Below are 144179 nucleotides of genomic sequence, written 5' to 3'. Positions count from 1 at the left end.
AGACATCACCACTTAGCCATCATAAGGGGAGAGTTTGCATGTGTGTGGGGACTGCAAGGGGCTAGAGGACTGGGAGGGTTATATTTGCCCTGTCCAGCTAGCATTCAGTCCCTGTTGCATGGGTTACCCAACCATGACATATTCCAATCCATTCCTGGTCTGCAGGACACGGTACCTCAGAGAGGACTCATGTGGAGCAGGAGCCTGAACTCACAGCCATTAGCCCAAGCAGCCTAGAGAGGTCCTCCCTCAAGCGATGTTCCTGCTATAGAAACTGCACTGAAAGTCAGTCCTTGCACTCTGTGTCTTTCCACTTGCTGGGAATCCTTCTCCCTTTGGTACTAAAGCTGCTTTTTGGCCCGTTCACGGTGTTCACCATAAAGTCGTTGCATACATACTTCCTCTTAACGGCAGCTCTATGTCAGTGTGAAACCGCATGTTCCTGCTGGCCTGTGGTTGGGCTGCTGAGGTGGGAGGGCTTCAAAATAAACCCTCAGACAGTGCATTATTGTCTCAGTGCTTCAAAGAGGTTCCGTGCCTCCCCAGAAAGAGTGCCTGTGGAATCTCAAGGCTGAAAAATGATGCATTGTAAAATTCAATGCAGTAAGTTCCCAGACCCTCCAGGAACAAAACTGAGAGTTCAGCAGAGTGTAACACCTGCAATCATCATGGTATGGTGAAATTTACAAATATTAGATGTTTAAAAATTGAGCCTTTGGGGAAGGGAGAAAGGAAGACAGTTGCCATGGTTTGCTACCTACAGTTTCTCAATCCTTTCAGGCATTCCACATTGTGGAGGACATAACAATCCTGGAGGTTCCTGAATGGCAAAGAGACATTCTATTCCAAGCTGCCAGGGACAAGCCAGCTGTGAATTCCAGCATAAGTGCTGGAACTAGGGGTGCTGCCTTATGTCAACCTAACTGTAGTGTAGACCAAGCCTGAGTCCAGACTTACATTGCAGTGTAGACATACCCTCAGCCATTTTCCTCCCACTTAACTGGACTGCCGAGTCCCTTTTGGAGAGGCAAGCCAGGCTCCATGTCCCATGAAGGTGCTGAGCTGACCTCACCTCAATACAGATTTCACAGTGGTGGGCTTTTTTTGTGGAGAGAATGACATCCCAATACAGATGCTGTCTTTGTGCACCAAGGAGAGCACTATCATTCATCTCTGGATTTGCACTGTGTTCTGTGCCCTCCCTTTTCTTCTTCCACTTTGTGATCACTGATTCTATGTTTTGTATGGCTCAGTTTTGTTTTCCGTACCTCACAATGGGGAGGGCTCTGATAATGGGGAGGTTCTGCTTAGAGCTCTGCAGTGATGCAACCTGTTTGGATGGCTGATCTTTTCCCAGATATTAATGTATCCTTTTAGAACTTTATTTAGCATTTTGAATATTGTTTTGTATGAAGTTGTTTGCTCTCCGATTCTGCAGGTCAGTGATGTTATGGTCTGGATGCGTTCAGAATCCATCCTAGTCTAGCAGCCACCCTGATGTCTCAGCATCTGTCCCATCACCATGTCCCTGGCACTCAGCAGCTGGGCAAGCCTTCACAGCCTCACCGATTCAGGGATTTCCTTAGTCTGCACCAACAGAGGAACTAAATACACACACTTGTGTCCTTCACTGAGAATCCAATGTTAGCTGCATGGCACAGGAAAGTACACTTACTATACCTGTTCTCAGGGACACAGCTGGTTTCTTCTTCTTCTTCTTCTCCTCATGTTGGCTCTTGAAGCTTTATTTTTAATGTCTCTTTTCTCTCCCCCTCACTTTCCCCTAGGTAACCCTGTGGCCAGGAGACTGCATCCCATTGCTCTGCTCCTAATGTGAGCACTCAACAGTCCTTTCTGGAGAGGTACTAGGCTTCATCTCCCACCCAGGCACAGTGCTGACTTCACAGTTCTGGGGGCTGTATTGATAGAATGACACCATAGTGCACAGCTGAGATGCTTTTGTTGCAGCCCTGGCTGAGTCCTCCCTTTGTGGATGGTCACCAGTCTGCTGTATTGGACCCAACCTCCAGCTCCAATATGCTCCTAAGCCCAGTAGATCAGAGCAGCGTTCAGACACGGTCTCTAGTTCTGGCCTCTCAGACATAGTCCTGGGAAGCAGGCTACCTGACACCCCTTTTTGGGATGCGAGACTAACTGCCCTCAGCCCAGTGCTGAACCCCCAAACTGCCCTAGGAACTGATGCACACTCTCCCAGGGTCCACCTTGTAGGCAATCTTGATTATAGTTTAACTCTTCATGGACCACATGAAAAGTAATAAGGACGCAGAAGCTTTGCAAAGAAACTTTGTAAATACACACTTTACTCAGACAGCCAAGGAGATTTACAGATTTATGAACACACACACACACACACACCTGAACTCAATTTCTTCCCTCAGCATCCTTGTTACTTCAGACAGTCTATTGAGTTCTGGTCAGTGTCTTTCAGGGAGGTGCCTCCAGCCCCTACTCCTCCAGCTTAGTCTTCTGGTTCTGGCAATGGTCTGCCCCTCTGGGGTAGGGACCATCTCTTTAAAATCCACCTGCGACACCTTTTCCTGCTCCTCCTCTTAGGCAGAGATTTTCCATGAGCCAGCCATCGAGTGGGATGCTGATAGAGGGTTGTTAGACGCCAATGGCTCTACTAGTAGCCCCCATTGCTCCTGCCAGGACAGGGCTATTCAAGGTTGATGACTGTATTTCAAGTTCATACACTGTATTTCCTGCCATACTAGAGGAGTTCTAATCATACTGACTGTCGCCATCAGCAATGATATTCCACCAAACAAGGAATTCATGGGTTGACAGACATTTCCAGAACTCTTACAGCTCTCTGAGGCCTCTTTCTTTTCTCTCGGATGTGGGCAATAGTGAATACAGTATGTGATTGAATTAGGGTCCTTTCCCTGCCAAGTTTGAGTGGGCATTCCTTATATATGGAAAAGAAATACAGCTCATACTGGTAATATCTTACTGGTCTAAAGGTTGAAATATCTCAACTTTTAAACTGAACCTACTGCATCATTTCCCAGGTACATTGTATTAGTTCACTCCTGTGATCAAAGAGGTAATTCATACGACTGGCTTATTAGGATCTTGCTGTGGGTAGACAGGCTGGAGCTCATTCTTCTTTCATTTACACGGCTGCACGTTATAATAACTATGGATGTACACTCAGTGCTCAGTTTGTAATGAAAGAGGTGCTGGGGCTCAAGCAATACTGCGATACCATTCCTCATGGGCTCCAGCTTTTTCCTTTGGCCAGGGGTGCTCAACTCCCCCCTCCACCCCTGCCCTCCCTTCCCCCAAGCCCCTGCTCTTCCCACCCCCACTACAACTCTTCTCCGTCTCTTTCCGCCCACAGCCTGTCTCCTCTCCTCCCTCCCCCCTTCCTCCCCGTGCCTCCTGCATGCCATGGAACAAGCTGACAGTGATGGGTAGGAGGCATTGGAAGGGCAGGGAGGAGTTGATCAGAGGGGCCACCGGTAGATGAGTGTGGGGGAGAAGAGTTGGCTGTCAGTGGGTGCTAAGCACCCACTAATTTTTTTTCCAGCCCCAGAGCACCCATGACTGCAAGGTCATGCCTTGCATGCAAGTGTGCCCCAGCATGAAAATGGGAGACAGGGCTGAGCCCCAGCAAGCCCTGGCACAAATTAAATTAAGATTACACGGGTGTAACAACTCATGTGGAATGAAGAGTCAGGCTCGTGATGTTTATATTGAAATCTAGCATTTTATAGAAGCTGCACTGCTACAAATCAGATTGTGTATATTATAAGGACATTGAACTTGCCCCTTTGTACATAGTTGAACAAGCAAGATAACATCTCTGGCAGAGGTTGATGAGATATAGGCCTGCAGAGCAGAAATATTTGGAAAGGGTATGAAATAGAGTGGTAACTATTGCCTTCATCAAATGTGCACCTTTAATTCCTAAATCATCCCCATGTGGGCATGAACGGTTACTCTGCCCTGTGGTGACACCATGCAATAATCATACAGTTATAATTAAGGCATTTTATTGTGTGTGGTCTCAGATTAGATTAAATTAAATGGATTTTTGAAGACATTCCCTGATGGTGTCACTACCGGACAGAGTTAAGGCTATTTATGTGCCTTTATTGTGTATTTCTTACTTTAACATATTTGAATTGCTTTTCAGTGTAACCTTACTTTTACTATCCTGGATTCATAATGTTGGTTTTTGGGGAACATCCCAGTAATATTTTTTAATCTTTAAATTGATACATCCTCTCAACTTGAAAGAAAATCCAATTCAAACCATTTAGGAATTTCCTTGGTTTTTAAAGAAGTTATTTAAAAGGTCATACAAGAACACTAAACAAAAAAAGCCCCAAGAGAATGCCAGAATACAATATTTCTAATTATTTGAAGATATGTACCATCAATCTTGAATTAATTTTTACATTTTAAATTCCAGTGGCAGATTCACCACAGCAGTGCAAAGTGCAATCAGCCAGTTAAGCTAGGTTTACAGCTCATTTACATCACCAAATCAGTCAAAGCATACTGGTGAATCTGGTCCTTAATTTGCAATTAACTTATCGGTTTAGAGGGCTGTGGTTGTGACACTGGTGATACGTGAACAGGGGTAGGGAGAGTCTAGTCCTTGAGTGCCAATGTCTGTGTGTGTTAAGGGCTCCCCCTGCACTCTTGCCTCACTTCCCCTGGCAGTGCCATTTCAGTGTGCAGACAAGCTGAGGCATCAGTGCCATGGAGAGCCTTTCAAGCCCAAGCCAGCAGGCAGCCACAAAATCTTTAAAGAACAGCAACAGTTGGGCCAAGTAATCTATCAATGAGAACTCTTGACACGTGTCTAGTCCCTGTCATACCACTAACTCATTATAACCAGTAGAATTGTTGCGTGCAAATTTGCTGTAGAGGCCTGCTGGTGATTGGTTGAGTTACCTCTGATGTCACAATGGTCCCTAGAACTACCTGAGCTATTACCAGACCCTGTTGTAGCCTATGATCATCGTAAAATTAAATACAACAAATATTAATAATGTTGCACTAATTACAACCTCATTTCTTCAAAAAATAGCCTGGGCACAAAATTTCAATTAATTTTAACTACAGAGAAAGTTTACAGAGACAGTTTGAGTTATTCTATAATTAGGAACATTAAAGACAAAGAAGAGATTTGATACAGATGCATACTTTCCTCCTAAGTAGCCTGTTTTTAACTAATTTTAATCAAAGTAATCAAAAAAAAGTATTTGTAAATTCTCAGGAAAAAAATATTTCTACTCACAGTATTTTTCATACAAAAACAAATACCAGTTTGTGAGCAAAAATTTTACTTTACTTTTATTTACGTTGTTACTATGGAGCCTTGGCTGAGCCCTCCCTCTATATGATGCCTTTCCTAACTGCTTAGATAAAAACCATAGTGTTGATAGATTGGGATCTAGCATCACAAAAAAAAAAAAAAAAAAAAAAAAAAAAAAAAAAGACAAACGAGTGTGAGAATCTAGAGACATGCAATAAAAAAGGATAGGAAGGGGATATATGAGGAGTTGCAAGAACCCAATATTCATGGCCCTGAGAAAGACGGCTCTGCAAAAGAAAATGATAAACTGTCCACAAATTTCAGAGATAATAAAAGAGGGGGGGATTACTAGCTACAGAGGTCGTGATGGCTATAGGAGCACCTGCTTGAAACTCAAAGGGGAAGTTAGAGTGTACAGTAAAACATTTGACACGTAGGATATTTCAGCAGAATGATCAGCAGAGAGTGTTTACTATAGTGAGTTGTCCCGTCCACAAGTATTAAGGAAGAAGCTCAGTGAGATATACAAAATCCTACTTCATACAAGGATGATTGGACCATGTGACTTAGGAAGGCTTCTCCTGCCCCGTCACCTATAGTAAGGCACTATAGGCCCTGATTCTTCTCTCACTTACACCAGTTTTATCAATGATGTTACTGTCCTGATTTACACCATCGTGAGAGGAGAATCAGATCCTACAGATTTTTTTCCTCCTTCCTGGAACCTGAAGGATGTATAGAGAACTGGAGGAAGGAAAAAAACAAACAAACAAAAAACCCCACAAACACGCACCTTTTCTACCATTAGAAAGGGTAAGAGATTATAAAAGTCAGAGCTCAATCTATCTCCGATTGAAGTGCCTAGGAGTTATTATTGACTGAAATGAAAGCAAGATCAGGGGGGCCTCATCAGGGGAGGGAATATGGTCTAGGGGCTACAGCACTGGACAGGGACACAGTAGACTTGATTTCTACTCCTGGCTCGGCTACTGCCCTGCTGGGTGACCAGGGTCAATCACTTCAGCTCCGTTTCTTTGTCTTGTCTAAAGAGCTTACAGTACAAGTAGAACAGTGACTGTGTCTCACTAGGTGTATGTACAGCACTTATCACAATGGGATAAGTTGGAGCCTCTAGGCACATCTGTAGTACAAATAATGAACAATCACAGTAACAAATAGAGAAAACAATGTGGAGACAGGCCTGTGATCATAGGAGAAAATTATAGCTAAATCATCTCTTACATTTTTAAAGCCACTATGTATCTCATGCACTAAATTGTGGGGAAAGAGCATGTTTTACACCTGCCTTTTGTTTTTAAGCATAAAAAGTATTTTAGTGACCTCTCCCCATTACAAGTTTCTGACTGATTTTGAAAACAGCACAATCACACATTCTAACAGAAAACACTCAGGAGTGCATATAAGGTGCCAAAGTTGTATAATTTACAGTGAAAATATGTCATATAAGAGATAGCAGAACATGGCTCTACTTTGTTTTTTTGTTTTTTGTTTTTTTTTAAAACAGCCTTTGCATGGGGCCCGATAACATGTGGTGCTAAGAATCTACTGCTCCCACTGAAGGGAAGTGGGAGATGTAAGGACTACCAATGATCATAGGATTAGTCCCATAGACATAACTCAGAAATCAAGCTATAACCATTCCCCCTCAGTAAGTCCACTGAAAATTCTAGCTATGGGGGGCACATTTTATGTACTGCAGAAGGCAGAGTGTTCAGCTTCTTTGCTCTCGGTCACTGGGTGACTTTCTCAGGATGAACTCCTGCCCACAGGCAGTCTCTGTCACATGGCTAGAAGCCCATAGCTTCTCACACTCGCCAATTATTTTTCAGCTAGCTAACGGGAGACCTGGTAGCAAAAATCTTTCATGGCTTCTTTTCCATCTCTCTCTGATACACCCCCCTTACAAAAAAAAAATCTGCTGGCTCTGAATTTAGGGCCAAATACTATGGCCCCCTCCCTCCCGATCTCCTCCATGCCCACTCACAAAGGTCTGGATTGCAACGGTGTGTTTCTGTTCGGCACGGGGGCTGAGGGAGTGTTGTTACAGGATGCAAAGAGACTCCATAGGAGGGCACCACATACTCCTCCATACCACAGAACTGATACACACACATGCTTCTGAATGAAGGGTCACTGTGTAAGGGGGGGGGGGCAGGAAGTACATGTGAAATACAGAGGTCCTGGCCACAAAACCCCATGCCAGAGTAGCGACAGGAAAAGCAGTGGCCTGCCTCAACTCCCTCTCCCCCACAGCCTGCTTTGCCAGATGAGGAGCACCTCTGTGCCAGTTACTGCAGGCTAGGGCTGAGAAGTCTGTTTCTCAACCCCATGTACATTCCTCTGAACACAAAGCCCATTTAGCTAGGCTGTGCATTCTGTTTGACATGGCTCTAAATGAATGATATTGAAGCTGAAACATAACTCCCAGTGATACCTCCCCTGCCCCCACCCCATCACTCATGTTCTCTTAGACCTCCACGCCCATTTTGTATTTTCCTAATTTAATTAGATATGCTCCAGATGGTATACACCTGTACCTAGCCTCACTAATGAGGGTATACAAATAGAAGCCTCCTCGAGAGAAAACAAAAGGAGATTAATTAGTCATTCTTTCCCCTTTATTACCTAAGCATTTTGTTAATATGCAACCAGCTTTGCAGGACAGAAGCATACATTTATACCTGCATTTTTCTTCTCTCTTTCTGCATCTATCCATACATACACACACCTATCTTTGATGACTACCAAAATGTCCATGTAAAGACAGTATTCTTGGTCATCACTAGTATTTGAACCTGGGCCCTCCAGTGCAGAGGATACAAGTTTCTGTAACAACTGTCATCATGGGGATTGGTCTGAGCTCTGCAAGTTTGTGGTTCATAAGCCTCTACAGTGTGAGCTAAAGGACTAGCTCCATTCATGGGAGCAGAAATAGACTCTTATCCTTTGTAGGCCAGGCTGAGAGGGACACACAAAACTGAACAGTGGGATACACTCAACCACTGTCAGAATTATGAGGGGATTCTTTTGTAACAGTCCTCTCTCAGGGAGTATTTGGGAAGTGTGGCCTAGTGGTCACACCACAACCCTGGACTGCCAAGGGGGTTGTGGGGAGGGGAGCCCAGGCCCTCCCACTCCACTGGGCTCAGACCCAGGGCCCTTTGGGCTACCAGTAATCTGGCAACCAAGGCTGATTAAGACTGTCCTCCCTGGGCTTCTTCCTCTTGTCTCCCCCCCAGGGTCAGCTCAGCCCAAGGCCTTTGCCTGGTGAGGAAAGCCAAACCAAAAGAAATAAGAGGAAGATACCAATGTCCAACCTCTCTGGTTGTCTCTGTAGTGGAGCCTCCCTTCCCACAAGGAGGGCCCCTGTTGGGCAATGGTGTCAGAGCCTTTAGGTTTCCCTCTGCTCTACTAGAGTTGTCCACTGCAGGTCTGCTCACCTCCAGCTCTGTCACCCAGATGAGTTAATTCCCTGCATTTTAATTCCTCCAGCAGCTGGAACATTTGCTGCAGGTGTGGCAGGGCAGAGCTGACTGAGCCCAAAATGATCCCTTAACCCCTTGTTGCCAAGTGTGAGGTTTGTACACCCCATCACAGGAGCCCACGACCCTTTTGCATCCCTCCAAATTAAAAGATTCTTTTTAAATAATGCAGGGGAGACTCCTTAGGCTACTCCCAGCCTCCTCTGTGATAGGAGAAGTGCATTGCATCTGCTGGCACTAGAAGCAGCACATACAGCTGCCAACATTTGAAAAGGATTTTCAGACACAATTCCCCAATGAGGCAGGGGTCTGAATAGCTGCTAGGCCCCAGCATGTTTGGAGTACAATCTGGTGCAATTTAGCTTATTTTCCCTGACTTTTTCTCCAGCTACTTAATTATAGAATCCAGCATAGGCACCGATATAAAATATCATAAGCACTCAGAATGGTGGTTCCCATCTAAGCTTACCCTGACAGAGACCACCTTAGAATGAAATGCAGTAAAATATAGAAGCATAAATACATTAAATCAAACGTAGTAATGTTTCCTAGATTTTTTCCACCTTTCATTTCCTTAACCTGTTTTTTCTCTCCTCCCATCTCTGATTTATTCTATCATCTCCATTTCATGTATTTTTTCATGTTCACATTCTGTTTTCTTTCTTATTCCCTCTCCCTACAGCTCCTCTTGTTGGGTCTTCTCCTTGAAAGCAGCCTCTCCTTTCCCTTCATCCTTTGGTCCCCTCATCCTTGATCCCCTTGTCACTATTGATTAAGCGCTGACAGTGTGCTTGACACTGCACAAGGAAGACATGGTTGCTATCTCAAGTTGCTTACAATCATCCTTGCTCTCCCTCATATTATGTTGTCCTTGACCTCTCTTCCCCTCACCTCCTTTGGCTCTTCTCTAGTTTCCAAAGAGTCTGCCTCACCTTCCTCTTATCCTTCACCCTCCTCTCAGCAAACCTACTTCCTCCTTTGCTCCCCACTGTGGCCACTCCACTGAGTTTTCTCTCCCAACTGAGATCCATCCTGCTTCCTCCTCATATCTGAGGTGCATTCCCTTATTGTGCCTTTTCACTCCCTCTCCCTTAATCCCAGTTCCCCTCTCTTTTCCCTTCCCTCTTTAACCCAAGAAGGAGGCTGCTGTTGAAGGTGGACATGAGGCCTAGTCCCCCTGCCTCTGCCCATATATTCCCCCCATTTCCCCTGAGTGGCTGCTGCTATTGTGGAGTAGAAGACGTACTAGCAGATGAGCAGGGGAGCCAGCTCAGCTGCAGAAAGCTGGCACAAAGTGGTCAGAAAAATGAGAATGAGAATGAGAATGACCCGCACGCGCACCCTTAACAGCAGCTCCCCCAGAGCCACTCATGATTCCCCCATCCATGGCCACTGCCACAGATCAATTCAGGGGCCTCCCTATAATAAGAGGATCCATCAAGTATGAGTTTGACTGAGTAAGGATTTGGTCCATGCCAGTTAAAATATTTGTTACTTAAACATTTGTGCACAAGAAATAATGGGGGGGGGGACTGGCGGGAGGGGAGGGGGATGAAATAAGGAAATAGATTTAAGAAATTGTTTGGAAAATTAATAAGAACTACAAGCAATTAGAAAATGTAGAACATCTGTGTTTACCTGCCGACCCCAGCCAAATTTTGGGGAACCTCAAAAGCATTGTGATCAATGAGTTCAGCTGATTGTCGGAACACACGAGAGAACACAAGCATAACTTGAATAAGTTCTTTCCGATATTCAGAATACACGGGAGTCACCTGAATATTTGCTGTTTTTTTTCTATCAAAGCAAAGACAAACTAGGAGTGGCCACATCACCTAAAGAGAAGGGTGACTGGAAACAAAATCCAGGACAGCACCAGCCAATTTAATAGAGTAGTAGATCTGAGGTGTTTGCCTACTTTGGTAAGGCGTACGCTCTGCACTCCCCTCATCAGAAACTCTCTCTTGCGAAGGAACCTGGGAGTAAGGTTGGCCTCAGTTCTGCTGTTTCTCCTTTCCAAGGATACACGGAGTAGGGATGGAAGTCAGTCAGTACTATAAAGGAGATAGAACAGGAGCAAAAGTAAGAAATCTTCACAAGTTTAAAGGTAGAACACAATTATGCATGTGCACGTTTTAATTATTTCATCCTCTCAATCTGGGAACAGGCCTCATTCAGAAAGATGACTTTTCCCCCCTTATTTTTTTAAGTGACATTATTTATTTATTTCAAGGACACTCTTTAAGGTCTCCAGTACTATTAAAGGATCTTTGCCTTCTCTGTCTCTCTTTTCTTCCCACAGCTGCGGGAAAATCTCAGGGCATAAGATGTGATTGACTTTAAATATGAAAGCTAGGAATAGGCCTTGGAAGCAAGCTATGAAGGAACATTCTAGCCATTGAGAGCACTAAAATCAAGGGTTAATATGAAGTTAATGATTAAATATATCCAATTAATGGATAACATTAAAAAAAAGTCCAGAGTACTACAGGCTCAGTCTTCTGTTGATTTCAGGGGGACTTCTGCTTGTTTAAAGATTGCAAACCAGGGGTCTCTTTTAGCACACCGCTGTACTTTGTCTGCTAGCACCAACCTCCAAATTCTATTCTGAGTGAGCTAGGGAACAAGCGTTTGTAAGTGATTGACTTACGGGTCAAGCTTGCTTTAGCTTACGAGGGGTGAGCGCAAACTGCTTTGTACCCAACACATGGGGTGAAATCCTGACAAAACTCCTATTGACTTCAGTAGGGCTGGGATTTCACCCTTAGTGCTTAAGGAGACTCTGGGCACATAGAGCTCTGAGTCCACATCCACACTGTGTGCACACACCTGCACCAGCCCACACTCTCCCAGCTATGGTATTGGGGCATGTGAGGAGACGGGTCGACCTCCTTTCTCCCAGACCCAAGTCAGAACGCTAGTGCACAGCGACCCATTTGATTAAAGTTAGTGACTCCAGCACACTTTCAGGACTAGCAGGGCAACCTGGGATGGGGAGCAGGGCTGCAATTTACTCAGACATGCCATTCCCCCATATAAGTCCCATGGAAATTGTCCATAAGGGACCCTGCTGTTATCACTCCCATGTTCAGGCATTCTTATGTCAGGTCTTTTTTTCCCTTCCATTTGTTCAGTCTTTGTTATTGCTAAGAGTCTCCTCTAACCAGGTGGGGGGTTGCATCCTGCTCTGAACATGGTTAGGCATAGGGGGTTAGTGATCTGATCCCCTCCCACCCAGAGTTCCAGAGTCAGAGGCCTTTCCCTGGGAGCATATTGTCCCATTTTGCTCCAAGCTCCATCAGCTGCACTGTGTCTATGAGCACTGCTGTCTGAGGGTATTGTGACTGGAGTGGCAGGGTCAGAGCCTGAGCTGTGCAACTCAGGAGCCTGACAGCGTAGAGGGACTGCGACAATTGTGGCTTTTGTGCCAGCTATTGGGCTGCTCCAAAGAGTGATGTGGCCATTGGTGTAAGTTTGAGAAGACCATGAATTGCTCTAACTAACAGCAGCACTACCCAGCTGCCACCTACAGCGTACCCCAATGCCAAGGGGGCAGTGTGCAGGACTGTGTCTATACCTCTGCTGAGATGGAGAAATTCCCTGAGGGGTTGCTTCAATCCCTTTACAGCCCATTTGGGGCTGGAGTGATATAAAGGGGCAAGATCAGGGGCCAGAATTTGGCCCAGGATCTCTAAGATAACTACTCTCTATCCCATGAAAGGCCTTAAAAATCAGGATCTGGATCTTGAATCATAGTCAGAAGTGAATAGCGAGACAGTCGTGTGATGTGCTTTTGGAAGGTTTTCTTGGTTAAACAGTAGGCTGCTGTATCTATCTTAGAGCAAGTCTACACTACAGAATTAAGTCAACCTCAGTTACGTCAACATACAGCCACTGCAGTAATTGAATCACTTGTACATGTCTACATTACACTCCTTGTGTCAGCGGGGCGCGTCCTCAACAGAAGCGCTCACACTGATTTAACTTTCAGTGTGGGGCATTGTGGGACGGCTTCTGAAAGGCAGCAACAATCAACGTAAGCAATGCAGTGTCTATACTGACACTGTGTCAACCTAAATATGTTGACCTAAGCACTATGACTCCTACAGAGGTGGAGTTATTAAATCATGTAGTGGGTGAGTTACACTGGTAGGAGCTACATTTTAGTGTAGACACTTACAGAGTTAGGTCAACATAAGGTGCCTTACATTGACCTAACTCTGTAGTGTAGACCAAGTCTTAGGGGTTTATAGTGATGCCTATCGCCATGGTATCTGAGCACAGCATTTATATTGTACAAACTGCAGTTCCTGTGTAGGTTTCACCACCTTCAGCCTTCAATAGTATTGCAGCAGCCCAACCGGGAGGCAACAAAAGATTGGACCACAGGGAATAGGTCATTATCTGAAAAATGGGCACCATCTCTTGGCAAATCAAAGGTGGAAAGAGGCATTTCTTATCACTTTTGCTCTGTCAGTATCTAGAAGCAATGATGAGACGAGCTGGACTCTGAGACTAGACACTGTGTGCTACTTTAACAACTGGAGGGAGGTGGGAGTAGACTGGGGCTTCATTCAGAATCTAATTGGTTCCTCAAGACAATGTGGTTTAGTAGACAGAGCACTGTCTATGTCTATGAATGGAGGATCAGGAGATTTGAGTTGTGTTACCGGATCTGCTACTGATTTTCATTGACCATGGACAAGTCATTTAACGTCCCTATGCCTTGGTTTCCCCATCAGAAAATGGGAATAATAATGCTTACCCTTCTGTGTGAAGCACTTTGAGATCTACAGATTAGGAGCACTGTATGGATGCTAAATGTTATTATTAAAATGTTTTTCTCTCTTGCTACTAGCATCACCCCCATCTTATGTGGGTTAAGCTTGAGAGAGGGAGAGAGCTGCTTTTCATCCACATCTGCACCTCGTGCAGGCACTGAGATCACTGTGTGAAGGGGTTGCTCCCTTATGATGAAAAGGACTTTTGGAGCCAATTAAAGTTCACAGACCCAACATTTATTCTCTAGCACAGTTAGTGCAATTCTTTTAGTAAGGAAGGTTTTTTCATTGTTGTTGAGCAACTGTAGTGGCAGAGAAACCTTCCACCATCATAGCTAGTAATTGTCCTGGCTCAAAACTAATTCCTGGACCGGGACAGAGGGAGTTAGCCTTTATATAAACAGCAGATTTAATTTTCTAATGTTAACAACGCTCTGAGATAATCAAAGCAGCAATATTCAATGAAATATTAAACAACACAAGTTTACATGTCGAAGCATTGCTAGTATTACTGACAGTGGATTTTTTTTAAAGCTTTATTTTTGTAGTGCTCTTTTCTTGCCCTTAGAATCTTCACTCTAGTGAAATTGTATATAGGTAATGGACACTTCACTCGCTCACACAAGGATGTGCAATTTTTCTTCTTCTGAAGAACAGTTTGTTCTCTTTATGAGGTATTAATATATGTGAGCCTACTCCTGATGGTTGCTATTCAGGTTCTCAACATGGGGTGAGCTAATGTAAATCAGCATATTTATATCAGCTGAGGATCTAACCCATGATTTTTGTGATATTGAAATGTAGCTCATTTCTTTAATTTTTGTGTTAAAAATATACTTTCTTAAGAAGGATAAATTTCTGGCCCAGATCCTGTACCCACTGATGTCAGTTGAAGAATGATCAGCCCCTAAAAACTGGGTGTTTTAAACCTCTCAGGATTAGGCCCTAATATAAATCTTATGCAAAAACTAAATGAATGTTACCATTGTGAACTGAACACAAAAAGGTCAGAGATGCAAAATTTAAAGGGACACAGTCAGGTCAAATTTGTCCAAAAATGTCCTTTTTGTAAACTAAACTTTTGTAAATCTTAACATTGATGGAAAACTTTCTCTTTTTTTAAAAAAATCTAAGGCAAAAATTTTAAAAATAAATAAACATTCCCATGCCATACATGCAACTCAGATATTGCGCATTGCACTATTGCATGATAACATGAAAGCTGCAAAACAAAGTGAAGATGGTTAGTCTACTCTCATTGTCTCAACTGAGAGAAAGGTAAATTAAACAAATAGTATAATCAGTGAAAAGCAAATTAGATCTTTAAAATTCTTTCAGTTTTAATAATTTAGGCCCTGATCCTGCACAGGGATTCATGCAGGTATTAAGGTTTGCCCAAACAGTTCCTATTGCAAGATTAAAGACTAAAGATACTAATAATTTAGGTCCCATTTTAGCAAAGCTCTTGAGCATATGTTTAATTTTAAGCACGTGCTTAACTCCCATTGAAACCATGTGCCTAAATGCTTTGCTGAATCAGAGCAACTGCACCTGAACCTGCTCCAATATTGCAAACCTTAAGGCTTTTCCAAAATCATGGTCAGGTCCTCCATAACAAATCATAAGATTGTCTTAAAAATCATGAGATTTAAAAAAAAGAGTATCGCTTGCATTCTTTTTATTTGCCTTCAGGTTTTTTTGAACTTTTAGGGTTTCCATTTTCAAGCTTTTCTCTGCTACCATTAAGGCTAGAAACTTACTTTTTCCAAAAATGAAAGCTGAAATTTCTCACATAATCCCTTGACTCCAAGAGCTGGAGCTTTAGGGAAAACACCAAATGTTATAAGACTCTTGATAAAATTGTGAGAGCTGGGACCACTGCTACTCCCATTTAAGTTCATTGGCATTTTGCTATTGACTCCAATGAAAACAACATTGAGCCCTGGCTGGGACCTGATACCCGGAACATTTGGCTTTAGAAGGGCCAACTTTTGATTGAATTCAATGAAAACAATTTTCTAGAAACAGATATTTTTTCCTAAAAAACAGAAGCTAAATTTTCCTATAAAGAAACGCACAAATCACAAAAAGTAGAAACCTAACACAAGGAAACTAAACTACAGCTTTCCCCTCCTGGAACATAATGGGAATCCATTTAATCTTGTGTTTTAAAATGTCACTCTCATTAGATTATGATATACTATATTGTTTTGCATGTATCATTCATTGTATGTGAATTTTTATTTCCCTACGAAAGCCTTCAATCCCCTTACAGTGTATAGCAAATGCAAAAAAAGGATCATTTTGAGTTGTTTCCCTTATGATGATTTATTTATGACTTTCCACTGTGTGCTGGACTACCAATATATAATTTAAATAGGTCATAATTGTCTAGCACTTCGTTTCCTATTCATTCTCTGAACACATTTGAAAAGTAAAGCTGAAGAAAATAATAAAGAGAGTGTGGCACACTGATGATTTCTGATAGGGATCACACAGTCCCTCTAAATTGATCTTTAAGCCACGTTAGCTGGCTGTATTGCATCAAAATGTATTTGAGGGATAATGTTCATGACAGAACAGTACAGAGGCACATACTGTATGTTTTTACATGCATTTAAACTAAGTGACTGGAACTGTAGGATAACTGTTAAAAGATGTTTATTGTAAATATAGGGCCTAGCCCTGGTTCAAGCAAAACTCCCGATTGATTCTGTGCCCCTGTGGGGACCGGCAGTGGCACCAACCGAAACCCTGACGATTCCCAGCTGATCCATGCACATCATGGGGGATCCACAGGAAGCCAGGGCTATCTGCTTGGAAGAAACCTGATGTCTCTTTTATAATGTTGGCCCAACGGGGGTCCCCCACTCCCAAGTGCGCTTGTTCCAAATATGGTTTATGTTGGATTTCAGTGGTGCTGGCCTTTCGCACAGTGTTGAATTTCACCCAGGCAGAGTTGCTTAAAATTCTCTAGAGCAGATAAAGCTAGACAGGATTTGCTGCACCCTACTGAGGTCCCTGCACGACATTTCTTGTTATTATATTGTTCTGCAAGCTTACTGTGCACAATAAACTATAGTTCTGTAAAATACTTGCACCCCCAATTTTTCCAATGAAATTCATTTCAGTTTTACAATTCAATTTCAATCTGCTAATAAGAGCTTTTTTTTTTTTTTAACATGCAGCATTTTAAGAAAGGATGCACCTTTAAACTAACATTTATGGAGATTGTATCTTGCTGCGGGAAGTCATATCTTCAATGAAATCTAGACTACTTTGATTAATAATTGATGACAATTTTGCATAGGCAAGTCAAAAAGAGAGAAGGCTCTTTCTATTGATCTGAGTGTCTAAAGTAAAGAAACAGATGAACATTTTTGCCTCTAGTTGTTAACTATTGATATGGCTGCAACACTGAGTTCAGCCGTTTCATGAAAAGTGTGAATTCAAGATCAGAACAAGACCAAGAGTCTAACATTGTATTGTTTCCCGTGTCTATTTAACACTAAATGAATGACAATCAGCCAAAGAACCTGTGTAATTGGATAGCTTGAGAATAGATGGAGTATGGCATTGTAATCAACATACTAGAAGCAGAGCTATCATGTGGACATTTAAACAACAGAGAGAGTTTTAAGGACCTTGGGACAAGTAAATTGTCATCGTTCCAGTTTACACAAGTGGAGGATCTGCCCCCTTGTTTCATCAGTTTCCTTGTGCAGTCCCTGATCCTGCAATTCACTGTGTGAGAACCCGGCAGTGCACCCCAGCACAGCCCCATTGACTGAAATGAGGCTCCATGCAGACGCAACAGAGGGCCTGCACACAGTGAATTGCAGGATTGCAGCCCAATCTTGTGCTTCTCAAAGTGAATGAAGTCAGTGGGAGTTTTGCCTGAGTAAGGAGCACAGGATCAATAGTTTGTTGTGTTTGCTCTTCGGGAGATATTTGCTACCTAACGGGAAGGTGGGTATAATGAAGCAATAAGGACACGTGTGGGGGGAAGGAGGTGTTTCAGCTAATTCATATTTGATTACAGGAGTCAAGGGACAGGCAAGTCCATAAACTAAAGCCTAATTAATCATTAACTGTGAGTATATGTCCTTCCAACACATCATTGTTTTTGTTATAAATTATGTAAAATTAAAGAGACAGACAGGTCTAATTTGGTCCACAATGCAAGGTTTTTTTAAAAATAAGCTTTTACTAAGTCTAAGACCAATAGAAATATTAAGTCTTTTTTTTAAACTTCCCAAATTCCAGTGGAAACAATTTTTAAACAATATTAATTTCCATTTAATGTTTGCAACAGTGTAATATTCTACTAGGGTATGAAATTTATGTACATTTTTAAAAATTACCCAAAACAAATCCCTCCCAAAATAAAATGTGACACTGCACACATTCTTTTATCCTCTCCCCAAGAGGAAAAAAGAAAGAGCAAGACTCATGTGACAAATGTTAGTTACATTGCACAATACACTACTGGAAGGTGCTCAGATCCTATAGTGATAAGGACAATATAAGAACCTGAATAGAACAGAATATAGGAAGTAAAAATCTAGCTGACTGTAGGCTCACTAGAAACAAAAATAGAACAGACTAGTTAGATCCTCTTTGAGGAGGATCATCTTTTCCTTATATGTTTATAGAGGATCTATAAAATGGGGCTTTAGCCTCCAGGCACCTCTGCAATACATATAAATAATAAGAAGTCTCTTTTCCCTGTCCAAACTGAGAGAACAGCAGAAAAAGGACAAATATCACAAACAGTAAAAAGCAAGTTAGATATCTAATGTTTGTAATATTTTGACACCATGTAATGTTTTCCTTTATTTTGGATATTTTATCCTATAGCTCTGCACCTATGAGATTATTCTAGTCAAAGACACTTAGGCAGAGAGAATCATGTTTACTGGTGATGTGCTTAGCTTCTAGAAAGAACTGCATCACACTTAACAACAAGCATTTCTCCAAGATCTAATGGCCTATATATTCAGTTAAACAAAACTGTAAGACTACTTCTAAAGTGCCATCTGATAATAATATTGGAGCAAGAATTGGCCCAATGAGGCCAAGCGAACTCCAGTTGAAGTCCATCAGTGTTTTGCCACTGATTTTAATGGGAACAGGATCAGACTCAAAGTCATCACATTGTACTTAATAACTGGTCCTATAATAACTTGGGAGATTAAGGGTAAATGGCCCAAGTCTATCTCATTGAAGTCAGTGGCAAACCTACTATCAACTATAATAATGTGAAGGATGATGAAGAAGGGTTGGCCAGTGTGTGAACAGACTGACGGCTATGCTTACTCAACGGAAAAACAGGACTTTACTGTTATTGTTAGACACTACAACAAACTAATCACTTTGACTGCTGTCTGCTAACTGATCATATAATTAAATAAATATGTATGTTATATTTTAAGATGTGTAACAAAAAAAATTCTCTATCCTGTGATACCCTATACCCCATGTTCACCACTTTCATATGGTTATGATATGTTTGGTACAAAGCATGCCTTGTAAGATATCATGATAACTCATAAGCTGCTGAACATTATTGTCCTATTAAGATGTGTGTAACATCAATGCATGTAAATTACAAAATTTGCTATATGACTGTTTACTGAATTATGTTGTAGTTCTGGGTAATGCCCAAAAACTAGTTTTTCAGAGACAAAGTCACACTGGCAACCCCAGACAGGTTTCAACAAGCCAAGTGGGCTATCACTTACTTAAACAGCCATTCTTCAGCAACGGGGAAGTATAAGCAAGACATTTACATTTCCTATCAGGTATGGTGTGACTCTCATGTACACAGTGGACTGTATCTTCCATCCTGGTGGGGAGGTAATCCTCAGAGAGAGGAGGTGAGCATAAAAATAAAAGACAGTGACCTCCACGGATCCTCTCCTCTCCACCTTATATATCTCTCGCTCATAACATCAATGTATAACTGAAGAGCACTGAACTAAGCGGAGTGGTTCCAGGCTGAGTGGAAATCCAGAGTGTGAACTAAGAACTGTGAACTGAGAATTGCTTGCAGCATCTGGGTGGTGAGAATAAGGTTTGCTTCAAATCTTGTTTAAGCTTGGTAAAATTTAGGAATTAGCTTGTGGTTTTCCTTTTTTATTTCTTTTGTATCAATTTGACTTTTATGCCTTATCACTTATAATCACTTAAAATCTATCTTTCTCTAGTTAATAAACTCGCTTTATTGTTTATCTAAACTGGTTTTATTTGATTGAAGTGTTTGGGAACTCTCTACTCAGGACAAAAGGGCTCGTGAGTATTCATTATCAATTGCTGGAATGACAGACTACTTATGAGCTTGTACACTCCAATGGGCTACTGAACGATACAAGATGCACTTTCTGGGAGTCAAGGCTGGGACTGAGGGATATGTGGGTGTCACCCTATATATAATTCATGGATGGGTGGGTATAGCATTCATGTACTCAGCTGGGAGTGGCTTTACATGGTGGTGGCTGTGAGTGAGCAGAGCCTGGAGGGGTTTGCTGTTCACCAGCTGGAGCACTAAGGGAGCACAGCAGTTAGATTACACCCTGGGGAATGTCACATATCCTCATCCAAAATGAGTAGTAGTTCACATTTTAGATTAAAACCAAATATTGAGAAAAGGCTTATACAAAATGCTATATACATTGCTATAGACAGTTTAATATTAGTATAAAATAAGTGTCATTGGGTCTGTAAGGGATGTTTATAACAATCTCAATGTGCATGAAACATCCTCTCAAAATGATGTTAATGAGAATTTATTGACAAAGTCACCTGCTGGTTATACTCCTTTAGATCAAATATCTTTGGCTAAAGTATGTGTGCGCATGTGGAGAGGAAGTTTTATGGGATTTAAATCAGTATTCTTATAAGCAGAACCAGGAGAATAAACTAAAATCTAACATAGAAACAATGAGAGAAACACTTGCATTATATACAAAAATAACTGTGCTTGGGAACTGACACAAACCTATAGCAGTAGGGCTCAACTTGACCAGCTGTTGAACATTTTGCCCCAGGTCTAGCACATGTTTAAATTTAAGCACGTGCCAGTGAACCACCGAAGTCGATGTTTAAGTGCTTTGCTAGATCAGGACAAGAATGGTCTGCACTAGGCAGGATCAGGTCCTTGTTGAGCAAGGATTTAAAAGGACAACTAGGCTTCTTAACTATAAGGTATTAAAGTGGGTAAACACTTCATTTCCAGATCAAAGACAAGATGGATGTGGGAAATAATGGAACATGACATACCTTGACAGATAAACTATGTGAGAGAGTAGCTGGAAAACTGAGCTGACAGACAGCATGGTGCTGCGAGTCAGAACAAGGACATTCCAATTTGAAAGGTTTTAATCTTGTTTATACGTTAGTCTATGCACTTAAGGCTAGAGCTGGTTTAGCTGGACTTATTTTAGGGATTGATCTAGATACTTATGGCACTGATTGAGCAAAGCATTTGCTTAAATCCATCCCTATTCAGCAAAGCATGTGCTTGAGAGCTTTGCTGAATCAGGGCCTAAATTCTGTTTCACATGCTTTCAATGCTCTCTTTATTTTTTGCCCTCTGTCAAATAAACCCTGCTTTTATTTAAGATTCCTGGAATTAGATGTGGTGGTTTATACTGGATTTACCAGCTATTGGGTTCCCAGAGAGAAGGAAAGTGAACTCTCACCTTGGAGGAGGAGAAGGACCAAGCAGTAACTGAATTATTGCTTGAGAGCCACAGGGACTGCAATCCTCCATCAAAAGGTGCTACGAAGAAGCAGCTGTCTACTTAAGGGAGTTAGGCTCCTTAGTCAGATAGGTGCTTTTGAAAATTTTACCTCAAGTGACCTGCTCAAGATCATACAGGAAGTCTGTGGAAGCAGAGAATTGAATCCAGTTCTCCTGAGCCACAAGCTAATGCTCTAGCCAGCAGACCATCCTTCTGAAGACCAATGTGGGTACAGGGAGCCTGATGGAACGACTTCATGAGGTACCAGATCTGGCCCAGAGAGCACCATATAACCTCTAGGGTGCTAGGCTTAGTTACAATATTCAACATTTGCAATTCTTGTGGTGCTGAAAATTGTTTGCAGAAGGGAATAGTGGACCTGAGAGTTCTTCCACAGTAGCTTGGAGTTCCTTCCTAGGAAGCAGGGACTTCAAAGGTGGCAACACTGGATATAATTCACAGGGAAACTATTTTTAAAAACCACAAACTAAATATAGATTTGTTACTACTATAAATGAGTCACAATTTGCCAAAAAATTGCCCCAACATTAGAAAAAACAACAAGTGCAACAAACAGGAAACCCTAAAAATGCCATCATAGAACAGAGGGGATAGACATAAGCTATTAGAGATTATTATGGTATCTTCTGGCTGTATTTCCCAATGCGCATAGAAGACATCTAGGCAGTTATACAGGTACCTTGTACTTTCTTTGTTGCACTGCACAATGTGGATACATCTCACGTAAGAAGCAAAAACAGTCTTTTGTATGTAGTGGATAATCACATTCTTCAGTGAAATAAATACAGAACAACAGTAAGAGAAATCTGAAGAATTTTTGATAGTATCCTGTATATATTTTTCTCCCGGAATGGGCTTTTTTTTTTTTTTTTTTTAAGAGAGTCAGCTCAGCAGGTCCACATTCCATGTAGTTTAATTCATTATATGAGTACAACAGGATGTGTAAGAAGGTGAGTTATAGGCCAGCTCCTATGGCAGCAAAAAAGGGGAGTGGCGAAGACGTGCATGAGGGAAAGATATATAACTGAGCAAGAGGCAGCCCTCTTCCTGGGCCAAGTACCTATTATTATGCCTTTGATATACCAGAGTAACAAGATGAGTTTGCAAAAAGAAAAGGCGGACTTGTGGCACCTTAGAGACTAATACATTTATTTGAGCATAAGCTTTCGTGAGCTACTGCTCACTTCATGGGATGCATTCAGTGGAAAATACAGTGGAGAGATGAGTTTGGGGTCCTGTGCTGGACATAGGGACAGTCATCCACCATCCTACACTCTCCCAGCACATTGTATCCTCTCTCTCACCAGGCTAGACTAGACCAATGGGAAAGTGGACGTTTGTCCAATGGCCATTCTCAGGAAAGGGTCAAGGGGCAGATGTGTTTACTGCGGCTTTGTCTCCACAAGAGCCTTTTGTCTTAGCAGCAACAGAAGCAAACACAGGTCACAGGTTTCAGAGTAGCAGCCGTGTTAGTCTGTATTCGCAAAAAGAAAAGGAGTACTTGTGGCACCTTAGAGACTAACAAATTTATTAGAGCATAAGCTTTCGTGAGCTACAGCTCACTAATGCATCCGATGAAGTGAGCTGTAGCTCACGAAAGCTTATGCTCTAATAAATTTGTTAGTCTCTAAGGTGCCACAAGTACTCCTTTTCTTTTTGCAAACACAGGTCGTTCACTCAGGAGAGCGACAGCTCCTTCTACTGGCTACTGAGAGAGCCCCAGTGGCAAAGCTGGCAACTTCCCTGACTCCGGGAAGGTTCACAGTTCTGAGGCCTTCTGTCTCCCCATGACTCCACATGAGTCAGGAACCATCTCAAGGAGGCTTGAAAGTATGTGTCTGTCGAGACGCAGGTGATTTGTGGAGGCAGGGTGGGGATGGGAGGAAAAAGAATGAATTTCTCAGCATAGCCAGGGAGGAGGAGGAGGAGGAGGAAAGCAAGGGAAATCTGTGGGAGAGTTGGAGAAGGAATGGATATGAGAGAAATTAGCATGTCTTCACACACACAGTAGCTAGACTGGGACTGACCTCCATGTAGGTGTACAAGGTCTCCCCCCATAACTCCCCAGATGGAGGCCACGCGCATTTGCAGTCCATATGTTCTGCAGCACTAGCCACCCCCAACGGGACGGGTAGGGTCAGAAATCAGAATCTGTGTTTATTACATGGTAGGGCAAGACTCAGAGTTTCCAAAGGATCCATCCCTCATGGAGTGGGGTATTTGTTCTCTAGCAGAACGAACAGGGAGTTTGCTCTTCAAAGGCTGCGGCTCCCTTAAGATGAGTGCAGCTCTCAGGGGACCAAACCCATAAGAGTTAGGTATTAATGTTATCGTCTTCATAATGGCCTTGTGCACCCACACTGCCTCCTGGACCTCGGTTCCAGTAAAGCCATCTTACCAGGGGATCTCTCACCAGCTGGTGCTCCCCAATTTCCTCTTCATGTGAGGCAACGTTACCTGAACATCCACATTACGGCTTGGTAGTAACAGATAACAAGCTATTGTCACTATTTTGGCATCCAGGAAGCCTCGAACTAGCTCTTCATATGGGACCAAAAGGGTTAAGTTCACTCCCTGGTGCATACAGAAATCAGTCACATCCACTGGAGCCACAATCGCTCTGCTTCTGAACCTCATTGTTAACTCTGCTGAAGTTCAGATAAATGCCACAGCTAGTGTTCCACCACACCAGTTTCTCCCCCTCCCCCCAGCAGCGAAACATATTTGTGGTACATTTAAGAGCGGTTTAACACTAATGTCAAAGGCCTCTGGGTATGGTGTGAATAAGCTCTCTCTTTAATAGCGTGTCTTCACAACAGACTTACCACGTTATAGCTGGAGTTCCCACTGACTCAATCCCTGTTCACTCACACACACACTCACAAAAACCTTGTGTGGGGGTGGTAATAAAATATATAGGCTGGCAAGATCTGGGGTGTGAAGCAGACCTTGAGCAAGCTCATCTCATCAAACAAGCTCACTATCACCACCTCTCTGTAGTGTTTGAGTGTACATTTTTCAATCTACCTGGTTTTCATATGATCTTCTTCTGGAATTTGCCTCCGAGTGGTCTTTCTGTGACGTCTCCCTGCTACACAGCACAGTAACTGAATGTACACTGAGGTGGCATGAAGGAAACATGCCTGTTCAGTTTGGTGGGTGTGTCCTGAAGAAGAACCAAAGTGAGCAGGTGAGGAAAACTGTCTCTTTCCATTTCATTAAAGAGAAGTACATAAAAATATTTAGATGTTTTGGAATAGCCTAGTGAGCCCAAGGGAAAACCCTGGCTGGTAAAAGAGAAGACTTTTTGGCATTGCCCTTCCCTCACAACCCTGCAGAGTAACTCAGACCAGGGTTTATAACCGCCATGGGGAAGGAGTGTATTGGTCACCCTCCCCTTGTTCGGACTCAGAAAGTTCTTCCTTCTCTGCAGAGGAAGATTTTTGTTTGGCTTTGAAGAGTTTTTCCTAGATTTCCTAGGACTTTATGATCTTTTTCTCCTTCTTAAATCTCTTGGGAGTTTGGTTCAAGGAGAGGGAGAGGAAGAGGAAGGAATCATGGAACTCTACTCTTTCTTTGCTTTGTGGGGCATCGATGACTGTAGTATTGTAGCATCCCTTTGCCCTGCTCATCCCTCTTCCACCCAAGGCTCCCTGAATATAGTCCAACTAGATCTCGTTAGTCTCTCTTTTCAGGTTGAGTTGTATCTGCCTGGGTTAAAATTTTACCTCCTCTGTCTATAGCTAGAAATACTTATTTGAGAACCTTTGGGGGCACCCTGGTGATGGGTCCCTCAATCAATACAATAGCAGCAGAAAATGTGGCTGTATCCATAGGGCACTTGGGTAGTTGTGGGGACTCTTCCCATCCATAGTCCTGCAATTCATTTTTTTGATTAGAGGCTGCCCCTGAGGGGGGAGCTGTTCACTCACTGTGGTAGGAAAGACCAACTAAGGAGTAAAATCAGCCTCAGTAGCTCTGGGTCTGATCCAGAGAATCTTCTTTTGACACTGACAGGCTGAAAAAAAAAAAGATACATGTATCCTCTCTGCATGGGATTCAGGCAGTTTTTGCCCATAGCTCCTCTTTTTCATATCTGCCTTCCTTGAGTCTGCCAATCTGAGTTGCCCAGAAGTGAGGGACCAGGATGGGGAGGGCTGAGGGGGAAAGGAAAGAAAGGAGGAGTAAGCAGGACAACAACTGGGATTTAATGCAGTGCAGAAAGGGAAGCCAGTGGAGGGAAGTGACATGCTGTGTGTGAAAGGCAGAGAAGATTATAGCACTTGCAATGTATCACAGGTGGGGGTGGGAGGAGGGGCAAGATGGATGGCAGGGAGGCTAGAGAGGGAGAGGATGCAGTAATCCAGATGGTGAAGGACCAGACCAGACTTTGAATGTTGTGACCAGGAAAAAGGCAGGACTTTAGAGCTGTCGTGGAGGAAGAAATGGTGAGATCTGGCCACAAACTAGATGTGCTTTGGGAAACGCTGGCTTGTCCCTGGCCCATGAAGGACACATTGGGTTTCTGGGATTTTTAAAGAAGGTGTGAAAATTATGGGATATGGATGATATTGTGGGTTGGAGACAAGGGCACTCTGCAAAGTTGATCCCTTGTTCCCAGTCACCATTGTGTGATTTGTTTCTGCTCCACCTTGCATTGCCAAAACTTCCTGAATGACAGTGAGCTTGAGGGCTGGATTAAAACGTCTGTAGGGTCAGATGCAGTTTGGGCTGTAGTTTGCCCACCCCTGCTCTAGATTTAGCCTTCCTCCTCTTGGAATTGATCACCCCTCTCATTTAGGCCTGGTTCTGCAAGGTACTTAAGTGCTTGTCTAATTAAAAACCTAGTCATCAACTGAAGTCAATGAGATTACTTACATTAAATGCTTAAAGTTAGGCATGTGCTTAAAAATCTTGCTACATTGGGGTCTTGGAGTCATCTGAATGATTGCATATCCAGGCCCTGATGGTTTTGCCTTCTCGGTCACTGATATGTAGAGTGAGCAAGAGAGTGTCCATTACTAATCCCTGCAGTAGATCACCTATCTCCTACTTGTTCTTTAACCATTTAGTACCCACAGCCAGCTTCTCGTATGTAGTCAGCTGTTTATCTAAACGAGTGAAGGTATTTGCTAAGCTTATGCATTAATCTTTTATATGGTATTGTATCAAAAGTCAACTGGAAACCCAGATAAACTACTTCACTCTGATTCATTCTCATTGACTAAACAGGAATGAAACTGTTTACTTGGGCCTCAGATTGACTCAGATAGTTCAATCCAGCTGTTTAACTATGACTACCATCTACTTAAATTCATATGGACTTTTTCCATCTGAGACTGACCAACGGCTGTCCTGTTTTTTCCCTGACCAACAACTCTTGACCACCGGATGGGGACCAGAAGTGAAACTGCAGTATAGAAATTAGAAGAATAGATCAATAGTTTCCAAGTTCTTCCTGTTAAATATGACTGTCACATATTTGCTTCCCTCCCATCTAGTTATCTCTCATGGGCCAGAACATCAGATGGCATAAATCAGTGTCTTCAGCTGAGGATCTTGCCCCCCATGTTCCTAGGACAGAGTTAAAAGTTCTACACTACACAGTTCTCTATTTCATCCACCAGAACTTTCATATTTCCAGCTGAAGGTCATGATTTTAGATGCTCTGAATTTCTCTTTACCTTTTCAGCATTACCGTTAGTTTCAATTACTTTTGCTTTTTCTATTCAAGAAACTTATCTTTTCATTCACTCTCCTTAAATCAATCATTTAGTTCTCCGGCAATATCCACCTCGGTCTGTCATCAAATCCCCCTCAAGGGCACTATCGTCTCTTACTGACCTCCTGCTCCTTTTATATTTATGTAAAATCCTTTTTTGTTTGTCCTTTGCTATCTTCTTCAGCTTCTTACATGCTTGTAATTATATAACTCCTGTTGATTACCCTATTGATTTATTGGGATTTGGTATGCGCTCTTTTGTAGCCCCTTGTATTTTCCTGGTCACCCACACTAATTTTTCTTCTTTTCTAATACATTTATCCTAGGAAGATTTGCCAGCTTCCCTGTCATTTTCCATTGTGTCCTTCCCACCCATTTCAATTTGCCAGTGTGATTAGTTCAGCCGTGCATCATTTTTGACAAAATTTGCTTTGCAACAATGTAATATTGTCTTGCCTTTTGGGGACTTGGCCTGATTCTAATTTGAAATTCAATTAAACTCCAATCACTGTTCAAGATGTTTCAGGACATTCATCCTTCCAACTAGCACTTCCATGTTACTTAGCATAAGGCTGAGCTCATGCAAGCTCTTCTCCATCCTCTCTTCTTATTCAAGCTCCATGCAACTCCCGATGCCTCTATCCGCTGGCAAATTCTCAAAGTCAAAGGCTTAGGATACTTCAGATACCTGCTGCTCCCCTTTCTAATACATGGAGCAAACCCCAGCCTCCTTCATTACTCAGTCAAGTATTGTTAGAAATGTGGCATATATACAATAAAAAGAAGCAAAGCCTGTTGGGGTTTGAGGCACTGAGTAATGCCTCCCATCCTGTGGGAGCTCTGCAGAAAAACAAGCCAGCTGTCTGGATTGAAATCATGAGCAAACAGCAGTTTCAATTACCAAGAACAGAATTTTTATAAATATTTGCAAATTATACACTACCTATTTTCAAACAATTGCAACCCTTGAGACAGCTCCTGCTAAATCTGCAGAATGTTTTCCAACGGTACAAAAAGGTCAAGAATCCAAGAGATCTCCCAAAGCTCTCTTCTTAATTAGAAGCAAAGTATACTCTATATTATGCATACATTGGTACAAGAATGACAAATAGATATTATAACAGATGTTTGGAGGAAAAATTTGCCAAAGTTTTCGCATCACAACATGCATTCCAATTTAGAAAGAATTCCTATGGAAAAATAGATACCTACTATTTCCCCAACATTCAATAACTAATAAAGACACCACAAATTGCCAGACTGCTGGCACAATCATAGTGAAAAAGGGACCCACTCACATATCCTCTGGTCATGTATTAAGAGCACATTTTGGAAAAGAGTGCTATTGCATAAAAATAAGATTATTTAAAAAAATCCCTTTGGTTTTATTGTTGGTACGTGGTACAATGAAAGAAACACAAGGATCATACTTGTAAAGATTATTGCAATTGTTAGGATTAAATTAAAGATAATATTGTTAGGAATCATACCTGTTGCCAGATGAAAAAGCATCACCTCGTGATGGCTGCAGCAGAACAAACCTACCCATAGATAAAAATATGGTACAATCATTCAATAATGGATGGAATGAATCATCACCTCCCTGTGTATGGGGAGACTTTGGCAAACCACTAAAGTGCCTGAAACCACTATGGCTTATTGCTAAAAGCAGCCAAGTCAGCAGGCTTAGCTTAACCAAGGCAGGAGGGGAGAAGGGGTTTTTGGGTGCCACAGGAAGGGCAGCTTGACCGCCCCCCCATCCTTCCTGATAAGAATTGTGTTGAAGTTGCTGATCCTGCTCTTCTAAGATGCATGTATGTGCCCCAGGATTATCTATTGGGACCTCAAGGCTGCAAACTCTGGAAAAACCCACACCTGGTTAATCGATAATCAGAAGGAGCCTCTTGCTTGCCTATTGGAACTGCTTGCTTAACAAGTTTTCTTTAAGGGACATGTCATTCTATTACTAATGTATAAATAAGGGGGAAAAGTTTGAGGTAGGGGGACTCTTCAGGACTGGACTCTGCCTCTGGATGCATCTTGTGTTCCCCACTAGCAGACGGGCTGCCACTGTGCCACTCGAGAGCCACACTCAGCTTTGGTAATTATCAAGGGTTGGAGGTTTTTTACTAACCTGTTGCAGACATGTGTATAAGTGCTTGAGACTAAATAAAGTTTAGCTTTAAGTGAAAGCACTCATGTTGTCCTGTTTGTGCCAGCCATCTATCGGTTGGACGGCCATGTCTCCCCTGATTTATTTCCTGATACCACCTCGCACAGAGTAAAAGTTACCAAAAGCTTTGGGTTGAAAGAACCTCAAGTAACACCTAAACCTTCAGGAGACTTTTTTCAATTTTAAATGGACTTGATGGGATAATGCCATTCTTTACAGGAGTGATAATGAAACATAAATAATGCTAACTAGAAATAGGATCCACCGAACAATGTAATAAGCTTGTAAGTTAGGGCTTAGTCCTGCACCTGTCAAACTCAATGGTAAAAGCCCATTGACTTTAGTGGTGTAAAATCAGGCCCTTTGACCCTCAACCCCAATCCCGAATGCATTTATGTATGTGCTTAACTTCAGGCATGCGGGCAGTCCTACTGAAATTACTCATGTGCACAAAGTTAAGGGTGTGTGAAAGTGTTTGGAGAAATGGGAATCTTAGTGATCCAAAGGCCACTTAAGCCAGTGGAAAGATTCCTACTGGATTCTTTGGATCAGGCCATTCCATTGTAAAGTTCTTTGAAGTTCCTTTATCTTTCCTTATGTTCTGTACAGCACAGAACCCAATGATTACTATGACCATAATAATTTGAATTAACATTGATTTCATTAGTTCTGCGCCCTTCGCCTCCAGTTTACCGCACTGGCTCTATTGGATCATGCTTTCCCCCTTAATGTTTACTGCGCAGATGTTTTAATTAATAAATGTACATCTTACACACTGAAACTATCTGTAACTAGGAGATGGGAATATTTTGGTAACACATCCCTGTCAGATGTTTTATTCGCCCTGTAGCAGGGCAACACTCACTGGTGTGGCACTTCCTGCTGGTTGTCCTGGGAATTGGCTCTTTTCCAGGTTATGGAGCGCCCTCTGCAGGCTGGTGTCTCACCTGCTTCAGGCCCCCATGTCTCTCCAGGACCTCGTTGCCCTTTACCTCGAGGTTCTGCCCCAGTAGGACCTGCACGCTCTGGGTCTCCCCTCCCAGGGGAACCCTCAACCCTTTAAACACACCTTGCCTCCGATGAAGTGAGCTGTAGCTCACGATAGCTTATGCTCTAATAAATTTGTTAGTCTCTAAGGTGCCACAAGTACTCCTTTTCTTCTTGCCTCAGTGGCAACTGCCAGTCATCATCTAGCCCCCACTCACTGGGGCATACTGCAGTCTGTAATGACCACTCATCACTGGCAAGAGGGTAGGACCTGCTGCCTTTGCCTATCCCCGGGCTGCCCCTCTGCAGCCCCAGTACCTTTTCAGGCCTTTGACAAGGCCTCAGCCTGGGGTTTTACCAGGCTGGAGCTCCCAAGCTGCCGCTGCCGCGCCGCTGCCGCTGCCCTTGCCCTTGCCCTTGCCCTGTGTACCTGATTCCCAGGCAGCTAGGTCCTTCCCACTCCAGGGCTAGAGTGAGACTCCTTCAGCTTCTGGCCCACAGCCCTCTTATCAGGGCCAGCTGGGCACTGATTGAGCTGGCCACAGCTGTGGTCAGCTGCACAGTCAGCTTCCCAAGCTGCTCCTAATCCCTTTTACCCAGCCGAAGCCCTCTCCAGGGCTGCTTTTAACCCTTCCAGGGCCAAAGCTGGGTGACAACCCCACTAAACATACACACACAACAGCCAAACAATCTACTGCATCATGATATTTGCCTGCCCCATAAGTTAAATTGCTTCCTTCAGAAAAAAAGCATTGACATTATTCATTATTCGTTTAATTTTCAAAGGCATTGAGCAACACTGACTTCAACTGAAGTTGTGGGTGATCAGCATCTTTGAAAATAAGCCCATATATTTTTATTATATTACAGTACCCAAAAGTCTGTGAGATGCTGTGTTGCTTCTTGGGACTGTGACCCACCTGTCACTATGACTCCAGTGTGAAGGAGTCTGTGCCAGCTGGGTATATCTTCCTAACACAACCAGCCTGTTAGCCACTCAAAAACTCTCCTCGGGGCTACGCCAGCCCTGCTTTTGCCCTGCACTTTAACAATAGATGCACCCCAGTCACCAAGTGCCTTTAAAGTGTCCCCCTGTGGTATCCAGCCCCTGATCACTGGATGCCCACAAAAATCCCAGATCCTCCATTCCCAAAGGAGGAGTGTACCCCAATTTAGCAGTTTTACCTTAGACCACCTCTCCCATATCACACGCAGCACTTGAGTTCTATTGTCGTAAAACAAGAGGAAATTTACTAAAGAATGAAGAGATTCAAATAGAAACAAGCATGAGTGATGGAAACAAATGGTTACATATAAAACAAAATCATAAAATGCAAACTAGGGCCTACACTTATTAATAGTTATTTTTCCCATCTAGTAAAGTAGAGTCTCACCCTAAAGTCCAGTCTTTTGCAGTGCTTGCTCGCCCCAAGGAGCTAGGACCCAGTCTTTCATGAAGCACCCCCACTCATCATGGTACCTCCTGAGTGAATGGATCCAGAGTGTCTTTCTCCACATTGTGATATCCTAAATCTTTATTCACATGCAGGGGGATCACCTAGCTTTCCTATCATCCTTTTCACTTTCAAATGGTATTGATGTTCATAGTTTGACAGGTTTTCCATGGACTTTTCCAGGTTAGTGCAAAGATGGACAATTGAGCAATACATTATGGGATTGGCTAGCCAGGGAGGAGTGACAACTCCCTCCTGCTTGAATGGGCCATCACAGAGACATGATTCCCTAGTGACTCACTTTTACTCCAAGACCATGAGGGCACGATTTTCAATATAGTTACATTATTCCTTAAATATTACCCATAAACACAATCTTTCAGGGATTATGAGTATTGGTAAATTACAAGCTTTCAGTAGAGACCTCAGATGCTACCCTTTATGGATAAATGGTGAATTAGCTGTAATGAAAGTGAAAATGAGTTTGTCAAGTCTGAGACAGGAGTTTGTAAAGAATGAACCCTTAGCCAGTTGACATCAATGGCTGTGTCACAGATGTGTCACAGTACAAATAAAGAGAACATAGTCACTGACTCAAAGATCTTGCAATCTTCACAAAATTAAAACACAAAATATGTCATGGAAACTTGTTTAGATGCCTAAATATGGATTTAGAGTAGTGGTCACCAACTGGTCAATTGTGATCGACTGGTTGATTCTAGAGACTCTCCCAGTCAATTGTGATCTCCGGCAGTACAGCAGGGCTAAGGCAGGCTCTCTGCCTGCCCCAGCCCCATGCTGCTCCGAGAAGCAGCCAGCACACCCCTGTGGCCCTGGGGGGTGGGGTGGGCAGGAGTCTCTGTGCGCTGCTCCAAGAGGTGAAAGTAAGCCAGCCCGGTCAGGTACGGAGTTCTGGCAAGAGCCAGTACACCGTGCTGGACTGGACTGGCTTCCCCAGGATGGTGATTTAAAGGGCTCAGGGCTTCCTGCAGTGGCCGGAGCCCCGGGCCCTTTAAAGCGCCGCCCAAGCCCTGCTGCTGGAGCCCCAGAGTAGCAGCGACAGGGCTCCATCAGCGATTTAAAGGGCTTGGAGCTCTGCTGCAGTAGCAGCGGCCGGAGTCCCGAGCCCTTTAAATCGCCCCTGAGCTGCAGGGCTCCCAGCTGCCTATGCAGGTGGCAGCTCTGGGGGTGATTTAAAGACCCTGGGGCTCCCAGCCACAGCCGGAGCCCCTGGGCCTTTAAATCTTGATTTAAAGGGCCAGGGTATTTAAAGGCCCTGCCTCTTCCGATTGAGGACATGTCCCCTACTCAGGACTCTGGCGTACTGGTAAGTCCTTTAAGTTACTTTCACCCCTGACTGCTCCTGCCTGCAAGCACCACCTCCACAGCTGCCATTGGCCAGGAATGGGGAACTGTGACCAGTGGGAGCTGCGGGGGTGGTGCCTGCAGAGAGGGGCAGCACGTAGAACCATGTGCCCCCTGCATCCCTCAGGAGCCACAGGGGTATGTTGGCCCCTTCCAGGAGTGGCGTGGGGCCAGGGAATGCAGGTAGCCTGCCTTAGGTTCGCTGCACTGCTGACGGGGAGCTGCCCTAGGTAATGGCCACCCGGCAGGAGGCCACACTCCAACCCCCAGCTCTCAGCCCCCTCCCAGAGCCAGCACCCCATATCCCCTCCTGCACCCCAACCCCTGCCCCAGCCCTGACCCCTCTCTCAGAGCCAGCAGCCTGTAGCCCCTCCTGCACCCCAACCCCCTGCCTCACCCCATACCCCCTCCCAGAGCTAGCACCCCAACACTCTGCCCTGGCCCGGAGTCCACTTCTGCACCCAAACTCCCTCCAAGAGCCCACACCCTGTACCCCCTCCTTCACCCCAACCCCCTGCCCCAGGCTCAGCCTGGAGCTCCCTCCCACACTGCAAACCCCTTGGCCCCAGCCCACACCCCCTCCCGAACCCCAACCCCTTACCACAGCCCGGTGAAAGTGAGTGTGGGTGGGGGAGAGTGAGCAACGGAGAAAGCGGGGGATGGAGTGAGCGGGGCTGAGCTTTGGGGAATGGGCAGGGCAGATCCTGGGTTGTCCTTAAATTCAAAAAGTGATCTTGGGCATAAAAAGGTTGGAGACCACTGATTTAGAGACTGTGGTTAGGCACCCAGTTTTGAAAATCTTGACAGTATGTCCATCCCATATTCTTTAGCACAGAGGCTCTCAACCTTTCCAGACTACTGTAACCCTTTCAGGAATCTGATTTGTCTTGCATAACCTCAAGTTCCACCTCACTTAAAAACTACTTGCTTCCTAAATCAGACAAAAAAATACAGGTGTCACAGTCACTATTACTGAAAAATGGCTCACTTTCTCATTTTTACCATATAATTATAAAATAAATCAATTGCAATGTAAATATTGTATTTCCATTTCAGTGCACAGTACATAGAGCAGTATAAACAAGTCATGGTCTGTGTGAAATTTTAGTTTGTATGGACTTCCCTAGTGCTTTTTATGTAGCCTGTTGTAAAACTAGACAAATATCTTGATAAGTTGATGTACCCCCTGGAAGACCTCTGCGTACCCCAGGGGTACATGTATGCCTGGTTGAGAACCACTGCTTTAGCATATTAACGCTTTCTGTTACTTCATTCTCATGCTTTTTCATTTTAAGAGAGGGTTAAAAACAGGGTAGGCTTCTGACCTTAAACATTATGACCTGATACATGTTCTTAACATCTATTGATATCAAAAGGGAGTTACATGTGTGTATCCAGGAGAAAATGAACCACTCATTTTCCAAAAGCAGAAGTAAATTTGAGCCTAAAACAAGAGATCACGGTGAGATGCTGCTGCATTATTTAAGAAATATATTTTCTTATCTGGATATAAAAATACATATTTGCCTAGGATTGATAGCACACAACAAAGCACCTCACAATGTAAATGCTATATGGCAATAAAGGTAACGTTTCAATAAAAAATTTCTATTGACAGATTTAATTACTCCAGATAGTGCTCTACAGCATGGAAAAAAGCTGTAATAAATCTTTGAGATGGTATCTTTAAAGAAATACAATGGTAATATTTCTTTACAAACTGTGAGAGGTTTTTCTACATATTTAATCAAAACTCCGGCCTGTAAAACAAAGGCCAACACTTATTTTTAAACTTTGGTACATAAAAATTGGTAAATATTTGGTTAGTATCTAAAATCAAGTGTTATTATTCCACATTTAGCACCAAAGTGTTTGGCACCATATGCAACACAAAACAAATGGCATTCCCTGGTCCTGAAGAGCTTTCCAGTCTGCAGCAGGATCCATGCCAGAGGAAGGTCCGCACATGTCGTTATTAATTACTTGTAGTAAAGTAGTACTAGAAGCAACAACCAAAATCAGGGGGCATTGAGCTAGGCACAAACATGTACAAACATATAGTGAAAGACAGTTCCTGCTTCAAACTGCTTACAGCCTAAATAGACAAGAGAAACATAAGGTCAGAAAGCATTAAAGTCCTGGAGAGTGAAGCCCTTTTACATGTTTTCTTTTCTTTTCCACTTTTTTTCTTTAAAAAGATAGGAAATTTCATACAAAAATATATCGAGAATGACTATATTTAGATAATTTTAAAATAAAATATAACAAATTTACACTTAAGTAGCTCTTTCCATCTGAGGAGTTCAAAGCACTTCACAAACATTAACTAATTTATAGAGCGGGTCAATATTTTTCTAACGGACAATGCCTTTTTGACTAAAATGAAAACTTTCTCCAAAAACATTCACTTGGGTACTTTAAAAATATATATATTAATTTATTTTGCAAAACAGTTGAAATTAAAAATTTTGAAATTTCTGAAAAAAATGTATTTAGTTTCAGTGAGAATAAAAATATTGTGTCTTAGTTAAAAAAAACAACAACACCTTTTTTAACTGAAAAGGGGGTGGGGGGAACCTGGGTGTCCAAACTCCACAAACAAAAAAAAACAAGATATAAAAAAAAAATCTTTTTGAATTTTTTTCACTGTGGGCCTAATGGAATATATTGAACAAAATAAAAACATTTTCTTTTGGTGGTGTGAGTGTTATAACTAATGTAGCTACACAAGACTTCTGTGAGGCATGTAGAAATTGTGGCTCCAACCTGGGCTATGCACAATGTTGCACTGGTTTAATGAATGGTGTTTTTTAAAACTGAAATAAGCACTCAATAAGCCAAAATAAGAAACTTGCACTGGTTTTAAGTAAACCACAGTTTAAAAATATACCATTAGTTTAACCAGTGCAAGTTTGTGTGTAAAAAAAGGCCTCAAAGAGGTGAAGTGACTTGACCAAGGTCACATAAAAAGCCCATGGCAGGATAGAACCCAGATCTCCTACATCCCAGATCCATAGTTTAACCACTGCTCAAAGGGACAAATATATTCAAGAAAATGTTTAACACGGAAGAACCTAGTTAATCTTTGAAAAATCTTTGAAAATGTGTATGCGGAATATGATTAAACAGAGAATACATATATAGTTCTGTAGGAATACAAGCAGGACCGCGTCAGTAGAAATCAGTAGCTGAGAGCAAGAGGACAGCTTTTTGTTTCATGATTTCAAATTCATCATTATCATGACAAATCCCAAAGAGAAATGGCCTCCTTGCACACAGAGTGCCAACTAGATGGATCTCTGGCAAGATGCTTAAGGTGATCTGGTTGCATATTCAGTTTATGTCCAACACTGGTAATCTTGTTGCATCACTGAAGCTTTTGACATCCACATGCTTGCCAGCTGTGTGGTGGTATTCCTTGATAAACATGCTTTGAAATTTTTTGGTCTTCCTTCCTTATATGTCATGACATCCCCACAGAAGCTGCTGAAGGGCCTGAAACATGGCAGCAGCTATTGCTATTCATGTGGACATATCTTTCAAGCATCTTCCAGCACCATCTATGATGCTGCCCAAATATTTGATAGTGGCCACCAGCTCAGTGTTCCATCCCGACAGGTTAGTACTGAGCTGGATGTAATCTGGAGGTGGAGGCTGCTTGAAGGTAATGGCCAAGGATTTAGTTTTATCTGGACAAATATCCGAACCAACATGCACTACTTCTTGCCCAACCAGATCAGCCATCAGCTGCAGCTATTCACCGAACTGAGCCAACAAGGCGATGTCATTGGTATATTTAAGATCTTGAAGCAGAATAGTGTTCAGTTTGCAGCTTCAAGCTTATCCATCAACCAGTCAATGCTGATATTGAACCATGATGGTAACAGAACACAACCTTGAGGCACTCCTGAGGAGGTGGGAAATCATGCCATGTATCTGCCGTTGACTCGAACACAGCTTTCTGTTCCACGATAGAGTTCTTCTATCCTCGACAGTATCTTCCCAGGGCTGCTGCGTCACCTCATCAGCTCCAACAACATTGCTCAATGCACTGAATCAAAGGCCTAATAGAAGTCTTTCAAAAGTGGTGAGCAGGTCTTATTAAAGTTGGCCATCTTCTTGAAAAGCTATCTAAAGGTGATGATCTGGCAATAGTGGAACAACCAGGTCTGAAGCCACAGAGTATCCTGGCCTTTGCCATGAAGTGCTTTGTTTATAAGAGAATTTAACACTAAAGCAAGCACTTTCCCTGGGACTGACAATAGCATAATACCTCTATAGTTGATACATTCAGCCTTATTGCCCTTTCTGAACAGAGGCTGAATAACCTTCTTCCAGTCATTGAGGATGGTATTAGTATGCCAGATGGTCTGGAAGATCCTGTCCAACCATGATACAATACTCTCACTTGAGTGCAGCAAGTGTTACAACCTCTGGCCCTTCCCAGACTTCAACCGGGAAGAAATCCAGATTGCAGTCCTTAAGATGAAGGAAGGTGGCTCTACCAGAACTTCCTGACTCTTTTCAAATGGAAGAGGAACTGTGAGCAAGCGACAATTGAGGAGTCTCTTGAAATGATCTTCCCATCAATGCAACCACTTGTCCCTACAAAAACCGCAAAGTTGAAGAAAAGGTACGGAGACTGCCCAATGATAGCCATGTCTAAATAGGCTGCCTGGGTCGGCCACCAGAATTTCTTATCTTTCTTATGCAATTACTTGATGATGTTCTGAAATCAAACTCATCCAGCCTTTGCTTTTGCTCATGACAAACATGTCTTTGAATACTCTAATTGTAGCCTGGCTTTTTTGTTAGCTGTGAGCACCTCTTCACTGAATCATGAATGACATTTGAAGGGCTAAGGCCTCAGCACTGAGCTGGCAGTGGTCAGCACTGATCACTTGAAATACCACCATTCCTCAGCAGACAATAGAGGGAGTGACTTCAGTCATTAATGATTCAATGGCCGTAAGCAGTCCAGAAGAGCAAGCCACCTGATAGGTTGGCAGTAATAAGATCCTTTGGTTGAATCACTGTAATTTTGGCCCATTAACTGTCTGTCTTCAAAGTCAGAGGTACACTTTTGTCAGCAGAAGCTGGTGGTCACTGGCAAGTTCAGCATCTCCACAAACTCTCACATCCCTGACCATTGATCGCCAATGATTGTTAACCAAGGCACGATCAATAACAGCCCTGGTGAAACCATCTGCTTGTGAATCGTTGGGTGGTGAAAGAGTGAATCAGTGATCACCATGTCATTGTCAGCTGCAAATTCCAGCAACTGCTGCCTATTCCTGTACTTCTGCCCAATACCAAACTTCCTGAGAGGACTTGCTCTGTTGTCATTATCCTTTCCTACCTGCACACTGAAGTTACCCAGGATCATGATGACATCTCTTCTCAGAATATCATTAGGGACTTGACTACAGTTGCTGGCAAAAAGTATCTGCAGCTTCCCAATTGGCTTTGGTGGTAGTGGGACCATACACTGCAAAGATGGTAAGATGCTCACAGCTGGTATGGAATCAGGTACTAAGTAACTCATTGATCACCCACCAACCCTGCAATGCCCATTGGGAACTGGGTGAAAGTACAATGGCTACCTATTGCTGGAGTAAACCACTGGGATCGCCTGAGAACGAAAATGTATGGTCTTCAATTTTCTTTTCACCATGTCCTGGCCAGCACACTTATCAATGTTCAGGCTTTTCAACTGCTTGATGAGGAGGACAGCATTAGCTGTTTTGCACACTGTTTGAATGTTCTAGGTACCAGTTTTACATTTGCCATCAACATGCAGCATACTGGAATGTCACTTTTGTGGGGTTTCTTTGGTCATTTTTACCTCAGGGATAGAAAACCTGTTGCCTGTTTCAGCTACAAGGACCATGGACCAGATTGTCACAGGTGGTTGGCTTCAGTATAAACACCCTCATGATGTGAATGAACCAACAGTGGAGGACTGATTTTTTTAAAATCATAGTATCTATTTTTTCTATTATAGTGTGTAATTTATTTATTTTTCATGCCCATTCTTTCTCCCTGCTGTGAGCCAGGTATCCTGATGGCCTCTGAGTCATTGTTCTCATAAATAAAGGTTTCACTCAGTGGCAATCTTATACTTAATTTCCATTACAGATGGAGGTAGCATTTTGCATGCTCTTTTCAGTGGCTATTTACAGTGAATGCTATCTCTCCCCACAGAGGGGATGGAATTCTATAGAAGTCTCTCAGTGAGATGGCACATAACAACATAGGACTACATTTGTAAGATGATGCACTTGGTGAATCTTTTTTCCATATTTTGCTTGCAAACGCTTTTAGCCATTATGTGGCAGCTATGCAGTGCTACTCAGGAAAATATAATAATTCAACTCTTAGAGCGCCATCTATAGAGCAAGTGCACCAAAGCAGGGGGGAAAGCATTCATGTTTGAAACAAACAAAATGTAGCCTGAGGCAGAGGTCTGGCATGGAACATTTAGTTCAAATGGTTGAAGTATGGCAAAATTATAAGCAACTGAAAACAGGGTCTTATAATGGTAAATGTTGGACAACTTTAATAAGCAGTACTGCCAGTGCCACCTATAATATACATAAACATATATATATTGAAAACTGCAGTTATAGGAAGTAATCTTTTTGCCCTAGATAACTGCCTCTGTATAGCCACACACTCAGGAGGTAGCAGTAACCATCCCCTGCAAAAGGGTCAAACAGGTACTAATTATAGCCTGTCCTCCCAAAATGGGCATCTGCCCTGGCTCCTAAATACAGTAGTTCTGAGTGAAAACATGACTGGAGTTCCATGTGGCAGCAATACAAAGCTCAGTGACAGGTATTCCTCAAGTATGCCATGAATGCTGCCTTGGAATTGGCACATATTTCCTCTGGGTACTTTGACTCCGGTAACATCGTAACAACAGTGAATAACTTATCTAATTTACTTAGAGATTGTCTACATGGGAACAGCCAGGAAATTTAATCCAAATTAACTAAAGATATTAAAGTTGATTAGTTAAACTGCATTAAATCCCTGTTTGGACACTCACATTCAGAATTACAGTGGCTTTAATTTGGTTTAGCTTAATTCACTTTGGAAGTGAAACTACTGAAAAACACCTCCATACAACTGTGCTTCCTTTGGTCACTAGGGAGGCTACCATTTGTGGCAACCACCCCACAACCATGATGGGGCAAAATCTGAACTGACTGAAGCTCAGTCATCTGAGACAGAGTGAATGCATCCGCCCGCCACCCTGTGCGATCTCTGTGCTGTCAAATCTGACGGCTGCCAGAGCTCACAGCCAGCAGACTAAAACTGGCCGCTCACCTGAATATAATGCTATTGGTTGTCTGTTCATGGCTCTGAGAAAGCATTGTGCTGAAGAGGGATGCCTTCTTCATTCACGGGGGCAGGAGGCACCTGTAAGCCTTTCCAGCAGTCCCAGTGGTAGAAGACCCTGGGCAAAGCTTAAGAGAGAAAGGTTTGATGATCCTCGTTGTCCTATACAGGCTTAGATAGAGGTCTGATTCTCAGTTCCATTGTTGATAGCCAAAACTGAGCCCATCAGCCTGGAAGTCTGGCCTCAGACTATCAGTCAGAATGAGGGCACCTCACTCCATCCTGGCTTTGGCTGAGAAGAGAAGGTTACTCACCTTGTGCAGTAACTGAAGTTCTTCGGGATGGTTGTCCCTGTCAGTGCTCTACTTTAGATGTCTCGGCACCCTGTGCTTCTAATCGGAGATTTGTAGTAGCAACGCCCCAGTTGGCCACTCTGAGCAGCTACCCTTCATGTGCAGCCAACCATCCCCCAGTTCCTTCTCTACCCCAGAGGATTGATGTGAAACTCTGAAGTAGAGGGGAAAGAGTGGGTAGTGGAGTACCCACAGGGATAACCATCTTGAAGAACCTCAGTTACTGCACAACCTGAGTAACCTTCTCTTCTTCTTTGAGGTGTGTCCCTGTGGGTGCTTCACTTTAGGTGTCTGTAGAGCAGTGCCCTTCGGTGGAGGGTAGGGGCTTCGGAGTTGATTTATGTACAGTGGAGAGGACCAATAGTCCAAACTGCATGTCTGCACCTGATTGTTGCTCTAATGCATAATGTTTGGTAAAAATATGGATTGATGCCCAGGTAGCTATGTCCAGGTCTGTAATGGGCATACTATTGAGAAATGTTACAATGTGGATAGCGTCCTAGTGGAGCGTGTGCCAAATCCAGAGGGAGCTTCCATATTATAATTTTGGTAACATAACTGGATACATGTAGATATCTATTTAGATAGTCTCTGCTTGGAGATTGTTTGACCCTGAGCATGTTCTGTTGTGGATACGAACAGTCTAGAAGATTTTCTAAACATTTTTTTATTCTTTCTATATAGAATGCTAGTGCTCTGTGGACATCCAGCGTATGGAGGGAGGCCTCCCTGCTGTCAGCATGGGGTTTGGGGAAAAATACAGGTAAGTAAATGGGCTGATTGAGGTGGAAAGGGGAGGCAACCTTGGGTATGAATTTGGGAGGTGCTTGTAGGATTACTTTGTCTTTGAGGAATATGGTATAAGGTGGGTGTGCCATTAGGGCACCCAGCTCTCCCATTCGTCTTGCTGATGTGATGGCCATGAGAAAAGCGACTTTCATGGATAGATGCAACAGTAAACACATCGCTAGTGGTTCAAAGGGCTTGCCCATGAGGGCACGGAGAGCAAGATTGAGATCCCACATGTGGGTTGTGTCCCGTAGTGTGGGGTAAGCATTCTTTATGCCCCTGAGAAAGTGTTTAGTCAGTGGGTGAGCAAAGAGGGTTACTCCGTCCACCTTAGAGTGGAAGGTGGTGATGGCTGCTAGATGTACTCTGAGTGAGCTAGTAGATAGGCCCGATTTTTGGGGGGGGTCAGTATGTAGTCCAAGGATTATAGGCAGCAGGGCTGACTGTGGAGTAATGTGCTTGTTCTGGCACCAGATACAGAATAGTTTCCACTTGTGGGTGTATGTCTTTCATGTGGTCAATTGTTGATTGTTCAGTAGTATGTCTTTTACTTCCTTAGAACAGTGGGCCTCCAGTCCCATCTGCCATGGATCAGCCAGGCCTTGAGATGGAGTACTGAGATGTTGGGGTGACAAAGGCGACCTGCGTCTTGTGTCAATAGATGAGGCACAAGGGGAAGGGTTTGCAGTGGTCTCACAGCCATCTGTTTCAGGTATGGAAACCATGTTTATCTAGGCCATGTTGGTGCAATAAGGATGACTCTGGACTTGTCTTGCTTGATCTTTTGTAGGACACGGTGCAATAGAGGGATTGGGAGAAAGGCATACATTACTGGTGCCTCCCAGTTCATAAGAAACGCGTCTCCCAGAGAGTTGTGGCCCAATTCGGCTCGTGAACAGTATTGCAGGCACTTTTGTGTTTCATTGCAAAGAGATCTATTGAGGAGAATCCCCATTGTCTGAATATAGTTGTTATTATTCCGGGATCCATTGCCCACTCATGGGTTTGTGATTTCTTCTGGGTGAGGAAATAGTGGGTATAGAAGCCTCTGCTCCTCTGCTGAGCTGGCACGGGTTTCACAGCACCTAAATGGAAGAGATGTTGTACTTCCGGCTCCTGGAGGAGATGCACATGTAAGGTCAGGTGGTGGCCTTGGGGGGAATAGGGAGTAGGTGGGAGGGGACAGTGGGGTCAGAAGAGAGAGTGGGGGGAATTGGGGACATGCAGGGCTGTGGTGGCTAGAGAAAGAGGCGACTTTCCCCAGCTCCTGGCTGTGGCTGCTGGGGAGAGATGGTTCTCCTTCCCAGCCTCAGCTCTGTGGTGGCTGTGGGGGAGGGAGAGGGAGACCCCCCACTCCTTCCCAGCCCCAGCCTGGGGGCTGCTGCAGCAGGGGAGAGAGGGCACATCCATCACATTAGAAAGGTAAGACTACTGATATTGAAATATGAGTTGTGTGCTCTTATTTGTAGAACAAAAAAAGTTTGTTATTATTACTTTTCTTTATATAGCGCTTTTATCCAAAGCTCTTTACAATAGTTACATAACGGTACAAACAACATTTGGAACAGTGGTCCGCCAAGACCCTCAGCAATTTTCAAGTGGTCCGTGGATAAAACAAGTTTAAGAACCACTGAGCTAGACTGCACGGGGTCTTTAGGTCCCTGCGCTCTCAGTGCCATCGGTACCGGGGCAGTTTCTGCAGTTGGAGATTGGTTTTTTTGAGGCAAATCTTGCTGTGGTGAAGATTGAGACCGCTTTCTCGTGGCTTTTTTAGGAATGGGGTCCTTAGTACCTGTTTTTGAGGAGGATTCCCCTGTCTGACTCAGGGTCGAAGGCTGGTATGAGGGATTTCTCCATCATAAGAAGTTTAAATTGGAGATCCCTACCTTCTTTGTCCTCACTGTGAGCTTTTTGCAGCGGAGACACTTTCGAGTTATATGGGTCTCCCCCAGGCAACTCGCGCACTGTGCATGGCTGTCTGAGACAGGTAGGGAAACACTGCAAGTCAGCATTTAAAACCTGCAGAGCCAGGCAAGTCTGAGAGGCTGTGCTGGAGAAAGAATGGGCATAGTCCCGTTCTAATGCCTCTTTTAGTAGGCGACTGCCTGCCTGAGGCAGGGGAAAGGGAAAGAAAATATCTCTTTTTACTCCTCTTAAAAAAAAAAAAAACTTTAGGGAGAAATTAATAAGAAAGGGTAATAGTTGGGAAAACACACTACATGAAGAGAAACAGCTAAAACTGGTGGGAGTGCTGCTGCAGTTCCGACCGAAGCCAACAGCGGTAGAAAAGGAAGCGGGGGCGGTGGGCTGCGCACGTGGGGTAGCCGCTCGGAGCAGCGTGAGGCAGCTGCCACGTGTACACGGCCAATTGGCACACTGCTACTACAGATCTCTGATTAGAAGTGCAGGTGCCAAGACACCTAAAGTGGAGCACCCACAGGGACACGCCTCGAGGAAGAATTTCATCAGGTCCGCTGTGGTGTCAGCAGGGAAACTCCTTTAAAATAGCCCCAAAGTCAGTGTGTTCTTTTTACCCAGAATGCTCTGAGATCTTCCAGACGAATGGAAGACTCTCACAAAGCAAGCAGCTGCTAGGGATGCCCTGAGGGAGGTGAAGGAGACCTCAAAGTCTTTTTTTGAAAGTGGCCTCATTTTGATTTCTGTAGGGCCCTTAGGATAGAAACCCTTTTCTGAGGGGACAACCCTATTGTTAAGCTAGGAATGCTACGGCAGCGTCAACCTTTGGTATCTCAGTAAGCGGGACTTTTGGTTCCTGGATCCTATAGAACCTAAGATAATTTCTGTTGATGGGCTTGTCCTTCTCTGCCTTAGCCTGTTCATCCCTGATTACCTTCACAAAAGAGGCATGTAGGGAACTGTGACATCAGTGGAGGATATTGAGGGAAGAAAGTTGCTCAGAGGCTTGCTCTCAGGATTTTTTTAAAGGTTGATACAATCTTGCTGCTCATGGACTCAAATTTCTCAGGGAGAGAATCCCCCCCCCAAAAAACACCTTTGCTGAGTCTTTCCCCAGTCTCTCCTCTCTACCTCAAGGGACCCCTTGGGACTTACTCCCTGAGTCAGCTGACTGGAATCCTTCTCATCCTTAGAGCCTCTCCCTGCTCTGCCCATGAACTCCTAGTCCATTTTCCCCACGTTGAAGTCACAGTTGCTCCAATGGATAGAGGAGCTCACATGCACGTCCAACTCATAGCCCTCAGACCTAACAGAGACAGAAGGCTGGCTGCAGGCTCGGCACAACTCACCATTTGCTGCACTTGGGAGATGGTGCTCTGGCTGTGAGACTATTTGCATTTCATTCAGTTCTTTTTAGGCTGCTCTGCCATACCTGGAAGATGCAGAGGAGTCAGCATGGGGACAATACAGCTGAGGCTCTGGATGGTTCCAACACCTGGCTAAAAAAAACTGACCCGAGGGGGACTGGGAGGAACTCACTGCTCACCCTGCCCCCAATTTTTGACAAAAAAGCCCACTTTAAGCCGGTATGAAGACAGAAACTGTAAGAACTGCTGTCCACGTGCTGGCACGGAGGCAGAGAACCTGGAAGCAAACAGGCTCTGAGGGGGCGTGGCTAGACAATGTTGCTTTGAAACTTTGATCCACTTCAGTGAGCTGCAGAGAGAGGAGAGCAGTCTAGATGTAAAGAATTATGGGAGACACCAGGCAACAAAATGGCTCCATCTTTCCATTTGTGGGTTTCTTAGCTTAGAACTTCCGCCCTCTGAGGAAGTAACATATCCCTGACGAACCCCACAACAGCAACGTCAACCTTCGGTATCTCAGCAACAGAACCCTTTGGTTCTTAAATGTTATAAAGCCTTGCCCTTACCTGGCTCTCTCCATTCATCCCTAATCACTGCCTCGAAGAAGGAATGAATAGGGAATTGCAACCTCAGGGGAGGATTTTGGAGGGAAACAATTTTTTTGAGGCTTACTCAGGGGAGCCTGCTCAGGTGCCAGCACCAGACAGCTCCCCTTCCTGAGTGGAGGAGTCAGAAAACTCAGATCTCCTGGATTTGTTTTTTTTTCTTCCCCTTTTTAGATTTTTTTAAACTCTTTTAGCACACCTTGGGAGCGTAGCAGCTCTACTATGGCTTTGGTGAGGCCTTTTGCAGCTTGCCTTCCCTTCAAGAGATCAGTCTCAGAACCCTCCCCAACTGGGTCCTATTCCCCCAAGGGAGGAACTTGTTGGAGCCCTCCTGGTCAGCTTGGGAGGCTGACTAGAACCTCTGCTTCTTTCCCCCAGGGCGCTCGGGACAAACTTTAAGACTGGGAGCAGAGGGAGTTTTGTGGCCCCACAGGCCCCTACCCCTTTGTTCTGAAAGGGTCCCCTGGAATTCATCCCAAGGGAAGTGGTCAGGGTCCTTCTTGCTTTTGGAGCGTCTCCTTGCTCTGAGATCCTGGTCCAATTTCCCCCCACTGAGAGTCGTGGCTTAGGGGGTCCCCACCTTTCTGTCTGATTTGTAGTCCCGGGACCTAAGGGAGTGAGGGATAGAAGGCTGTGTGCAGGCTGGGCACAACTCATCTACCAACCCTGGGAAGGCTGCCTTACATATAGAGCACAGCCTGGATTTAATCCAGTGCTTTCTTAGCTGCTCTGCCATGCCTGTAAGGGGCAGAAGAGCTGGTAAGGAGAGGGTGCAGTGCAGGCTAAATGACCCAAGGAGGAGGAATGCTGCGGAAGGAAAACACTGCTCCCCATTGCCCATGGACAAAAAAGTGAAAACTGGAGGAGTACTGACAAGAGCAACAGAAACCTCCACTGTCTACTACTGCTGTGGAGGAAGAGAAACTGGCAGCAACCAGGAGCAAAGGGGGCAGGGCCACAGTACACAGCACCAAAATGCTGATCCGCCTCCATGAGCTGCAGAGATAGGAGAGCAGCCCAGATGTCCAGAATTATGGGAGACAGTGGCATTGGGCTACAGAATGCTTGGATGGTAGCATTTGTTCTCAACTGGGATTGGTACATAACTTCCAATAAGACTTTGTTTCAACAACATCAAAAGGTATTTTCAAAAACATTTCACTTTTATTCTTTGCTCTTCAAGATTTTAGAACCCTAAAATGAGCAAAATGGACATAAGGTTCCTTTGTGTATTTTGGTGGTTTTGTACATTACTAGGAAATGCCGCACATCCGGTTCTCTGTTTTAGTGCTCAATAATTTGCTTGAAGAACACACAAGCACTCTGCACTTCAAACAGGGGATTCCACAGACAAAGAACATAATGTTAAAAACAAGTGGCATTTATTTAGCAGTACTTTTAATTAATGTTTCTTTCTCTGCCCAAAACAGGTTGCTTACATTAATGTCATTATATAGAAGAGGGTCTAAAACTATATCATGCTATAGGGGCACTGCACCATCTTGTGCAGTATGGCACTTGGTCCTAGACAAGTTGCTAACATAACATGCTATATGGGTTTGGTTTGAATTTGTGACTTCAAGTCACACATAAAGCTAGGGAGAAAATGCCTATGACTAAATGTCATCCGAAAAGATGTTACTAAGAACAGATCTTAGCAACTGAAATGAGAATTTATTAGTGTATCCACCAAAACAGACAACTGGCCTTGTTACAATTCAGGTTGTTCTTTCTGGGATCCTTCTGTTGTTGGAAGATTTCTAATCTTTGCAATTCCCCCAGAAAAGTTCAGACGAAGGCAAACTATTGAGTGGATTTGTAGAAATCACCATTGCTGCCGAAGAGCAAACAAGTTGCAGTAAGAAAAGGGTGCCCGCTAGGCTGCTGAGTTACTCTTGTAGTTGTAGCACAGAACAAGCATAACAAGGCATCTAAGCCTATACAAAGCATCCAGTGAATGAGGTAGGAGTCCTGTGGAAAAAAATAGTATGTAATGTGCACAAGGAAACCTTAATTCTAGCATTTCCTAATGTTTGAGTCCTGGACTTTGCAACCTTGCATTCTTGTCACATGGGTTTTTCATGATTAGATTTTATATATCTATACGGACAAGTTTGAGCTCTGCTACTATGAAAACTTGTGGAAATAATTAAAAAGGAAGCCGTGCAGTCAACCATTCTAAATCTGAAGATCATCTCTTCCCCAAAAGATTTTCTGGGTAATCATCACAAGAGCAGTAACAAATAGCGTGTGTGTGTGTGTGTGTGTGTGTGTATGTATGGTACATACAACACCCCTGCCCCCCAAATAGTGTACATGTACACAAACAATTAAAACCAATACATTTGTATATACATTTTTATTAAACAAGGTCATTTTAGCTTAACTGAACAAGGCAATGGGAAATACAAGGACTGGACATATACATGACAACTTTACACTTCTTGACAGAAATAAATGGCATGTGACTTATATACAGCTGCATTTAATACAGGTTACAAGTCTACTGTATTTTAATTAAACACAGTCCTAAGCTCTTGCATTATGAAAATATGCAGAAGTTGGATCATACAGAGGTTAAAATCCTGTCCACTCTAAAAATATTAAGTCTAAAAACCTCCATACCTCCCAATTTCTGCCCACAAAGTTTCTATTTTACAGAACCACCATTACTTTACTGTCTTTACTGTTACCATACATGAAATATCAAAAATATATTGATGAGTCTATCACTAATCATGAATGTTTGTATTTACATTCAAGTTAACAAATTCCTCACCAAATACTTTATATACAAATCTCAATTTGCCCTTTATGAAAGTCATTAAAAAGTTAAAAACCATAAAATGCCAATTAGAAATAAAGCATTCCAAAAACTGAACTTGTTTACAACAATTCAGAACATTCAAAACAAATTTATGAAAAATGTGTTACTTTAATACAAGTATTCTCACAATACTTTATCTCCAATACAGTGCAACAAAATTTTGCCTTCAACACATTCTGTGCGGCATCTTCTCTTCCAACAATGCTGTAGGGAAAAAAAAAAAAAGTAATCAATTGAGGAATAATATTTTTGCAGATCCCGGTACAATATCATAAAATGTATGTTTTGATTATGATTTTTACAGTAAACTGGCCAATAAACAAACATACTTACATGATATGAAGCCTCCTTACTAGATTACTATGATGCGTACATTACATTTAACTACAATTTTACAATGATGTTTCAGTAGAGCTCAGGAAAAGCATATAATATACCTTAAACAAAATAAAACTGACATTTTAGACAAGTGGGGTCTCCTAAAAGTGTAACTGTACTCACAAGAAAAATTCACCACCAAAGACTGAAAGATGGGGAATTTCTTCAAGAGTTGTGGAAGAAATCCAAAGGTGTATAGGGGTGGAAAAAGGTGTATAGATTGGTGAAAGCAACATATTTGGAGAACTCCAATAATAAGTAAAAAAACCAAAACTCATTCTGATGTGTAGTCCATTAATTTTGACGGGGAAAAAGGTTCTCTTTCTTTCAACATGTTCATCCAAACTAGACTACAATGTTCACAGGAAAACTAAAAAACAAATTCTTCAAAATTTTTTGTCACCAAGTAGCTGAGAATCCAATCAGCAGCTACAGAAAAACATGATGTAGAAAAGAGGCATGCAGATCTCCTTCCATCAGTGTTTCATAGCATACATAGTTGGGACAACACCTCATTCATTGGGACATATAACGACTAGCTAGTCTACTACTTTCAAAGGGTTCTCATTCAGGTCCATGTGAATTCATGCATCTCCTTCAAATATCTAAACAAGTGGAGTCAAATTCCTAAAAGAGAATTACACTTGTGATTTGCAGCAGTATAGACCAAGCAATAATAGGTAGAGTCAAGTCAAGGAGCTCAACAGCCATTCACTGATGTCAGATTACAAAATAATAAAGGTTTCAGAGTAGCAGCCGTGTTAGTCTGTATTCGCAAAAAGAAAAGGAGTACTTGTGGCATCTTAGAGACTAACAAATTTATTTGAGCATAAGCTTTCGTGAGCTACAGCTCACTTCATCGGATGCATTTGGTGGAAAATACAGAGGGGAGATTGATATACACACAAAGAGAACATGAAACAATGGGTTTTATCATACACACTGCAAGGAGAGTGATCACTTAAGATGAGCCATCACCAGCAGCAGGGGGGGAGGGAGGAAAACCTTTCATGGTGACAAGAAAGGTAGGCTATTTCCAGCAGTTAACAAGAACATCTGAGGAACAGTGGGGGGTGGGGTGGGGAGAGGAGAAATAACATGGGGAAATAGTTTTACTTTGTGTAATGACTCATCCATTCCCAGTCTCTATTCAAGCCTAAGTTAATTGTATCCAGTTTGCAAATTAATTCCAATTCAGCAGTCTCTCGTTGGAGTCTGTTTTTGAAATTTTTTTGTTGAAGAATAGCCACCCTCATACTTTCAAACTAGTAATGCATAACCTGGGAGTTTTGACACTCATCAAGCCCTAGAGTATGAGGGTCCAAAGTTGTTCCTCAAAGTTTACATAGTTTCACGAAGAGTGAACTTAAACAGAAGAGAGGGTTACTCACCTTGTGCAGTAACTGAGGTTCTTTGAGATGTGTCCCCCCACAGGTGCTCCACTGTAGGTGTAGCAGTGCTTTTGTGTCTGGAGTTGCAGATCTTCAATAGCTGTGCCCGTTGGACTGCACATACATACTCTCCTCCCCCACGCTGCGCACATGTAGTATAAATAGTGCTGTGCAGTCCGACCGCCCTCCGTTCCTTCTCTGCTCCAGAGCCCAAATGCTATGCTCCACAGCAGCGAGGAGGAGGGCTGTAGTGGAGCACCAATGGAGACACACATCTCGAAGAACCTCAGTGACTGCACTAGGTGAGTAACCCTATCTTCTTCTTCTTCGAGTGTTGTCGCCATCACTGTAAGTTACTATAAAGCAGTGTCCCCAGCTAGAAGGTTGGAGCTTCGAAGTGGCTGGTATCGCCGAGGACAGGACCGTATGTCCAAGAATGGTATCTGTCGAGGAATCCTGCCAGATGGCGTAATGTTGGGAGAATGCATCAGAGGATGACCATATGGGAGCTCTGCATATGTTATGGGAACTTTATTGAGGAATGCAAAGGAGGTTGAGAGCGCTCGTGTGCAGTATGTCCTGATAGAGGCAGGTGGTATATTGTGAAGTGTGTAAGACAGGCATATGCACTGTGAAATCCATTTAGAGAAGCATTGTTTAGATATAGCAGAGCCTTTAGAGTGTTCAGCAATGCATATGAACAAGCGTGGCATGTTCCTGAATGGTTTGGTTCTATCCAAATAGAATGACAATGCACATCTAACATGTGGGGAGCTGCTTCTTGGTAATTGTGTGGTTTGGGAAAGAAGGAGAAATATAGGCTTGTTCAGATAGAAGGACATTATAACTTCAGCAGGAATTTTGGGTGGGGATGGAGGGTCACTTTGTCCTTATAAAACATTATATATGGTGGGTATGCCATAAGAGATGATATTTCTCTCACGCCTCATGCCGATGTAATGGCAATGAGGAAGGCCAGTTTCATTGCTAGATGAAGGGGTGGGCAGATCTCCATTTGAGCCAATGGCAGTCTAGTCAGAGAGCGTAGGACTAGGCTGGAGCCCCAGGGTGGCTTGGGGGGGATGTATGTCAGGGTATAGGATTCAAACACCCTTAAGAAAATGTTTGACAAGGGATTGTGCAAAAAACTGAATATTTCTCGACAGGGCAGTGGAATGTGGTAATTGCAGCCAGGTGCACTCTAAGGGTTTGGCTACACTTGCGAGTGAGAGCGCATTAAACAGCCCCAGGCGCCCTAACTCACTACCCGTCCACACTGGCAAGGCACGAAGAGTGCTCTGACTCCACAGCTAGAGCGCTCCTGGTACTCCACCTCGGCAAGATGAGTAACGTTTGCTGCGTCTTGGCTGAAATGCCTGGGCGTCAGTGTGAACAAGCTGTTGCATTACTCCGCTCTGATCAGCCTCCAGAAACATCCTATTATCCCCTTAAGTCAAGTGGCCACTCTTCTCATTGTTTTGAACTTGCTGTAGGAATGCGGATATCCCCTTTGAAAGCTCCATTTCTGACAACCGTCTGCTTATCTGCTCCGAGACAACGCAACCATTACTGTGGAATGCTGTGAGAGAGAGAGGGGGTGGTGGGGGGGATCTGCTACTGTCTGAACTTACAAGACAGCATGCTGACATGCTCTCAGCCCCCCCAAAACCCACTCTCTCTCCCCCCACATACACACAACACACTCCCTGTCACACTCCACCCCCTCCCCCACATTTGAAAAGCATGTTGCAGCCACTTGCATGCTGGGATAGCTACCACAATGCACTGCTCTCTGTGGCCGTTGCAAGAGCTGCTCATGTGGCCACGCCAGTGCGCTTGTAGCTGTCAATGTGGACAGATTGCAGCGCTTTCCCTACTGTGCTCTACGAAGGGTGGTTTAACTCAAAGCACTCTACATCTGCAAGTATAGCCATGCCCTTAGAGAACTAAAAACCAATCCGTGCTGTTTGAGTTGAAGGAGGTAGTCCAATAGGTACGTCTGGCAGACTCGCGCCTGCTTTTATCAAGGTACGTTTTACTGAATCTGAACAGGTTATTTCAGAATTCCAGAGCCATGAAGGAGCCAAGCTTTCAGGGGAGCATCTGTGGATTGGGATGCTGAACGTGTCCCCTGTCCTGAGAAAGGAACCATGATGCTGGGGGAAGGTTTATAGGCCGAGAGAGTGCATGCAAAGCAGGTGCATGTACCAGACTTATTGTGGCCATGTCGGTATGATTAATATAACCAGAGCTCAATCTTCCTGTATCTTGAGTAAGACTTGGAACAGGAGGGGAAAGGAAGGAAAGGCGTAGAGAACATGCATTCCAGTTCATAAGGAATGCATCCCCTAGTGAATCGCATCCCAGGCCTGCTCTGGAACAAAACTGAGGACAGCGGGCATTCTGAGTGGTGAAAAGGTGGGGTGGGTGGGATGACCCCATTGGCAGGAGATGCATCGGAGTGCTCTCATGTCGAGCTGCCATTCGTGCTAGTGTGAGAAGGTTCTGCTCAGCGTATCTGCTGTTGTGTTCTGAAGTCCAGGGAGATATGCAACAGAGATAGAGATGTCATTGTGGATACGCCAATTCCATAGCTTGATCGCTTCCGAGCATAGGGAATGGGACCTGTCACCTCCTTGCCTGTTGATGGAATACATGTAAGTGAGGTTGTCTGTCATTACTCGACTAGTCCGGTTTCTGAGGAGTGGTAGGAAATGTTGGCAGGCACTGTGGACTGCCCTCAGTTCCAGGAGGTTGATGTGTAAGGTGGACTCGGTGGGCATCCATCTGCCCTGCATAGTGTGCTTGCAATAGACGTGTTCCCCAGCTGAGGAGGGAGGCACTGGTAGTAAGTATCACGGTAGGTGGAGGTTGAAGAAAAGGGACCCTGGCACAGACATTGTCAGGCATGTCCACCACAGTAGTGACTCCTTGACCTGGGTTGGCATGGACAGGAGTTTTTGCATGCTGTGCGTGTGAGGAAGATATACTGTACGGAGCCAGCCCTAAAGACACTGCATGTGCAGCCTTGTGTGTCTGACCACAAACGTAGCTGCAGCCATATGTCCCAGAATTGGAGACATGTATGTGCTGGGATTTGGGGGCATGCTTTGGTGGTTGAGACTAGTTGTGTTATCGCTGTGAACCTGTGAGGTAGTAAAAACTCTCTTGCCCGCTTGGCATCGAGTAGAGCGCCAATGAATTCCAGTGTTTGCACTGGGGTTAGTGTGGACTTTTCAAAATTGGTAAGGAGGCCCAGTTTTGTAAAGAGGGTCATTGTTGTGTGGACTGCTTGGAGAGATTCTGTCTTGGATGGCACTTTGAGAAGGCAGTCGTCTAGATATGGGAAAAACGATGATGCCTTGTTTGCGGAGGAAGGCCACGACCACTGCAAGTACTTTGGAAAAAACTCACGGAGCTGTGGATAGTCCAAAGGGTAGTACCCTGTACTGGTAGTGACCGTGGTCAACAATGAATTGTAGGAAATGTCTATGAGCAGGGTGTACTGCAATATAAAAAGTATGCGCCCTGCTGGTTGAGGGCCAAGAACCAATCCCCCTGTTCCGGTGCTGGGATGATGGTGAACAGGGTGACCATATTCAAACGTTGTAGTCTGACAAACTTGTTGAGATTGCGAAGGTCTAGGATGGGGCACCAACCGCCAGACTTCTTTTGTACCATGAAGTAGTGAAAGTAGAAACCGCATCCTTTGTGTTGTGGAGGGACTGTTCTATGGCTTCCTGTTGAAGAAGATGCCCCACCTTCTCCTCCAGGATGGGCTCCCCTGTAAGGGGTCCCTGAAAAGGGATGTGGAGGGCAGGTTGGCAGGATGGTATAGCTAGGAAGGGCATGGAGTAACTTTTACTATTCCCAGGACCCATCTGTTCAAGCTAATGAGCATCCAAGATGGTAAAAATGGAGCTAGGCGGTTGCCAAACTGTCAATGTGTAGATGGAGTTACAGATGGTAGGAGCAACCGGAGCAGGCCTCTGGACCTTGACCACACCTTCAAATTGCTGCTCATTAGGGAGTGTTTGGGCCCAGTGTCCCTCGTGCAGGTGATTGTCTGCACCTGTTGGGAAGTCTGTGACAATGGCCTTGGTTGTCAAACTGCTGCTGTGAGTAGTATGGCTGAGGGCGAGATCGTGGAGGGAGTGGATATTTTCCCAATCTTCGTTTTGGCCGTGGTGTGTATATACACACACACTGAGGGATTTTACAGTGGCTCAGGAGTCTTTCAGTGAGCGTAAGGAGTTGTCAGTGTGCTCAGAAAAGAGTTTTTGTCCCTCGACCGGGAGATCCTCGACCGTATTTTGCATCTCCTTAGGGAATCCTGAAAGGTTCAACCATAATACATGTTGCATTACTACCACAGTAGCAATGGATCGGGCAGCTATGTATCTGAGTCCAGGAAGGGCCTGCAGGACCGTGCAGGCTATTAAATGACCTTCCGAAATGAGGGACAGGAATTGTTCCCTTTTTTCCTCTGGCAGATCCTGGCAAAATTCCTCCAGCTCAGAATAATTTTTTACAATTGTATTTGGCCATAAGGGCCTCATAGTTGGAAATTCGAAATTGGAGGGTAGCAGATGAATAGAATTTTTTACCCAGGAGATCTAAATGTTTCCAGTCTCAGTCAGGATGATTGGATTGGCACTGATGGCTCTTCTCTTGTAGCACATTCACCATGAGGGAATTTGGGGCAGGATGTGAAAATAAAACCCCCACATTTTTTGCAGGTACATAATATTTCCAATCCACCCATTTGCATGTAGGCGGGATAGAGGCTGGAGTCTGCCAAAGAAGGTTTGCAGGTTCAAGTAGTGAACCGTTAATAGCTAGGGCATTTTTTGTTGTTGAGGATGTATGGAGAATGTCCATCAGTTTATGTTGTTGCTCCTTGACCTCCTCAAGTGGGATCTTTGTTTCGTAGAGTGGCTGACTCCCTAACTCCTGAAAGTGACAAAAATCGTCAGCCACTGTGGGAGGAGGTGGCATAATTGCTCCATCAGGTGAAGATGAAGAAAAGGGGAGGACCGGAGGTACCTCCCCATCCTGCTCTCCTTCCAGTTCCTCCTCCAGTGGTGGTATTTATGGAGTATGTGGTTCTGGAGGTCGAGAGATTGTTGAGAAGGGAATGGATGGAGGCCGGCATATTTGCAGCGGTGGGGGATTACCGAATTGTGCCCTATACATGGCCCAGGGGTCCCAATATGGCCAATTGGGGGAAAGGGAATATATGGTTGCATTCATGGGGACCCCTGAAAAGGCTGGGTACCCTGAACTGCAGCAGGGTAAGGCTGGTAAGCTGATGTCAATTGCCCTGATGTTGATGGGGCAAGAGCATCTTTTCATCCTCCTTCACATCACTAAGGAAAGGAGGTCCTGTCCCTGTGAGAGAGCATGAAGAGTGTGTTGATTGAGAAGTGGGTGAGATTTGGGACACCTCCTGTCTGAGAAGCGGAGAGTCTTCAGTGTAAGATATAGTGAGGTCTGACAGCTGTGTGAATTCCTGTGAGTGATCTCTGCTCAGTGCCTGTATTGAGCATGGTGCTGAGGTGTGATATGGAAAAAAGAGTCAGCAGATTGCGCCAGAGAGCTTTTCAGAGCCGTAGCTTTAGTAGGAGTTTGCAACCCTACTAGAGTCTCTCTCAGAGCTGAAAGCTTCAGTGCCGTGCTCAGGTCAGGGCTGAGGGCTTCACTGGAGTCAACTGTTTTGTCAGCGGTGGTGCACCTCAGCACCAGAAATGGACCTGGAGTCATTGAACAGATAAAGGGCTTGCTTCAGTCGCCCACAACAGGATGTAGTGCTGATACCTGCTGTTTCGCCCTGGCACGGTCCTTAGACTTACTCTCAGGGGCTGAGGTAATCAGTCTAGGAGCAGCTTTGTGCCTCTTCTCAGAAGCCATTTGCACTACGGATCTAGCCAGGGATGGCATTTCTGCACTTTGTGCCTCAGGAGCTGAAGGAGGGACGGCTCTCTTGTAAGTGTCAACCTGGTTAGAGGATGATCTTCCCTTACTCGGGCAAGGGAAGTGAGGGTCAGCAGATGACCTTGCTGAGTGTGAGGGTCTCTCCAGTGAGGAATAAGAACCAGGGTCTGACGCTGGTCGCAGGAACTTTTCCATGAGGAATAGTTTGAGTTTAAGGTCCCTGTCTTTCCTTGCTCTTGGGCTTTAAGCCCAGACAGTGGGAACACTTCTGGGAAACATGTCCCTCTCCCAGGCAACAGATACATTGTGCGTGGCTGTCTGTTATAAAGAAGGCGGCCTCACATGACACACATCACTTAAACCTGGAGGAGTCATGCATAAGGGTGAGGGAATAGCTTCCTTGATGGGAAATAGGGCAAACAAAAAAGGTGTGTTTTTTTTCTTTTGTTTTTTTAAAAGGATGAAGGATAAAGAAAAGAAAATGAAGGAGCTAACTAACTACGACAGGGAAAACAGGTAAGAGACTACCTAAATAATGAAGTGGGCTCTGCTAATTGTTCCGTTCCAGAATGCAGGCAGTAGAGTAGGAACGGAGGGTAGTCGGACCGCACAGCATTATGTATACTACCTGCACACAGCGCAGGGGAGGGGAGGTGCGCATGTGCAGTCCGACGGGCACTGCTATTGAATATCTCCGACTCCAGATGCAAGGCGCTGCTGCAACTACAGTGAAGCACCCCTGGGGACATCACTCGAAGAACCACCAGTGAAGCACATCCACATTGCTTGAGATATGTAAGATAATGGGGTGGAAGTGTAGTTCGGAGCAAATGGAGCAGGATCTCAAGATTCCATTCCTAATGCTTCAAGAAGCCAGTAGGGTGATGGAGATAAAGAATCAGAGGAGTCTGACTTAATTTGAGACAGAGCCAGAGAAATCACAGCAGTGTCAACAACGTACTGTAATGTCTTTATGAAGATGTGTCAACATGCAGTAACACTGGGTGCAAGATGCATTCGATCTTACCATAAGAAAATTGACTAATAGTGCTGTCAAAAAATTAAACTTGCAGTTATTTCCCATTATGCTTAGCTAAATCCTCCCTATCACAGAAAGAACCCAAGAAATGGAAAGTGTAAAAAACATATTGCTATGACAGCATGAAAAAAAAAAAAAAAACCCCAAGAACCACCACACTACATGCTACTTTTTCACGTTAAAGAGAAATTAACAGTGGTATGAATCACACAGAGGTCTTGGCCTTGAAACCATGCAGAGCCTTAGAATCTAAGAGGAGCCAAGGCCCAAATGCACATTAGGACATCCATAAGGAGTGCTTTTCTTTCAAAGCCCTGTCCCACAGCCACAAGGCCAATTCGCTATCCAATCCCATAAAAAGGGAAATTACTTGCCTTGTTGTAACTGGAGTTCTTCAAGTTCTCCCCATCTATTCCACTGTGGGTACGCACATGTTCCAGGTGCCCGAGACCAGAGAATTTTTGCAAGTAGTGTCTATTGGTCCATGCCTGCACCCCTACTCTTCCTGTGCTCTATCGTGAGGGTATAAGGAGTGGGGCAGACCAACTGCCTCTTCAGTTTCTTCTCTATCATCAATGTTGCCAAGCTCTGAAGCAGAGGTGAAGGAGGGTGGCAAGTGGGAGAGAGATAGGGATCACACATCTTGAACTTCAGTTACACCAAGGTAAGCAATTTCCCTTTCTTCTTTGAGTGCTGGTCCCAATGGATAACTGACAAACAGTACTCGAAGAGGAGGCAGGTGCAAGAACACAGGTGGTATAGCTGCTTGTAGAACCACTGCCCCAAAGAATGAGTCAAAGGCAGAGTCTTGGACCAAGGAGTAATGCCTCATGAATGTGTGGATGGAACTCCATGTAGGTTGTCCTGCAAATACCAAGCAGGGATGCTTCTTGAAGTGATGCTTCTGAGGCTGCTTATTCCCTTGCATAGTAAATTTTTACCCCATGTGAGGGAGGAAACTGTGTCATATGATAACAGAATAGGATATACCCAGAGATCCACTGAGAAGATATAGCTTGACCTCAAACTCACTCTGGTTCGGAAATGAACAGTCTAGATGACTTTTCTGATCAGTTTTGTTCTCTGCAGGTAAAATGACCATGCTCATCATTCGTCGAGAGAATTAATTCTCCTCTCCTCACTAAAGGCATAGGGCTTTGGAAAGGCACAGGTAAATGAACTGACTGGTTTATATGATGGAACAATTTTGGGAATAAATTTTGGATGTAGTTGTTGGATGTAGAGACTCTGTCTTTATGGGATACTGTGTACAGCCATTAGGATCCCAAGTTCACCTACCTTTCTGGCCAAGGTGATAGCAATGAAGAAGGCAACATTTATCTACAGGTGAGACATGAAACACATAGCTGTTGGTTCAAAGAGTGGCTTAGTGAGACCTGAAAGTACTAAATTAAGGTCCCAGTCAGGGGTTGGTTTCCTTACTGGCAGAAAGGTTCTAATCAGAACTTCTGGAAACTGGCTTTGGTAGGTGAGTAAAGACTGAATAACCCCCCGATGGTGATTGCGCCAGGTGAACCTGTAGCGAACTAAGGGAAAGATCCATCATCTTGAGAGTAAGAGGAGAGTCTAAACTAGCAAGAAAAAATGGTTACTTATCTGTATGGTAACGGTTGTTTTTCAAGGCGTGTTGTGAACATATACATTCCACTGTAGATACTTGTGTGCTCAGTGCAGCAGTACCACTAGGCAGTGCATGCTTCCCTGATCTCCTCATGCCTTCAGGTGAGGGTATACAAGGGGAATATCTGCCGCCTTTTGCTCCGTTCCTTCACATTGCTGTATGTAATGTCTGAAGTAGTTTGGAAGGTTGGCGGGTCATGGAATGCGTGTGTGCACAACACATCTCGAGGAACAACAGTTACTATACAGGTAAGTAACTGCTTTTTCTCCTTCGAGTGCACATATATGTTCCACTGTAAGTGACTCATCAGCAGTTCCTTTATAGATGGAGGAACTCTGGATCATCTGAAGAGAGATTGGCAAGTCTGTGTTACTAAACTGGCATCATCCCAGGAAACTTGAGTAATAGCATAATGAGTGGAAAAGGAATGCACAGACAAGCATGTTGCTGTCTTTCATACAACAGCTACTGGAACATTGCTGAGAAAAGCTGATGAAGTGGACTGAGCCCCAGTGGAGTGAGCTATTATTCTTGGTGGAGGAGACATTTTAGCAAGATTGTAGCAGAGCTTAATGCAGTCAGAAATCCAGTGAGATTTGCCAAGACAACGCTGATTGACCCTGGGCATAAAGACTTGGACAGGGAGAGATCTATCCTCTTTGGAGTGGACTTAGAGGGGAAATCTGCTTCTCTGCTTATGAGCGCATACTCTGCTGCTGTGAGGAGCCCCTGGTGAAGGGTCCATAGGCATATTCTCCATTGCTACTGCATCAGACTTCACGCCAGGAGGCAGACTCCTTGACGAGACTGGCTCATATATAGGGGGTTTTCTTGACTTGAGTCTGACTGGGGCTTCGTAGCCTTTTCCATGAGGAGTTTTTTAAGCCGGAATTCTCGCACTTGTAGGATCTAGCTAGGAAAGGAGCGAAAGATACTGCATCTGGAAGATGGCAGGCACTTCCCCAAAGAAGTACAGGCAGCGCTGGTGGTTGTCACTGACCAGGAAGGTGCAAGTACAGGAGATGCAGCTTTTAAAGCCAGATAATCTAGGCATAATCTAATTTACATACTGGGATGCACATGAGTCCCCAGGGAGGGGATTTAACTATCCATTAGCTATATTAATAGAACTATTAAAAACATTAACTATACGAAAGATAAAACTGGTAAACTTTTAAATAGTTACAGGTTTTAAGGATCAGGCTGAAGAGAAAGAAGCAGGTCTGGACACTGGCGATTCACACTTAGGCCATGTGGTGGTAAGAAGGAACTAAAGAGGTGATCAGTCCTCCCCATCCCTTATATACTTGGTGCAGAGCATGAAGAGAGTAGGAGCACAGGCGCTGACCTATGGACACTGCTTTCAAAAATTCTCTAGTCTAAGGTGCATGCACACTCACAATAGAATATACATAGGACCAGCACTCAAAGAAGAACTTGCTTTTCAGCCTTCCACTCCCATCACAATTGTGTGCACAAGAAAGCAGAGTATAGCTGCTGTTCCTTTTCAGCCACATTCAATCAGTAGTTATGTATATTTGCTCCCCTTTATACCATGCTACAGCACACATATTGTACATTTATGGGTGCACACACTATATAGTAATTTAGCTCACCAACAAGATGTTTTAGAGTTCTCCTTTCTTACCAATCTAATTAGTGCTCTGTCGCTGGACTTTCGGCCCAATGCTCTGAGTTTCCTTTTCTGGATTTGGGCGTTTCCCAGTGCTGATGCCAGTGCTTCCTGTTCTTCCTGAAAAATGAGATCAACAACTAACTTGAGAAACTATTTGCTTTTTATGTATCAAAATGACATCTTTTAAAACATAAGTCACCTTGTTGCAGTAAATGTGATTGCTGATGGTCTCCATGGGCATAATGTAAAATACTGCTGCCTTGAGAATAACCTGTTGAAATACAGTATACATTTACTTAAATCATTCCTGTGTTTTCCTTTTATTTATCAGTTATACGCTTGTATCCATTAAGCTTTTGTATGAACAAGGGGAGCCAAACCCTGAACTCCCAAACACAGAAAAGTCTGGCCTAAATCATTGGTTTGCAGAAAAATTCTCATACTAAAAAGTGCTCTCCACACACACACACACACCCCCCTTTTCTAACTGCTACAAACTTCAGTTTTGACACTGCCCAATCACCTCATCCTTTTTACTATTCTCTTAAGATAACAGGAGTCAACAGCACAACTAAACTGGGATGAACCAGAATTTTCTGTTTCATGTAAATTGCCCGAAAGCCCTCAATGTTGGAATTCTCTATCAACAGAGCATGTACTGCAGAAGCAAGAACATTTGCTTCAGTCATGTTCTAGAGGCCTGTAAGATGTGAGAGTGAAGTCCTGTCTCCACATCTGTTCTATCAACCCTCAACCTCTGCTGAGATTGCAATGGGAACGTGTAGTGGGGCGGAGCCGCACCCCCTGAGAAAAAGGGCTCAACCAGGCCAGAGAGGCTGCGCAGACCAGCAGCCAATCAGTGAAGACCTGGAGAGAGGGCAGCCAATCACGACCCAGCTAGGTCCTATATAAAGGCTGCCCAGCTAGGGAGAAGGCAGTCACTCCCTGGCCAGCAAGGGAGAAGAAGGACTGCTCCTTTTGTCAGGAGCCAGGCACCTTGGACAGAGCAGTGCTGGGCAGGCTTGGGGGAGCAGATAGGGGCTCCAGCCCATTACCTGCCAGGCTGCGGCCCTGCTGCAAAGAGTCAGGAGGGTGCATAGGGCCAAAGGAGAAGTGACCAAGGGAAACTGAGGTTTTTAACCATTTCAAGAATCGTGAGAACTTCTCTGAACACATTTTATTTGCTGAATAATACCATGCTGCTGAATTCCACTTGATCCTGCATGTGAGTCTTCTAGGGCACATGTCTGAACGCCTACTGTATGACCATCATTGCTTCCCATTTGAGCTCCTGAAAAAAGGACATTTAAAAAAAATATTTTCAGCATAGAATACAGCACAGATTGAACATTTAATAAATAATTAAGTGTAATGTTTGAAATATGTACTGTCTTGTACAAAATGGGAATTACTGAATATTGCATTCTAAAGCTATAAAGGGTTCTGTAAAGTGAAATTTTTGAAGATTTTTTAAATGTGTGTGTGTGTGCGCGCGCGCCTCTGTCTCTCTCTCTCTCTCTCTCTCTCGATATAAATAAAATATAGTCTCTTGTCTGGTGAAAAAAGTTTCCCTGGAACCTAACCCCTGCTATTTACATTAATTCTTACGGAGAAATTGGATTCGCTTAACATCGTTTCGCTTAAAGTAGAAATTTTCAGGAACGTAACTACAACGTTAAGTGAGGAGTTACTGTAGAATGCTAGGGGGCTCACTTAAGGAGTTTGTGCTACTTCTCAGGTCCAATACTTTTGTCAGAATAGGAGATTCTACTTACCACCTGCACTACTACAACCAGAGATGTTTTCTCCTGGTGAATATCCCATTAGGCCACCATTTCCATTTCCATTTGGGTTAGAAGGCACTGTTGCAAGAAGACCTAATCAAGGAAACAAAATTCATTGCCAACAATATTGAGGCAAGCAAATGTGTTTTGATTTATTATACATCTTCCCTTGGCTCCCAACAGTATTTTCTTTAGTAGTTTAACTTCATCAGTGGGGAGAATTATTTTTTCCCCCTCTATTGTAAATTGGAATATCTTTCCAAGTAATTTTAGGTTATAATTATTTTACTTATCAAAAAGTCAGTATTTTTGCAAGAAACGTTAATTGCATATGTTAAATATAGTGCATTTTAGTGTAAAAGACATCAAAAGTTACTTCATATCTATGCATATACCCCACATCCCTGGAATAGAGCCATTATTTGGACAGGAGGGTGTCAACAAATGCACATGTTGCACAACAGTGGGAGAAGTGGACTTTTTTTAAAAATAGATGGAAGAATGTAAACAAAGGGTTAAAATTAATTTCTCAAGATAAACTACCATGTTTGTGAATATCAGATTGTATAGTTAAGGTTGCAAGACCTTTTCCACTGTAACTTTTTCTTGCAGTAATTCTATCTGGTAGTAAAATTAATCTATACAAGTCTATTTTGATGCCCTGGAGACGACATGATCTTAAAGAAACTTCAGGATGAACTCCGTAGGCAGGTGCAGACCAGATGAATTGCAAAGGGCTGGGAAGAGGTGAGTGAGAAGGGTACACTGCTCTTATAATCCACTTTTGTTGGTTAACTAGGCTACCCCTGACACTGGGCTCATATCTGGCCCCCATGACTACAGAATGGGTTGTCACAACTTGAAGGGGAGACAAAACCTCAATTAAATACATGAAGTAGACTACAATCATACCCAAGCCTCTGTATCGTGAAAGCTGCTGGTAGATTTGTTTCATCCTCTCAATATTCAGGCGGCTTGCCTCTGCATGATTTACCATTGGCTTAGGATAATGAACTCCTATTATACATTTTGCAGCCTTCTGGATGCTCTCTGGGGCATTCCAAGGATCGTATATGTATTTTGCGGGGAAACCTCTAAGTATAGGCAAATAACGTCTTTAAAGAAAAAAAAAAAGTACAGTTTAAAACACATAGCTGTTTAAAACTCAGGCAACTTCAATGATGGCTTTATAATATTTATGGGATGGATTGTACATGAGATTACCTGATGTAGTCCCCATTAGGATCAGTTCTTCTGCCAAAACCCACAGGACAGTAGCAGTGAAAAAACTGCTGAAAAAACGAACTACAGGAAAGCCACATCCAGCTTCCAGCATTTACACTCCAATCTGCATCAAGCAGCAATTCTTCAAACACCTTAAGAAATAACAGTATCAAGTTATTCTAAATGTGTTCAATTTTTCCACAAACACTCCTAAGCATTGCTCAGCTATCAAGATGTCAGAAAACATAGCATTTCAACATTTAATTGCAGTTTCCTGTACTGACATTTGCCTCAACTTTGTAACGTCCAAAGAGTATTCAATAAATATTTACACAAGTACTTCTTTATAGTCCATTCAAGTGGGATAGTGGAAATGAGGTACATCTGGCTTCTACAGCACAGAAGTTTGACATATTTTGTACAAAGTCATTTTACAGATGGGAAACAGACACAGAGCAGTGAAATAACTTGCTCAAAGTCACCTAAGTGGGCCAGTGGCAGAGCTAGGAATAGAACCTAGGTCTCTTGAATCCCTGTGCTGTGCTCTATCCACTAGGCCACACTGTCTCTGGTCAGGGGTGGAATTTTCTTACCCAGTTAGCTCCGTATCTTCTCTACTAGAAAGCTACATAACCTTCCCACTAGAAAGCATTAGCAAATGAATCTTCCAAGCTATAAAAGTTGTTTCAATTAACTTAACAGTTAACTAATAATTAGAGAGACAAGGTGGGTGAGGTAATATCTTTTATTGGATCACTTCTCTTAGTGAAAGAGAGAAGCTTTTGAGCTTACACAGAGCTCTTCTTCAGGTCTGGGAAAGGTACTCAGTGTCACAGCTAAATACAAGGTGGAACAGACTGTTATACATGTTGCAAGAGACCATTCAAGGTGAAATGGACAGTTAACATTTAATAATTACTTATTCTAAAAAATTCTAAAACTTAACAGCTTTGACATACGAAGGTTAAATTACTTACTTGTAACTTGAGTTCTTAGAGATCGACACTGCGTAGTTACATTCTTGGGACTCATGCCGACCAGTGCAGTATGGTAGAACCTTCTATTAGCAGTGCCCATTAGGCATGTATGCTCCCCTGCCCTGCCTGTCTAGCACATGAGCACATTCTGAGGGTGAGAGTTTAAAGGGGGCATAGGAACATTGCCCCCTCAGTTCCTTCCACTGCTAGAGCAGAAAACCCAAGATATTTTAATCTGGACTCTGCAGGAGTGGGGAAGGTGGTCGGGGGGCATGAATATGCAGAGTCCATCTTGAGGAACTCCAGTTACAAGTAACCTTCATTTCTTCTTCGAGCGTCTTCAGCATATTCCCCACTCTCGGGATAGTCTTGTAAGCAGTACAGCGAATTGAACAGAGGGATGAAGAGTTCTAACTAAATAAGGATTGGAGTACCACTCTACCAAACTGGGTGTGCAACCAGGATGCCATATCCAATACATAATGCTCACAATGCAAATGTGAAACAATCTACACGTAGCAGCTTTGCATATCTCAATAAGGGCAATGTGTTTATAAAAAGCCACAGATGTAGCTACTGTTCTAGTAGAATGAACTCTGGACAGACTAGGAGTAGGGAAAGAAGTTCTTCTGTAACAGTCTTAAATGCACTAACCTATCTAGATAGGGGGACTGAGAGAAATGACTTTACCTTTAGAGTTACCAGCATATGAAATAAATAACTTGGAAGTAGTCTTAACTCTGTTCTATCTAAGTAATATGAGAGTACTCTCTTGGTATCTAAAGAATGTAATCTATATTCTCCCCTTTAGATGAATGAGGCTTTGGGAAAGAATAGATTAATGGTCTGATTTACATGAAACTCAGAAACAACTTTAGGAAGAAATTTAGGGTCTGGTCTAAGAACCACTATGTCCTTATAAAAAGTGCATAAGGGGGAGGAGGTCCATACCAGTGCATGTTCACAAGTTCTTCTTGCAGAAGTAATTGCTGTCATAAACACTGTCTTCACAGATAAGTGAAACAAAGAGCAGCTAACTATAAGCTCAAGTTAGACAAGAGAGGAGTCCAAACTAAATTCAAATTCCATGGCATGACAGGGTCCTGCACTGGGGGATACAAGTTCAGTAGCCCTTTCAAAAACTTTGAAAACTGCTGGTCAAACTTTTTGAAAGGGCTACTGAACTTGTATCCCTCAGTGCAGGACCCTGTCATGCCATGGAATTTGAATTTAGTTATATATATTTTTCCATTAATGTGAGTATGGTATAAAGCTAGATGAACCTTAATGGAGGGCAGAGACAACCCCACTCTTTTTAAGCATAATAGATATTCTACAATAAGTTGTATTGGAGCTAACACCAGGTCAAACACTTTTCCCAGTTGCCCACAAAATCTAATCTTCTCCACTTGAACCCATAACTTTTTTCTAGTTGATAGCTTTCTGAATTTAATTAAAATTCTTTGCACCGGAACTGAGCACAATCTTTCTAACTCTGCCAAAGGTCTATCGCCCAAGCTCTCAAATGTAATGACTAAAGATTTGGGTGGACAACCTTCCCCTCCTGCTGGGGTAGTAGGCCCATTGATAATGGGAGCATTTTGTCATTACCTTTGGATAAATGAAGTCATTTGGTATACCACTATTTCTTCGCCACTCTGGAGCAATGAGAATCATGCTAGCTGAATCTTGCCTTACCCTTTTTATCACTGGAGAATGAGGGGAAATGCATACCCTGAACCCTCCTTCCCAATCTAGGAGGAATACATATGTCAATGACAGGCTGTCAAAACCCAATTTTGAGCGGAAATAGGGACATTTCCTATTGAATCTGGTTGCAAATATGTCTGTCTGGAAATCTCCAAAGGCTGAAAATATCATGAATTACCATATTATTTTTTAAGAGACCATTTGTCTGCAAAGAATCTCTGCTAAACTGATCTTCAATCATATTGTGTTCACTTGCTTCTCACAGGGCAATTGAGTATATATTGTGCTGGATACACCAATCCCAAAGTTTTACTGCCTCTTTGCAAAGTTAAGATGATAAAGTTCCTCCTTGTTTGTTCACATATGTTGCTGACACATGGTCCACGACCACCTGAACTACTGCATTTTGCAGCTGCGATAGAGATGCTCTGAAATCTAACTGGATTGCCCTCAGTTCCAATACACTGATGTGTAACAGGGATTCTCTGTCATTCAAAGGGCCTCAAATAAACAGACTACAAAGATGCACTTCCGCCCTGTCTTTGAAGCATCTGTGGTGGTTATTACTAAAGGAGAAGGAAGGCTGAACAAAAATGCCTTTGAGGGCATTCTGAAGTTCCAGCCACCACCTTAGCAAAAGACAAATATTCCTTGGAACAGTGAGTAATTTTGGTTTCAGAGTAGCAACTGTGTTAGTCTGTATTCGCAAAAAGAAAAAGGAGTACTTGTGGCACCTTAGAGACTAACAAATGTATTTGAGCATAAGCTTTTGTGAGCTGCAGCTCATTTCATCGGATGCATTCAATGGAAAATACAGTGGAGAGATTTATATACACAGAGAACATGAAACAATGAGTGTTACCGTACACACTGTAAGGAGAGTGATCACTTAAGATGAGCTATTACCAGTGGGGGAGGAGGGAGGGGAGAAAACCTTTTGTAGTGATAATCAAGGTGGGTCATTTCCAGCAGTTGACAAGAACATCTGAGGAAGGGTGCAGGAGGGGGAATAAACATGGGGAAATAGTTTTACTTTGTGTAATGACCCATCCACTCCCAGTCTCTATTCAAGCCTAAGTTAATTGTATCCAGTTTGCAAATTAATTCCAATTCAGCAGTCTCACAAACTTCCTTGTGGCTGGACTTTACAAAAACACACGCTTTGCTTCTCTACAAAAGAAAAAGGACACTAAACTATCTAAACTACTACATGCCACAAGGGGCCACAACAGTGGATCCCTTAACCCACCCAGCAATATTGTTAATCTATCCAACTATACTCTTAGCCCAGCAGTAGAATCTATCCTATCTCAGGGCCTCTCCTTCTGCCCCTCCACCCCCACGAACATGATACAGTTCTGTCGTGACCTAGAATCCTATTTTCGACATCTCTGATTCAAGGAATATTTCCAACACACCTCTGACCAACATATTAACCCACAGAGACCTTCCTACCAATACTACAAAAAGAAGGATTCTGGGTGGACTCCTCCTGAAGGTCGAAACAGACTGGACTTCTACACAGAGTGCTTCCGCCAACGTGCATGGGCTGAAATTGTGGAAAAACAACATCACTTGCCCCATAACCTCAGTTGTGCAGAACACAATGCCATCCACAGCCTCAGAAACAATTCTGACATCGTAATCAAAAGGGCTGACAAAGGACGAGCTGTCGTCATCATGAATAGGTCGGAATATGAACAAGAGGCTGCTAGGTAGCTCTCTAACACCACTTTCTACAAGCCATTACCCTCTGATCCCACTGAGGGTTACCAAAAGAAACTACACCATTTGCTCAAGAAACTCCCTGAAAAAGCACAAGAACAAATCCGCACAGACCACACCCCTGGAACCCCAACCTGGGGTATTATATCTGCTACCCAAGATCCATAAACCTGGAAATCCTGGACGCCCCATCATCTCAGGCATTGGCACCCTGATAGCACGATTGTCTGGCTATGTAGACTCCCTCCTCAGGCCCTATGCTACCAGCACTCCCAGCTATCTTCGAGACACCACTCATTTCCTGAGGAAACTACAATCCATCATAATGACAGGTTTCAGAGTAGCAGCCGTGTTAGTCTGTATTCGCAAAAAGAAAAGAAAAGGAGTACTTGTGGCACCTTAGAGACTAACAAATTTATTAGTCTCTAAGGTGCCACAAGTACTCCTTTTCTTTTTACAATCCATCAATGATCTTCCTGAAAACACCATCCTTGCCACTATGGATGTAGAAGCCCTCTACACCAACATTCTACATAAAGATGGACTACAAGCGGTCAGGAACAGTATCCCCGATAATATCACAGCACACCTGAACTTTGCGACTTTGTCCTCACCCATAACTATTTCACATTTGGGGACAATGTATACCTTCAAATCAGCGGCACTGCGACGGGTACCTGCATGGCTCCACAGTATGCCAACATTTTTATGGCTGACTTAGAACAACACTTCCTCAACTCTCGTTCCCTAACGCCCCTACTCTACTTGCGCTACATTAATGACATCTTCATCATCTGAACCCAAGGAAAAGAAGCCCTTGAGGAATTCCACCATGATTCCAACAATTTCCATCCCACCCCCATCAACCTCAGCCTGGACCAGTCCACACAAGAGATCCACTTCCTGGACACTATGGTGCTAATAAGCGATGGTCACATAAACACCATCCTATACCGGAAACCTACTAACCGCTATTCCTACCTACATGTCTCCAGCTTTCACCCAGATCACACCACACGATCCACTGTCTACAGCCAAGCTCTACGATACAACTGCATTTGCTCCAACCCCTCAGACGGAGACAAACACCTACAAGATCTCTATCAAGCATTCTTACAACTATAATACCCACCTGCTGAAGTGAAGAAACAGATTGACAGAGCCAGAAGAGTACCTACTACAGGACAGGCCCAACAAAGAAAATAACAGAACGCCACTAATCATCACCTTCAGCCCACAACTAAAATCTCTCCAATGCATCATCAAGGATCTACAACCTATCCTGAAGGACGACCCATCACTCTCACAGATCTTGGGAGACAGGCCAGTCCTTGCTTACAGACAGCCCCCAAATACTCACCAACAACCACATACCACACAACAGAACCACTAACCCAGGAACCTATCCTTGCAACAAAGCCCGTTGCCAACTGTGTCCACATATCAGTTCAGGGGACACCATTATAGGGTCTAATCACATCAGCCACACTACCAGAGGCTCGTTCACCAGCGCATCTACCAATGTGATATATGCCATCATGTGCCAGCAATGCCCCTCTGCCATGTACATTGGCCAAACTGGACAATCTCTACGTAAAAGAATAAATGGACACAAATCAGACATCAAGAATTATAACATTCAAAAACCAGTTGGAGAACACTTCAATCTCTTTGGTCACTCGATTACAGACCTAAAAGTGGCAATTCTTCAACAAAAAAACTTCAAAACCAGACTCCAATGAGAGACTGCTGAATTGGAATTAATTTGCAAACTGGATACAATTAACTTAGGCTTGAATAAAGACTGGGAGTGGATGGGTCTTTACACAAAGTAAAACTATTTCCCCATGTTTATTCCCCCCCCCACCGCACCCTTCCGCAGATGTTCTTGTCAACTGCTGGAAATGGCCCACCTTGATTATCACTACAAAAGGTTTTCTTCCACCCCCCACCCCCGCTCTCCTGCTGGTAATAGCTCATCTTAAGCGATCACTCTCCTTACAGTCTGTATGGTAACACCCATTGTTTCGGGGTGTGTGTGTGTGTGTGTGTGTGTGTGTGTGTGTGTGTGTGTGTGTGTGTGTGTGTGTGTGTGTGTGTGTGTGTGTGTGTGTGTGTGTGTGTGTGTGTGTGTGTGTGTGTGCGCGCACACATAAATCTCCCCACTGTATTTTCCACTGAATGCATCCGATGAAGTGAGCTGTAGCTCACGAAAGCTTATGCTCAAATAAATTTGTTAGTCTCTAAGGTGCCACAAGTACTCTTTTTTTTGAGTAATTTTTGCATGCTGTTGGTAATGGGTCTGAAATTCCTTTGTAGCCAGCACTGAAGAGATCTCATTCTGAGCTCGGCATACAGAGTCAAATAGATTCATAGATACTAAGGTCAGAAGGGACCATTCTGATCATCTAGTCCGACCTCCTGCACAGCGCAGGCCACAGAATCTCAACCACCCACTCCTACAAAAAACCTCACTTATGTCTGAGCTACTGGAGTCCTTAAAACATGGTTCAAAGACTTCAAGGAGCAGAGAAGCCTCCCTCAAGTCACCCATGCTACAGAGGAAGGCGAAAAACCTCCAGGGCCTCTCCAATCTGCCCTGGAGGAAAATTCCTTCCCGACCCCAAATATGGCAATCAGCTAAACCCTGAGCATATGGGCAAGATTCAACAGCCAGACACCCAGGAAAGAATTTTCTGTAGTAACTCAGATCCCATCCATCCAATATCCCATCTCAGGGGATTAGTCCTATTTACCCTGAATATTTAAAGATCAATTACTTACCAAAATCCCATTATCCCATCACACCATCTCCTCCATAAACTTATCAAGTAGAATCTTAAAACCAGATAGATCTTTTGCCCCCACTGCTTCCCTTGGAAGGCTATTCCAAAACTTCACTCCTCTGATGGTTAGAAACCTTCATCTAATTTCAAGTCTAAACTTCCTGGTGGCCAGTTTATACCCATTTGTTCTTGTGTCCACATTGGTGCTGAGCTGAAATAATTCCTCTCCCTCTCCTGTATTTATCCCTCTGATATATTTATAGAGAGCAATCATATCTCCCCTCAACCTTCTTTTAGTTAGGCTAAACAAGCCAAGCTCCTTAAGTCTCCTTTCATAAGACAAGTTTTCCATTCCTCGGATCATCCTAGTAGCCCTTCTCTGTACCTGCTCCAGTTTGAATTCATCCTTTTTAAACACGGGAGACCAGAACTGCACACAGTATTCTAGGTGAAGTCTCACCAGTGCCTTGTATAATGGTACTAAATCCTCCTTATCCCTACTGGAAATGCCACTCCTGATGCATCCCAAAACCGCATTAGCTTTTTTCACAGCCATATCACATTGGCAGCTCATAGTCATCCTATGATCAACCAATACTCCAAGGTCCTTCTCCTCTTCCGTTACTTCTAATTGATGCGTCCCCAACTTATAACTAAAATTCTTGTTATTAATCCCTAAATGCATAACCTTACACTTCTCACTATTAAATTTCATCCTATTACTATTACTCCAGTTTACAAGGTCATCCAGATCCTCCTGTATAATATCCCGATCCTTCTCTGAATTGGCAATACCTCCCCGCTTTGTATCATCTGCAAACTTTATTAGCACACTCCCACTTTTTGTGCCAAGGTCAGTAACAAAAAGATTAAATAAGATTGATCTCAAAACCGATCCCTGAGGAACTCCACTGGTAACCTCCCTCCAACCTGACAGTTCGCCTTTCAGTAGGACCCGTTGCAGTCTCCCCTTTAACCAATTCCTTATCCACCTTTCGATGTTCATATTGATCCCCATCTTCTCCAATTTAACTAATAATTCCCCATGTGGCACGGTATCAAATGCCTTACTGAAATCTAGGTAGGTTAGATCCACTGCATTTCCTTTATCTAAAAAATCAGTTACCTTTTCAAAAAAGGAGATTAGGTTGGTTTGGCATGATCTACCTTTTGTAAAACCATGTTGTATTTTGTCCCATTTACCATTGACTTCAATGTCCTTAACTAATTTCTCCTTCAAAATTTTTTCCAGGACCTTGCATACTACAGATGTCAAACTAACTGGCCTGTAGTTACCTGGATCACTTTTTTTTCCCCTTTCTTAAAAATAGGAACTATATTAGCAATTCTCCAATCATTCGGTACTACTCCTGAGTTTACAGATTCATTAAAAATTCTTGCTAATGGGCTTGCAATTTCAGGTGCCAATTCCTTTAATATTCTTGGATTAAGATTATCTGGGTCCCCCAATTTAGTCCCATTAAGCTGTTTGAGTTTCGCTTCTACCTCAGATATGGCAATATCTACCTCCATATCCTCATTCCCATTTGTCATGCTACCATTATCCCTAAGATCCTCTTTAGCCTTATTAAAGACTGAGGCAAAGTATTTGTTTAGATATTGGGCCATGCCTAGATTATCTTTAACCTCCACTCTATCCTCAGTGGTTTAGCGGCCCCACTTCTTTCTTAGTTTTCTTCTTATTTATATGGCTATAGAACCTTTTACTATTGGTTTTAATTCCCTTTGCAAGGTCCAACTCTACTCGACTTTTAGCCTGTCTCACTTTATCCTTACATGTTCTGACCTCAATTAGGTAGCTTTCCTTGCTGATCTCTCCCATCTTCCACTCCCTGTATGCTTTCTGCTTCTTCTTAATCACCTCTCTAAGATGCTTGCTCATCCAGCTTGGTCTACAACTCCTTCCTATGAATTTTTTCCCCTTTCTTGGGATACAGGCTTCCGATAGCTTCTGCAGCTTTGATTTAAAGTAATCCCAGGCCTCCTCCACCTTTAGATCCATAAGTTCTTCAGTCCAATCCACTTCCCTAACTAATTTCCTTAATTTTTGAAAGTCAGCCATTTTGAAATCAAAAACTCTAGTTGCAGATTTATTTTTGTTAATCCTTCCATTTAGTTTGAACTGAATTAGCTCATGATCACTTGAGCCAAGATTGTTCCCTACAACCATTTCTTCTATGAGGTCCTCGCTACTCACCAACATTAAATCTAAAATGGCATCCCCTCTAATCGGTTCAGCAACTACTTGATGAAGAAATCCATCAGCTATTGCATCTAGGAAAATCTGAGCCCTATTATTATTACTAGCACTGGTCCTCCAGTCTATATCTGGGAAGTTAAAGTCTCCCATGATCACGCAGTTTCCATTAGTATTTACTTTATTAAAAACATTAAAAAGGGCTCTATCCATATGTTATGGGTATATATGTCCAATATGTTGTGGATGCCATCAGACCGAACAGAGTTAACAAATAAACTACCATACTCTGCCTTTTATGGAGTCGGGAATCACATCAATGAATGGAATCTTTTGTGGTGGTGTGAGAAAAGACTTTTCTTTGTTTATGAGAAGACCCAGTGTTCTAAATAAAAACACAAGTAATTCAAATGGCCTTCTGTAATTCTTCTTTGGATGGAGCCTTCAGAAGCCAATTGTCTAAATACACAAAAATGAACATTTCTTCTCTCTTCATAAATGCTGCTACCAGACCATGCATTTGGTGGACTCTGGGTGTGGTTGGTAGGCCAAAAAGGTAGGAGCCAAGACTAGAAATGGTTTTATGAAAAAAAGCGTCCCTGAGATAAAGAGTACCAAACCAATCCAGAGCAGACAAGGAGGGAAAATCAACCCCCTAATTACAATTCTCAGTTGAAACTTCCTGATGAACCTGTTTACAGTCTGAGGTTTAGATTTGGTCTGTCACCTCCATTCTTTTTTTGGATTAGACGTAACCAGAGTAGAATCCCTTTTCCTGGTACCTAATGGAACTTCTTCTATAGCCCCAGATTGCAAAAGACCTTGTGCTTCCATCCTTAAGTTCTTATGGGAAGGGTCCCTGAAGAGGGAGAGGGGTGGGGGAGTTGCATGGAAGAAGAAATTTGAATTGGATAGTATAATCTTATTTTACTGTATCTAAAACTCATCTGTCCAAGGTGATATTTGTCCATGGACTGTAGAAATGAGAGAGACTGTTTCTTAAAATATGGGTGGTATTTACTGAAATTGGTTTGATGCCCTTGTTCATCACATCAAACCCATGGTCTGACATTAGGCAAGGAAGATGTAGTTAAGAAGTTCTTTGTCCTCATTCGTAGCTTGCAGGATTTCTTTCTCCCCTGAATTTGAGAGGCTGTGTGGTGTTGTTGATAATAAGGACATCTAACAGTATAATAATAATAATTAATAATAATAACAATAATAATGAGGAAGAAGATAGAAAGTATTGTCTCTCAAATTTGAACATAACTGCAGATGTCTTTCTACAATAAGGGAGGCAATAACCCTTACTCCTCGCAGTGGAGTGTGTCCATTTTCTCCAGCACTTCAACAATTTTTTAACTGAACAGCCCGTCTCCTTCAAAAGGTAAAGCGTTAATTTTTGTCTGTTTCCATAGGCAAAGATGAGGATCATGCACACCACAGTAGGGAGTGCTACTGCCGATGCCTTAGCTCTTGAAGCAGTGTCAGAATCATCAAACAATGCCCTAAGGGCATGTTTTGACACATTCTGGCTCTTCTTAAGGAGAGCGGTTAAACTTCTCTGATCCTCTGAGAGGTTCTTGGTTAACATGGAGATCTTCTCCCAGAAGTGAAAATAATACTTGGATATTACTGCTTGATAATTGGCCACATGCATGTTTAAAGAAGCTGGTAAAAATAATTTTATCCCTAGAGAGTCCAACTTTTTCCCCTCTTTGTCATAAAGAGTTGAAAAAGTCAAATGTAGAAGACCCGATTTGGAGCTCTGAACAGTTACTGCTACCACTAGAGAATTAGGCACATGAAAATAGGAGAACCCTTCAGTGGGACCTGACATAATTTATCTGCCTTTTTTTAAGCTGATTGACATGAAGATGGATTGGACCAGAGAGATTTTTATGGCTGCCAGAGATCTTCCAAAATGGACAATGAGACCGTACTCTTTACAGTAGAGCCCAGAATGTCAAAATATGGATGCGTGGTTTCTTTCAAAGCTACTGATGGTAATTTTAAACTTGATGCCACCCTATCCACTAGTTTATGAAATTAAATCACATCCTCAGGAGACAATGCTGCAATTACACTCACATTTTCGTCAGGAGATGAGCCACTGTTCAGGCTCCGTATCTTGTTGTTGAAATTTCTGTAGAGGAGATGTTTTCTGATGCTCTTCATCAAATAGCGTCTCCTGTAGCAAGGATGGGTGTCAAACATACAGCTAAGGGTAGCCTAGAATTCCTCCTTACCTGTAAGGGGTTAAGAAGCTCAAATAACCTGGTTGGCACCTGACCAAAAGGACCAATGGGGAAAGAAGATACTTTCAAATCTTGGGGAGCGGGGAGGGTTTTTTGTGTGTTCTCTCTTGGGAAGCAGAGAAGCATCAGGTCAGAAAACTCCTCCTCCTATAAACCATCCTAAAAGTCTCTGATATTATAAAAATTTTAAGTAAAAGCCAGGCAAAGTGTGTTAGATTATCTTTTATTCTGCTTGTGAATTTTTCCTTTGCTGGAGGGAGGTTTATTCCTGTTTTTTTTGTAACTTTGCAACTAAGCCTAGAGGAAGTTCTGCTGTGTTTTTGAATCTTTTGTTACCCTGTAAAGTTATTTTCCATCCTGATTTTACAGAGATGATTTTTACCTTTTTTTTAAAAAAATCCTTCTTTTAAGAACCTGACTGATTTCTCTATTGTCCAAAGACCCAGGGGTTTGTGTCTGTGATCACTTTAAGAAAAGGAGTACTCGTGGCACCTTAGAGACTAACAAATTTATTGGAGCATAAGCTTTCGTGAGCTACAGCTCACTTCATCAGATGCTGAAGTGAGCTGTAGCTCACGAAAGCTTATGCTCCAATAAATTTGTTAGTCTCTAAGGTGCCACAAGTACTCCTTTTCTTTTTGCGAATACAGACTAACACGGCTGCTACTCTGAAACCTGTGATCACTTTGTAACCAATTGGTTAGGATATTATTCTCAAGCCTCCCCAGGAAAGGGGGTGTAAGGGCTTGGGGGGATATTTTGGAGGAATAGGAACTCCAAGTGGTCCTTTCCCTGATTCTTTGTTAAATCACTTGGTGGTGGCAGCGTACACTCCAAGGGTAAAGAATTAAACCAAAGCTGGTAGAAATAAGCTTAGTGGGTCTTTCATGCAGGTCCCCCCACATTTGTACCCTAGAGTTCAGAGTAAGGAGGGAACCCTGACATGGTGGCAGCGTGGTGGGATCATTTTGAACCAAAAGCACAGTAGGATTTTTAAAGGACATTTTTCCTTTTGGATGCTTGGAAAGCAGTGAGGGTTTTTTTTTTGTTTTGTTTTGTTTTTTTTAAAAGGATTTTTTTTTTTAAAGCTGGGAGCACCTGGAGTATTTTGTCCTCTGCCTGAGGGCAGGGTAGTTAACCTCTTGCAGGGGAATTCACAAAAGTGGGATTTTTTTCTTTCTAGCTCTCGGGTTAGGCTACAGAAAGGCTAGGATGACCGACAGCGACATCCAAAAGCAATTAGAATTAGCCAGATTGGAAGCTGATGAGAGACGGATGGAGGAAGAAAAAGCTGCCCATAAGAGAGCTATGGAGGCCCAGCAGCATGCTCAGGAGGAGAGGGAAAAAGAGAGGAAGCATGAACTGGAGTGAGAGATGGCAAGGGCTAAGCAAAATATACCAAACAACCCTAGCAATCCTTCTCCAGGTACCGATTCCCATCCCAGTAAGTTCCCCACTACAAGGTAGGCGATGATACAGAGACCTTCTTAGAAAATTTCAAAAGGGTACAGCATCTTTGCAGACCAGTACATGGCAGAGCTGAGGCTGCAGCTCAGTGGACCCTTAGCAGAGGTGGTGGCTGAAATACCTAAGGAACACATGAACAGTTATGAATGTTAAAAAACAGGCCAGAATCAGAATGGGGCTAACACCTGAGCATGCCCGTCGGTGGTTCAGAGCCCTGAAGTGGAAACCAGACGTGGCATTTTCCCCACACACCTACCACAAAAAAATTGGGATGCCTGGATATCAGGAGCAAGCATTAAATCTCTGGAAGATGTGTCTTTCCTAATGCAAATGGAGCAGTTCTTAGAGGGTGTTCCTGAGGAAATAGAAAGGTACATCCTAGATGGGAAGCCCAAAACAGTAATCGAGGAGGGGGAGATTGGAACCAAATGGGTGGAGGTGGCGAAAAAGAAAAACTAGGAGCAGTTGGAGCGGATATCAGAAGGGGTAACCCGAGACAACACCCTATCACCAGGGGCAGCCCAAGGCCCCACCTACATCCCAAGGAAAAACCCGAACACTTTATCGTCACCCAACACCAATCTCCAGCAACCCACCTCACCCCAGTGACCAGTCAGCTGGGCGATGTTTTAAATGTAATGAGCTGGGGATGTGAAGGCCAACTTCCCCAAGAACCCCAACAAACTGCAGTTCATTACACTGGAGTCACACCAAAGGTCCTCAGGCCCAGATGGCTCCCAGGTTCCCTCAGAGCAAAGGGAAACTGTGAGTGTGGGCGGGAAGAAGGTTATCGCATGGAGGGACACTGGAGCACAAGTGTCGGCTATCCATCAATCCTTAGTGGACCCCAACTTTATCAACCCAGAGGTCCAAGTGACGATTCAACCCTTCAAGTCAAACTCTTTTGACTTGCCTACAGCCGAGTTGCCTGTCCAGTACAAGGGCTGGTCAGGAATGTGGACTTTTGCAGTCTATGATGATTATCCCATTCCCATGCTGCTGGGGGAAGACTTGGCCAACCATGTGAAGCTAGCTAAGAGGGTGGGAATGGTCACCCGCAGCCAGGCTAAGCGAGCTGTCACACCTAGCTCTGTTCCTGAGCCTTCAACAAGGGCCCAGTCTGTGTTACCAGAGACCCAGACTGAGGTGATAGAACCGGATCCCCTGCCAACGACTGCAACAGCCGTAGTGGATCCAGTCCCAGATATGCAGCCAGATCCAGTCCCAGAACTGGAACTGGCAAAGCAACCAGCACTGAGTTCAGCGCTTGCAACCCTATCTACAGCTCCAACACCAGAAGGCACCACTGAGCCTGCACTGGCAGCAGCAGTTAAACCTATGAAAAAGGCTCAGCCAGAGCCTGAAACACAACATAGTGCACCAGCGGAGAGCGGTTCACAGTCAACGGAAACAGCCCCATCACCTGCATCGCTTCCAGATGGATCAAGCCCAAATCCACAATCCAGTAAGGAACTAATGTCTTCAGCATCAAGGGAACAGTTCCAGGCTGAACAGGAAGCAGATGAAAGCCTCCAGGGAGTTTGGACAGCAGCATGGAGCAACCTACCACCTCTCAGCTCTTCTAATCGATCCCGGTTTGTTGTATAAAAGTCCTCTTAAAAGTTTCTACAAGGAAGCTCTTTCTGGTGGGCACCAGGAAGACTGGCATCCTCAGAGACAGTTAGTAGTTCCAACTAAGTACCAGGTAAAGCTCTTGAGCTTAGCCCACGATCATCCTAGTGGCCATGCTGGGGTGAACAGGACCAAAGGTTGGGGAGGTCCTTCCACTGGGAGTGAATGGGCAAGGATGTTTCTACCTATGTCTGGTCTTGTGAGGTGTGCCAAAGAGTGGGAAAACCCCAAGACCAGGTCAAAGCCCCTCTACAGCCACTCCCCATCATTGAGGTCCCATTTCAGTGAGTAGCTGTGGATATTCTGGTTCCTTCCCGCCCCCCCAAAAAAAAGACAACCAGAAGAAAGCAGTACATACTGACTTTCATGGATGTTGCCACCCAATGGCCAGAAGCAGTAGCTCTGAGCAACGCCAGGGCTTAAAGTGCGTGCCAGGCACTAACAGACATTTTTGCCAGGGTAGGTTGGCCCTCTGACATCCTTACAGATTTGGGAACTAATTTCCTGGCAGAACCACGAAAAGCCTTTGGGAAGCTCATGGGGTGAACCACTTGGTTGCCACCCCTTACCACCATCAAACAAATAGCCTGGTGGAGACGTTTAATGGAACTTTGGAGGCCATGATACATAAATTCGTAAATGAGCACTCCAACGATTGGGACCTAGTGTTGCAGCAGTTGCTCTTTGCCTACAGGGCTGTACCACATCCCAGTTTAAGGTTTTCACCATTTGAACTTGTGTATGGCCACGAGGTTAAGGGGCCTTTACAGTTGGTGAAGCAGCAATGGAAAGGGTTTACGCCTTCTTCAGGATCTAACATTCTGGACTTTGTAATATGAGACACTTTTAGGATGGTTTATAGGAGGAGTTTTCTGACCTGACGCTTCTCTGCCTCCCAAGAGAACACACAAAAAAAAACCCCTTCCCCTCCCCTAGCCCCAGATTTGAAAGTATCTTATTTCCCCATTGGTCCTTTTGGTCAGGTGCCAACCAGGTTATTTGAGCTTCTTAACCCCTTACAGGCAAGGAGGAATTCTAGGCTACCCTTAGCTGAATGGTTATAATGGGGAACACTCTCTAGGTGTCAGATCCAGAACCCTTGGTTCTGGTGAAAGATGTACCAGGACTGAAGACTCATGCTTCATAAAGTAACAGTGGTAAGCTTGGGTTGACCAATATGGCTAAGAACTCCAAGGCCAATCCTGCTGGTCACTCCAATCCTTCATTACATCTCTTGTTCAGAATATAAGGTGCCAACAAGGGAAATTCTGATCTGAAAATGATCAGATCCTAGGCATGCTCGTGAGATCTGGCTCTACATCTGTGGATCCAATATTGAAGCAGCAAATGAAGTGACCGTGGTAGGGATCCGAGTCATGTAAAGTGATGACAAATCCTTTCTTAACAATCCATTTGGGAGTCTTAGATTGTGGAACAGATATTGGAGATTCTCTGCATTTAGTGTCCCATCTCAGTCTCTTATCAGAAGAGCCATGAGAAACAAACAGTCGGAAACTAGTTCCACAGAATAATGCATTAATTTTTTGAGTCAGATTGGAGTGCTTAGAAATGGTCAAATCCACCAATCTGGAACTGGAGCTTAATGCCAGGACCAATCCCTTCCTTGAATTCAGATGTACTCAGAGCTGATTCAGGCCTCCCATCCTTATTTTCTGATCCTTTAGAGTTCTTGGATCCCAGAAGTTTGACAGACAAGGCCACTAATAATAAAAGGGTCTGAAGTCTCTTTTGTCTTTTTTTGACAGCCCAAGATGTGAATATGCTAAAGATGGGTAATGGCTCCACCCCAAACATTTTAAAAACACTGAACCTGCAGGTCAGATACCGGGAAGACCTGTGCGCAAAACGTGCACTGCTTGAGCCTGTTTTTCTTCATATTGGGATCAACCGTACTGAAAAATAAAGCTTTTCCTTAAATCCACTATCTAATCTAAATCTAACCTAATTTATAGGCTACAGTAAAAAACTAACTATAAAACTATCAACTAACAGCATTACACTAAGATACAGGCAATAAGTATCCGTGGATCACGAGATCTGTTGGTTCACATTCTTTTACTGCTGCAGCTGGAAGGAAATGAGGTGCCAACAGTGCCACAACCTCTTTAAACTCTCACCCTCAGAACATACTTGAGCACTAGATGAGGTGTACGGGTGAGCGTGGGCACTTCTAGTAGAAGGTTCTACCGTCCTGCTGCACCAGTCCCAAAACAGGTAGAGGACACTCAAAGAAAAATTTCAAATTTCCAGTGCTTTCTATAGAGAGAGCTGATCTGATCAATCCTAACTTGCATAAAACAAGCTCCGCTGCTTAGAAGCATCATTAAGATTGTTGTATGAAAGAGAGAATCTTATTCCTTGAAGGAAAATACTAAATAGTGAAAAGGTTTTCTAAAGCTGCTTTGAAAGTTCCTTTTCAATACATATATTCTTATTTAGCACACATTTAAAAAGTATTCAGCAAGTTGTTACTTTTCCTTTAAAACTTACCTAATCTCAAGATATTCTATATAACAAAAACAAACAAACAATTTAATTCCCTTCCCAGGACAATACTAAACCACAAATATTAATGTGACCCATGACTAGAATTAACATGTTCTGCTAGAAATCAGAAATAAAATAGTAAAGATTAATACACAGCAAAAAAGTGTGTGTAGGAGGGGAGGGGTTAATTAGGTATTTTCTTGCTAAACTTGTATTTAATACTTCATTCCAAATTAGAACACTTCAGAAAGCTAATAAGTAGAATTTAATCAGTATCAGTTAACAAGAGCTATTTAAAGATATGTAAAAAAACCTATAAAACTGTTACTTGAATACCTGCAACTATGCCTTTTTATTAAAACAATTAAGTTATATATTTTCTGAAAAATATTTAGTTGCAAGACTTTTAAGCATTTTTAAATTGAAGTGGCCACCAATCTAACAAGTTTAGAGATATAAGGTGGGTAAGGTAATAATATCTTTTATTGGACCAACTTCTGCTGGTGAGAGACAAAATGTAAGTACACAACTGCTCCACTAGATGCTCCCCTTCAAGCACACTTGCTAAGATTGTATAACATACTACCTAGAATTAGCAGGAGAGATTCACTCTCACCAGCACAGGGAGGTTTAATTTGTATATTTTTGTACTACACAAATGTTCTTCTGTACCTTGGGTTATTTACTCCAAGGGTAGGCAAAGTAATATCTGTAATATGTACAATCAAATGCACAAAGCTGTATGTTATAGGCATACAAATATATAATTTATGTGTGTATAAATGGCATAAGACAAGCTGCCTTAGGATTTTTCATGCAATTACTTGCATAACCAAGAGTGCCGTTTATATGTGAAACAGGAAGACGGAAATGAGCACAACTCAATAGTTAAAAAAATAATTAAAAGAAATATTATAAATGAGCTTACAACACAGCCAGCAAATGTATTAAACTTCAAGTTTCGAACAGTAAAAACTTTGTTTACAAGTGTAGTTAGTTAAAAAAAGTGACCATATTTAGAGATGCGTTTTATTATCTGAAACGCAAACAAAAGCAAGGACTGAACAAAGAATGGTGCAAATAATAGCAATGAGACGGACACAATTTTGTACTTCGAATGGCCATGTCTCCAGTTTTAGGAAGATTTGGTACTAGTTAGTTGGACTAACTAATTGTGATCACTCAAAATCATGTTATCCAACATGTAGGGTCTGATATGGCCAGATGCTGAGTGTCCTCAACACTTACTTTCCCACCCCCACCTCAATTCCCATTTTGTTCTCTCTACTAACCTGAAAAGAAAAGGTTGGTAGTTTCTTTTTTGGAAGGGCGTATGTTTGGGAAAGAATTTCTATTAGCTGATGAATAAGCTGTATTTATTCTTATCATAGAAACGTAGGGCTGAAAGGGACCTCAAGAAGTCATCTAGTCAATTCCCCCATATTCTATTTAAATTTTAAAAGAACTCATGGATTTAATAAATGCTGGCCTCAATTTTCAAACTGGGTTACCTAAAGTTAAGCACCAAAGGCCATTTCTAGACATCTACAAAAGGGCACTCTCTGCACCTGAAAGTTAGGCCTCAACACTCTTATCAGAACTACATGGTTTGAATGTTTTGACCACAATTTAAGCTTTAAAACCTACGTTGATGCATTTACCAATGGATATCTTTTGTATATAATTCTTATTATCTACATCAGAAATTCATTAATGAAAAACTGTACCTTCATTCCTTCTTCCCAACTAATCCACAGGTCACCTCGAGTCAAGAAGCATGCCACAGCATGTCTGGCTAAATGGTGAATCCAACCTTCCTGACGGAGCTGTGTCATAATTGCATCAATCCAGGGAAATCCTGTCCTGCCTTCTGCCCACTTGGCCAAAGCCTCAGGATTCCTATCCCATGGAATCTGAACGCAGATGGGATTTCCCTCCATTTTATCAAAGCGTGGATTATTAGTAGCTGCTGTGTAGAAAAACTCACGCCACAAGAGCTGACCATATAGGGAGAGGGGAGGGGAGCTGTTCTTCTTTACCTAAAAGGCATCACAAAAAGAAAACATATTTTATTAGAGTTTTTTTCACTATATATAAACATGAGTATCTGACCAAGTTGAGTTCATACCTTTTTGTATAGGTCCGTTAACTTGAAATAAAAAAGGCGACAGGACAGACAGCCAAACCGCAGATAGGGACTAAGCCCTGTGGGGCTTGCAAGAAGGGAATTTGCATTCATTCGTGGTCTTTCAAAGTTTGCTACCCAAGCCTTAGAAAAAGAAAAACAAATTGGAAGACTATAGATTAGATGATTCACAGGCAGAGAGGAAAATTATAAAGTTGAATATACAATTGAAACATAACTAATGATTAAGAAGTTATCTTTATAGTCACTTTTTGTGACTGACTATCTCCATTGGAAAAAGCATTCATATACGTTTCAAAATTACATGAGATGTTATCAAATTTTCTTCTAGCTCAATTTTTATACAAGTTGAAAGTCTAAATTTTCATCGACTTCTAAAAATCATTACAAAAAATAAAAAATAGCTATTCAATCTGTATCAGGATACTGGTCTTTGGTTGAAGTTTCTTGGAAATTCTGCTCTCCCCACCCCACTTATTTGGAATAGTAATTAACCATGGTTTTCAAGATGCCAATTTTTGCTTACAGCGATGATCTGCAACATACCTTTCGTTCCAAATGCCTTTCCAGTCGTGTGAGAGCTTCTGTTTCTCCACCTGGCCACACTGCTGAAGGCAAACCATCAGTATCAAAACCTGATGAGTGAATTAAAAGAAGAAAAACAACAACATTTTTTTAATACTATAGCACAAAGAAACAGTAGTTATCCCTATTCTTGGAGAATAACTGCATCATGGTTTGAGAACGTCATTGGCTAGCAGAATACAGCTTTTAAAACAATGTTTGGTAGGACTTGTCACTTCGGCAAGCTACTTTACAACACCATTTACCTGCAACGAACTTAAATATGATTTTTATGCTCTATTATAAAAAGCAAAAGGTGGACAGATCTTACTTTAATTTTTTACATTTCCCTCGGCATGGACAATTTAAAAACAAAAAAAACCTATTTCTGTTTTTGTTTACAGTTTCATTGTTGAGTTCTCAGCTCTGTAATGTTTGGGATGCAAGAACCACAGAGATTTTTATTTTTTAAAAAAAGAGCCAACCTTTTCCATTAGAATTTGAAAAATGTATAACAAAAATAACAAAGGACAGCCAAAATGTTAACAGCTTGTTTTGACAAATTTTAAATTTGAAACCAAAATTTAGAGAGACAAGTCTTTATATTCTCCATGTCCACTGAAGGTAATCTTCTGCAAGGGATATTTAGGTTAGCTGTTCGATATTAGGAAAAACGTTCCAACTATAAAGATAGTTAAGCACTGGAATAGGCTTCCCAGGGAGGTTGTGGAATCCTTGTCATTGAAGGTTTTTAAGAACAGATTTACTTGGTTCTGCCTCAGCACAGGGGGCTGGATTAGATGGCCTCTTGAGGGCCCTTCCAACTCTATATTTCTATGATTCTATTCTACTGAAAAACTGAGTGCCTAGGAGCAGAGCAGAGAACCAGGAACTAAGTCAGTTACCAACGAGAAGCGTATGCTGCATAACACAGGGACTCAGCAATCAGTGCAGTAGTGTCACTGAAGTAGATACTTAAAAGTTTTGTTAGTTTGGGTCTTAAAACTGCAATTTTTAAAGGGACGAGGTCAACTTGAAAATTTGTCTGACAATTCTGTACTGCTATAGTGACAACTTACACTCAGGAATACTGTAACAAGAAGTTAGTAATTTTTCCCCCCCAAGATTGAAGAGACATTTGTTGGAGGAGGAGAAACATCCTTATAAAATGCTTTTAAATGATTTGTAAGGATCCGGACATATTTAAAAGGTGTTCCAGGAGAAACTGATGGTGAATGTCAAAAAGTTCAATTTCTCAGTATCTCTTTGATTTATCATGCTATGATTAGTCTGACATGTTTTCATATGTGCACTTGTGTTTGTGAGATTAAAACAATAACTAAACAGATCATTACTGTAAACAGTATTACGTAAACAGTGATGTGCAAAGTTGTTACTAAGGTTGAATTTATGCTAAATTGATCAAATACATATTTTACTTTTTGTTCTATTAAACCAAGTTGTGTGATTTGAATTGAACTGGACTAGACAGAGCAGTGGAGGTCTGACAAGATTTTTTCAGACACCTGTGGTGATAACCTGAAGGCAATATAATAGTCATATTTGCTTGTGTTTAATGAAGTGACTGAAGACTAAATACACTAGAAAACAGAATGAGGATAAAGGAGTCTTTTTATTATTTTACTTTATCATAATGTCTTTGTGGCTTTGCAGAAATAGGTTTTTAGCACTGGTTTGTATGAACACAGGGTGCTATCCTGGAGCAAAAAGATACGGAAGGTGTCAATGCAAAAGAGGAGCATTAAGTATATAAGCAGGAGTTTGTAAGAAAGACATGAGAAGTAATTCTTCCGCTCTACTCTGCGCTGATTAGGCCTCAACTGGAGTATTGTGTCCAGTTTTGGGCACCACGTTTCAGGAAAGATGTGGACAAACTGGAGAAAGTCCAGAGAAGAGCAACAAAAATTATTAAAGGTCTAGAAAACATGGCGTATGAGAGAAGATTGAAAAAATTTGGTTTGCTTAGTCTGGAAAACAGAAGACTGAGAGGGGACATGATAACAGTTTTCAAGTACGTAAAAGGTTGTTACAAGGAGGAGGGAGAAAAATTGTTCTTCTTAACCTCCGAGGATAGGACAAGAAGTAATGGGCTTAAATTGCAGCATGGGAGATTTAGGTTGGACATTAGGAAAAACTTCCTAACTGTCAGGGTGGTTAAGCACTGGAATAAATTGCCTAGGGAGGTTGTGGAATCTCCATTATTGTAGGTTTTTAAGAGCAGGTTAGACAAACACCTGTCAGGAATGGTCTAGATAATACTTAGTCCTGCCATGAGTGTAGGGAACTGGACTAGATGACCTCCCAAGGTCATCCTTCCAGCTCTCAAGGTCCCTTCCAGTCCTTTGATTCTAAGCATATTAGCTAACTACAATGTTTTCAAACAAGTGTGCTCTGAAGTGTGGTCTGATATTATGGGAAGATGGTTATGCTGCAGGAAGCCAAAAAATATAGGGTTTCACCTATCCATCTAGCCTCATACAAGAAGTCTTAGAGTCACCTGTTTAGGCTTTCCACCTTTGCTGTAGGTTGATCTGATGGCAGCAGATTTAGTTTAATTATGAAGCTTAAAGCATAAAAGTCACCTGACACCCGAACAAGAATGAAATAACCATGTAGGACATTTTTTAAGTAATATTTAAAATGTGTCTAACATAGTGCAGTGAACGAATACAAGTCTTACAACGTACCTAGCTCTTCTAGTGACGGAACACCATATTTCTCATCATGGTCATCAGAAACTGGCGAAGTGCACTTTTCCATTACTTCTGCAGTGATGGTTTCCACTGGCATTTCCAGTGGTTCCATTCTACTGATTAAAGTCTGAAATCTTTTATAGGTAAGAGGTGGCTGTCCTCCATTTAATTCTATAATCCTGTGTTCAAAAAACAAATGCCTTCATTTCATACAAGTGCATATTACAAATTTATATACATAGGCACACACACAGGAAATCTGTTCTTACCTGCAGTTTGAATTCTGTTTTTTTTTATATATATATATATATATATATATATATATATATATATATATATATATATACACACATACATATACACACATACACACACACACAAATACATACACTCTCTCTCTCTCTCTCTCTCTCTCTCTCTCTCTCTACCAGAGAGTTTAAACCTTAATTATATAACTCCAATCCCACTAGGGAGACAGAAGAACTTAATTGCATAAACAAAGTGATTATTATTCTTGCTTTCTGGGTTGAAAACAAACCTCTCAGCAGTAAACAAACAAATATATACACATGCTCAAACAGATTAGAAACAGCAGTAAAAATAAAAGTTATTGCAAAGACATACATACAAGCCACCAATTAAATGCTTTACATCTGCAATTTGGAAGAAAATATTACTGTGGTATTCCGATGGAATAATATGGTAACTTTACTTAGGCAAAAAATGAAGATCTAATGCTTTTTATGGCAGCCACTGTACATGCATTCACACCCCCACCCCGCTTCTATACTCCACTTTTTCCTCAAGAATAATTTGCTTCAGATATACCCAAAACTCCAGAGAACACTGAAGCAGAATTTAAACAAACAATCCAACCCTAATATTGTGGCATAGAATGGTAAAAACATGTTGTGCAGAGGGAGCAGCATTTTTTGTTTGGTTGGTTTTTTTTTTGTTTTTTTTTTTTTTAAACTACTTCATTAATTTGTTCCCCGACTACTGATGAAAGGTCAACCCCTGGGTTCCAAACAGTGAAAGAAAAATACACAAGTGAGAAACTACTGGAGAGATTTGAAATAAATGACTTCTAAATTAGCTATAACAGTATAAAACTGGAAACTATAACATAGTTAATAAATTTATCAAAATCTCAGTGGGACCAATACTTTACATTTTGTGGATTATGTATGTATAATAGGGATCTAGTACTAATTCATTAAATACAGTGGTCTGTAAAAAATATAAACAAGACATCGTGCCAGGCAAGATGGTGATTTCAAGCAATCCCCAATAACCTTCTAGATACATAAATGAAAGAAAGGGAGTGTTTGAAAAATATTCGATTCAGAACTAGTTCACTAGAAACAGTTAAGGACTTTAAACTTCTTGACATATTTGCATACTGAAGACTAATAACTGAAGCAAGGGTACTGATCTTGACCTTTAGTATTCTTAGCAGGTTCTTTATCACCCCGATGGTATGGAATGATAGAAAACTGTTAAAAATTAGTATATATTGAACTATATACAAAAACTAAAATTTAAAAACACGACAAATACTATTTAGAGTGAATTATAGGCATTAATGCACCATAACCCCACAAAAAGTATGCGGCCATTTATAGAGACCGATTATGGCATATTTTATTAAAGGACTGATATTTTGGCTTCCTTGACCCATTCTGGAGTTAAAAACTCTACTTAGTATTGAAATAAGATGTCATTATTTCACTTGGGGGGGGTAGGGTGGAGGGGTGGAAGGAAGAGGAATGAAACCTGACTAAGCATACAGAAAAGAAGACTGCAAACTTGCATTGCGGTTTCTGTGCAAAACAATGACTAAATGCTGCATAAAAACTACACATTACTACTTTGTAAACTTAAGACAGTGGTAACTTACTTGTCCAAGTCATATAATGTATGTGAAATTCGTACAATGACCTCCACTCCGGCTTCACTAGCCAGCTTCTTAATTGCTGCGTCCCTCTCCTTCCCAAATGGCTCAGAATCATATTCAATAGAAAGTTTTGCAATGTTCCATTCCTGAAATTTAGGAAAAAAGAAGTGTTAGTTAGAAACAACAGGTGCCAAGGAATGGAGGGAAAGAGACACTTATTCAGTCACACCTAATTAGATAATAATCCAGTCTTGCGCATCAGCAAAAGTCAAAAACCTTAAGAGCAACAGTAGCAAAGATAAACTAAAAGCCAGGCCTCCCTCTTGCCATTATTCAACACCTTCTCCCCCCTGGAGAATAAATGCTGCCCTTTAAGCATTCCTGTCAGTTTTAACTGCATGGGAAGATAAATTCCCAGAGAGAATTAATTCAAAAAACAATCAAAATGATTTTTAAAAAATTACCTCAAAAGAAAGAGAGAACCAAGATGCAGTTTTATAGCCCCACAGCTCAAAATCACCCGACACGGGCCAGCCACAGTTGTTTTATTGTGCAGCAGACATACTTTTGGTGGACTCCCAGGGTATCCCACAATCCCATAGGCCTACTTTCTTTGTCCTCTGGACAATCAAGTTTTCCCACACTGCACCACAAACATTTTGGGAGGACGCCAGGAAGTCTGGGATATGGGTGGTTGGACGCGAGCGGACATGATGCAATGCAGAGACTGGACCCAGGGTTCAACAATTCCTAACCTGGGGTTACAAATGACTGCAGAGGCTCAAGCCCTAGGCTAACAAACCCAGGGTCTGCTATTAAGCCTGGGTTTACATTGCAGCACAGACATACTCTTAAGAGTCTTTCTGAGAGGCCTCTACAGTTTTCCTCTAGAGAGTGTTTGTGCTGAGCTGGCAGGGGCACTTTAGTTGATTAGAGACCAGTGTATGGCGGGACGAAGGGTGGAAGGAAATGTTCTATCATGAGGAGTCTCCATTTCATTTTCCAGTTCTTCCTAACTCTGAATTGAAGTGCTAAGCAGAAGCTGCACTTTTAAGGGATGTGTGTTTCCCCGAGGCAATGGATGACAGTGGGAATGCCCACTGCTCACCAGGAGGGCCTCCTGGCAAGTGGGGAAGCGTTTGAACCCCAGTTAATCAGAAATACTCTCCTGTTGAGGTTAAAACCTTCCCAGAGGGAGAGTATAATAAAAAAGATTAAAATGGACCTCATATAAACCAACTACTAGCTACCTTACACTAACTAAACTAACAACTAGGATAAGAAACATCTATAAGGCAAGCTGAAAGTGGACACTGCTGAAACTCCATCTCAGGCCAATGTGGGCGAAAACACACTATAGAAAAATCTCCTATTGAAGGCACATGTGCAGCTGAAGTGGAACACCCATAAGGACAATACTCAAAGGAGGAGAACAAGCTCTTGAGCTTCAGAGCTATTCCTCAGGTCTGGAGGAGTTAACCAGAGAGTATGTCTACACTGCAATTTAACATTCGCAGCTGGCCAGTGTCAGCTGACAGGGACTCCAGCCTGAGCCCGAACAGCTACAACACAATTAAACAGCATCATAGCCTAAGCCCAAGTCAGCTGACGTGGGCCAACCATGGGTGTTTAATTGCAGTGTAGACATACCCAGATTTCCAAGCGACATACAAGGTAGGACAGATTGTTAAACATAAGGGATTCACATACAATCCCTGGCAGGTTTGAATTGTTTAGTAATAAAAGCCTCCCCACACAAAAACCTTAAACGTCCTCAATATAAATCCTTTTAGAGTCTAGGTGTCCAACTTTATCAAAATAAGTCAAGCAGCATGTAGCCGAATTAGCTTGACAGCAAGCAATTATAGCTTGATTCAATACAATTAGAAAAGTTATGATCCCCCAATTTCCAAGTTTAAGTTTATAAATTTAAGAGGAACCGTTTGAAACGCTGGATTCTTTTTCCCCCCTCAAAAAGATTCCAGACTCAATAAGATGAGACAGTGAGACACAATGGATAATACAGGGGGGTAGGAGTAGCCCTCCCAGCCTACCCTGAACCCACCAAAAACTAACCAAAGGATTTAACCTCTACACAAGAATCTCATTAGATATTAGGAATGAATATAACATTTCTGTCCATGAACCTTGAACAATTTTTCCAGAAAAAAACAAAAACTTCCTCTCTACTTCAGGGGGAACTGTCAAACCAGGAGGAAAGTTAGCAACAGCATAAAATTTCTATATACTTTGCAGGCTATTATGAGCTATATTTTATTTTACACAAAAAAGAGCAAAGTCAAAATAATTTCAATCAATTAACGGGAATATCAGTCAACAATGAAGCTGCTAAGCAAAAAAACCACACGTCTTTAAATCGTTCTTTCTCAGAATAGGCGCCCAACCAAAACTTTCTAACCTTAAAATGTAGTGAGGGATTCAAAGGTATTTAGGTAAGTAGTGATTTAAGTTAAAGGGCAACAGGAAGTGAGTCTTCCCAAACAAAACTAGGTTGATGATTGAAAGCTAAAACTTCTGAGTGGAGGTGAAACAGTGAATGAAAAGAAAAAGTGAAGTATTTGAATTAAAACACAACTCTGTCTAGAGCTTACCTTAAAGAGCCTGGGAAACACATCTGCTGGCTGTCCACGAATCACAAACAAACGAGAATTTAATTTTCGTAGATTGGCATCAAGATCTTCAAGACACTGAAGCAGAAACCTGTAGAGAAGAAAGACATTATTACAAAGCAACATTTACCCTCCGGAAATAGTTCAAACAAACATTTTCAGTTAGGAAAGGGGGAACAGAAGTGGATAGTCAAATAGAAACTGCCAAGTTTCCAGGATTTTACAGAAGACTTGAGTTCATACATGCATATTCTTTGTCAAGGTTCAAATTATACGTACTTATTTTGACTGCAGTTGTTTATATTCCCATGTATTGTTCTATACGGAATTGAAAAAAACTATCATACATTTTAACTTCGGAATATACCAAAATGAATGCTAGTTATAATTTGGAGTGCAGTTATTCAATAATGGAGGGGCAGCAGGGGAATGAAGAACAGGAGTCAGTCAGTTGTTAGGAGAATAAAAACTTTGTGTAAGAAGGCCTCATACAATACAGTAACCTAAAATGTGACTGAGTACTAGAGTAGCTAAAGTCACACTAGATGATCATAACAGTCCCCTTTTAACTTAAAAAAAAAAAATCTATGAAAATGGGACTTCTATGTACTAGATTAAGATTTGTGGCTAAATTTCATTGTCTTAACTACCCATTCAGTACGACTTATTTAAACAGGGCAAATAAAATAGCCAAACCATGAACCCTATAAACCAACCAAAAATGGTCTCTAGTATGGCTAGTCTACAAGTTTTCCAAATGGAGAGATTATTTTAGCAAGTCTTTCCAAGTCCATAAAACTTAAATGTGAAATTCATTACAAGTACAATTAGTTACTATGAATTAGCAGTATAATTTTTTGTCATACAGCAGTTAATCTATGCAAATTAGGATATAACTGTTTTTACATATTTAACAAGGAGTATGGAGGATTAGTTAATATTTATAAACTACTTTGATAAATGGTATGCAAATCTGAAGTATTCAAATGTTGCAAGCATCACTCCACCTAACACACACACAAAAAACTTCCCATGGACAAGATGTAGCAAGAATAATGCATCATAGGTTGGGAAAAAATACTTTGGTGTGTAAGATATACACTAATACAGTAAACTCCTTTTAGCTGCACTAAAAAAGGAACTCAGTCATCACCCCTCCTCCCCCCAAATTGTACAAAAATGAAAATTTAAGGAAGATGTTTAAATTAACGGTCAGCTGAAGTTAGTCAACAGAAATAGACCCTGATGTCTGTGACATTATAAAACAATCACCACAATTTAGCTAAACACTTGCAGAATCATTGATAAATAGCTTTAAACTAACAATATAGTTTTTTGTCTGCTGCTAGCCTTATACACACAGAAATTCTATTGCTAATTCTGGTACATGATATGATTCAATAAATGCAGAGCGATGGGTATCCCTTCCCATCAAACAAGCACACTGGCAACAGATAATTTCTAATTCCCATATTTCATCTTTGCTAGCATCTCTCTGCTCCTAGCATGAGGATTTTCAGTGCTGTAATTTGTTTTGGATTAGTACCAACAGTAACTATTTTTAAGGGGAGGAGGACTAATTTTTTGACCAAAGGACAAGTGTCAATAGTGATCAAGCCTATTCACAGAAAAGAACTGATAATCAAGAAATTCTGTTTTCTGTGGTCCTCTTGCCATCAGTGATGGGTTCCAAGTAGCTGTCCCAAGCAGAATGAATAAAAAGAAGGAAAAACAAAGGTTTCAGCTTTACTGTCTTATCTAGGTAGAGCTTCCCAGTTTCTCCATGAAGACGTGGAAGAACTAGACCCCAACTAAACACTAAAATAGATGCAACAGTGAGCCTGGAAAGGGAGGTACATGTAGGTGAAGATGGGAGGAGGATAATGTGCCACGATTGAAGGACTTGCTGGCTGAACGCTATGCTTTTTTAAGTTAGCACTTAACATGCTGAATTATTGTAATGGGATGGCCAATTCTCCTACTCACCAGCCAAAATTACTGCTATGTGAAAAGCTGCTTTCCAGGACCAAGAGACAAAGAGGCTTCCGTATGGAGGTACACAGGTGGATAAGTTTAGTTCCAGAAGTCCTTTGACCCCAGGAAAGAATAAGAGGACCATCAAATAAGCCTAAAGAATTAGATACTGCAGCCTGACACAGCTTATGTAACAAGAATTAGATCCTATAGGAGACTTTTAAATACTACCCCAAAACAAAATGAAGGCAGAGACTTGAACTACTGTACAAGGAACTAGGGAGTAGAGCCGTCCCCAGGGGACGGCGAATCAGGGTGACTGCTCAATGGGAGCAGTGGGGGGCAGTGCCTGCAGGCAAGGGCAGTGCACGGAGCCATCCGCCCTCCCTCCCCCAGGGGCCACAAGGACATGCTGCTGGCCGCCTCCGGCATGGGGTCTGGGCAGGCAGGGAGCCTGCCTTAGCCCCGCTGTGCCATGGAGCTGGCAATCCTGTGGGACGGATTGAAAGCCCTGATGGGCCAGATCCAGCCCCCAGGCCATAGTTTACCCTCCTCTGGGATAGAGGATCTAGAGCTAAATCAAACAGAAGAGGAGAAATGGGGCAGCTCTGCCTCACACTTCTATATAATGGAAATGGAGCAAAAATAACACCACTAGTAACTATCCTGGAAATCGGGTTAGAATATAAAAGCCTAATTCAAGTAATACATTGTTTATCAAATCAAATTTTGCTAACATATGAAAGAGATAGTGCCAGCCCATGCAGTCAAAGACCTTTTCGGCATCTAAAGAAATGAATTAAGATTATTTAGAATTTCGTGAAGTGGCAAAATATCAATCAGTTGATCTAAATTATCCGAGCCATATCTATTATGAAGGAAGCCCACTTGATTTACATGCATAACATGTAAAAGAACTTTGGCCAATTGCATAGCAAGAGCTTTAACTAAAATTTTAGCATCAGAATTGATTAAAGTAATTATAGGCCAATTTGTATCTAGTCTAAGGTCTTTCCCAGGTTTAGGAATAACTGAAATTACATCCCCTCTTTGAGTGGGTGGCAGAGTTTGCTTGTTCTTGGCCTCACGGGAACATATTCAATAATCTAGGTGTTAAAAGTTTCAGAAACTTTTGTAGAATTCAACTGGAAACACATTTGCACCAGGAGTCCTTCCAATCTTCATTTCTTTTATAGTCTGAGTCAGTTCTGTGATTTCTACAGGGGCATCTAAAAAGTTCCTTCTGAGAGTCAGATATTTGTGGCAGACACAATCGACTGAAGTTATGTATGGCATCTTTACTGACTCTCTCTTCTGCTAAATATAGTTTTGAATAAAACTGTTTATCAATATCCGACTGTTGTATACAATTTATTGCTATAGTTGCAAATAGCAGCAACCTCATTTGTTAGCCTTTTGTTTAAGTCTGTATGCCAACAGCTCTCTCGCTAGATTCCCAGGAGTTCTGCTTCAAACAGAACAAAACAAACTCAGCATTTTGGGACAGAAGTTTGTTGATTTCATATATTAGATTGATAAGGGTTCTGAGTTTCTCTGTGGAGGGGGAAGACACATAATCTACATCCAAGGCCTTAATTTCCTTTGTAAGGCTACCACTTCTATGTTCTCTCCATTTCTTTTTAAAGGTGGTGTAAGAGATGAATGCTTTTAAAGCCTCTAACGAAGGCTTTAAAAGGCTTCCCAAAGTGTGGCAGCTGATGAAGCGGTGGGGGCATTTGTTTAAAACAAAAAAAAGTTCTAACTCCTGCTGGACAGAGTTAATAAATGATGTATCAAACAGCAGAGAGACATTTAATCTCCACATTCTAGTTAGGGGTGCATACCCTGGGGGCCTAAAAATATATCTGTAGGAGCATGGTCAGATATAACAACAGTACCAATGCCACAATCAGTGACAGAGTTGGTCAAGTCTTGTGACTAAGAAATAGTTCAATCTTCAATATCTTAAATGTGGTGCCGAAAAAAACAAAACTAAAACCTATAGTCTCTGGCTGTAGGATTACCCAGGCTCCACATATTTTGTAAACCTAAATCAGCCATGTGGGCATGAAGTATGTGATGAGTATTGTGTTTTTATATGGAGTTGGAGAATATTTATCAAAGACTGGATCTAGAGTTTTGTTAAGTCTCCAGCTGTAACAGGATGGTGGTTACGTCATTTAAAGAAATTATGAAAACATTTGGGATCATCCTGGTTTTGCTCATAGAGTGGCAATGATAATTACAGAATTGTCAATTTCAGCCTCGAGGACAGGAAATCTACCCTCATTGTCAGAAATCTACCCTGGTGCTCAGAACATTAACATTCAACTTTTTATCCATTAATATAGTAATGCCCCTTTCTTTAGAATTAAAGCAACTAGAAATCGAGAGGCCTACCCAATCTCTATTCAGTTTACAAGCTTCAAGTTCCACCAGATGCGTCTCCTGGAGCATGGCAATGTCAAAATTCTTTTTAAGTAATGAGGTTGTTTTTTATTTTTCTTTTAACAGGGTTACTAAAACCCTTTATATTCCAGAAGACATTTAATTATAAGAAGCTTCATTCTTAAAATATATTGGAAAATATATACAGTCACATTTTGAATAAATGAGAAATTGCAAATTTTCCTGAGCAGCATACAGTTCTTGCATAGCTAAGCTGTAAAAGTTATATAATTCACGGGTTGGGTGTGCATCCCTGTACATATTCTAAAAGAGTGAGAAAGAAATTCCCAGAATAGGAGGGCAACAAAAGAGGGTAAGTGAAAACAAATCAGAAAAGACAGCGGAGAGAAAAATACACATTGGTATCATACAATCAAAAAGAAAAATCTGTTTACACATCCCAAAATATACAAACTTGACACACATAGGATGTGGACAAATCAGGTGAAACTTGGAGATCCTCACACCCCTGGGACCCCAAACATTACAGCTATAGTAATCACCTAATACCAACAGAACCTTGATACACTAGTTATAAGGAAGCAGCATCTAATAAAGTGAAGCTTTATATACATTTTACTAACCAAATAATATATTTTACACTGATGCGCCTTTCCTGTGAGCTAGGGCAACAGGAATTAAATCGAGAATAACCCTTTAACCATGAGTGATGGGGAAAAAAGAAAAGGAATCAACATATCAAAATCAACTAGAGCCCATCAACTTGTTTAGAACAGCTATATCAAATTGCAGAGAGCAATACAAATTTCATATGGTCAGATCCTTCCAAAGATGTCTCCTTTTGTGAGGGAGGAGTTTTCAGATTTTTGGAGGTACTTTCTTGCTTCCTGAGCGGAACTGAATGATACTATCTTCTCGTCATTCTTAATATGGAGCACTGCAGGTATTTAGTAAAATACTTCAACTTTTGGCCAACTGTTTTGCTTGGTTAAAAGCTCCTCTCACTGCAACCACATCATGGGCATAATCCTGAAAGAGGAGTATTTTAATTGCTGGTTCTCCACATAACAGCTCTTTCCCCCAGACCCTGGATTTCTTCAGTATAAGCTCCTTAGTGGTAAACTTCAGGAATTTCACAATCAATGCTATACGCTGACCTCCTGGAACTGGCTTGGGGAGCAAGGGCCCAGTATACTCACTCTATATCAACACAAAAAAAAAAAATCTATTGCCTAATCCAACAATTTAGATAGCAGTTTAGGGACAAATTTGGAGGGTTTACCTTTCTCTATTCCTTCAGAGACACCCTGATGTAACATCACCATGTGTGGCTTTCTAGATCAATAAGCTTGGTTTTAGTAGTCTTGATATCATTACAGTTCTCCATAACCTGTAATTTGTTCTCTTTGAAAGAATTTTCCATTTCAGAAATTCTGTGTTCTGCTTCACCCATCCTGTCTGGATAGAGCTTGTGGTGCACTCTGAATCTCAATCATGGAGGTCTGTAGCGGGGAAACTGTAGATTTAATTTCAACAGTATCTGCAGCCACCTGTTGTATTATAGCCATCCAGCTGCGTTGCATCAGGTTCAGCCATCATTTTGTTTGTAGAAGTGGTGACGGAGGCAGATCTCCTCTGTTTTTTCAGTGCTTGCTGATGGAGAAAGGAAGATGCACAGCTTGAGGGTATCTTGAGTGTTTGTCACATTCTGAGGTGCAATACAAACCAGTGAGGAGTTGTGTCACCGCCTGCTTCACAACCTTGGGTCCTCATGATGCTTTGTTGAGATAACTTTAAAACTAGAGCTGACCAGATTGAGAGCTATTTCGCTGGCACCCATATTTATGCTTTACTATGGTTTTATTTCCCTTTTTTGAAATAAACAAACAAAAAATAATAAAGCTGTAGTCTTTCTTGTGACTGTTCCCAGCCACCACACTTCAGACTGTTCTACCAGTGCTTAAAGTGTAAATCGCAATTAAAATACCAAGATGTGTATAAATCCTGCTTTGACTATGCCACTATCACATTCTGGGATGCAATCCAGACCAGTGAGGAACTGTGTCATCACCTGCCCCACCTGCTCCACAACCTCACACTGCTTTGCTATTGCAACTCCCAACCCGGGCTGCTCACAAACAGCCTACCAGCATGCATGTCACACCCTGAGCATCTGTGTATAGCTAAAAGACAAGAAGGTGATAAATAACACTCAGCATGGATTTGTCAAGAGTAAATTGTGTCAAACTAACCTAATACCTTTCTTTCACAGGACAACAAGCCTTGTGAATGGAGGGAAGTGGTAGATGTGGTATATCTTAACTTTAGCAAGGCTTTTGATACTGTCTCACATGTCCTTCTCATAAACTAGGGAAATACAGCCTAGATACAGCTACAATACGATGGGTAAGGCTAAGATTTGTCATGGTTATTTTTAGTAAAAGTCATGGACAGGTCACAGGCAACAAACAAAAATTCACAGAAGCCATGACCTGTTTGTGTCTGTTGCTGCTGCAGCTCCATGGTTTCCCCTGCCATCTGGTGGCTGGGAGCTGCAGAGTTCTTCCTCCTCCTTCCCCACTGCAAGGCTGTCCCCCGGTTGCTGGAAGGCTGAGAAGGGCTGTGTTACCTGTCACTGGAAACCTGCAAGGGGACCCTGAGGAGGCTGTTGCCCATCGCTGAAACCCTGCCGGGGCCCCACTGGCTGCTAGCAACAGTCCCGCAGACTCGGGGGCTAAAGCAGAAAATTTCACAGGGGTCTCTCTCTGGAAGTCACACCTTCCATGACATAAACATAGCATTAATGATGGGTGCATAACTGGTTGGAAACCTGTTCCTAGAGAGTAAGTTATCAGTAGTTCACAGTCAAGCTGGAATGCCATAACGAGCGGGGTCCTGCAGGAATTGGTCCTCGGTCCAGTTCTGTTCAATATCTTCATCAATTATTTAGATAAATGCATAGAGAATACACTTATAAAGTTTGCAGACAATACCAAGCTGGGAGAGGTTGCAAGTGCTTTGGAGAATAGGATTAAAATTCAAAATGATCTGGACAAACTGGAGAAATGGTCTGAAGTAAACAGGATGAAGTTCAATGAGGACAAATGCAATGTACTCCACTTAGGAAGGAACAATCAATTGCACACATACAAAATGAGAAATGACTGCCTAGGAAGAAGTACTGCGGAAACAGATCTGGGGGCCATAGTGGATCACAAGCTAAATGAGCCAACAATGTAACACTTGCAAAAAAAGCAAATATCTTTCTGGGCTGTATTAGCAGGAGTGTTGTTAGTAAGACACGAGCTACTCAGCGCTAAGGCCTCAATTGGAGTATTGTGTCCACTTCTGGGTGCCAATTTCAGGAAAGTTGTGGACAATTGGAGAAAGTCCAGAGGAGAGTAACAAAAATGATTAAAAGTCTAGAAAACATGACCTATGAGGAAAGATTGAAAAAAAAAATGGGTTTGTTTAGTTTGGAGAAGAGAAGACCGAAGGGGGACATAACAGTTTTCAAGTACATAAAAAAGGTTGTTACAAGGAAGAGGGAGAAAAAATTTCTCATTAACCTCTCAGGATATGACAAAGAACCAATGGAATTAAATTGCAGCAAAGGTGATTTAGGTTGGACATTAGGAAAAACTTCCTGTCAGGGTAATTAAGCACTGGAATAAATTGCCTAGGGAGGTTTATGAAATGTCCATCATTGGAAGTTTTTAAGAACAGGTTAGACAAACACCTGTCAAGAATGGTCTAGTTATTACTTAATCCTGCCTTGAGTGAGGAAAAATTAGGTCACTTTTCAGCAAATGGCTTCCACAAGCAATAGGCTTAGATTTGCTAGTTATGTATCGCGAAAGATCCTACTGGTCTCAGGCAAGATTTTTAGTAGGGTTTACACATTGCTCCATATTCATCTTACTTGTTCATAAAGTAATCTGTGCACACCAGCCTTATTTTGATGTGTTCAGATTTTACATGTGAACTTTTGAAAGTGAGACAATGAATTCCATATACAATTTGACCATCACAAAAACATGTTATTTCTGACAATCCCAAACATGCTGCCTGTGATCTGAAATCTAAGTTGTATTTTTGGCTTTTACTTCCTAACGATCACCAGTAAATCTGACACACCTAATATGTACTATAACTGTAAAGTGAAACTGAGATACACAGATGTCCACTCAAGATTAAGATTCTACAGTTTGAATGTTATCTTATAATTGTGTTGACAGCAAGAAAGCCAGAAGAAAATCCAGTATATCACAGCAGTACTGGCCTTACAGTATTAACAGGAGTAAAATCTTTGTCCATGGGTAAAAGTGAATATAAATAGGCCTGGAAGGATAAGTTTATTATTGGTAAACATCCAAAAAGTTTCATTTCACCACACACAAAACCAGGACAAAAAATATTTCCATCAACATGAATCAATATTTACAGATAGGCAAAGAAAGAAAAATACTGCTTGACAACTTTCATTTAACTTTGAATATTTTGAAATGTGATATTGACATTTGTATTTTAATGGTTATAAAACTTTTGAATCTCAATGTTTACTCTCGTTAATTATTTTGATGCCCCCATAATTTCCCATAACTGTGAGAATTTAAAATGGATAAAAAAAATTAAAAATGCTTAAAAATAAACATTGATATTATCTGTCAAAATTATAATAAAATAAATACAAAATTCTGCCAAGCCTAAATATAAGACTGTCAAATAAGGTGATGACATTTTTATTTAGGCTGCAGTTTTTCAAAAACTGTGTGACTACTTAAAATTAAAAAGGAGTAATCATTAGGATTCTGTGGAAGGTTTCTGTATAATTGGAATGGAAACCTTGTCTTATGAAAGGAGACTCAAGCAGCTTGGCTTGTTTAGCCTAACTAAAAGAAGATTGAAGGGAGATATGATTGTTCTCTATAAATATATCAGAGGAATAAATACAGGAGAGGGAGAGGAATTATTTAAGCTCAGTACCAATGTGGACACAAGAACAAATGGATATAAACTGGCCACCAGGAAGTTTAGACTTGAAATTAGACGAAGGTTTCTAACGATCAGAGGAATGAAGTTTTGGAATAGCCTTCCAAGGGAAGCAGTGGGGGCAAAAGATCTATCTGCCTTTAAAATTAAACTCAATAAGTTTATGGAGGAAATGGTATGATGGGATAACTTGATTTTAGTAATTAATTGATCTTTAAAATATTCATTGTAAATTTGATGGGATATTAGATGGGTGGGATCTGAGTTACCCAGGAAAGAATGTTCTGTAGTATCTGGCTGGTGAATCTTGCCCATATGCTCAGGGTTTAGCTGATCGCCATATTTGGGGTTGGGAAGGAATTTTCCTCCAGGGCAGATTGGAAGAGGCCCTGGAGGTTTTCGCCTTCCTCTGTAGCATGGGTCACTTGACGGAGGAGTCTCTGCTCCTTGAAGTCTTTAAACCACGATTTGAGGACTTCAATAGCTCAGACATAGGTGAGGTTTTTCGCAGGAGTGGGTGAGTGAGATTAGTCTGACCTGCACAACGCAGGCCACAGAGATGATCAGAATGGTCCCTTCTGACCTTAGTATCTATGTAATTGTAAGTGGGGGAATAGTTCCGCTATTGTGGGGAACTTTCCTGGCTTCTGCACTACCCCGGTGAAGTGGGCTAGCGAAAGGATCCGAGTCCTCGCTCCCACTTCCTTTTCCCAGTGGCCTCCCTGCCCTTGAGGGCTCCCCTTCCAGTCTCCTGTCTGGAAGAGTCCTCGTAACCCCAACAGGGCTTGGCCCAGGAATCCTGGGGGGCTCGACCCCCAACCCTGCTGTGGTCACCTAGGACAGGGGCTAGGGTGTCCCCACTCTGGGGTTCTCTCTCTGCACTGGGCACTTCTCTGACCCACTGACCATTACATACAATTTAAAGCAAATGCAAGTTATTTAAACAACAATTAATTTTAAAAAGAATAAGGAATAATGAGAAAGGTTAAAGGAAACACATCACCCCGCTCTTTGGCAGGGAACATCACAAACAGTGTCTCTGGAATGTCCGGGCAGTTCACAGTCTGTTCCTTGTAAGTCTCAGGCCTTCTTCTCAGGCCCTGGCTTTGCTGCAGGGATGCTGTGGGTTGGACACTTGCTCTGGTGGTGGCCACACGCTCTCAGGCTCTAAGTGGTAGGACCCTTCTTCCCAGTGTCGCCCCCGCCCTGTTGGGGTTATGATCCAAGCTGGCCTGCAGAGCCTCTTGGCTGAGACGTCTCCCTGTGCTAGGCCTGCTGCCCAGGTCCCCCTCGCTCTCCCCAGCTGCTCACAACACCCAGCTCCAGACTGCTCCAGCCCCAGCTGCACCACTCTGTCTTTGCACTGCTGCTGCTGCTCTGCTTCCAGCTCCCTGGGTTGCTTCTTTGGCCCCTCTGGCTCTGGTTGCTACAGCTCTGCTCCAGAACAGGTCTGCTCTGCAGGCTGCTTCTGTGATTCTGCTCCCAGCACTGACCTGCTTTGTGAGCTGCTTTTCTGGCCCCTCTGGCTCTGGTTGCTGCAGCTCTCCTCCCAGGGCAGGGTCTGCTCTCTCTGGGCTGCTTTTCTGGTCCCTCTGGATCTGGCACAGCTCTGCTCCCCAGCTTAGCATGAGCCCCTGCTTCCTCCTTAGCTCGGACCCACTCTGTCTGGCCCAGGCAATTCCAGCTCACACGGAGGACGGGATCTCCCTGGCCTCCTGACTCCTTGATTAGCCTGCCAGCCCTGTCATTCAGGCTGACCTGGACTATTCACCTCTCCCCATTGTTCCTGGGGACTGTCAGTCTCAGGGTCCTGATTTCCCATAGATCCTTCCCCTTTTAATACTGGGAGCTAGCCAACCAAAACACCTCCACTGACTGTTAGTAAGGGGGCAACAGTCCCCTTACATAATCATAAAAAATTTGTTGCAACTGGAGCAACTGGGAAGGCAAACAGGTATACCAATACGTTTCTGTACAGGCAACACGAACATAAGGGGAACAGATTAAATATTTTAGTATATTATTCATGATACCTCATGCATTTTGCTTCCAGGACATGCTGCAAAGAACTGACACCACTGTTAAGTACTTTCTACTGCAGTAAAATTTGAATCTATAAACTCATAAATTGAAGTTGCCTATATTAATAAGAAACTAAACAGACGTGCTGAGATTAAATTAAAAAAACTGATTGCCAATCCATGCAAACGCCCTTTTATTTAGCTGGACAATTTTTGACTATGCAACCTCACTCCCATTTTTATATTTGAACCTCTATACGAAAAATTGTAAGACTATCAAGTGCAAGACTATGTAAGGACACTACCTCTCACACACAGGCTCGCTCTCCTAAAACCTGATTAAGCAGCTTCTCATATTTCCTATGTCTATTTTATCTTCATCTTCCCACATTTTCATAGATACCATTAGTTAGACCCTTTTGCTTCATCCTTTCACAAAACGTAGTACCATGCAAGATGCAACAGGGAGAAAGAAGGTTATATATTATTAAGCAAAGTCAGCTTTAAATTGTTAGATATGAATAAGGAATTTTAATTTATACTAAAGCTTCAAAACTGTTAAACATATTAACACCTTTCCCTCCTCGCTTGTTAAAAAACAAACTCACTCCATATTACTGCTCTTGGTAATAAGGTCTGTAATATTCTGTCATTTATCCAGTTAGATCATATATGAAAGAGTTTTTTTTAATTCAACTACACATGTTCATTGCATTAACATCTATATGAGGCAGATGACATATGATTGTTTTAGTTAGATAAAATCTGTCACTTAGACTGCTGAGATACAGTACAGCACTATCAGAGATTTTAGCAAATTGAATGTCATGCCAGCATATTTTCTTATTACATTGGTTTGTAGCAATCAGTTATTACATAGTAGGGCCAGTATGTTCTTGTAAACAGATTAAGCTCAGACAGGATTTAAATATTATGTACACTCCACAGCATCACTTGGCACTGGAATGGACTGCTACCTTCCTATCACCAAATCAAGGTCCTTCTGTTAAGAAAGATGCCTGTTTTATTGATTCATTTAATTCCATATCAATTTTATACTTTTACAATACAATATGCAAGTTACTGTGACTTTCAAAGGCTGAAAAATATTCAATAAGGAAGTTCATATTTTGTATTGCTTTCCATGCTTTACACTAACAGACAACATGGTTTTCATGTGTTAGTACAAAAAAGAAAAGTGAATGAGGCAACAAGAGAATTTTTTTTGCTATTTTATCAGTAAACAATTCTCATTCTCTTCACTGCCATCATGTCAAAGCAGGTTTCAGAGTAGCGTGTTAGTCTGTATTTGCAAAAAGAAAAGGAGTACTTGTGGCACCTTAGAGACTAACAAATTTATTTGAGCATAAGCTGTCAAAGCAGTGATGGAAGGAGGAAAAGAATACTACAAGATGTAGCTTTGGATAATCCAGTGTAATCGCAGAGTTCCATTACCAAATTCTATGAGTATCACACTGTCTAACAATATATGAAAAGCCCAAGTTAAAGAGTTGAACTGTTTTGGAAAACTAAGAGGAGATGGAAAGAAAGCAGTGAGTTATATCAAGTTGTGAGCCATCTACCATAGGTCTTTAAACTAGACCCAGTTGGGTTACTGGTCATGCAGCAACAGGAGCTCTGTCCATTCAGGTCCTTGAAGATTGCCTGAAATGTGAGGTTCCCCCTAACTAGCACATTACAAGAACAGTTACAGTGGTAGATATTAGCTAGAAGCAAATAAGTATCTGAATCAGTCCCAACTTGTTTGGTGAACTACAGAAAGTTGCTTCCTAATGTTCTACTCCCTACTATGACCTTTTTCAACCACTTTACTGTACTTTTAGATTATTGTTCTCTGGGATGTGAAGTGTACAATAGAAGATTTCTCTGTGTGCTACAAGATCATCAGTGCTTTTCAAAAGTAGTACCCTGTCCCTGTTTCCTACTTGGTGGGCAATATACAGAATGGCAAATTTAAACTAGACCAAATAAAGCTATGCTATTGATATAGTACCACCTGTAAAATTCTATAATCTAAATACTAAACATTAGTGTATCTCATGTCCAAAGGATGTATAAAATCTCAGCCACCCCATTTCTACCCTTCCTGTAGCAGCTGAATTGTTGTACCTACTGCACACTGCACTGATTCTGTGGGGTGTGATCTTTATATTTAGTGTCTTCATAGTAGATGTGTGGTGTGTCTATGCATGGTTTTTTCTTACTAGGAGCAGCTGGCTGGAAAATGAAAGCAAATTGAATTTTCCTTTTTCTTTGAAACTAAGTGGCAAGCACAACACATTTAAAAAAACAAAACAGGATTCATTTGTGCAATGACAAAGATTTTCCAAGAGGAACAAAAAAAAAATTCACCTCGACTCCAAAATAGTGTAAATTAGTCAGAATTAAATTACTCCAGACTACTTCAATTTAAATTTCACAAAGGAAACAACTGATTTTTCTATACAGAAAATACATGCCAAGCAACAACTATCCAAGGTTATGTCACAGGGCTATTTGTTCAAAAACTCTTTGAAAGTATTTATTTGTGAACTGACCTTTCTATTATGAATTTAAACATCAGTTAAAGGAAGAAACAAACAAAGGCCAAACAGTAAGTAAGGCCTTTGTATGGGAGCAATAAAGTTTTCTTGTCTCCAACTGCTAGAAGGCAGGTTACATTCACACTGCCTGAGCTAGCAAAGAAGTACTAAAAAAGTGCTAACATTTCTACAGGAATCTGAAATAAAACAAACACACCCCAAACCCCACTGTGCATTCCACAATATGTTCTGCCCCTTCAGAGGAAAAAAAAGCTTGTCATCAAGAAGTTTCCAAGAAGCAATACCAATCTTCCTAGGGGTATTCATTCCCCTGCTGCCTTGAAATCAGGATTTGTATGCATTGTGTAAGCTCCTACATACTCTGACAGTACTCAACATCATGTTGAGTAAACATGTTTTCTCTTTAAGCTTTTTCAGTACAAATACATACTCTATGGATAGGTTTTCTCCCTGCAACAAGGTCCAGAATCTTTTGGAAAACTCTGCTAGTTAGGGACCATGAGGACTTTCCTTCAAGTAATGGAAATTTCCAGGTGAAGCTGCATAAGGAAATATTTCAGAGTAGCAGCCGTGTTAGTCTGTATTCACAAAAAGAAAAAAGGAGTACTTGTGGCACCTTAGAGGCTAACGAATTTATTTGAGCATAGTTAGTCCCTAAGGTGCCACAAGTACTCCTTTTCTTTTTATAAGGAAATATGGCATCCACAAATGTTGTTCCTGACAAATGCCAGAAGAGCATGTCAAAAGCACTCTGGTTCTTCAACTTGCTAGCTGAGCTATTTCTTTGTTTTTCTCCACAGTTATAGACAGTATAGGTTTTTGTTTTTATATTTTGTCTCAATAGCAAAAAAAAAAAACCTTTGGAGACCTTTGGTTCCTGGAATTGCCTTTAACATGTGGATGGCAGACTCAGCAAAAAAACCCCGGGTTTAAGGAAGGCCTTTCTTGTGAACATGAATTTTCTGGTCTCAGACTCTTATACCCGATACCTTAAATAATAAGTCTTCACCAATCAGTTCTCCAGCTGCCTTAAATATACTAGGAAGGTCTATAAGGATAAAAATACTTTTCACTAGTCATACTTAGCTTAGCTTTTAGGACAGATTCAAACTGAGAACTGGCTCCATCCAGACCCTTCTCTTTAATTCTGATCACAGGATGCCTTTAAGTTTAGTTCAGAGAGAGCCTCATTGCTAGGATAGACTTGATAGTCTGCTATGTCATATGAGGCCTCAGACTTTGTTCCATTATCAACAGACTGAAGAAAGGAGAGACAACACCATCATTCCACAAAATCCTGTTCTTCCTTTGGGAGCTCTACAGGTAATAAATATACAGCCCTGGCAGCAAAATTCCCCTGTGCTGAAGAGTGAAGTTTATATTCCAAGGTACTGTTTACATTCCTTTGGTTCTGAGACAGGTCCTCCAGCACCAACAAAGAGTTCCTCTCCCCTGATGCCAAGAGATGCCCTTCTGTCATTATTGCTCAGTTCCTGCAACAGACCAGGAGCCTGCTGCCCATTACCTCATCCATGTTGGGGCAAAGTTCCCTGTAATCAAAGGATCTGAAGCTGGAAACCCTTGGGGTCTGCCTTGCCAACATCCAGGTTTGTCCTAAGGAGGTTCTTCAGTTACCTTTTCTTCACAGTTGACTTAGTTGTTCTGAGGTACTTAGTATTAAAGACTGAGCTATGTCCCTTCTGAGGTTTCAGCAGCTGCCACCATTTTGCTTCTCTTCTTCTGGAGGGGTAGAGAGAGACCCCTAATTTTATCTTATCTTTCTTGGGTCAGCAGCCAGGAATCCATGCTCTTGCAGCATTCAGTACATATAAAACTTAGATGGGGGCCCACCTTGATTATCACCACAAGAGATTTTCCTCCTCTCCCCCCCCTTTCTGCTGGTAATAGCTCATCTTAAGTGATCACTCTCCTTACAGTGTGTATGATAAAACCCATTATTTCATGTTCTCTGTGTGTGTATATAAATCTCTTCACTGTATTTTCCACTGAATGCATCCGATGAAATGGGCTGTAGCTCACGAAAGCTTATGCTCAAATAAATTTGTTAGTCTCTAAGGTGCAACAAGTACTCCTTTTCTTTTTGCGAATACAGACTAACACAGCAGCTACTCTGAAACCTATCACACTGAAGTGTTTCATAAGAGAGTTGTGAACTGTTAAGATGCAAGGGAAAAATCAAATGAACTTGGTGTATTATGTGGAAGTGAGCACCCTTGATCTTGTTTGCTTTCAGTGTAAACACATCATTTTTGATCCATACTGTGACCCTGTTATTTCTTACTGATATGTTCCCCCCCCTCCATTTTCACAAAACCCATTCAATATACTTGCAAAGTTACATAATGTATTACATTTTAGTTTAAAATTACAAGTCAAATTGACTATTATTTGGTTAATTCAACATGTATGCAGTCTACATGTAATTCAATAGATATCCATCTATATACATTTCTAATATGTTAGATTTGTTTAAGTTGACTTCAGACAGATGGCAACAAACATTTACAACATTAAACAAAAAAAATTCAGAAAACCTGAGCCTTTTAAGTTAAAATGCAGAAGAGGTTGGGGTTTACAAAGGATTTTTATTTTAGAGACTAAGGACTTGTCTACACTGGCACTTTACAGCACTGCAACTTTCTTGCTCAGGGGTGTGAAAAAACACCCCCCTTAGCGCAGCAAGTTTCAGCGCTGTAAAGTGCCAGTGTAGACAGTGCACCAGCGCTGGGCGCTGGTAGGTACATCCCTCATGGAGGTGTTTTTTGTTTGTTTGTTTGTTTTTTAAGAGCGCTGGGAGAGCTCTCTCCTAGTGCTCTGCTGCTACTACACAAGCCACGTTAAAGCACTGCCGCGGGCAGCGCTTTAACATTGCCAGTGTAGATTAGCCCTAACTAAAATACTGACTGTACATGATTAAGATACATCATAATCAAGACCTTGAACATGCATTTCAGGTAAGAAAACAAGGGATTCTGTTAGTAATGTTGGTTCCTCCTGATCAATATTTCATTTACATTTAAAAACACTAATTTTTAGAGAAGGGAAACATACTTGTTTAGTCTCAGAGTCCAGTATTGTAAGTAAACAATGGCAGCAAGCCTTCAAATGACCAAAGGCACATTCAACCATCATTCTGTACCTGGTGCTAAAAATAGAGATATGCATGCCATCTAGTGCTCCACTGCAGTTCAGGAATTCCACTGCTGCAAAAACATCCACTATATCCCGCATATTGCCCACAGTCATAGTTCTGCGTAGCAGGAGGCAATGAATGGTCCTGCACACTTGCATGACAACAGCTCATGCAGTGATTTTCTTGACTCCAAATTGATTCCCGATTGGCTAGTAGCAATCTGCTGTTGCAGGTTTCCATAGTGCAATGGCCACTTCCTTCTCAACTGGAAGGCTGAGGTGAGTTTAGCATGCAGATCCAGAAATGTGGCCTCGTGCATCCAAAAGTTCTACAGCCACTGCTCATCATCCCAAACCTGCATGACAATGCAATCCCTCCAGTTTCTTGGGACCAGAACCAGCACTCCACCATCTGCAGCTGCTCCCTGAACGCCACCAACAATGCTTAACTGTTTCTTTCTATTTCTCGCAACAATCTAGCCTCTGAGGACTTGTCATGTTTTCCATGGCTCAGCAAATACTGCAGGATCATCTGCCCTGTGCTTGCAACACTCATGACAATAGTGCAGAGAGGTGCAGGCTCTATGATGCTGTCAGAGATGGCAGACAGCAAGGAGAGATGCACAGGTTTGTGCAGATTTTGAAAAGAAGGAGTGAAATATTACAGATGCAGATGAAATTACGGGCTAGAGAACACTGCATTATAGAAAGCTAACCCCATGCTCCCAGTCACCCTTGTGTGACTTGTTTTGACCCCATCAGGCATTACAAAAACTTCCCAAAACACCCTGTGCATTGGATGGTAGTGAGGATGCACACTGCCGACACAAGGAGCCAAGTGTGCACATGCACAAGTGATGTAATAACTATCAGATGTATACAGACATAACTTAGGTCAGCATAATGTTATAGTGTAGATATGGCCTAAGTATTTTTACCCCTACCCTCAGCCTCTCCCATATTCACACTCATTCATACAGAGAGCACATTGATTTGCTAAGTATTATTGAAAATTCTTCTCACTTTTCAATCTTTCATACATAATCTTTAGTTTAGGGAAAGCTTGCATTTCTTGTTCAGCTAAAATATAGGGAGGAGGCTACAATCCAAGTGCTTGTACTTGTCTGAATGTTGTTTCAGTTCTTGGGGTACCCAGGACTGAGAGTTACCTTATCACTCCCTGCCTCCAGCATTACGGAGTCCTGCCCATGCCTGACTGGATGTCAGCTCCTTAACATCATCAGCCTTTCAGGACTTCTTTACGCTTACAACATTACAGTGGCACAGCTGTAGCGCTATAGTGCTTCAGTGTAGATACTCACTACAAAGATGGGAGGGAGTTTTCCTATCCACTTAGTTAAACCACTTCTCTGAGGTGGATAACTAGGTCAATGGAAGAATTCTTCCACTGACCTAGTGCTATCTACACCAGGGGCTAGGTCAACTTAATTATGTCACTCAGGGGTGTGGATTTTGCACACTCCGAGCGACATAGCTTAGTGAACTTAATTTTTGAGTGTTGACCTGGCCTCAAGCACTCTCCTCTGGGCTGTGCCAACTCTGTCTTCGCCTTGCAGGTTAACAAATTTCTGCATCCAAGTCACTGACTCCCTTTGCAATCATTCCTCTGTGATATCTAGCCCCTCGCACTTGTTACTCACAGAAATCCCAGATGCTCTGCCCCCAAGAACGAGTATACCCCAGCTTACCTTAAACCAGTGAGCCTGTAAACCACACTGCACTTGTGAGCATTTATACCACAACAAAAGTAGGTTTATTTAAGAAGGGGTAAAGATTTAACTAGACACCCTCATTACACACAGGATTTCCTCAGTGAGCTGATCCAGAGGACTTCTCCCTACTATTTGTTATACCGAAACAGTCTTTTGTTTCTATTCATAGGTAGGAGGAAACCCTGTCTTGTTGTAATGTTCCTTTTTTCCTTCAGGAAGTTTTGATTGTTTGCAGTTCTTTCTGATAGCTTTCCACTGAATGTCTTACTATAGTACAAGGCTAAAAAATTAAGCCTTGCATTACATCACTGGATAAATAGAGCAGGGTGACAACTCCCTCCTGACTGAATCGGCCACCACCACAACACATTACCCTCTGGTGACTAATTTTTACTCCAAGTTCATAAAGCATAGTATCAATGTAAATACATTATTCCTCAAATATTACTCATGTGTACATCTCATATTATTAATCTTAGCAAGTTATGAGTTTTCTGTAGATAGAGGATATATATCCATAAAGAGTAACATGTAAGGTGTAGTGAGTTTGCCAGGTTTAAGGTGAGAGTTGTTTGCAAAAAGATAGGAGACCCTTTGCTAAGGAGCCTCTGTCACAAATGTAAACCCTAAACTTTTCACTAAATCCACTCTGATACAGGACACCTACTTGGGAAAGCTGCAGAGTTACATTGGGTCTAGGTTAGTATGTGTGACATGATTCTCTCTGCTAGCCAATTTGGGGGCAACATATCATGTGTTCTTAACCTGCCCAAACACAGAGCCAGCTGCTGCTTCTGACACAAATGACCATTAGAAAAAATTAGCCACAGTAGAGAATTACAACAGCTGTGACCATTATAGTTAGGTTCAAGAGTTTCCATTCCATCTTCCGGAATTTTCATGTACCCCATTTCTCTCATTTAGTGCACAAGTTGGAAGGTGTGCTGTAACTAAGTCACAAATTTAACAGCAAGGATAAAAAGATAGCTCAGTAACCTCATTTATTATGCACAATCCAATCTGTTCATGGAATGTGCAAGAGTATTGCAGAATAGTATGATGAAACCTTAACTCTGAAATATGCAACAGGAAATTACACTTTATAATGTTAAAATGTAACAAAATGGGGGTTCTGTCTGTACCATTTCTGAATTGTGGATAATTTTATGAAATCATATCATTAAATTTCTGAGTCATGAAAAGCCTACATACATGCAAACACCCCATGAGTTAGCAGGGTTGTGCCAAGTCTCAGCCAGACCAGAGCCAAGGGTGATGGGTTTGCTGTAGCAGGGAGAAGATACCTCTTCAGCCAGGAGGAGAAAGTAAGGGAGGGAACTGGAAGTTACTGGGAGGAGAACAAAAGGAGCAAGTAGACCCAACAGGAGTCTATAAAGGGACTCATAGGGTGAACTGAGGAGTCATTTTGCACCAGATTAAAATGAAGGAGGCTGCTGCAGGAGCAGGGTAGGCAAGAGGGTGGAAGACCCTGTTTGCTTGAACACAGATGATACCCAAGGATTCCCAAGGAAAGGGTGAGCTAATGCGAGGGACATTGAGTTTAGGATACTTTATTGTTTTGTATGGTCTGTACTCTCATGGACATGACAGCACTGCCTATTGGAATGTGCTGCAGGTATCTCACTCTAAGGATCTGCCTATTGGAATGTGCTGCAAGTATCTCACTCTAAGGATCTGTCTACACCTACACAGTTATTCAGGAACAGCAATTTCTAAACAACTCTATGTGTGGATGCTCTAATTCTAGAAGAAGAACACCTTGTTCTAGTTTATATTAATCCACTTTCAAAGTGGATATAGTTAAACCAGAACAACGCATTCTTATTCCGGAATAGAGCATCCACACAAAGTTATGCAGGAATCGCTACTGCACCATAGACAAGACCTAACCAACTCAGATTCAAATTAATGTACTACACTCATTAATGTGCAATTACATACTGCACTTCATATTCAAAGTTAACGTTCCTTTTTTCAAAAATACTTATAACTAGAAGTTTGAATAGCATTTTGTATCAGTTGTTCAGAGACACAAAATTATTTAGAAACACAGTCAAACTTTATTTTTGGAATGGATATGCCTTTCCTATTTCCCTCATTCTACCTGCCCACCCATTTTTTCTCGTGAGCAGGCACGTAACTGAAATTTACTTTTTTAGAAGGTTTCCTGTAAGCTTCCAACCCCTACTATAGTTATAAGAATAAAGGCAAGCAGGCAAAGCTGAGAAACAGCATGTTGTATACATACACTTCATTATATTCAGGAAGATGGTCACACAGCTAGTGCTTCCAATTTGACAGTGCTGGTAATCCAGCACTGAGGAGGATATTTTAGTGTAGCAGATTTGTTTGTTTGATGGGGGGCAGGGGGAGAGGGCAGGGAGCTAATTATACAGAAACACACTGTTTTAAAGGGTTGGTTATATTTTTAAAGCCATTTTGTCATCAACTTCCATGAATTTTTATCCCTTTAGTAAAAACTGGCTGCTGGCCAGCTTCCTAGTAAGAACCCCACAGACACACTTTGCGTTGGTTGCTGGGCAGGCAGAAACTGTGAACAACCTTCTCTAGAGTTCAGCTTCTGAGGAAAAGGAACATCTCATATACAGTAGAACCCAAGGGGGTCTGAGCCTTCCCAAACTGGGGGGTCTAGGGACCCCTCTCCTCTATCCCAAGGACCAATCCCTTCTCTTGCCCCAGAGGCCCTGCCATGCCTCCGCTCAGCCAAGCTGGAAGCCGGAGCAGGGCAGGGGAACCTGCCCCTCCACCCGCGCCTAGGGTAGAGTAGGGCCAAAAGCAGGCTCCTGCCTGTGTCCCCGCCCCCAGGCCTCCCGCCCAGAGCAGGTGGAGGGACCCAGGCCCGTGGGGCCTTGGACCCACAGCCTGGCCATGATAAGAGCCGTGCAAGCAGCTGCAGGGAGCTGACATGGAGTTGCAGACCCTCCACCTGCCCTGGGCAGGGACCCAGACTGGGGGCTGCTCTCAGTCCCCTTACACCGCAGTCAGGTGAAGGGTCCTTGTAGCTTCCATAACTGCCCAGGCTCCCCACTGGCCTAGCCAGGTCATGGGGCATAAGGGGGAAGAAGAGGGGAAGGGAGTGCAGTCTGCCCTGGCAAAAAGTGGGAGGGCTATGGCCCCTCCTGGCTCCGGCGCCACTGGTAAACCCTCAGAGTAACAAAACACCAGAGTTAATAACTGAACGGTCAACCACACACCTAATTTGGAACCAGAAGTATGCAATCGGGGGAGGGGGGGAAGCAAATACTATACAGTACTGTGTTAAATGTAAACTACTGGGGGGGGGAAGGGAAAGTTTAAAAAAAGATTTGACAAGGTAAGGAAACCATTTCTGTGCTTGTTTAATTTAAAATTAAGATGGCTAAAAGCAGCATTTTTCTTCTGCATAGTAAAGTTTCAAAGCTGTATTAAGTTAATGTTCAGTTGTAAACTTTTGAAAGAACCACCATAACATTTCATTCACAGTTATGAACATTTTAGAGTTACAACCTATCTCCATTCCTGAGGTGTTTGTAACTCTGAGGTGTTACTGTAACCCTGTAGCCATTTCTAGACCCAAAGAAAGGAAGGGGCATTTATGGTCTCTGGATTAAAATCTAAATCTATACCTCCTTCCCCCAAAGAGCACAGTTGTTATGTGTGGCCTCTAGGGAGGAAGAGAAGTTTTCCACTAATGGAAGAAAGCAAATAAAACCTCTGAAGACTAAAAATGAGGCCTTGACTTAAACCCCATACTCACAAAGAGCATGGGAAGGGAGGAGGTGGGGAAAGAGAGAAACCCCATTTTTAATGCAGAGAAAAAGGGTTAGCGACAAACCTGTGCAATTCACATCCACATACTGATACAAACCTGCCTATTTCCTTATATGATTTCTAAAAGATCATTTCAACATGAATCAACTGAATTAGCCTCTTAAAGTAGGTCGTTGCTCTAGCAACCAGCAGGCTGTTTGGACAACTCCTTGCAACAATGACCTACTTTTCAGCTCCTCCTAGGACAGCCTCATATAACTAGAATTTCATGTTCACATCTGAAACATTCTAAAGAGAGACGGCTAATCTGCAATTTATAAAGCCCATCTTTCCTGGAAACAAAAACAGACTTCCAGAATGTTCAGAAACCGGATCAATGAGCTCCTCTACATTGACTAGAAACATATTCAGTATAGAAACAAAACTATTCAGTACACATTCAGACTTCAAAAAAGCATTTAAGAAAGTCAATTATTAAAACTCAAAAATGCTAACAAAATAGCATGAGAAGCTGCCAGAATGAACATGTCCAAAAGCAGAACCGATCTCTAACAGCAATCTTCATTGTAAACAGGCTGCTTCACTATATCACTGAGAGAGGAGCGGAGAGAGGTATTCCTCGATTACAGACTTGAATAATATTAAGGTTGTGACAAAATTCTGCAATGACAAAGTTAAAATTGATACTTTGCATTTTACCCTGTATGAAGATAAGATGGTGGTGGAGGGAACGTATAACATAAATCCAGGAAATAGCATTGACAGTTACTTGGTAACTTCTTGTCTATTGTTTGTCAGAAGCATTGTGTTAACATTTCCAAAAGAAAGAAGTAAGTTTGCCAGTACACCTTTACTGAGAAGTTTATGAAAACAAATCTGAATTTTACTAAAATTTTGGAGACAATTAGCTTTTAGATAAAACTGAAAAGTCAGCAATGTTTACCTGTAGAATACATGGCTACTCGACTATCCGATTTCCCAACCATTTATATTAAGCCCACATACTTAAAAAGACATTGTGCAATAAAATTTTATAGGTGAAAAAAGTCACATTCCAAGAACAAGAGAGATGCTACAGATGCACATCCATTATTACACAATATACTTGGGGCTTCTAATTTTTGGTTTTAACCAATAAACATGAATAGAGAACCTTCTAACACAAAAAAGAAATAGGTATTTATCCAATAAACACCAGAAATGGTTATTTGTGTCCAGGGGCTTGTCTACACAGAGCAGTAATATGGACTAAGAGGATGCGATTTCTAAAGTGTGCTATGCTGCACATTAATTTTTGGCACAGAATTGCCTCAGGAGTAACAAATTAAAAATTCTGCAAAATCTGCTTGTTGAAGTTCCAGATGCAGGGGCAATGGGACTCTGCTGGGGGGTCCAGGTGAAGGTGGTTATGGCTCAGTGGTGGTGTGTGTGGGGGTTCCGGATGCTTGGGAAGTGGGGGTGCAGGGGAGTAGTCCAGATGTGTGGGGGGGCAGCTCATCGGGGTGGGGGTCCAGGAGGGGCTGCGCATGGGGGCTCTGGATACAGGGAGTGAGATTTGGCAGAGTGGAGGTTCAGGTGTGGGGAGGTCTGCATATGGGGGGTTGGGTGGATGGGGGAGCAGCTCACTGTACAATGACTCCTTTCTCTGCAGCTGAGGAGCAAGGGGGGCAGGAAGTGGGGATGTGTATGCGCAGAGCTTCCTGAAGTCAAGGGAGCTTTCTGGGGGTGGGTCTGACCAAGTCCTGGCCACTTCTTGAGGTGGAAGAAGAAAACCCATCCTCCCCAATCCAGCCAATCCTAGCAGCTGAGTCCGGTGCAGGATAGGAGCCACTGGTCAGGGCATTCCCAGCTCCCCCTCACCCCACGGTGATTAACGGCTCCACCAGCTGCTCTGGATGCCCGAAATGGCATGCCCGCGCTGCTGGGGAATGGTGTGTGATCACTTTTGCAGCTTCTCTGTCAAGTCATTTTTCTGCAGGGAAGCAAAGAAATCTGCAAATTTCATGTCTGCAGGGGACATGAAATCTGCACTTGTGCAATGGTGCAGAATTCCCCCAGGAGTAATTGGTGAGTGTAGACCCAGCTAGCATATACTAAAAGTTCCCTAGTATGTTTTAAAATAGAGCTCTTTGAAGCTGTACTACATTAAACTGCACTAGAGAACATTACAAAAAGATTACAGTAGTATATACTGTAATGAGTAGTGTATATTATATACATACTCATTACAGTACAAAGAGAAAGCCCCCCAAAACCCTGATTTTTGGACATCCTCAAAAAATTGCTAAAAACAAACTCTGAAAACTGAAATTAATAAACCCTGAAGAACAGAAGCCCCATGTGTGCTCTAATGAAGACAACATTAATAGAGAGGTTTGAACAGTTGTCTGTGTATGGGGAAAGAAGTAACTTATTTGTATCTTAAGTCCTGACAAAAACTGTAAGTTAATAGGAAGACTATTTGAATCCATGACAAATGATAATATAGATGTAAAAACTTTGGATGATGTTCTAGCACCCAAGTCTTGGGTAAATCCTATAAGCATGATGAACCTCTACTACTCCTGCAAATAGCACTTCCCCAAACATAGCAACACAACAACCTAAGATCACTGCAATTTTACTTTGCCACTGCTAATCAAGTGCAATATGTGGAATCCTGAAAAGGTGAAAAAAAAAAAGGGAGACGGAGAATACCGGAGGGAAACTCAAAGTAAGAGGAGTGCTGCATCTGTTCCCTGGCAGAGAATCTGAGTTCAAAAATGCCAGGAATCTGAGTTTTAGAAGGGGATAGGCCTATTGTGCAGTCACACTCCTCAAGACAGTCTGTGGAAGAAGAAATGACCAGCCTCCTGAAGCTGGGGAGGAGGATTTACAGGTGGGACCATAGGATTTTCCAAAGACACACCAACCTCTCCCCTGTCTCCAATGCAAAAAGTGTTGCCAAAAAAAAAAAAAAAAAAAAAAAAAAAAAAAAAAAAAAAAAAAAAAAGGGTGGTGGTGGGGGGGTTGAAGAAAAATCTACACTAACCTCACTACAATTTTCATTCCAACAAATTCCTACGTATGTGCAGCACTGCTGAAATACAAGTACCTCTCAGCTGGACAGTGGTAGCCAACTGCTTTATTGGAAAGGAAAATTTTGGCCAGAGAGACAGCTGAAGATCATCATGTCCAGAGAAAGCAAGCAAGACCTGCATTTTAAGAGACCCATCCTAAAACTTTTTCTTTTTGAGGTCTGAGGGAAGAAATAGCATACTGATAGGGAAAAAGCAAAATTCAGGGAATTCTTTTAAATTACCTCTTTTTTTGCACACCATATCACCACTTGGGCAAGTAACTGGTGACTTGCCAGAAATTTTGAAGGAATAACTAAGCGAAAAAATCAGTTTCCTTAATTTAAAGATTTTTCTCTTCTCTCCAATGATAAAATTGTCTTGAGTCAAGAAATTTTGTTTAACCTGGTGATAAAAACTGTTTTTCCTGTAATATCCTGTACTATTCTTCAAGCAGCCGTGTAAGTCTGTATTCGCAAAAAGAAAAGGAGTACTTGTGGCACCTTAGAGACTAACAAATTTATTAGAGCATAAGCTTTCGTGCATCCGATGAAGTGAGCTGTAGCTCACGAAAGCTTATGCGCTAATAAATTTGTTAGTCTCTAAGGTGCCACAAGTACTCCTTTTCTTTATTCTTCAAGAGTCACTGGGTCACTTCACGGAATTAAGATAGTTCAATGACCTGAATGTTCTTATAACCTATTACATGAAAGGCAAAAAGAGAAGGCAATCAGTAAAACAACAGTGTGTGGAGAATTGGTTAAAAAACAAAGATACACTGATAATGACATTCCACTTGTGAGGTAACTCCCTTCTCTTCATGTGTCAATATATTTATGTCTGCATCTATAACTTTCACTCCATGCATCTGAAGAAGTGAGGTATTTACCCATGAAAACTTATGCTCAAATAAATCTGTTAGTCTTTAAGGTGTCACTGGACTCCTTGTTGTTTTTGTGAATACAGACCAACACGGCCACCCCCTGATACTTGACATATAAACGGTGTATCTGACTAAAGGAAAACATTGTATATATCTGGATTGCATGAAGGAAGTTGCCTCCATGTCTACTGAGTAATAAGTAGTCCCCAGCTGGGATTTCTTGGGTGTTATTTCCAAGAGTCTTGATTTGACCATTCTATTCAGTTTTAGATTTTTCATCTTGGAAAGAGTCTTCCATTTTCTTGGCACCAACACAGATATCAAGAACAGACTAAGTCAGACTGCTATTATTTAATATAAAAAAAAATACTTGGCAAGAGAAGGAAGTTATGTCGGATTCTTGGTGGGGGATACAAGAAAAGGTAAAATGCAGATAATTCTATGACATAACCATTAATAATTCCTTTCGGAACTCATTTCTCCTCTGTGATACTTAGTCCAGTCAGAGGTCCACAGTCAACTTTTCACTCGTGATACGCTGGATATGCCTCTGTTAGAGTTGGAGGGCACGAAATGAAGAACAGATCTTGAAATCACTGATGAACTCTCCCCTAAAACCACAGACCATCCTAATCTGAGGAATGAAAAGGTAGTTTTACCCATTACCCACAGGATTGGTCTCTAAACAGTGTAAACTCAGACTAGAATTATTTCTGTCCTGTACTAACAAACTTATAAAATCAATTACTCAATTGCTTTTCTGAGAATTTCCTTAATGTATCTCCTTCAAATGGTGTTTGGAAGATGATGAATGTGGATATGGGGATCTGCATTTGAAACCAAGCCTAATTTCATGAGTATCTATTTATGTTATATAATGAATAAAAATAGCAATTATTATTAAAATGTAGCATAAAAATCAATGACAACTCTCATATAGTGCTTTTAACAGAAGTACATTCTTTTCATCCACAGATCTCACAGGGCTTTAAAAAGCAAGCATCATTATCCCCATTTTACAACTGGGGAAACAGACACAGAAAAATGACATGACTTGCAGATGGTCACCCAGAAGAGCAGGGGCAGAGCAGGAAATAGGCTGTTAGATGCCTAAACCAGAAGAACAACACTTCTCAAAGTAAAAACTGAACCCAGGACAGTCTTAAAGAGATTTTGCTGCTGCAAAAAAAAAAAAAAAATAGTTTTTTTTTGTTTTGTTTTTAAAAGAACTAAAAGTGTTAACTTTTCACATCCTGAGACAGCTCTCCCTTTCTATTTACTTGCCTCTCCAACCATCTCCCCTTTCCCTTTACTGTATATCTAAGGTCACTGTGCTGTTTACAACTGCTGTCTGGAGTTCCTCTCCTCCAACATCCATCCAACTGAAATCACTATCATCAACATTTCTAATGACCTCTTAACCAAATCTCAGAACCAGTACTCCATCATCATTTTCCTCAAACTATTGGCCCTAACCATGCTCCTCTTCTTGAAACTCTTGTCCTCGCTTGGCTTTCATGACTGTCCTATCCTAGCTCTCTTCCTACTTTTCTAATCACTCTTTCAGCCTGTACTTTGGAGGATCCCTCTCCAGCTTTCTGCAGGGGTTCCACAGAGTTCTGCCCTTGGTCTCTATCTCTTCTCCCTTTACACTTTATCTCTGTGTAATCTCATCTGCAAACACAAATTCAACAAGTAGGTCCCAGCACAGCAAAGTCCTTACCAAATAAAATGCACTGACATTATTTTGCCTTCACAGTGAGAGACTTGCAGAATTGTTGGGTTAACCTAAGAGACACCTAAGATGGAAATTCAAGCACCAGAAGTATGACTATTTCACACTTAAGAATAATTCTTACAACCCACAAAGGTGGGAGTTTGTTTAAAAAAATTAGAGAGGAATTAGTTTGGAAAAGTGGAGAGCATGAAAGAGCATAGGTGCTGGAACTGAGGGTGCTGCAGCATCACCTGGCTTAAGGTGTTTCCATCACATACACGTTTTACTGTTTGGTTCAAAGGCTCTTAGCACCTGCACTATACAAATTGTTTCAGCACCCCAGGAAAGAGAAATAAATTCTTGTACCTCTACTTCTCTGATTGGGTAAAGCAACGGACAATATTAATAAGACTGGCAGTGCCTCAAGCCAGGAAGTTATGAAGCACAGGCTATGGAGAAACTCCACATAACACCTCCCTCTCCCAAATCAAACTAGTTAGACCTTCTCTGCCATAAAAAACAGCACCTAATTTAATAATGTACTGAACATGCCAAAATATTCCCACAGCAAAAGAACAATTCAATTCAAAATAAGAAGACATTAACTGTATGCAGAGTTAATAATATTTTCTCATTTCTAAAAACAAAACAATACTAGTATTTTAAAGAAAACAGAGAGAGAGAAGAAACCAAAATTCCACCACATGAAATTAAGAGGATCCCTAAGGTTTTATAAAACTACTCCTTCATGCCAGCATCCTTCCCAACCAACAGGAATCAAGGAAAACAGATGAAATTTAAATGATCAGCCAAATTGAATCCTTTACATAATCTTCACATATTTTTTTATTAATCAAACACAAAACTAGAGTAAAAGCATTTTCTTTCATCCTGAAGACAAACGTGATATAAGTGTGATTTGTACTTTTTGCTCGTAACAACAGGCAAACATATTAAAAAAGTCAATCTGAGACAAAGTCATGCTGAAACCCTTTATAACCTAGCTTGAAAAAAAATGTTATACCTTTAACTGTGTATTTTGAGGAGAAAAGCTCACAAGTCATTCAGTTTCTTCTTAAATTATGGTTCCACCGTGAAATGAGATCCACATCATTTTTTGAGGGCAGAATTTAAATCATGTAAAGTAAAGTAAAAGTAACTGAACTGCCAGTTAGATCTCTTTATATATGTCAGGGGTGGCCAAACTGTGGCTCAAGAGCCACTCAAGAACTCTTTTACAGTTAATGTGCAGCTTGCGGAGCCCCCACTCATCCTCATTCTCTACCTACCAGCCGGGGGGGGGAAGCTTGGGACCTCTGCCTTGCAACAGGGTGATGGGGTAGGGGCTTCTGCCCAGTGGCGAAGGGGGTCTCAGGGCTTCAGTCCCATGGGGTGCACCTGCTGGAGCTTGGGTCTTCAGCAGGAGCGGGACGAAGCCCAGAGTCCTGGTAGCTATGCCCCAGCTCTCAAACTTCTAAAGATTATCATGGAGCGTCAGTAAGTTTGGCCACGCTGATATATGTCAGTGCCAGAAATGAGACATCATAACTCTGATATCAAGGAGTTAAGGCCAAGTGGCAAGTAAGATATCAAGACCATGCTATGGACAAAACTTCTATTTTGTGTCTTCCTGCCCCATGTCCCATCACTTTTTACATTTATTTAATCAATCTTCTGTTAGGACAGAATCTTCCATTTAAGAATGGAAATGGAAAATTCATTATCTAGAACCAGTACCTCTGGAATGATCAACAGGGAGATGTACTTAGGTGCTAACTCAACAACTTGAGAGGCAGAATAATAATCAAAAGCATGGTATTATTAAGTTTTAGAGGGCATAGGAAAGAAGCCAAGAGAAAAGAGGTCAGTGAGGCCACATCACTGGTTAGTAATTATATTTGCTCAATATGACAACTATACAAAAATACTAATTCACACAAGAGTTACCTGCATGGTTAAGAGGAGAATTTCCCATACAACATCAATATATTGAAGTATGTTCTCAATTTGCCAGGTTAAAAAACCCTGAAAACCAGAAACACTGCAAATGTCTCTTTATTTTTCACAACTTATAAAGTGAATGGAGGAATCACGATTGATGTAAAGACAGCTATCACAATGTAAGGTTATTTCAAAAACCTAAACTCTTCTCATTTCTTTTCTAGTTTTATTACAGCACCTTTTTCTAATGCCCTTTCTGTTAACTATGCTTTAACTTCAAAGACAAATGAAAAACTGACAACAGTAGTCCCTCCAGGTGCACTGATTTTGAATAAAAAGGTGATAGGGTATGGAAGAGAATCTGGATCACTTGTGCAGCGCTTTGCAAGACAAGGATTTTTGTCTACATAAATTTCTTCAGTTTAAAACCCTCTGTCAACCCAATGCTAAACTCATGCTGATGAAAAAAAACGGCACTGTAAATTAGCAGCAGAAAAAGGAAACTGACAAGAATTTTTTTTTTTTTAGGATTTTCAATTGCTGAGTGACCAACAGGTTAGACAAACACCTGCTTCCAGGGATGGTCTAGACTTACAGCACAGGGGGCTGGGGACTCGATAACCTCCTGAGGTCCCTTCCAGCCCTGCATTTCTATGATTTAGATGGTAAGCTCTTTGGACTTGCATACACTAGTTTCTTTCCCTAACGTTTCCAGTCACTGCTACCAGCAACATCCCTCTACTGGAAGTCACAGTGGCTGCAGCTACGAGTATTTTACCCAAGTCATCTAGATCTCCTTGAGTCATGATTACACAACACAGTGGATTAAAAGCCAGGGCCTAGCATGAGTGCTCCCAGGGTGGCGGGGACGCAGTTATTTGGGGCAGGGGCAGATTTTGTTTTCTAAGAGGGGAAGCTCCTGGCACTCTGGGCGATGAACGTCCCCACTCCGGGACGTTCAGCCCGGTGTCTTGGCTGCGGGCCGCCCAGCAGCCGGGTGACAGCACAGCTGGGAGCACTCAGGAGGCGGGGGGCGGTGTTGCGGGGGCTGGCACAGCAGGCCGGTAGCGCAGGCTGGGGATGGCTCACCGCTGTCAGAGCCGCCGGGAGGCAGGGCCAATTAGAGCGAGGGCGGGCGGCAGCGTGACCGCATATGTAACCCGAGCACTACGCCGGGCCGGGCCGGGCCCGGCCCGCTCACTCACCGCCACCTGTTGATGCCCACGTTGGAGGAGCCCGCGAACCAGGGGTCGAGGATGTAGACGCAGCGCACGCTGTCGGCGCCCTGGATGCACTCCCGCAGCGCCGGGTTGTCGTGGAGCCGCAGCCCCTTGCGGAACCAGTGCACGGCGTTCACCCCCATGGCCGGGGGGCGCGATCCCTCACGCAGGGGGCGGGTTCAGGAAGAGCCGCCGCGGCTCATGCGGGACTCGGCTTCGTCTCTCCCGTGTAGCCCTAAAGCGCTACGAACCCCGGCCCCGCCGCGGAAGAGGTGACGCTGTGGCCGGGTCGCTCCCGCGGCTTGGCGATCGTCCGTTGGCGCTAGGACCCCGCGGAGGCGACGGCGGGAGCGGCCGCCTGAGGGGGACACATCACCCCGAAACCGCCGCGCGCTGCCACAGGCGACGGTTAGCGGCGCGCGGGACGTCGCGCTCCAAGCGGCTGTCGCTTCCTCGCCGCTTGCCCTGTGACTGCACCGGACTCCGCAGCTGACGGAAATCGTTAGGCCCCGCCCCTGCCTTCCTATTGGCTGCTACCGCCCCCACCTGACCAGCCGCCCTCACGTTCCTAAAGTGTGTTTACTACCCTGAGCGGATGGGAAAGAGGGGTGCGCGGGCCGAGGGGCTCGATGGCGGAACCGACAGGAACTGTCGAGCTAAAGGCAAACAACCGAGCCCGTTCCCGTGAACAAATCCGCCCCTCTGCCCGGCTCGGTAACCGAACTGAGGGGGGTAGGGGGCGGCACCTTCGCCACTGCGAGCCCCACCTTTTTCGTGGCGAGGGCGGAGAAGCCCGGATGAGCACGGGGCTGCGAGGAGGCTCCGGGCGCGCCCAGGCGCGCGCCTTCCGTTGGCGGCAAAAAACGTCTGTTTGTGCGCGTGCTCCCCCCGCTAGAGCTGGGGGACGTTCCAGTGAGGGGCGGAAGGGCGCGCCGCGCGCGTGCGCGAGGGGGCGGTAAATGGGCTGCTGCGCAGAGAATCCTGTGTACGGCGGAGGGACGCTCGGCAGGCGCGGTCGCGCGTGGGCCCCCGGCTCCCACGGCGCCGCTCACGTCGTTGCGGGGGGCTGAGACCCCAGGGACACGGGCCGGCGCTTACATAACTGGGCTGCACGAGGCACGCGCTTCACGCGACAGCGCCCTGCTTCCTGCGCGGCCCGCTGTTCCAGGCACCTACCCCTGCCGGCGTCTACCTCATCCGGACCGCGTGTGACCCCTTTCCTGCTCGCGCTGGCAGCCCGAGCGGTTCAGGCAGGAGCCCAGCCGCCCTGCAGCCCGGTATTCAGGGTGGCGCTTATGCCTAGCAGAGCTGTGCCCCGACTGCTTGCTCGGCAGAGCCAGAGAGCGCGAGCAATCGGCGTCCTTCCTCTGCCCTCCCTCCACCCCGTTACGAAAGCGGTGCTGCCACTAGGGGTACCGCCATTCTGCCCTGGCTTGAAGTCCTTTATAGTTTGGCTAAATGGCTCTCAGCATCCCAGCTATACACGTTGTTCCAGCGCCCCACCATTAACCCATTTCCTTTGGAGGCAGGGGGTGGGTGTGAATTATACTAAGTGTAATTATGTATATAGTGTGAATGGTGATATTTAAAAGGATTTTATTTTTCCTTAATCCCAAAGACTCCCCCACCCTCAGGGTGCATATTTCCCAAAGGAAAAAACAGGACACTACACCCCACCTTGCCCATTGTCACCGGTCACTCAAATCCTGCTGGCCCCCACGTGAGGCTGTCACTAGAATTGTGTCTCCCCTCCCCCCCCCCCCGACAGTGGAACCCTGCCCCCCTCATCCCTCCCCCCCACAGCCCAGTTTGTCCTTGCATAGGGCTGGCATCTCTGCTTGCCCCCCATCTGTTTCTCTGCACCCTGCAGCACTTTTCAAAAAAGTTGGCAAGAGCAAATGGGACAAATGCTCACTTTTGCCAAAGAAGTCGGGATGGCTGGGACAGGCTTAAAAAAGGGACTGTCAGCCAAAGCAGAACATATGGTCACCCTATAAAACACCACCTTTTCTTTGCACAGTTTCAAGTATCAGAGGGGTAGCTGTGTTAGTCTGGATCTGTAAAAGCTGCAAAGAGTCCTGTGGCATCTTATAGACTAACAGACGTATTGGAGCATAAGCTTTCGTGGGTGAATACCCACTTCATCATATTCACCCACAAAAGCTCATGCTCCAATACGTCTGTTAGTCTATAAGGTGCCACAGGACTCTTTGCTGCTTTTGCATGGTTTGTAATCCACCCACTGCTACGCTGGGCTAGCACATAACCCAGAAAGTGAAATAATTAGAAATAAAGGCAAAACTATGGGCATGGCTATGCTACAGCTGACTAGCTTCCCTCAGCCTAGCCAGATCTAGGTCAGCTTAACTACAGCACTCAGTGTGAATATTTCACACCTCTGAGCAACGTAGTTATGTCAATCTAATTTATTAGCATAGACTAGACCTATTTCAGGTTCATTGTTCCTAGTGAATGATCTGCTGAAAGGAAAAACAAAAACCCTTCAGTAAAGATACCAAGAAGTTAATTTTATAATCAACTTCATTAAAACTTGTGTTCCTTTAAATACACCTTTAATTACCAAGGAAACCTAACCTATCTGAGACACTTCTCAAATTTGCCTTTATATTATTTTTTAATTTGTACTTTGTAATTACTTTCCATACTTTAGCTGTTTCTTGCTCAAAAGAGCTTTCATGTTTAGGAGCAGTATAAGCTCAAACATCATTGTTACAAAGAGAGCAGAAACACATAAAAAGGAGACCTTAAGCAGAATAAAATTCTAACCAAAGATGAAGAGAATTCATGAATTGAAATAGGTCATGTTTTAAAAAGTATCCTCTACAAGCAGAGCTTTGTAAATTAGCATTTAAGGCAGTTGAATGTAGTGTCATGGTATTGACCCACTTGTCTCACAATAGGAAGTCCTTTTTTAATGTAACGGGTTCAAATGTTTCTCTTTTGTTTAAACTAGAGAGATGCATGCATAACTAACAGGTTTCAGAGTAGCAGCCGTGTTAGTCTGTATTCGCAAAAAGAAAAGGAGTACTTGTGGCACCTTAGAGACTAACAAATTTATTTGAGCAGAAGCTTTCGTGAGCTACAGCTCACTTCATCTGATGAAATGCATCCGATGAAGTGAGCTGTAGCTCACGAAAGCTTATGCTCAAATAAATTTGTTAGTCTCTAAGGTGCCACAGGTACTCATTTTCATTTTGCGAATGCATAACTAGTACAAGCCCCAGGTAATCCTGAGTGACAGCTAAGCATGTTCTTCAAAAGAATGATTAATGTATTTCTTTTCCTTTTTTTTTTTTTAAAGGTGTAGTTAAGATATGCAGACTTTGCACAGCTGTTGGGAACTGCATGTGATACAATCTGGCTCAAGATTTTCAACACAACTAAGAAGGGACATGATGATATACAAAATAATGGTAAAAAAAGGTATACCAGGAATTTTTTTCAGAGTAGTAGCCGTGTTAGTCTGTATTCGCAAAAAGAAAAGGAGTACTTGTGGCACCTTAGAGACTAACAAATTTATTAGAGCATAAGCTTTCGTGAGCTACAGCTCTCTTCATCGGATGCATTTGGTGGGGAAAAAAAAGCAATGCATCCGATGAAGTGAGCTGTAGCTCACGAAAGCTTATGCTCTAATAAATTTTAGTCTCTAAGGTGCCACAAGTACTCCTTTTCAGGAATTTTTTGTTCACCATGTCTCATTGTACAAGAACAAGGGGACATTCAGTGAATCATAGAAATGTAGGGCTGAAAGGGACCTCGAGAGGTCATTCAGTCCAGCCATCTACACTGGGGCAGGACCAAGTATACCTAGACCATCCCTGGCTGTGTTTGTCTACCCTGTTCTTAAAAATTTCCAAGATGGGGATTCCACAGCCTCCCTTAACCTATTCCAGGGCTTAATTACCCTTAGAATTTCTTACTATTAACCTAAATCTCCCTTTCTGCAGTTTAATCAGATCATTTCTTGTCCTGTCTTCAGTGGACATGGAGAACATTGCTCACAGTCTTTCTTGTAACAGCCCTTAACATATTTGAAGACTTACCAGGTCCTGTCCTCAATCTTTTCCTCATGACTAAGCATGACTTTTTTTTTTTTTTTAATAACTTTTCCTCCTAGGTCAGATTTTCTAAACTTACCGTTTGTTTTTCTCCTCTAGACTGCGTATATTTTGTCCACAACTTTCTTGAAGTGTCTCACCAAAAACTGGACACAGTACTCCAGTAGAGACCTCATCAGTGAGGAGTAGAACGGAACAATTAGCTCTCATGTCTTACATATGATGTTCCTGTTAATGCATCCCAGAAACTAGCAGATGGCAAATTGAAAACTGATATAAGGAAGTATTTTCATACAATGCAGGTTAGTCTGTGGAAAGGTCAGAGACCAGGACATAGGCATTCATGCCTAGTGGTTGGAACATGAGTCAGTCAGCCAGGAATAGAAACCCAGGTCAGAGCCAAAGTGAAAAATTGGAGCCAAGGCTCCTAGCTGGGTTACCTGGAGTAGAGAAGCAAGGGAAAGGTTGGGTACAAACAAGAGCTATCAGAGCTGTGGGCAAATGCTCTGAGCAGGCACCAAACTGCTGATGCTGGACTAGAGAGCTATTCTGCCAACTCTGGCTACTCCACCTGATTAGTAGGAAATCAAGCAATCTGCTACAGCAAGGGTAGGCAACCTTTCAGAAGTGGTGTGCCGAGTCTTCATTTATTCACTGTAATTTAAGGTTTCACATGCCAGTAATACATTTTAACGTTTTTAGAAGGTCTCTTTCTATAAGTCTGTAATATATAACTAAACTATTGTTGTATGTAAAGTAAATAAGGTTTTTAAAACATTTTAAGAAGCTTCATTTAAAATTAAATTAAAATGCAGAGCCCCCCGGACTGGTGGCTAGGACCCAGGCAGTGTGAGTGCCACTGAAAATCAGCTCGCATGCTGCCAGTGGCACTCTTTAGGTTACCCAGTGACTGACTCTGCTGCAGGCCCTGATTCCAGATGGGAACTGAATACTAAATAGTATAATTGAGCCCAAGAGTTTAGCAGACTTAAAACAGTGATTAAACATTTACACAAACATAATATACAGCAGTAAGTACTTAATAAAAAGCCATGAATTTTGGAAGAGATATAAACCCTCATGCTTCAGGACTAAAGGCAATCAATAATTATAGGTTGCGTAAGAGGAAATTTACCCTGCCTCTTACCACCTTCCTCTGAAGCATCTGGTGTTGGCCATTGTCCATAACAAACTATTGGATTAGCTGGACCACTGGTCTGATTTAGTATAGCAATTCATGTGTTCCTCACACAGCTGCTGTTGTTAGAGTACTGAAAACAGTTTCACATGGTAATTTTAACTTTTTCTGCTGCTTTTGCAGTTTTGCATTAAAGGATGGACAACAACAGGAAGTGTGTGCTGATTACAAATAGAAATAATTACGCAAGAGTATCCTGCCTCTATTCACCTGTTTCTCTCCCAATAAGGAATGAACCCAGACCAGAAGTCCCTACTTGACTACTTAGAAGCAGGACACTATTTAAAAAACAAACAAACACCTAATTATTTATTCTCCACTGAAATAGATTTTTGTAAATAGAGTAACAGTGTACTGTAGAAAGGTGGACTCACTATTGGCATGCCCCTTTGCAGCTGGGTGTGGCATAGCAGCTATCCTTTCTAGCAACCTCTGTCTACAGTCACTTCAGTGGTCTCTTCTCATGACATAGCCCTCCTGTCAGGTCACATCACATTTAAGTCTATCCCTTCTGCAGTAGCAGAAAGCCCAACAAACAGAAGTTGGAACAAATAATCTCAAGACTGTGTCTCTCCAGCCCTCTGACTTGGGGCCCACTGGTAATCACAGTCTTCTCTCCTTCCTAGCATGGAACCCATGCTCACCATCTACATTGTGTTCCAATCCAGATACCCTGTGTCTGCTCTGTCAGACACTTCATCACTGCCTCCCTGGACTCTTTCCTACCATTAGCCTTTCTTCAGGCATTTTCCTTAGCCCCTTCCTGGGGCCTTTGTAACAAGCAGCATCTCCCAGGGCTTCTCCCCGGAGGTCTAGTTCCTACCCTTGTGTCAGGGTCAGCCACATAAGTTTACACTAGTCCTGTGGATACCAGGTATCATCCCTCTCTGGACTTCCTCCTCACTCTCCAAGCCTTCCTGTTCCCCACAGGTCTTTCTACTCTCTACTTCCCTACTCCCCAGAAGGAGACCATTTTTCTCTCTCCCCATGCAGCCCTTCAAACTTCAGACCCAACTGCATTTTAAGATTTGCCTCACAGCCATTGCCATCACAGCCTCTTGGGATTTACTGCCTCAAGTTTCCTTTTAGCTCAGGAGGTCATGCCTCTGGCCCTAGGCTTCACTAACTCTTGCTCAGGACAAGCGAGGCCTCCACAAGCATCTCACAGCCTTTAACCCAAAAGAGAAAGCTACCTTTCTCCTAGCTCTCTTCCCTTGCTTTCCCTCCACTAGCCCGTGCTCCTTCCTTTATGAAAACCAAGAGGCATTGGAACCACGGTCATAGCACCACTCAGGTTTGGCCCATCTATGGAGGGGTGGAGAGGCCAAATCTAAAGGGAGCTGTGTCCAGCTTTACTCACTTGAAATGTTGGGAGGTATGGGCTCCTGTTAAGCATTTCATTGCCTGTATGGGGTACAGACACCTTACAATTTTCCATATTGTCCCTCTCCAACTCCTGAACTTTATGAAATATTATTGATATTTAAGATACAGCAGCAGCCAGATGCCCCAGTCATGATTAGAGAGCCCTATGGTGTTTGTTGCTATACAAGCTACCACTGATCCACACAGCTTACAAAGAGTTTGTGGGGCCAGTTTCACTCCCATTGAAGTCTATGGAAGTTTTGCCATTGACTTCAATAGAAGCATGAATGGCCTTAAGGCTTTCAAATACTGTTTCCTTATAGGCTTAACATCAGGTTCTCAAAGAGGAAAAGGATAAAAATGAGGAACAGAGGCCCCAAATCACCTCTCTTTTTCCTTTCTCTCTGCCAATAACATCCACAAAGCCTGAAGGACAAGGCAAGGAGCCCAAACCTTAAATAAGATAACACTGGTATTTCAAAGGGTAACAACAAGTTTAACAAAACAACTTTTTCTCATGATCTCATTCTTCTTGGTCACATGCTTAGGGCCTATGCAAATATTCCAACTCAGTTTAAAACTAGAGTCCACCCACATCTAATCTGGGCCTATATTCCTAAAGAAAATGTGATATATTGGGGTCTCTTCACCATAGAGGGAAACTGGGATGCGAGTCTCTGTTCTCTTTGGGAGACAGAGATATTGGCCTTAATAGACTCTTGTGGTAGGTGAAGTGGAGTATGAACTGTGAGCTATATTTAGTGCTGTGCTGGTTGGAGATATGCATGTAGAGGTTTTTATTTTTGGAACTTTACTTTTAAATAGCCTAAATTTCAAATGTTTGTTTGTTTAATAACCACATTCTAATATTTTGAAATAAAGGATATTGCTTTATTTAAAACCTTAATTCCATTTTCATATCTGGGAATTTTATTAAATCCAGACATGCCTCAGTGCCCTAAATTGGAACATTTCTATTTAAAACTGAAACAGAAACAGTTGTATCAAATGGAAGAAATATGAACATAAGTGATTCTCAGTGAGAAAGATGCTGTAGTCTGTTTGCTTATCCTTATTCTAATTAAGGAAGAAGATACATCAGCATGAGTTATAGCATACTCACATCTAGTCTAGGATGCTGTGTCCGAGGTTACCACAAGCTTGGTACATTAAAGCACTGAGACTTAATTTATTAACAACTGTACCTCACATCCGATGAAGTGAGCTGTAGCTCACGAAAGCTTATGCTCTAATAAATTTGTTAGTCTCTAAGGTGCCACAAGTACTGCTTTTCTTTTCACTAACAACTGTAAGCTTGACTGACTCAGAGTATTCTCCTCCTCTTGCACTGATGGAAAACAGGACTAACTCCCTCAAAACCAATGGATTTACATCAATATACAGTGGTGAAAGTGAGAGAAGTCAGGCCCATCCCTGCACTGCCAGGTTATCCACATACTACTGCCTAAATTCCCCCAAACCCATCCCTGCATGCACAAGGCCCAGTCAAACCTAGGGTGGATTCTCAGGGGATAACCTTTTTCGGTGTTCCACAGTCTTGGTCAACAATCTGGTGCAGCTGTTGCCAGGATAACCAGCAAAGCTGAAATTGTAGGAGCAGATTCAGCTCTGGTTTATCCTACAGAAGTAAAGATAGCTACTCTCCTGAATTTGGCCCTTAGCCGCCAACTGCTCTAGGACAGCCCATAGTAAAACAGCGGCTATTTTACGGTGATCTGTGCAATGCACTTCTGAGGAGTTGAAAGCTGCCTCACTATTGCCCTCCTCACTCAGACACACCCTAGTCCCCCTCCCCCAGCTATCCTTAAATTACCCAGGCGCAGGCCACCGTGCTGGGGCCTGGGTTCATTGCATTCATTTTATGCAAACATCCCAGGGGTGATGTACAAGTTTAATTCTAATTTTTAAGGGCCAGATCCTGGGGCTCCCTGGGCGCCACTGGCGAAAGGCCCCACATTGGTCGAGGGGAGTTCCCGGCAGGGGACGCTGTGCTGCTCCTGCGGGGCCGGGGCCCGCAGCCTCCTCGCTCTTCTCAGCGGGCAACAGGGATGGGACAGGCCGCTTGAGCTCCGCCAGCGCCGCTCCCACTGGGTTACACAGGAAGTGGGGGGAAGGGTTCGCTCCGTTCCCTCTTCCCACGCGTCGCCCCTCAGGAGAGCCGGCGTGAGAGGTGAGGAGCCCGGGGTTCGGTGCCGTCCCGGACGAAGGGGACACAGGGGCTGAGCACTGGCTCAGGCAGGGCTTCCCCCCCGCGCCCCGGCTAACACCACAGCGGGGCCCCGCCGCCTTCCCCTCCAGGCTCAGGATCCAGTGGCGTCCGCAACACCGCCCATTGCCAACATGGAGCTGGGCCTGGCCGCCCCCAGCCCTTCGGAGCGTGCGCAGGATCCTGTCGCAGCCTGTTCCTCACGCCTTTGCCCGCGCGGCGCCCAGCCCGGGAATGGCAGCGCGCGCGAGCCGGGGGGGGGCGCTCCAGTTCTTAGCACAGCCTCGGCTCTTCCGGGGCAGCCCTCGCTGAATCCCGCTCTCGAGCTGCCCCTGAGAATGGAGGCTCGAGAGAGCCCCCAGTCCCCTGGGGACAGTGCGGGGCGGAGGGAGGCTGTAAACGGCGTTTGTTTTCCGAATTGGGTGAAGACGTTTGAGCATATTGAAGGGGAAATTTAAAAAAGCAAAGCGCAGGTGTCTGAGCTGAGCGTTAGCGACTCTTCCATACGGTTATTCCAGAACTTGGTTATTTTGAAGACAATGTTTTCCTACAAAGCCTCTTGTAAAATAACGATATTCTCACCCTACGGACTTTGTAATATTAGTTCAATATCAAATCAGAGCTTTTCGACACTTGTAGCAGGACACTATCAATTTTTAAGTTCAAATTAATGTCATGTATTACAAATGCCCTGAGTACCCGTCCTAAGTATTGGGTGTTAACAAGTCACATTTTTCTACTTTTTAAAAATGTTTTTCTCTTTCTTATTTCTACGTGACCCTCACTAAACAACAGAGAAACTGACTACACGCAAAGTAGTGTCTACAGCATAAAACTATCTAGTTTGTTTCACTTCAGTAATCTGGGGCATTTTGGGGGGTAAAACGTTGAAACAGAAGTGTCATTTTTAAGTTGGCTGGGTCCCTTTGACAGAACCTGTGATTTATGTGCCTGACCTCAGATAAACACGGATAGCATTTACTAGGCCAAATTTCACTCTTTATAATTTTGCTTAAGAAATCTATTAGATGTTATTGGAAAAGTGTTCCTGGGTAGTGTATAAGTGAATATGGTGCTGAAGTCTATTCTAGTCTTTTATGGTATTTCTTTGACAATTTATAAGTTGAAAATAAAAGTTGGGCTTGGCTATTTTACCAGTAAGTACGTTTATGGATCCCATTGCCAAGTCTACAAGCACTTTTAATAATACTTCATTTCTATGAGAGCTGTGGATTGAAGGTGCTAAAGTACTTCGCACAGTTTAAAAGAAAAGGAGTACTTGTGGCACCTTAGAGACTAACAAATTTATTTGAGCATAAGCTTTTGTGAGCTACAGCTCACGTCATCGGATGCATTGTGAGTGAGCTGTAGCTCACAAAAGCTTATGCTCAAATAAATTTGTTAGTCTCTAAGGTGCCACAAGTACTCCTTTTCTTTTTGCGAATACAGACTAACACAGCTGCTACTCTGAAACAGTCTAACTAAGGCTCTGATCCTGCAAATACTTGCAATACATGCTTAAGTTTACACACCAAGTAGCTCCATTGAATTCAGTTGGACTACTCTTAGTACAAAAAGTTAAACACTTGGATAAGACTTTGCAAGATCAGGACCTTAGGCCTTAAACCCCATGAAATATTATTCCAGTTTTTCAAGATTGGGAAACAAAAGCACAGAAAGTTGAGTGACTTGCCAACAGTTACACAGCAAGGCTTTGACAGACCTAGAAACAGACCAAGATTGCTTGAGTCCCAGTTCTGTGCTTCAGCTTGCTAGACAAGGCTTCCTTAAATTATGAAACTCTTGTGATCACATCAAAAACCTTAGATTGTGAAAAGAAAAGGAGTACTTGGGGCACCATCCGATGAAGTGAGCTGTAGCTCACGAAAGCTTATGCTCAAATAAATTTGTTAGTCTCTAAGGTGCCACAAGTACTCCTTTTCTTTTTGCGAATACAGACTAACACGGCTGCTACTCTGAAACCTTAGATTGTGACTTTAGCATGTTCACATAGCAGACATGAATTATGGATAGAAATCTTATTCAGCTTCAAAAATTTGAAATAACATCAAAGAAACATACTAGTAAAAATGTTTTACATCAGTGTCTTCTTATATGTAAGGTAAATGTGCATATAATTATTTAAGAATTAGAACTAAATTTCTGAAGTATTAAAGGCTTTTTAATCTATCAGAAAAAAGGTATAACAAGCTAATAGTTAGAAGTTTAAGCTAGACAAATTCAGACAAGAACTAAGGGGCAGATTTTTAAGTGAGAACAATTAACCATTGGAATAATTTACCTAGGACTTGATGGATTCTCCATCATTTGAGGGCTTTAAAAAGATATCAAACAAAAGTTGGATACAGAAATTACTGGGGAGGGTTCTTTGTCCTGTGGTAGATGGGAGATTAGTTTACTAGAATATCATAATGGTCTCTTCTGTCCTTAAAGCAGTGGTCCGCAAACTTTTCATAGTTGTGCCCCCCCCCCCGCCCCAATCCTGTCCACATCCCTACTCCTGGGAGCTGGGAGAGGGCCCGCAGCATGGGGGGACCCAGAGGGGGAGGCATAGACAGGAGTAGTTGGGAAGCAGGCTTGGGGCCGGGAGTGGCACCAAGGCTGGGTCTGGGAGCCATGGTCAGGGGCCAAGGCTGGGAGCGGAGCAAGGCTGGTCTGCACTCCTTCCCCACCCCCAGGACCTGCGGCACTCCCCTCAAATGTTCCTCTGTGCCCCCCAATGGGGGCATGCCCCACAATTTTCGGACCACTTCTTTAAAGTCCATGAAAAATTGACATTTTTCCTGCTTTCCTTTTGATCTGTATAAGGGTATTTTTAGCTGAGGAGAAACTGCTATACAGTAAAACTGACAGTACACAAAGTTTGCAAGTGCAGAAACTGAATTTGATCTTTTTTGCTGACTTTCAATTATGGTAATCAGTGGTGTGTTACTTATAGCAATAATTGGTACAAAATTTTCAAACAAATATGATTTTTCAAGTTTTGACTGTCTCTTTTAACTTCTAAAAGGTTTTTATAAAAAGTAGAAATTTAAGAAGTTTTAAAATTTATCTGATAGTGCCCTGTTGTATTTAAACACTGCTGTTCTTCCTGTCATCTCAAAATATGTGCAGCTGCATTAATGATAACCTAACTTCAGTTAGAGTGTGGGTGGGAACATTAAGTATCCAAAACCACATTCTGATTAAATGGTTGGGTCTGTCACATCTGTGCACCAAATCCAAAGGATGCACAGATAGGAGCTCATTTATACATAAATCCATTTGCTCATTATGTGCAACAGGTGACAGTAGAAGTTAAGTACAGAAAAAGATAAAGCAGCTGTGGGGATGGGAGATGAAGAAAAGGAGTTGTTTGAAGGAGAAAAAGGTGATAACAATAACTCCCTCCCCAAAATGCCAAGCTGCCAGTTCAGCCACTTTTAACCTACCTGACTAGTCAGAAGAAAGCTGTCCAATAGTCCAAATTATCATTTATTATAAAAAGTGAGTTCAGTGGCTTTTAGGATATATACTGCAATTGAAAGAAAGAGGATGTCTGGGAAAAATTAAACAAATATATTCAAAGTATTTGAGAAAGGCATTTAGCTTTTCCCTCTCATTTGATCCTTTTAATTGGAACTTCGGTTAAAAAAGAAAAAAAGGCTAAATTGCATAGAATCCCATACTTTAAATGTGCAACTGGAGAGCTACACTCTAATAGCAATAAGACACTCCTGTGTGCCCATGAGTTGGCTAAAGATACATTTTTTGCATGGTTGGGTGAATCCTGCCTTGTATCTTGCAGTACATCAGAGGCATCCACCAGTAGCCTATTAATGAACACCCTTTTGGGGACTATTGATATACTAACCATGTGGGAACAGTTAAACTTGTGTGGTATTTGGGGCAGAACACTCACATTCTGCCCCATGTTCCATATATGGCATTTTGGTGTTTTATTGTTCTAATGAAGCATCCTTTGAGATGTTAGCAGGAAATTCCAACTTTCATTCCACTTTAGAATGAACATAAATATGTGAAAATGTTCCTTTTAGAAGTAATTGTCTCTTATACCAGCTCAGGTTTGAACATGAATGTCTTCTGAAAATACCATACAAGACAGAAATTAACATTTTTCATTTTTACATTAATTTTGTATATAGTGCAGCACTCCAGAATGTTGAGAGGAATCGCTAATAGTGCAACACACGTATTTACACTTTCGTTGGCTAAATCTCAGCGCTGCAAACCAATGGTGACTCTCTCATCCCTGTGGAATAAAGTAAAGGATGGAAGCTTTTTACAGCAATCTAGTTATACAACTGATATAAAATCGAAAGCGGAGAACAAAAGAACTGTGGAGAATCTCTACAGATTATCCGTTGATGTTAAAAAAATTCGGAGACTAAAGGAGTGGGTCCTCCTTCAGGATGCAGCCTATGTTAAAGAAACTGCTCATATTTTACGAGAAATGGGAGCTGATAAGACTGCCATAGCAAATATTTTGGAACGTTGCCCAGAGGCAATCCTCCGTACCCCAGCAGAGATAAACTCTCAAAGAGATCTGTGGCAATCATTATGCCAAAATGAAAAACTGGTCAAATTAATAGAACAGTTTCCAGAGTCTTTTTTTACTGTTGAACATCTTGAGAACCAGAAATCTAATGTTCAGTTCTTTCAAGAGTTGGGACTGAAGAATAATATAATCACCAGGTTCTTCACAAGTGCCCCTGATATTTTTTACAAGCCTGTTGAGAAAAACAAGCATATAGTAGAGACATTACAGACAACATATCTAAATTTAGGTGGTTCTAATGCCAATATGAAGATCTGGCTTCTGAAATTATTGAGTCAAAACCCATTTATTTTGTTAAATACCTCCATAGCAGTTCAAGAGAACTTGGAGTTTCTCCAGAAGAAAGATTTCACTGATTCTGAAATTCTGCAACTGCTATCCAGGCTTAAAGGTTTTATTTTTAATCTTAGCCCTAACACTATGCAGAAGAGCATGTTTTTTTCCAAAGATGTTTTTAAGTGCAATGATCAAGAATTAAAAGAGCTAGTGTTGAAATGCCCTGCTCTTCTCTACAATTCTGTTCCAATTCTGGAAGAAAGACTCAAGGGACTGTTGAAGGAAGGAATTTCTGTAGATCAGATTAAAGAGACACCAGTGGTGCTGGAGCTGACATCCCAAATTGTGCAGTACAGAATTAAAAAGTTAGCTGCTTTAGGATACAATATAAAAAATGGAAATCTAGAAAATTTGAATGGAACAAAAAGAGATTTTGAAGCCACTTATTGTAGGATACAAGCAAAGAGAGAGAGACCAATGTTTAATCCTGTTGCTCCTTTAGATTAATTTGAATGCCTTTAATTTATTCAAAAAGGGAACTTTATCCCTCCTTAACCTTAGCCAATTTGTAGTCTGCTGCATGAAGTTGTGGCTTTAATTCATAGTTCACTAGTACTTTTAAAAATTGTATTACAAAATGTGACCATAATAAAAGGTTAGCAATATCATGTAAATTATAACAATAAGGACTAGATTTTTAGATTGTATCCCAAGCACACAATTTTTAAAAAAGTTTCCCCTATCAAACTGGCTACCAACTTACCTAGGTCTTTAGCGGTTGGTGTTGCACTGGCCAGTCTATGATAATGCTGAGAGCGATTATACTAACTAACAAGAAAAGTTAGCATCATGAATTTTCAATACTGTTCATCAGGCAGCAGGTAAGTAAAAGGCTCTCAAAAAGTCCTTTAGGTAACTGCCACTGAAACAAAGAGGCCACTGGAGGTTGAGCCCAAATTGAAGCTGGCAGTCTGACAGGGTGGAAGGAGATTACAGAGCTAGAGTCTCCACTGAGAGGATGTGCAAGGACTATTTACCATATTTATGTACAAATCATTACTATAAGAGGGCCCTGTCACCATCTTAGTGTGGTCTCTCATGGGGTCTCATCTTCTCCTGACTGACCTTCCTAGTGTTCTTTCAGTTAGTTCCTGGACCTTCATCTCCAATTAAGTCCATCAGCTCTTCACATTTTGGGTTTGCAGTCTCTTGGCTGTTTTCTTGGAGAGAGCCTGGTACTATTCTTTTCTGCCTCCCTTTCCTTCTCTGTACTCCATTTTTTTTCTTGTTTCCTCTATTTGTTGCAGCTGTGGATGCCTGCTTCCATGATTGGCAGCTCTAGCAGAGCCTGGGGTTCTGATCAAGCTGCTTGCTTATAAACAGGAACACCCCGCCCCCCGTCTATGCTCAGTCTGGGGTTTGTATACCCCATTACAGGCCCTCATCTGGTTGGGGATTCTGGGAGCTAATATAATGCAAACAAATAACAAAATGGTTCTAGAGGGTCTCTTTCAAGGTTATGAAACCTCAAGCTGGCTCCTCTTGCAGGAACTCTCTATTTTTTTTTTTTTTGGCCTTGGCTTCTATCTGTAATTCCCCCTTCTCTTCCTTGGCCTAGAAAGAGAACAGGATCAGAAAGGGAATTAGCTGAGGTAAAGACTGTGCTTCCAGAAGAAAGGAGGCAAAGAAGTCTGAGGGGAAGAGTGTGGTCTTGTGCCTTTTACAGTAGCTGTGGCTCAGGCACAAGTCTTTGCTTTTAAACTGGTCAACATTAAAAGTGGACAAGATATACAAACAGCCACTGCTGTTGTTTCCTAAGCATATGGAAAAACTGATATCTTAGATACCATGATGTGGTAACCATTGAGAAATGCTGACCTTTTATAGCAGCTATTGTAGGTAATCATTAGGCTTTGTGAGTGTGAAAGAAATGATACATGACAAAAAACAGTCATTAGATGTCACCTGACAAAGTTGTCAGGGGTTTCTGCATAAGCTTTCGTGAGCAAGTGGTCTGTATATATTCCTCCTTGGCAGGCAGGAGATAATGCATGAAAGAGCAGTGAGGTGAGCAACTGCTAAGGGACATGTTTCATATTTAAAATATCTGGAAACTCAAACATTATATTCAAACAAGTGTGATCAAAATTATCAAACTGTAAATTGATTTAGTATCAAATTTCCATAAGAAAAACTTACTAAATTCTTGGGGCTCAACAATGAACCAAAATTGTTGACTACAATGGGAGTTTTTGTTGTGCATGAAATACAAGATCAGGTCTGTTCTCTTTGAAGTAACCCTGCTGTATACGTGAACTGTTATTTTGCTTGTCATGAATATACATTTCAGATACATGCATACAGTACAATTGACTGTAACACTTGCTATGTTCGCTATATAATTAAGGACATGTTGGCAATAAATCTGTTTTTTCTGTTTCCTCTTATTTTCTTAGAGGTTTACAACTGCTGAGGAAACTTGTATTGGATTATTTACTAGGATAAATTTTTTTTAAGTTTTTTCCTTGCAAACAACACGCTCAGCACATATACCCTTCCTTTTCTGATCTGTCAATGAGGTTTGAGGATGTTGGGAACTAATCAGTGTTATGATATAGTCCTATCTTTCAGTACTCAAGGGACAGGGGGTTTCATCCTCTATGCTAAGTAAACTGTAATTTTGTGATTCAGTTGTGCATTTTCCCCCAGGTACAAGGAGACACTTCAGATATCCAAAAGGGTGGATATAATTGGCAATATAATAGGTAACACTGAACCATTGCAGCACTAAATAGACAGACGGCCTGTTAGTTATACCTTTTGATGAAAATGGTGGCTCAGAGACAGAGGAAGAAGGGAATTTCATGCTGGAAGTTAAATCAAGATGTAGCTGATTCTTATTTATATACTGATGTAAGAGTGTTTGCCAGTTGCCTTGAGCGCATTATGCTCAGCCTGCTATACTGGGCTCATTTAATTCTTCAGAAACATAGTGCAGCTAACTTGAGAGAACTTTTTGAGGTAATTGAATACGACTGAAGTCTCTTGCTGTTGATAAAGCATTTGATGGTGCCTCTGGGGATTGTACTTTCGAAAAAAAAATTTAAGAAATGTGGGTACGTTAGTAACTTACTTGAGTTTCTGTCTTTCAGATTGAAGAGTGTACACAACATTAAATTAACCAATCAGTATGAAACTGGTCTGTTGTTACTTCAGCCAGTCAAACTTTTCCATTGTATGTCATCAACATTTTTACAACAGCTTACTCTTGAAAGTCAGGCTGAAGCCTGCTTTTTAGCAAGGTTAGGACAGCCGCCACTATGTAGACCTTTAGTTTGGTTTTTAAAAATAGATGCTTTAATGGAATCTCAGTGATATCGGAAAAATAAGGAGAGTCACAGTTCCTTTCCCAGAGCTGGATGGGTCAACAGAATACATTTCTATTAACTAAATCAACCTAGACACAACAAACCTCCCATCCCAGAAGCTAAAGTAGTGAACTGTGACGCCAGGTCTGACAGAGAGTATTAATCCAGTTTTACTATTGTATTTCAGTACATGGTAAATCTTACCTAGCTGTATAATTTATATATTTATTTATCAAAGTTTTTCCCCAAATGGTAGCAGTAACCCATGGAGTCCATTTTTAATTAAAAAACCTGGCACTGAAGACCAGGAGAAATGGGGGCGAGCTCCATTTTTTATGCTCGATAGGTGTTTCTGTATGTAGCCTGCTGTGAGAGAATGTTTTTGCATGGCAATAAGTATATTCATAACAGTTGTTCCCCATTGTCTAGCATGTCACAACCCAACCATGGAACTACAGTAATATTTTATTCAAGATTGTATATATCAAGTGAAGAGTATTGATTTCTTAACTTAAAACTCTTCATATGAAAAGATTATAGAAGGTGTTTTTTGTTGTTGTTGTTTCTACAGTTATGTTAAACACCAACTGGAGAACAACTTACCAAACAGGTAGGAATTCTATCATCGTTCATGTGACTGAGTATTGTGGTGCATACCCAGAACAATGGTGTTGATTCGGCCTTAGTTTTGGAATTTCCCTGCTTGAGGACTTAACTGTACAATTCTGATTTCTTTAAAACATTGTCATATTAAATAGATATATTCTGTATAGGGGAAAAGAGACAGATTCCACTCTTATTCTTTCATATTAAAAAAAGGAAAAAAAATAGAGGGTAGTTTTATTTACAGAACAAACTATGCATAGTCCAGTACTAGGAAAATGTATCTGTGCTTACCTGAAAATTTCCTTTTCAGATCCACTAGCGGAACCAGACCTGTCAGTCACTGGAAGCAAGGGAATGCCCCACCTCCTGAAGTTCCCTTTGGTTGAGAACTTCCACAGCCAAGATAATTCAAATCTACTTTTCTAAATTATGGATTGTGTTCTATACTTTGAGGAAAAGGCACAATTATTTTTCCTACTACAGCACATGGTAAATTCAACCTAACAACAACAAATCAAATCGGATGTAAACTGCCATCTCTATTCTGAATGATCCATTTGTCTCCAAAGTGGGCTGGATCTGTGGACCTTATTCCTCAAAGAAAGGAAATTTTCTGGTAAGCATGGATAATTTTTCTTTATGCTAAGATCCACAGATCCATTAAAGTGGAATTTTCATAGCCTCCAGGATACGAAGTGAGATATTCCTTTAAATGTGCACATTCAAAATTAGGTAGATTATAATCTGTATATGTTCCATCTTCCCCTGGGCACTAAGGCATGGAGAAGACATCTGCCAAAAGAAAGGGAATGTCATTGGCTAAGACTGGATGACTAATATCCAGAATTTTATTAACTTGTATTGATGGCTATGGGGGTGTCTAGCAGATCTCAATACAGAAGACATGACTACTCTGCTCTGAGATTGTCATTGCTCCTAAGGACTGGACTTCGATGCTTTCCCAAAGGAGGAATATTTCTTGAATTTACTTAGGGAATGAATGCTATGACAGTTGTGAGGACTGTCTGAATTCAAAGTACAATAGTGGTTCTCGCTAGAGAAAGCTCCCACCTTTCAGGAACTCATCTGGTTGGAGATATTAGCCATCTTCTATTGGATAGGAAATATAAAGCAGGGGTTCCATCTGCATAGTGCTGTAAGGAACAGAATGAGGTTCCAAGGTCATGCTCCGTGATCCTGCAGGGTTGCAATAATGGTTGTTGTCCTAAGGAAATATTTAATGTTGGGACATACAAAACATCCTTTTCTTGAACATGCTCAGAACATCATATTGCTTGACCTTTTTTGCTTGGACACTCCTATGCACCCATAATGAAGCCATCCTGTTGGAGCTCAAGGCTATATTTCACTCGTTTAAAATGATAGTTAAACTATGGACTTTGCACCAGCCAGCAGAATAAATTCTATTTAATGACTTCTCTTTTGGGGTCCATGAGAGTAATAATCACTTCTGCCAAATGTTTCCCTTTAAATCTGTCTGATCCCTGATGGTGGATTGGGTTTACAATAGCAGACCTCCTCTAGGAGACAGAAACAGCTGAAGAGCCAATGCTAAGTTAATCAAATCTGAGATCCATAGTCACTTCAGCCAGAAAGGCATAAATGGTTTCACTGCTGTTCTCTTGTTGCAATCTTTTGTATTGTCAGTGGAAAAGGTGGGAAAACGTATAGCAGGGACCACCCAAGCTTTGCTAGTGGTCATTCACCACCTCACATACCATATGGCAACATAGACATATTTATTGTTTTCAGATGCAAAAGGTTGATCAGCAGCCCACCACATTGACTTACTATACATAAAGATATTTCTGGGTGTAGGAGCCACTCTGCTAATCTTAGTGTTCTACTCCCTGCTGGTGCGGAGTGTATATGGAGATAGGAAACTGCTCTTCCCAGGACAGAAGAATTTCTCTCTAGGGTAGGACTGATCATATTCTTCCTAGGTGTGAAGACCCCATCAGACACATTGACTGTCACAACCAGAACAGTATGTAGTATAGCTGTGTCAGTCCCAGGATATTAGAGAGACAAGGTGAGTGAGGTCATATATTTTATTGGACAAACTTCTATTGGTGAGATAGACAAGCTTTAGGACCAGTTTGTTATCCATGGAAGGAGCAGTGCACTGAGACCTCCAGGAATCCGTGATCCAGCTGGTGGACGCTGTGCTCTCATTTTAGTACCCATTCCCTGAACTGACTCAGGAAGATTCCTTTTAAAAAAGTAAATCTGATTCTCTGCATTCACCAGTTGTGAAAGCAGAGAATATACAATTGGAAATATTTCTCTGTAAATGGATGAGATAAGAAGGGGGATACCCAGCATTACTGGATATCATATGTACTCTAGATCACTGAAGCATGCCTGTATGTGAGATCAGAATTCTCAGTAAGCTCCAATGATAATTGAATATTGTTTCTGTGAAATAACTTGTTTTCCATTATGGCCATCTTGTTAACATTCATCTGAGATGATGAGCTTTTGTACTTGATAGTATTTGTCCTCACTCCAGGCCTCTGACTTTGCTGGCCCCATTGTTTGTCCTGAATCCAGGATACTCCAGAAACTATTACTATGCATTTGCTTCAGCTTTCTCTCTGTACAGAACCCTGATCAGAAAGATTGTTCAGGAAGAGAGATAAATTTTCTTCTTCCCTAATGCCAGTATTATTGCTACCATGATCCTGGAGATAGACCCTGAGAGCACATGTAAGATCAGATGGGGGGGGGGGGAGGCTGTCATTCATCTGCAAAACATACTAGTCTGAGGATGGTAAGATGGACATACTTTGAAGACAAGTCTCTTTTAGGAACTTTAGATGTTTCAGGCTGGGCCCTGCTCTACTTGTCCCAGATTCTCTGAGGCTGGAAATAATATGGGGAATGAGTTGCCCTATCATAGCCTTTCCATAGATTGCTGAGACTGGGAATGGGGCAAAGTTGTTCCTGTAATTCTTATAGAGCTCCATAGGGTACCCCCTCTTAATAGAGTCCAGTGAGCTCATTTGCTCCTAAATTGAGAGCTGGCAGCCGTTGAGGGTCTAATTCCAGATGGTGCTGGTTGAGAGTCCTGCATATAGCTTTGAGGCAATAGAGGGCAGTTACTGACTGCACTTTTTCTAGCTGCTGCTTGCAAAGCAATATCTTCTGTTTTACTTCAGGTACTGCTTCAAGTCACCATATAGACTATATTCCTTTCTATTTTATCTGGCAGGAACTAGGATTGTAAGTAGATTTTTCTGATGACTCTGAATAGCCTCAGTTTTTCATAAAGTTTGATTGTATCACTAGGATAGCTGGGAACTGATGTAGCTGAGCACCTGATCCAAAGGATCAAAGCCCCCATATTGTTAGTCTAAATATTTGAAATAATAAGTACTTTAGCTCTTATAGCACTTTACAAAGTCATTATCCGTAGATGTATTTTACAGATTGGGTAAAATGAGGCACAGAGCAATGAAGTGACTTGCCCAAGGACACCCAGTAGGCTACTAGCAGATCTGAGTCTGGAATTTCTCAGAAAAATCTTTGCAGCAGGAAGGGTTGATTAAAGCTGCCTGCCACTGTGGAGACAGGAAAAAAACTGGAGAGAACTTCAGGAGGTGGGGCATTCCCCAGCTAGCAGGTGTCATTCTGCCCCCAAGCTGCAAGCAGGTTGAAATAGCCAGTGTAACAGATCTGTTGACCTTAGCATGAAGACACTATAGTTTAATACAAATCTGGCTTATGATGAGAGGGCCTTACAGGAAGGAGTCCACCTCCTGATGCCGTGGCTGTCAAATCCACTATAGAGCCTGCACCCGGCATCACTGAGAGCCCTCTCCCCACCCAGATTCTCACCTCTAACCTTGCCCCAGCCCCTGTCCCTATCCCATTCACCTCTCGAGATATTATTGCCGCCCCTGGGACTGTCTCCTTTCCTTTTCCAATCGATGACCCCCCAGGGAGCGGCCTTTGTGTTTACCCGTCCCGACCCACCAGGGGCTGCTATCCTCCCTCCGCCACCCCCTATTGCCCCAGCGTTCGGGCCAACCCATCAGGAGCCCCGTCGGGGGTCCGCACCCTGTCTGCCCGTCTTAGTGGGCCACGGGGCTGTACCAAGGGCCCCGTCGGGGAGTAACCAGGAGACCGTAACCCCACCCCCCCATGTGCTGCAAGAGGAGTTGCAGGAGTTTTTAGAAGAAGTCTGTGGCTCCCGCAACAAAGTACAGCTTGCTCTCCAGCGATGGGGGGACTTTAATCAAATCCTCTGGGCAGCAAGGGCCCTCATGGGGGAGGGTAAAAGCCCGGGAGGCAGGGCGCCATGGCCTATCAGCGGGTCCGCCTCTTCCGTGACTCCTTACTCACCTACGGGGTAGGTCACAGACTGCTGCGCGGCCTATCGGGAGCCGCTAGCATCCCTGCCAGCGAGGATCCCCCCCAGCCCTGCTCATGGCACCTCTTACCATCACAACATTGAACACCCGCAGCTGTAGGATGGGTCTCTGCAGGTCCCAGGT

The 144179-nt window shown here is 42.4% G+C and overlaps 2 protein-coding genes and 3 long non-coding RNA genes across 15 annotated transcripts; 2 read left to right on the top strand and 3 right to left on the bottom strand.

Annotated features, from left to right (window-relative positions):
- Window positions 1-23083: 23083 nt before the first annotated feature.
- LOC122461194 lies at window positions 23084-28608 on the bottom strand. Its single transcript, XR_006282993.1, has 3 exons — window positions 28556-28608; window positions 24371-24509; window positions 23084-23290 (listed from the first exon to the last, which is right to left on the bottom strand). It is a non-coding gene; the product is annotated as an uncharacterized LOC122461194 (long non-coding RNA).
- Window positions 28609-41465: 12857 nt separating this feature from the next.
- Window positions 41466-60285, top strand: LOC122461192. Its single transcript, XR_006282991.1, has 4 exons — window positions 41466-41504; window positions 56409-56465; window positions 58078-58159; window positions 58955-60285. It is a non-coding gene; the product is annotated as an uncharacterized LOC122461192 (long non-coding RNA).
- Window positions 47766-122104, bottom strand: CRY1 (cryptochrome circadian regulator 1). 2 transcript variants are annotated; one of them, XM_038368891.2, is made up of 14 exons: window positions 121947-122104; window positions 90489-90597; window positions 87880-88022; window positions 85974-86158; window positions 83248-83336; window positions 82684-82824; window positions 82283-82594; window positions 63275-63426; window positions 62963-63165; window positions 62042-62143; window positions 61462-61557; window positions 60466-60537; window positions 60247-60383; window positions 47766-48450 (listed from the first exon to the last, which is right to left on the bottom strand). In XM_038368891.2, the coding sequence occupies exons 1-13, from the start codon at window positions 122102-122104 to the stop codon at window positions 60283-60285; spliced, it is 1863 nt and encodes a 620-aa protein (XP_038224819.1). In that variant the 3' UTR covers window positions 47766-48450; window positions 60247-60282. The 2 variants fall into 2 exon arrangements, with proteins under 2 accessions (XP_038224819.1, XP_038224743.1); XM_038368815.2 differs by having other exon boundaries at window positions 60279-60383.
- On the bottom strand, window positions 77450-81223 carry LOC122461193. Its single transcript, XR_006282992.1, has 3 exons — window positions 81212-81223; window positions 80170-80180; window positions 77450-78296 (listed from the first exon to the last, which is right to left on the bottom strand). It is a non-coding gene; the product is annotated as an uncharacterized LOC122461193 (long non-coding RNA).
- Window positions 122105-122540: 436 nt separating the features above from the next.
- On the top strand, window positions 122541-141462 carry MTERF2 (mitochondrial transcription termination factor 2). 10 transcript variants are annotated; one of them, XR_005288644.2, is made up of 4 exons: window positions 122541-122675; window positions 125284-125395; window positions 126140-126342; window positions 127362-129510. XR_005288644.2 is itself a non-coding variant. In XM_043519786.1 (2 exons), the coding sequence occupies exons 1-2, from the start codon at window positions 122591-122593 to the stop codon at window positions 136190-136192; spliced, it is 1281 nt and encodes a 426-aa protein (XP_043375721.1). In that variant the 5' UTR covers window positions 122554-122590; the 3' UTR covers window positions 136193-138132. The 10 variants fall into 10 exon arrangements, 2 of the variants coding, with proteins under 2 accessions (XP_043375721.1, XP_038225253.1); XR_005288632.2 differs by having other exon boundaries at window positions 125284-125405; XR_005288634.2 differs by lacking the exon at window positions 122541-122675 and adding an exon at window positions 122700-122826 and having other exon boundaries at window positions 125284-125405.
- The last annotated feature ends 2717 nt before the right edge of the window (window positions 141463-144179 follow it).

This window comes from Dermochelys coriacea, chromosome 1, assembly GCF_009764565.3.
Source record: "Dermochelys coriacea isolate rDerCor1 chromosome 1, rDerCor1.pri.v4, whole genome shotgun sequence".
Taxonomy (NCBI): domain Eukaryota; kingdom Metazoa; phylum Chordata; order Testudines; family Dermochelyidae; genus Dermochelys; species Dermochelys coriacea.
This window is presented reverse-complemented; position numbering and strand designations above follow the sequence as displayed.

Excerpts from the sequence above, each read along its gene's own strand:
- CRY1 (XM_038368891.2), bottom strand. The coding sequence starts at position 122,104 with ATGGGGGTGAACGCCGTGCACTGGTTCCGCAAGGGGCTGCGGCTCCAC. Across the intron at positions 90,598-121,946 it reads GTGGGCATCAACAGGTGGCG|GTTTCTGCTTCAGTGTCTTG; the intron begins GTGAGTGAGCGG and ends TCTTCTCTACAG. Across the intron at positions 61,558-62,041 it reads TGGTTGTAGTAGTGCAGGTG|GAGCTCAAATGGGAAGCAAT; the intron begins GTAAGTAGAATC and ends TCCTTTTTTCAG.
- MTERF2 (XM_043519786.1), top strand. The coding sequence starts at position 122,591 with ATGGCGGAACCGACAGGAACTGTCGAGCTAAAGGCAAACAACCGAGCC. Across the intron at positions 122,676-134,996 it reads CCGCCCCTCTGCCCGGCTCG|TGCAGCACTCCAGAATGTTG; the intron begins GTAACCGAACTG and ends TTTTGTATATAG.